The sequence below is a fragment of the Salvelinus fontinalis genome, chromosome 37, assembly GCF_029448725.1.
Source record: "Salvelinus fontinalis isolate EN_2023a chromosome 37, ASM2944872v1, whole genome shotgun sequence".
NCBI lineage: Eukaryota > Metazoa > Chordata > Actinopteri > Salmoniformes > Salmonidae > Salvelinus > Salvelinus fontinalis.
The window spans coordinates 15,722,737-15,832,596 of record NC_074701.1 but is presented as its reverse complement, the minus strand read 5'-3'; the positions used below and the strand labels follow the sequence as shown (position 1 = coordinate 15,832,596).

General features: G+C 42.3%; 2 protein-coding genes and 1 long non-coding RNA gene across 8 annotated transcripts; 2 read left to right on the top strand and 1 right to left on the bottom strand.

The window, feature by feature from the left end:
- Positions 1-4,709: 4,709 nt before the first annotated feature.
- On the top strand, positions 4,710-81,980 carry LOC129836227 (cullin-9-like). 4 transcript variants are annotated; one of them, XM_055902100.1, is made up of 41 exons: positions 4,710-5,022; positions 5,990-6,646; positions 22,562-22,716; positions 23,083-23,670; positions 23,832-24,012; positions 24,175-24,365; positions 24,517-24,907; positions 25,211-25,403; positions 25,501-25,702; positions 25,869-26,062; positions 26,180-26,376; positions 28,692-28,929; positions 31,963-32,068; positions 32,322-32,549; positions 35,119-35,209; positions 40,145-40,316; positions 40,629-40,734; positions 40,846-40,941; positions 41,084-41,259; positions 41,345-41,478; positions 42,435-42,620; positions 42,964-42,993; positions 44,367-44,500; positions 44,710-44,892; positions 45,068-45,225; positions 50,173-50,374; positions 61,395-61,566; positions 62,462-62,607; positions 62,711-62,840; positions 63,068-63,270; positions 63,617-63,870; positions 64,736-65,111; positions 68,619-68,759; positions 70,082-70,246; positions 70,483-70,646; positions 70,797-70,890; positions 73,407-73,592; positions 76,405-76,522; positions 79,658-79,791; positions 79,884-80,018; positions 80,132-80,222. In XM_055902100.1, exons 2-40 carry the CDS (start codon positions 5,995-5,997, stop codon positions 79,995-79,997), a joined length of 7,581 nt encoding a protein of 2,526 aa, XP_055758075.1. In that variant the 5' UTR covers positions 4,710-5,022; positions 5,990-5,994; the 3' UTR covers positions 79,998-80,018; positions 80,132-80,222. The 4 variants fall into 4 exon arrangements, with proteins under 4 accessions (XP_055758075.1, XP_055758074.1, XP_055758073.1 ...); XM_055902099.1 differs by having other exon boundaries at positions 4,713-5,022; positions 23,832-23,973; positions 79,927-80,018; positions 80,132-81,980; XM_055902098.1 differs by having other exon boundaries at positions 4,713-5,022; positions 79,927-80,018; positions 80,132-81,980.
- Positions 81,981-88,741: 6,761 nt separating this feature from the next.
- On the bottom strand, positions 88,742-92,371 carry LOC129836226 (uncharacterized). The gene is made up of 2 exons (XR_008756633.1): positions 90,313-92,371; positions 88,742-89,459 (listed from the first exon to the last, which is right to left on the bottom strand). It is a non-coding gene; the product is annotated as an uncharacterized LOC129836226 (long non-coding RNA).
- Positions 92,372-92,524: 153 nt separating this feature from the next.
- si:dkeyp-121d4.3 (uncharacterized) lies at positions 92,525-107,537 on the top strand. 3 transcript variants are annotated; one of them, XM_055902094.1, is made up of 18 exons: positions 92,525-93,354; positions 93,537-93,569; positions 93,684-93,856; positions 94,020-94,065; positions 94,159-94,284; positions 94,416-94,520; positions 94,718-94,936; positions 95,647-95,784; positions 95,970-96,077; positions 96,197-96,310; positions 96,427-96,633; positions 96,822-96,962; positions 99,643-99,759; positions 99,881-99,969; positions 101,051-101,732; positions 101,973-103,820; positions 104,192-104,273; positions 107,065-107,537. In XM_055902094.1, the coding sequence occupies exons 1-18, from the start codon at positions 92,860-92,862 to the stop codon at positions 107,100-107,102; spliced, it is 4,761 nt and encodes a 1,586-aa protein (XP_055758069.1). In that variant the 5' UTR covers positions 92,525-92,859; the 3' UTR covers positions 107,103-107,537. The 3 variants fall into 3 exon arrangements, with proteins under 3 accessions (XP_055758069.1, XP_055758067.1, XP_055758068.1); XM_055902092.1 differs by lacking the exon at positions 107,065-107,537 and adding an exon at positions 105,676-106,600; XM_055902093.1 differs by lacking the exons at positions 99,643-99,759; positions 107,065-107,537 and adding an exon at positions 105,676-106,600.
- The last annotated feature ends 2,323 nt before the right edge of the window (positions 107,538-109,860 follow it).

The window sequence follows — 109,860 nt, the reverse complement described above, 5'->3', positions numbered from 1 at the left end:
CTTCCTTGCAGCTGTTTTAGTAATTCAGTTCAACCATTTATCTGGAATGTGATCATCTCGACACACTCCACAACTCCCATGATGCTCTGTGGCACAACCCCAATACACAACAACTCCTCCCATCCTAAATTAACTGTTGGGAGAGTCTGTTTGACAAGTCCAAGCATCTAGGTGCCCAACTATCTCTCGTATGGTAACAGTAGTCAACCTAACTATCAACAACATCTTTAGACTGTGGTGTAGTCATGTGAGCAGCTTGTGTCACTGCCGGGTCAGAGTGTCACCTGGACACAGGACCAGTCTGAGCAATGACTGTAGCAGGAACCCACTGTGGTCCGTTGAGGTAGTTCCTAGCTTGCCTAACAACTGAAACTGAATTCTTCCACTGCGTTCGCTACATACTTCAGTCTGAGACTGCCATCATTGAAGTCGTTTGTGGTGAGGTCAAAATGAGGAGTGTTGTACAAAACAAAGTCGTCAGCAATTGGATAATCTCTAACCAATCAGAGTTTCAAATCCAATGACAAATTTTCAAACACCGCTATACCCACGTGTGTTCTGGCTCTGGCCCAACCCATAGGTTTTTGGGACCAATCAGACGATCTAGAATGTGTTTGTGTTTTAGAAATCCTAGGGAAAGTACTCAGATCCAGACTCATTGCGGAGGAGAAACTAATGTCTGTAGCCTTTGGCCGGAGCAAGGAGTTTAGGTAGCCAGGCAAGTTCCTAGCTAAAACAGTTTCTCCAGGATTGAAAGCTCTGTCCTTTGCTGTCAGTTCGCAACTTTTGACTTGGCTCTCCTGTCTTCTTTGCGTTCTGAGGTTTGATTAGGTCGAAATTTGTATGTAGCTCTCTCTTCATGAGTAACAATGCAGGCAAAGCTTTGGTGGTTGCATGAGGTGTAATCCTTTAGGATAACAGGAAGCTGTTCAAATGTTGGTGCTGTGTTCCTTGACCCTGAAATGCTTTTAAGGCATGTTTCATGGTCTGTGCAAACCTCTATGCCAGCCTGTTGGTTGATGGATGATTGAGTGCGTACCTGATTGGTTGTACGCCATTCACCTGTTCTACCGTAGCCATTTCTTGGGACACTAGCTGTGGTCCGGTGTCGCTAATGAGTTAGAGTGGCAATCCAAACTCACTAAACACTTCTCTATGCTTCTCAATAGTCTCTCTGCAGTAGTAGACATCATGATGGCAACCTCTGGTCATTTGCTATAAGCATCCATGACCACTAGAAACATTCTGTCTTCAAATGGACCTGCAAAGTCGATATGTATGCGTTGCCATGCCTCATCCTGCCAGTCCCACAGAAGAAGAGGTGCAAGTTTAGGTACGTTGAGCACCTTCTGACATGAGGAACATTTCACTTTCTCCTCAATACTTCCATCCAATACAGGATGTCCTTAATGCAAACCATTCCACAATAAACTGAGTGTTGCTGTTGCAACACTAGTTTCTTCAGTGAAGGCGGAAAGATAACTCTCCTCCCCCACAGCAGACAACTGGACTGTACTGGCAGCTCAGTTCTCCTTGAAAGGTAAGGTTTCAGTTTTGGAGCAACTTTACCTTTGATAATAATGTCTATCACTTCAGATAACACTGGGTCGTTTCTTGTGTTTCTCTGCACTTGTGTTGAAGTGACATGCATTTTCCACTTGTATGAAGTAGAAGATGTCCACTTGGCGTGACTCTGGTTTGTCTACAGGTAGTGGTAACCTGGAAAGTCCATCTACGTTGCATTGCAGTTCTGACTTGCGGTAGTTGTTGTCATAGGTGTGTGCAAATAACAACAAAGCCCATGTTTGTATTCTGGTTGCAACAAGTGACGGAATTCCAGTATGCGTTCCAAAGATGCTCGTCAGCAGACAATGATCTATCTGTAAGAAGGGTGTACTCCCACACCATATGGACTAGCATCACAAGCTAGTTGGATGGGCAATGACTGGTCGAAGTGCATCAGTGCCTCAGATTTCACGAATGCTTCCTCGCATTGTTCTGTCTATTTCCATGTTTTGTCCTGACAAAGCAACTGATGCAGCTGTTTCAACTTTGTTGCTAAGCTCTGGATAAAGTGTCCGTAGTAATTCAGTAATCCCAGGAAAAAACTTAGTTGGCTCACTTTGAGGAGCTGGTGCGTCCAAGATAGCCTTGACCTTATGAAGGCCCTTGGCGTTGATTACGTGTCCTAATTATTCAACCGATTATTGAAAGAATGCATATTTTAACTCACAGTCTGTAGTCCAATCTCTGTAAGGTCGCATCGAAGTTTTGTAGATGGTTTGTCTTCGTCTTTCCCAGTAACGAGGATGCCATCCAGGTAGCATTGTACTCCTGCCACTGGCATTAAACAAAGCATGTGTGTCCATGTATGCTGATGATTTAACCATATAGGCATCAGCAACCACAGCTAATGAAGTCACTGAAACTCTTAACAAAGAGTGGCCAGTAATAAACTGGTCCTGAACATCTCTAAAACTAAGAGCATTGTATTTGGTGCAAATCATTCCCTACTTTCTAGACCTCAGCCGAATCTGGTAATGAATGGTGTGGCTGTTGAACAACACCTGGTTAACTGTGACTTTAGGAGACTAAATTACTTGGCGTTACCTTAGATTGTAAAATGTCATGGTCAAAACATATAGATTCAATGGTTGTAAAGATGGGGAGAGGTCTGTCTGATATAAAGAGATGGTCTGCTCTTTTGACACCACACTCCAAAAAGCAAGTTCTGCAGGCTCTAGTTTGGTCTAATCTTGATTATTGTCCAGTCGTGGGGTCGAGTGCTGCAAGGAAAGACCTAGTTAAGCTGCAGCTGGCCCAGAACAGAGCGGCACATCTTGCTGTTCATTGTAATCAGAGGGATGATATAAATACTATGCATGCCAGTCTCTCTTGGCTAAGAGTTGAGGAAAGACTGACTGCATTACTTATTTTTATAAGAAACATTAATGTGTTGAAAATCCAACATTTTTGCACAGTCAACTCACACACAGCTCTGACACAAACACTTACCCCACCAAACATGCCACCAGGGGTCTTTTCACAGTCTCCAAATTCAAGAAAGCGTACAGTTTTATATAGAGCCATTATTTCATGGAACGCCGTTCCATCTCATATTGCTCAAATAAACAGTAAACCTGGTTTAAAAAAACAGATAAAGCAACACCTCACGGCACCACGCCTCTCCCCTATTTGACCTAGATAGTTTGTGTGTATCTATTGATATGTATGCTACGTGTGCCTTTGCAACAGCTAATGGGGATCCTAATAAAATACCAAAAACCAAACTGACAGTGCTCTGATAGTAAACCCCCTTTTCCCCCCAATTTTGATCTCGTCTCATCGCTGCAACTCCCCAATGGGCTCGGGAGGCGAAGGTCGAGTCATGCACCCTCCAAAACATGACCCGCCAAACCGCGCTTTTTAACACCTGCCCGCTTAACCCGGAAACCAGCCGGCGCCAATGTGTCAGAGGAAACACCGCTCACCTGACTGCCGAGGTCAGCCTCCAGGCACCCGGCCCGCCACAAGGAGTCACTAGAGCGCGATGAGCCAAGTAAAGCCCCCCCGCCCAAACCCTCCCCTAACCCGGACAACACTGGGCCAATTGTGCACCGTCCTATGGGAGTCCCGATCACAGCCGGTTGTGATACAGCCTGGGATCGAGCCCGGGTCTGTAGTGACGCCTCTAGCACTGCAATGCAGTACCTTAGTCCGCTGCGCCACTCGGGAGGCCCAACAACACAATTTCTTAAAACTTTGGCAAAGGGTAAAGTCTACAAAACTTAGTTCACTTTGTTTGGAATAGAACTGTATTGAGATCAAATGTCTCATTGATGAGTAAATTAACAGAATGTCAGACAAAATCCATCTCGTTTCATCTTCTCCCACTGCCGGCCACTGGGGTTTCTCTCACTACGATATTTAGTAGTGAGTGGGAACGCCAACCGGATACTTCACATTTATACATCCGGTGAAATATCTGTCTCATTGTTCTATCTGTGATTCTAGCCAATGAGAGGGCACATACGCGTGTGAACAATAGTCCATAGAGATGGATAGAGGGCTCATCTTTGTATCTGTGCCATTTTAGCGTCTGTAACTGCATGGACAACGTCATTGAGGCTATCTCAATTTTAAACTAGTCAATTATCTTCTTATTAATTTGCTGATTGCTCCCAACTCATAGGAATCCCAACCCAGTTGCCTACCTAAAAATGGTGGAAGCCCTCAATGGCAATGGCCATGCTAACACGAGTCATATCCATGATGAGTCCTCTATGTCTACGAAAACAGTCAAAACTCTGATATAAAGTCGTTTTTTTTCAATGTTACCAAAATGACACGAGCGGCCACTATATCAGTGTATTGGTAACAACCTAGCCATTATGACATTTCTATTCAATTAAATAATAGCAAATTCCCAACTACATTTTTGTTGAACAAATTCGAAACTCTCTCATTGGTCTCTATACAAAAATGACTCACTTCGTGGGCTTATTTTGGTGGACATATTTTGGTTGGAGTAAAACCTTTCGCTTCTCCGCTTCCTCTTTGACATTAGGGGACGTGATATGAAAGTTAAGCGGAAGTGAAGCGGTTTCATTCGGTCATCACTAGTTATTACAGCCACAAAGTTATAAACCCCGCCCATTTCTAAAATGTGTCTTAATAAAATCTGATTTTAAACCTAACCGTACTACTAACCTTATGCCTAACCATAACCTTAAATTAAGACCAAAAGGCTATTTTTAGTTTTCACAATTTGTTACGATATAGTCAATTTTGACTTTGTGGCTGTGGTAACTAGTAACAACCGTTCGTTTCACAGGGAAATTCCTACCCGTCACCTCAGTTTCTAAACCATACGTTTGCTGTCACCGTGCAGTGCGCCCTGTAGTATCAAACGCTGCCTTTGAACTTTTTCCAGGCTGGGAAACGATACATTAAAACGGAGAAGAAAGCTCCATCGACAGAAGAGCGGGGAAGAAGTGAAGGGGAAACTCTGTAACACTGGAGGTAAACGAGTTATCTATCCCATGCTATGTTGGTGTTATTAGGCCGCTCTAGTTCAGTTACCCGCAAAGCCCGCTAATCACATATATAGTACAAAAAAGTGTAACTAATGTTAGTTACTGGTAGCTTTTAAAATCTTCTCGATAACGTTAGAAACAGAGGCAGGCGTTAGCAAGCTAGCTAGGTAATGTAGCTTCTTTAATAATTTGAGGCAGGGTTGCCTTGTCAAAAAGGGCCCCTGCTGATGAGGCAGTCTGTAGTGTAAACTTGTTGGAGTTATTCAGCGACATTGGCAGCCACACCTTTTTCATAGTAAATAGAACGATAACGTTCGCTAGTGTTTAAAAAGTGTAGCTGACTAACGTTAACTTCCCAGCTGATAGAATCAGATGTTTGAAGAGGGCTTTGATAGTCAAAGTGGAATAAATGTAATAAAGTTAGCTACCAAACTAGATAACGTTACTAGCTAACAAACGCTATAGCAGCAGCCAGCGTTTACTGACCGTCGTTAGAATTTGCAACTGCTGTATAATAGCTTAGCTAACTGCTCTTCAATCTCTTATGCAAATTACTACTGTTATTTAGTTAAGTATAGTAGCTAGCTACATATGTGTTGATAGGTACCTTTTTTCTCTAAATTAATATTCAAATCGGTCATAATGAAAAGGAAACTAAAGTTTCTGGAAATGTATAGCAAACTAGCGAACGTTAGCTATATTTGCCATTCACCAATAGCTTTATTATGTCAACAGCCAAGCCAAGTCTTCATTCATTGGCTGATTTGCCCATCCAGTAGTTTTTGTTATCCCTCACTGATCCAGTATCTCACTTTGATTTCCATAGAGGTGCACAACTAACAAGATACAGCCTGGCTACAAGTTGTCCAACAGTGTTATTTTAATTTGATCTTATATGGTCAAAGTATCACCACCTCAAGTATTGATATTAGTCATTCATTCTTAATTTACAGCGGTAATGTTAGGCGAACGCCGCAATGGAAACCTGCTTGTCCAGCTGGGCCCGAAGCTGCAGGCCTACCCAGAGGAGTTGATCCGGCAGCGGCGGACTCATGATGGCCAGACAGAGTACCTGATCCGCTGGTGCCTGCTGACCATAGACGACGGTAGTGGCTCAGGTGGAGGGAGCAATGAGACAGGAGGAGAAGGGGGAAGCAGTTCAGGGGTGGGCGGTTCAACCTCAGGCGAGAGCAAGACGGAGAACATCCTGATGTGGATGTCAATGGAGGACGTCTACGCCAACTGCCCCACGCTGCTGGGCAAGCGCAAGGCAGATGCCCAGCGGCCCCTCCAGGAGGCAGAGGAGAGGCCCGGCGGAGATTTCCCTGCTGATGTCACCTTTGATGAGGTGGAGCTCTCTGACATGAAGGACGATGTCAAGAACTTGGTCAGGAGGGCACGCAAGCAGATGACCAAGAAGAGCGACTTTGCCATCAGCACCACACACACCATCCATGTGCTGAGTGCCTACGCCAGCATCGGCTCACTGGTGGGTGTCTTCAAGGAGACGGGTGCCCTGGACCTGCTCATGGAGCTGCTCTGCAACAAGGAGCAACAAACCCGCAGAAGTGCTGGGAAGATGCTCCGGGCTCTGGCCTCTCATGACGCAGGTATGGTGGGGCTTTGATAATTTCATTCTTACACTGTCCCAGTATCAGCCATATTGGAAATGAGAGTAGAGAGACTGAGGCAGTAGTAAGTGGTGGTAATACATTCTATACTAGAGGTTGACCGATTATGATTTTTCAACGCCGATACCGATTCTTGGAGGACCCAAAAAGCCGATAACGATTAATCGGCTGATACATTATTATTATTTTTTTGTAATAATGACAATTACAACAATACTGAATGAACACTTATTTTAACTTAATATAATGCATCAATAAAATCAATTTAGCCTCAAATAAATAATGAAACATGTTCAATTTGGTTTAAATAATGAAAACCAAATTGTTGGAGAAGAACGTAAAAGTGCAATATGTGCCATGTAAGAAAGCTAACGTTTAAGTTCCTTGCTCAGAACATGAGAACATATGAAAGCTGGTTGTTCCTTTTATTTACACGAGTCTTCAATATTCCCAGGTAAGAAGTTTTAGGTTGTAGTTATTATAGGAATTATAGGACTATTTCTCTCTACCATTTGTATTTCATTAACCTTTGACTATTGGATGTTCTTATAGGCACTTTAGTATTGCCAGTGTAACAGTATAGCTTCCATCCCTCTCCTCGCTCCTACCTGGGCTCGAACCAGGAACACAACGACAACAGCCACCCTCGAAGCAGCGTTACCCATGCAGAGCAAGGGGAATAACAACTCCAAGTCTCAGAGCGAGTGACGTTTGAAACGCTATTAGCGCGCACCCCGCTAACTAGCTAGCCATTTCACATCGGTTACACCAGCCTAATCTCGGGAGTTGATAGGCTTGAAGCACAGCAAAGAGCTTCTGGCAAAACACAGGAAAGTGCTGTTTGAATGAATGCTTACGAGCCTGCTGCTGCCTACCACCGCTCAGTCAGACTGCTCTATTAAATCATAGACTTAATTATACATAATAACACACAGAAATACGAGCCTTAGGCCATTAATATGGTCGAATCCGGAAACTATCATCACGAAAACAAGACGTTTATTCTTTCAATGAAATACGGAACCGTTTGACATAAGTCTGTGTCCTCCTCCCAGAGCGCTAAGAACCTTGGCGTGATCCTGGACAACACCCTGTCGTTCTCAACTAACATCAAGGCGGTGGCCCGTTCCTGTAGGTTCATGCTCTACAACATCCGCAGAGTACGACCCTGCCTCACACAGGAAGCGGCGCAGGTCCTAATCCAGGCACTTGTCATCTCCCGTCTGGATTACTGCAACTCGCTGTTGGCTGGGCTCCCTGCCTGTGCCATTAAACCCCTACAACTCATCCAGAACGCCGCAGCCCGTCTGGTGTTCAACCTTCCCAAGTTCTCTCACGTCACCCCGCTCCTCCGCTCTCTCCACTGGCTTCCAGTTGAAGCTCGCATCCGCTACAAGACCATGGTGCTTGCCTACGGAGCTGTGAGGGGAACGGCACCTCAGTACCTTCAGGCTCTGATCAGGCCCTACACCCAAACAAGGGCACTGCGTTCATCCACCTCTGGCCTGCTCGCCTCCCTACCACTGAGGAAGTACAGTTCCCGCTCAGCCCAATCAAAACTGTTCGCTGCTCTGGCACCCCAATGGTGGAACAAACTCCCTCACGACGCCAGGACAGCGGAGTCAATCACCACCTTCCGGAGACACCTGAAACCCCACCTCTTCAAGGAATACCTAGGATAGGATAAAGCAATCCTTCTGCCCCCCCCCCCTTAAAAGATTTAGATGCACTATTGTAAAGTGGCTGTTCCACTGGATGTCATAAGGTGAATGCACCAATTTGTAAGTCGCTCTGGATAAGAGCGTCTGCTAAATGACTTAAATGTAATGTAAATGGTAGGCTAGGCAGGGTTTCTGCCCTCTTGCTGTCACCTAGACTGTCCTTTACCACTATTAATATTTCTTTATCAGTGATGAGCTGTGAAAAGTGAGGGAAAATGTTTTGTGTAGACTACTTAATATGTGAGGACCTGGCCCCTGTCTGTTTTACATCTGCACACAGTTCCTGTAGTCTGTTTATGAATTAGGCTATGGTCCCTGATGTTTTTGGTGTGTTGGTGTGAAACATGACCCATCTGCCTGGAGTTCCACTCCCGTTACTATCCAAAACATGTTTATAGTGCAGGACACCATTTGTTTTCGGTTACGCAGTTTGTTGAGTGTGGTTTTTTATTGGATTACAGAGCATGTGCTGCAATGTAAAACACAGACCCCTATTAGGTACATCAGTCACTAGGTATGTGTAATATTCTTCTGTAAGCATCATTGTCCTGAATAATGGTATTTCTGCATGAGTCGTAGCTTTATTTGCCAAAAAAGGGCTTAAATTCTTGATTTAGCCACTGGTTAGTCTTTCCTTTGGCTGATAGTTTAAGTTTTCCTAGCATTTTCTATTGTCATTGACTGACAATACTTCCCATTTTTAATTTTGAAAGTGAGAGTCTGTGGGCAATGGTAAGCCTAACTAGCAGGTTGGCATTTATTGTCATGAATCTTGCACTGGATGCAGCTCTGCAGGATAGTCACTAGCTGGCACAGCCACTAGGTCATAAAATCAGATTTTAAAGCTAAACTTAACCCTAATCACACGGCTAACCCTAATGCCTAACCTTAAATGCAGACCAAAAATCTAGTTTTTGTTTTCCTGAATTTTTACAATAAAGCCAAATTTGACTTTGCAGCTTGCCCATCTAGCGGAAATTGCTCAGTTCTGCCTCCAAGGGCAAGATTTGTGACAACAAACATCAACCTGCACCTAACTATGGGAACCTGTGTAGTGAGTGCCTAAATTACATGACAAAATATTTGTGCTGTAGTCCTAATACTTGAGGGATGCTGCTTGTTTACTTGACCTTTAGTCATGACATGTAATTCTGTGCAACTAGTGCGGAAGACACATTTCAGTTGAAGGCATTCAGTTGTACAATTGACTAGGTATCCCCCTTTCTTAATTTGAATAAACTTTCGGAATGTTTGACATAAGTCTGTAGCAATTGACAGGCATGATGACAGTTGGCCAGTGGCGTTTCACTGATGCAATGACAATCTGTACAATCCAAAACACTTACCACGTTTCCATCCAGACTTATTATCATCCATTATCTCATCATGTAGACTAGCCTACCTGTACTGAATCTGCGAGCTGTTGTTGGCTAGAGTGCACTTGCCAAGACCAGAGACACATTTAACAATTTTTGACAAAACTATCGGTTGAGTTGAAAATGCGATGGAAACACATTGAACCTTTTTTTTCTATTTTCGGAACATGTTAACTTAATCGAGAAATAACATTTTGTGTGCACTACGTCATCACACAGTCTTAATTTAGTTTTTTTCATAGATTTTATCCTCAACGAGTACGTTAGGAAAAACACCATTGGTGGGAAAAATCTGCGGATTTTTTAATATTTGCATGAAAATCTGTTGACAATTGGATGGAAATCTTAGCTAGTGAAAAATATTTGTGGTATTGGTAATGCATTGTACCAGGTCCCACAAAGCACTTCTTTCCCATGTATTTTCTTGCCTTCCCACTGGCCCTTTTTTAGCACAGGCCCGCCCACTTGGGAACCAGACCTGCCCACAGGGGAGCCACGCCCAGCCCATCAGAAAATCAAATTTATTTATAAATCCCTTCTTACATCACCTGATATCTCAATGTGTTGCACAGAAACCCAGCCTAAAACCCCAAACAGCAAGCAATGCAGGTGTAGAAGCACGGTGGCTAGAAAAAACTTCCTAGAAAGGCCAGAACCTAGGAAGAAACCTAGAGAGGAACCAGGCTATGAGGGGTGGCCAGTCCTCTTCTGGCTGTGCCGGGTGGAGATTATAACAGAACATGGCCAAGATGTTCAAATGTTCATAGATGACCAGCAGGGTCAAATAATAATCACAGTGGATGTCGAGAGTGCAACAGGTCAGCACCTCAGGAGTAAATGTCAGTTGGCTTTTCATAGCCGGTCATTCAGAGTATCTCTACCGCTCCTGCTGTCTCTAGAGAGTTGAGGTTTGGGAGAGGTAGCACGTCCGGTGAACAGGTCAGGGTTCCATAGCAGCAGGCAGAACAGTTGAAACTGGAACAGCAGCACGGCCTGGTGGACTGGGGACAGCAAGGAGTCTTCAGGCCAGGTAGTCCTGAGGCATAGAGAGAAAGAAAGAGAGAGAGAATTAGAGAGAGCATACTTAAATTCACACAGGACATCGGATAAGACAGGAGAAATACTCCAGATATAACAGACTGACCCTAGACCCCCGACACAAACTACTGCAGCATAAATACTGGAGGCTGAGACAGGAGGGGTCGGGAGACATTGTGGCCCCATCCGACGATACCCCTGGACAGGGCCAAACAGACAGGATATAACCCCACCCACTTTGCCAAAGCACAGCCCCCACACCACTAGAGGGATATCTTCAACCACCAACTTACCATCCTGAGACAAGGTCGAGTATAGATCTCTGCCACGGTACAACCCAAAGGGGGGCGCCAACCCAGACAGGAAGATCACGTCAGTGACGCACCCCTCCTAGGGACGGCATGGAAGAGCACCAGTAAGCCAGTGACTCAGCCCCTGTAATAGGGTTAGAGGCAGAGAATCCCAGTGGAGAGAGGGAAACCGGCAAGGCAAAGACAGCAAGGGTGGTTGGTTGCTCCAGTGCCTTTCCGTTCACCTTCACACTCCTGGGCCAGACTACACTCAATCATAGGACCTACTGAAGAGATGCGTCTTCAATAAAGACTTAAAGGTTGAGACAGAGTCTGCGTCTCTCACATGGGTAGGCAGACCATTCCATAAAAAGGGAGCTCTATAGGAGAAAGCCCTGCCTCCAGCTGTTTGCTTAGAAATTCTAGGGACAGTTAGGAGGCCTGCGTCTTGTGACCGTAGCGTACCTGTAGGTGTGTATGGCAGGACCAAATCGGAAAGATAGGTAGGAGCAAGTCCATGTAATGCTTTGTAGGTTAGCAGTAAAACCTTAATCAGTCCTTACCTTAACAGGAAGCCAGTGTAGAGAGGCTATTACCGGAGTAATATGATACATTTTTGGGATTCTAGTCAAGATTCTAGCAGCCGTGTTTAGCACTAACTGAAGTTTATTTAGTGCTTTATCTGGGTAGCCGGAAAGTAGAGCATTGCAGTAGTCTAACTTAGAAGTGACAAAAGCGGGGCCTCCCGGATGGCGCAGTGGTCTAGGGCACTGCATCGCAGCGCTATCTGCGCCACCAGAGTCTCTGGGTTCGCGCCCAGGCTCTGTCGTAGCCGGCCGCGACCGGAAGGTCCGTGGGGCGACGCACAATTGGCCTAGCGTCGTCCGGGTTAAGGAGGGTTTGGCCAGTAGGGATATCCTTGTCTCATCGGGCTCCAGCGACTCCTGTGGCGGGCCGGGCGCAGATTTAAGGAGGAGTCCGTAATTTGCTTTTTAATGATCATGATCTTTTCCTCAAAGAAGTTCATGAATTTATCACTGCTGAAGTGAAAGCCATCTTCTCTTGGGGAATGCTGCTTTTTAGTTAGCTTTGCGACACTATCAAAAATAAATTTTGTCTTGTTCTTATTTTCCTCAATTAAGTTGGAAAAATAGGATGATCGAGCAGCAGTGAGGGCTATTCGATACTGCACGGTACGGTCTTTCCGAGCTAGTCGGAAGACTTCCAGTTTGTTGTAGCGCCATTTCCGTTCCAATTTTCTAGAAGCTTGCTTCAGGGCTCGGGAGTTTTCTGTATACTAAGGAGCTACTTTCTTATGACAAATGTTTTTGGTTTTTATGTGTGCGACTGTATCTAGGGTATTGCGCAAGGTTAAGTTGAGTTCCTCAGTTAGGTGGTTAACCTGTCTAGGATCAGCGTGGCGCTAGCGGCACACCCCCCCCCCCCCCCCCCCCCCCACTGAAAAACCAGTGCCGCGAAATTCAAAAAAAATATTTTTTTTAAATATTTAACTTTCACACATTAAAGTCCAATACAGCTAATGAAAGACACAGATCTTGTGAATCCAGTCAACATTTCCGATTTTTAAAATGTTTTACAGGGAAGACACAATATGTAAAGATGTACATCTATTACCTAAAAACACATTAGCATAATCCACCATCTTTTATTTGTCCACCAACACCAGTAGCCATCACCAATTCGGCTAAACTAAGATATTTATAGCCCCTAACCAACAAAAAAACTCATTAGATGACAGTCTGATAACATATTTATGGTATGGGATAGGTTTTGTTAGAAAAAAGTGCATATTTCAGGTAGATGGCATAGTTTACAATTGCACCCACCATCACAAATGGAGTAGAATAATTACAATGAGCAACGTGTTTACCTAACTACTAATCATCAAACATTTCGTAAAAATACACAGCATACACGAATCGAAAGACACAGAAAATCTGAAATATTGTCTGTATTCACAGGATCTAAGTGTCTTACAGCGAAAACACAATAAATCGTTATATTAGCTTAGCACATAGCAATTAGCAGCCCAGCATTGATTCTAGCCAAAGTGAGCGATAAAAGTCAACATCGCCAAAAGATATTAATTTTTTCACTAACCTTCTCAGAATTCTTCCGATGACACTCCTGTAACATCACATTACAACATGCATATACAGTTTGATCGAAAATGTTTATATTTAGCCACCAAAATCATGGTTAGACAATGTGAAATGTAGACAAGCTGGTAAAGAAAATGTCCTTGCGCCACTTAGACAGTGATCTACTCTTATACATAAATACTCATAAACGTGACTAAAAAATATAGGGTGGACAGGGATTGATAGACAATTTAATTCTTAATACAATTGCGTTATTACATTTTTTAATTTATCCTTACTTTTCAATACAGTTTGCGCCAAGCGAAGCTACGTCAAAAAACATGGCGTCCTAAGCCACTAAAATGTTTCGACAGAAACACGATTTATCATAATAAAAATGTCCTACCTTGAGCTGTTCTTCCATCAGTATCTTGGGCAAAGGATCCTTTCTTGGGAGAAATCGTCTTTTGGTGGAAAGCTGTCCTCTTGCCATGTGGAAATGTCAACTGCGTTCGGGATGAACTGAAAAGCGTGCCCAACTTTTCACATCGTTGCAAAAATAAATGTCCCAAAATCGCACTAAACGGATATAAATTGCTATAAAACGCTTTAAATTAACTACCTTATGATGTTTTTAACTCCTATAACGAGTGAAAAGATGACCGGAGAAATATAACAGGCTAAACTAACGCTTGGAACAGGTGCGCGCCGGTGTCCTCTAGGCTCATGACGCAGCTCCCAAAGAATGACTAGCTTCAGGGTTTTTTCATTTGTAGGGCCTGTGAACGCGCAATCGACCCCGTTGGAATCGTCATCACGTAAAGGCATCCAGGGGAAGACGTAAGAAGTGTCCGTATAGTCATAGCAACGACAGTGCCCTTTTAACTGACTTCAGAAGAGTGGCCAACATTTCTCAAATCTGACTCCATGTCAGGGAAATTGCTGTAGAATGGGCTCTGTTCCACTTAGAGACACAATTTCAACTCCTATAGAAACTATAGACTGTTTTCTATCCAATAATAGTAATAATATGCATATTGTACGATCAAGGATTTTGTGGGAAGCCGTTTAAAAAATTAGCCAAATTAGCATAAATAGTCTAAACAGCGCCCCCATCCCCAACAGGTTAACTGATTTTTGTGCTCTGACGTCCTTGGGTAGGCGGAGGGAGTCTGGAAGGGCATCTAGGAATCTTTGGGTTGTCTGAGAATTTATAGCACGACATTTGATGATCCTTGGTTGGGGTCTGAGCAGATTATTTGTTGTGAGTACAAACGTAATAAAATGGTGGTCCGATAGTCCAGGATTATGAGGAAAAACATTAAGATCCACAACATTTATTCCACGGGACAAACTAGGGTCCGGAGACATTTAGGACAAAACCCACTGAGTCGATGATGGCTCCGAAAGCCTTTTGGAGTCGGTCTGTGGACTTTTCCATGTGAATATTAAAGTTACCAAAAATGTGAACATTATCTGCCATGACTACAAGGTCCGATAGGAATTCAGGGAACTCAGTGAGGAACGCTGTATATGGCCCAGGAGGTCTGTAAACAGTAGCGAAAAAAAGTGATTGAGTAGGCTGCATCGATTTCATGACTAGAAGCTCTAAAGACAAAAACGTCTTTTTTTTTGTTGGTAAATTGAAATTTGCTATCATAAATGTTAGCAACACCTCCGCCTTTGCGGGATGTGCGGGGGATATGGTAACTAGTGTAACCAGGAGGTGAGGCCTCATTTAACACAGTAAATTCATTAGGCTTAAGCCATGTTTCAGTCAGGCCAATCACATCAAGATTATGATCAGTGATTAGTTCATTGACTATAACTGCCTTGGAAGTGAGGGATCTAACATTAAGTAGCCCTATTTTGAGGTGTGAGGTATCACAATCTCTTTCAATAATGGCAGGAATGGAGGAGGTCTTTATTCCAGTGAGATTGCTAAGGCGAACACCGCCATGTTTAGTTTTGCCCAACCTAGGTCGAGGCACAGACACGGTCTCAATGGGGATAGCTGAGCTGACTACACTGACTGTGCTAGTGGCTAGCAGCTGCCTGTCCTGCACCCTATTTCATTGTGGATCTAGGGGAGTTAGAGCCCTGTCTATGTTCATAGATAAGATGAGAGCACCCCTCCAGCTAGAATGGAGTCCGGCACTCCTCAACATCCAGGCTTGGTCCTGTTTGTGGGTGAGTCCCAGAAAGAGGGCCAATTATCTACAAATTCTATCTTTTGGGAGGGGCAGAAAACAGTTATCAACCAGCGATTGAGTTGAGACTGCTGTAGAGCTCATCACTCCTCCTAACTGGGAGGGGGCCAGAGACAATTACTCGATGCCGACACATCTTTCTAGCTGATTTACATGCTTAAGCTATGTTGCGCTTGGTGACCTCTGACTGTTTCATCCTAACATCGTCGGTGCCGACGTGGATAACAATATCCCTATACTCTCTACACTCACCAGTTTTAGCTTTAGCCAGCACCATCTTCAGATTAGCCTTAACGTCGGTAGCCCTGCCCCCTGGTAAACAGTGTAAGATCACTGGATGATTCGTTTTAAGTCTAATACTGCGGGTAATGGAGTCGCCAATGACTAAGCTAATGGTGGGAGGCTTCGGCATCTCAGACCCCGTAACGGGAGGAGTAGAGACCAGAGAAGGCTTGGTCTCTGACTCCGACTCGCTGCTTAATGGGGAGAACCGGTTGAAAGTTTGTCGGCTGAATGAGCGACACTGGATGAGCATTCCTACAGCATTTCCCTCCAGAAGCCATGAGCAAGTTGTTCGGCTGCGGGGACTGTGCGAGGGGATTTGTACTACTATCTGTACTTACTGGTGGCACAGACGCTGTTTCATCCTTTCCTACACTGAAATTACCCTTGCCTAACGATTGCGTCTGAAGCTGGGCTTGCAGCACCGATTTGGCCGCTTTTTTAATTTTAATTTTAATTTTTTACATCTTTATTTAACTAGGCAAGTCAGTTAAGAACACATTCTTATTTTCAATGATGGCCTAGGAACGGTGGTTTAACTGCCTCGTTCAGGGGCAGAACGACAGATTTTGACCTTGTCAGCTCGGGGGATTCAATCTTGCAACCTTACAGTTAACTAGTCCAACGCTCTAACTACCTGATTACATTGCACTCCACGAGGAGCCTGCCTGTTACGCTAATGCAGTAGAAGCCAAGGTAAGTTGCTAGCTAGCATTAAACTTATCTTATAAAAAACACTCAATCAATCATAATCACTAGTTAACTACACATGGTTGATGATATTACTAGTTTATCTAGCGTGTCCTGCGTTGCATATAATCGATGCGGTGCGTATCGTTGCTCCAATTTGTACCTAACCATAAACATCAATGCCTTTCTTAAAATCAATACACAGAAGTATATTTTTTTTAAATAATCTTTTAGCTAAAATATATTTAGCCAAAAGAAATCCAGGTTAGCAGGCAATATTAACCAGGTGAAATTGTGTCACTTCTCTTGCGTTCATTGCACGCAGAGTCAGTGTATATGCAACAGTTTGGGCCGTCTAATTTGCCAGAATTTTATGTAATTATGACATAACATTGAAGGTTGTGCAATGTAACAGGAATATTTAGACTTATGGATGCCACCCGTTAGATCAAATACGGAACGGTTCCGTATTTCATTGAAAGAATAAAGTCTTTTTTTCGAGATGATAGTTTCCGGATTAGACCATATTAATGACCTAAGGCTCGTATTTCTGTGTGTTATTATGTTATAACTAAGTCTATGATTTGATAGAGCAGTCTGACTGAGCGGTGGTAGGCAGCAGCAGGCTCGTAAGCATTCATTCAAACAGCACTTTCCTGCGTTTTGCCAGAAGCTCTTCGCTGTGCTTCAAGCCTATCAACTCCCGAGATTAGGCTGGTGTAACCGATGTGAAATGGCTAGCTAGTTAGCGGGGTGCGCGCTAATAGCGTTTCAAACGTCACTCGCTCTGAGACTTGGAGTTGTTATTCCCCTTGCTCTGCATAGGTAACGCTGCTTCGAGGGTGGCTGTTGTCGTTGTGTTCCTGGTTCGAGCCCAGGTAGGAGCGAGGAGAGGGATGGAAGCTATACTGTTACACTGGCAATACTAAAGTGCCTATAAGAACATCCAATAGTCGAAGGTTAATGAAATACAAATGGTATAGAGAGAAATGGTCCTATAATTCCTATAATAACTACAACCTAAAACTTCTTACCTGGGAATATTGAAGACTCGTGTTAATAAAAGGAACCACCAGCTTTCATATGTTCTCATGTTCTGAGCAAGGAACTTAAACGTTAGCTTTCTTACATGGTACATTGCACTTTTACATTCTTCTCCAGCACTTTGTTTTTCATTATTTAAACCAAATTGAACATGTTTCATTATTTATTTGAGGCTAAATTGATTGTATTGATGTATTATATTAATTTAAAAATAAGTGTTCATTTAGTATTTTTATAATTGTCATTATTACAACAAAAAAAGAAAATCGACCGATTAATCGTTATCGGGTTTTTGGGCCCTCCAATAATCGGTATCGGCGTTGAAAAATCATAATCGGTCGACCCTTAGCTTCGGCTGGTGGAGGTCCTGACAAACCACGTCCAGATAAAGCGTCCGGAGTGAAAAAGTTGAATGAAAAAAAAGTATTCTGAGGGAAAAACTAAAAATATAAACGGTAATTAAAAGTAAAAACCGTCAGGTAGCAAAGTAAGGTTAGCAACAAAACGCACAGCAGCACGTAAACAGGTCTGCAAGTTGTGACTGGAATGAGTTTTTCCCCACAAGGGCTTTATTACATACAGAAATACTCCTCAGTTTCATCAGTTGTCTGGGTGGTTGGTCTCAGACGATCCCGCAGGTGAAGAAGCCGGATGTGGAGGTCGTGTGCTGGCGTGGTTACACGTTGGAGGCGGCTTATGGTAATTTTAACGTTCATTTATCTGGCAACAGCTGGGGTGAACATTCCTGACATCAGCATGCCATTTGCACACTACCTCAACTTGAGACATCTGTGGCATTGTGTTGTGACAAAACTGCACATTTTAGTGGCCTTTTATTGTCCCTAGCACAAGGTGCACCTGTGTAATGATCATGCTGTTTAATCAGCTTCTTGATATGCTACACCTGTCAGGTGGATGGATTATATTGGCAAAGAGAAATAATCTTTTTAACTGCACTGCCACCGTTTAACCTGTTATTGATCACTTCCCTCGCCAATCCCGTTAGCGGGATCGATTTGACAACATCCAGTGAAATTGCAGAGCGCCAAATTCGAACTACAGAAAAATCAATATTCAAGATTCATGAAAATATAAGTATAATACTTCAAAATAAACCTTAACTTCTTGTTATTCCAGCTGCAGTGTCAGATTTCAAAAAGGCTTTACGGCGAAAGCAGACCGTGCGATTATCTGAGGACAGCACCCTGCATACAGACACATGAAAATCATTTTCAACTAGGCAGGTGGCGACACAAAAGTCAGAAATATCAAAAAATATAAATATAATATAAATGGCTTACCTTTGAAGATCTTCTTCTGTTGGCACTCCAAAATGTCCCAGAAACATCACAAATTGTCCTTTTGTTCGATAATGTCCTTCTTTATATCCCCAAAATGTCAATTTATTTGGCGCGTTTGATTCAAAATTCACCAGTTCCAACTCGCCCAACATGACTACAAAGTATCTAATAAGTTACTTGTAAACTTGGTCCAAACATTTCAAACAACGTTCCTAATCCAACCTCCGGTATCCTAAAACGTAAATAATCTATACAATTTAAGACTGGATAAACTGTTTCCAATAGCGGATAAAAACGTGAAGTGCGTTCCAGTTCACGCGCACCAAACAGTAGAATCCATCTGGAGTGACACTTACAAAGAACAGCCGTACTTCCTCATTTCTCAAAAGAAAAACATCAACCAATTTCTAAAGACTGTTGACATCTAGTGGAAGCCGTAGGAACTGCAACCAGGTTCCTTTTAAATAGGGCTTTCAGTATTTTCCATTGGTTTTCTATTATGACCTCATTTTTTTTCTTCCCTGGATGGTTTGTCCTCGGGGTTTCGCCTGCCAAATCAGTTCTGTTATACTCACAGACACTATTTTAACAGTTTTAGAAACGTTTGAGGGTTTTCTATCCAAATCTACCAGTTATATGCATATTCTAGCTTCTGAGTAATAGGCAGTTTACTTTGGCCACGCTTTTCATCCGGACGTGAAAATACTGCCCCCTATCCCTAAGAGCATTCTTAGCAACTTTCTGCTGGAGATGAAATTTAGAAATATATTACCTTTTAAAAATAAAATCCCCAATTTCGTGGTATCCAATTGGTAGTTAGTCTTGTCTCATCGCGGCAACTACCGTACGGACTCGGGAGAGGTGAAGGTCAAGAGCCGTGCATCCTCCGAAACCCAACCAAGCCACCCTGCTTCTTGACACAATTAACCCGGAAGCCAGGCACACCAATGTGTCAGAGGAAACACCGTACACCTGCGACCGTGTCAGTGTATACTGCGCCCGGCGTGCCACAGGCGTCGCTAGTGCGCGATGGGACAAGGACATCCCTGCCGACCAAACCCTCCCCTAACCTGGATGACCCCGGAGACAATTGTGCGCCGTCCCTTGGGTCTCTCGGTCGCGGCCGGCTGCGACAGAGCCTGGACTCAAACCCAGAATCTCTAGTGGCACAGCTAGCACTCTGATGCAGTGCTTTAGACCACTGTGCACTCAGGAGGCCTGAAATGTATATTTTCTAACATGCTTTATGAAAACAGTAGAACATTCATTGAATTTGGCTGTGTTTAATTTTATTGTAGGCTACTTTTTCTTTATTAAGCCACTCAGTGTTTTTATTCAAACCAAAACATTTTGAACCCCTTTTTTCTCTGCAATTTTCTATCTTGACTCATCGCTTCAACTCCCAACGAGCTCGGGAGAGGCGAAGGTGGAGCCATGCGTCCTCCAGAACATGACCCGCTCCTTAACACCCGCCAGCTTAACCCGGAAGCCAGCCGCATCAATGTGTCGGAGGAGTCGCTAGAGTGCAATGAGCCAAATAAAGCCCCATCTGCCAAACCTTCCCGGACGATGCCGGGCCAATTGTGCGCAATCCTTTGGGGCCATGGCCGGTTGTGGCACAACCTGGGAATTAAATAAATGTCTGTAGTAACGACTCTAGCACTGCGATGCAGTGCCTTTAGACCGCTGCGCCACTAGGGAGACCAAAATATATTTGTTTTTAATGAAGATCCGAATGTGTGTGCTCTGCTGTCTTGTATAGAATTGCCTCTTGGTTTCTGTAAATTTTTTATTCCCTCTCCTTAGGCTATGAGGCCCACAATCCTTGTGGAATTTTATTCGATGTAACTCCTATCAGGAAGGGCTGAGACCTTTGACATGACGCTAAGCGCAGCTCTGCATTTCCGTCAGTGTCTGAAACTGACTGATGTTTGTTTTCATAGCTGAGCCCTGTTGAGGAAACGCTTGAGTACACAGGAGATCTCTTGAACCCTGTCTGTGTTTACACTTTTGCCGTATTCCGAGGTGAATGGGAGCTGATATGGTTGTAAAGGCCTTTGCTTTGTCACAAAGGTTGCGTTTTCACTAATTTATATTTTGACCAATAAGGTCAGCTCTGAAAAATATCTAATGTGAAAAGATCTGATGTGATTGGTTAAAAGACCAATTAGTGGAAAACATAATTGGGCTGCCTGTAAACCTAGTCACACACTTCTGCCCTAAAATATATTTGTTCACAAGGATTTCTTGGTGCAAGTGCAAAAACAAAGCACATCATTGTAAGTACTATTACCATGCCAGGATTTTAGGTTGTCTTGTAAGTGCAAATTGAGTGAAACGGAAATGTATTGTTAACAGGTGATTAAGATGATTAAGCTCTGGTATATCTCAACACTCCTGGGACAGTGGTAACCACCTCATTAGATACTAGATGACAATTTTGCTTCACGTTTAAACACCCATTCCCCCCCCCCCCGTTTGTCTTTAAATATTATTTAAAAATCATAAAATTCCACGTCAATTCATAATGCAGAGCCGGGCAAATAAGTTTTATCTACCGCAGTCATATACCCTTGAAAGTGCCTCGGGTACGGCATGTGTTTTATGTCTAAGGGTAACTACAGATTTTTAAATGCCGACACGAAACCTTCTCTGGAGATGGTTTCGAAGCGCCATTGAATGGGCATTTTACTTGTTTGTAAAAGAAGGCCGCTTCTGAAGCGGGACCGATGTCCATCACTAGGCGACCAGAACTGTCAATCAAATAATCTTGATCTACCTACGCGCAGCCTGCCTGCCTGCCCGCAGACCACGCCTAAAAAAGTACTTTGAAGGTCGTGAGATAATATTTAGTTGAAAGAAAACACATCTTCTGTTAGGAATTGACTCCTATGATTCAGTATTTTTGGAATGGAGGAGACTGATTTAGTTCTGTACTTCTGAGAAGACAAACACTCGCATCTTTCCTAGCAAGTTTGCAAAGGACTGAGGGAGAGGGGAGAGGCACAGTATAAGCAGGTCGGCCACTAGGCAGACAGTTTGAACCGTGCATTAGGGCTGTCTATCGGCAATCAAAATCTGTATCTCGCAATGGAATGCTGTATTTTGCAATTTATTGGCTTGCAATGTCTCGCAACTGTCACAAACCGGCTCGAAGTCCGTAACAAAAAGGGAGACAACGTGGAGATTAGGAATAACAAAAATATATTTATTAACTGAGGTAACGTAAATACAATTAACAATGGTATGTGTAATCAGTAGTGCACGTGAGTGGTTGCGTGCATAAATGTGTTGAAAAGTGCCAAAGCAAACAAACAAACGGCCACACAAATGCCACAACCAAAATCGAACAGTGTGTCTGCATGGAGAGAGTCTCCTCAATGAATGGAGAAGAGGTGTATTTATCCTGGGACACACCCGGGCCCAGGTGTGTCCCATGTCGCTGACGACCCTCCCAGCTCCTCCCGCCGAACATCCTAATAAGTAAAACAAGAGCAAAGAGAAAGAATACGGCAGACCGAGTGGGAGGGTCGTCACACAACTTCAGTAAAACAGGGCCTATCATCAATGAATAGGCTAGGATATTCTACATGCAACAGACCAGACTGAACACACTCTCGCATCATTTGCGACGAAAAAGTGCAGGCGAGCCAGCTTCACTGTGATTTAAATTGTGGGGGGATGATGTTTTCTTAACGTTAAGGATCCCATTTTTGTTTAAACATTCACACCCCTAATACTAGGTGTCATGACAGACCAACCAGTGAAATCTCAGAGGGGGAGAGAATACGAGAGAGAGTGTCCACCTAAAATAACAATGGTGCTTCTGTCTTCCCCCAGGGAGCCGTGCCTATGTGCTCCTGTCACTCAGCCAGCAGGACGGTATTGAGCAGCACATGGACTTTGACAATCGCTACACCCTCCTGGAGCTGTTTGCAGAGACCACTTCCTCTGAGGAGCATGGCATCTCTTTTGAGGGAATCCACCTCCCTCAGGTAACTACCAAATCACATTCTATGTCTATGTACAGTATTTTTTCTTACCGATGTGTTCCTACATGTACCTCTAGATCAGGGCTCGCCAACCCTGTTCCTGGAGAGTTACCGCCCTATAGGTTTTCACTCCAACCCTATTCCTGGAAAGCTACCGCCCTGTAGGTTTTCACTCCAACCGAATCTAGCGCACTTGATTTTAATAATTAGCTGATTGATAAGCTGAATCCGGTTAATTACAACTGGAGTTGGAGCGAAAACCTACAGGAGGGTAGCTCTCCAGGAACTGGGTTGGAGAACCCTGTCCTAGATCAAACCAGTAAATTACCTATCGCTAAGATGTAAGGTGACGTTTCCCGTGTGCTCCAGATCCCAGGGAAGCTACTGTTCTCCCTGGTGAAGCGGTACCTGTGTGTGACGTCCCTGATGGACAAGCTCAACACGGCAGGGGTGGAGTCAAGCTCTGAGCGGCAAGACGCAGCAGGCTCCTCCTCAGGGGCAGGCCACCAGCCAGAGAACCTACGTGTCCAGCGAGAGTTTGAGTTCACCATGGCCATGGCTAACCTCATCTCTGAGCTGGTTCACGTCATGGGCTGGGACCACAACCGGCAACCGCCACAGTCCAGCAGCCTAGCCCATGGCAGGGCCTGCGGGGAGGACCAGGAGGACGTGACGCCCCGCCGCATGCTGCGCTCCATCTTCCAGCCCCGCTTCTCTGCCTCTGCATTTCCTGTCTTTACCACCTCAAGCATTCCAGCCACCACACCACCCAAGAAGAAGACCGGCAGCGACTTCAGGACACGCACAGACTTTGCCAGCCGCTCTGCTTACGTGGAGTACGTGCAGGACAACCTGAAGAGCGGCATGTTGGTCCGTATGCTGGAGGACTATGAGGAAGTCAGCGCTGGTGATGAGGGGGACTTCCGCTACAGTAATGACGGCTCGCCACCAGTGCAGGTACAAAACATCACACCTTGTATCAGCACACAGCTGGCTCCTGAGATCTGATTAAGGGTTTAGAGTGATGACGGAGTTACAAAAACTTTATTAACAATATCAGATCAGATTTGCTTCAATGTGATTGGCTTATTGCTATCTGCTTCTTTTTGTGGGCACAGGTGTACTGGAACTCCCTATCTCGGACCTATTGGGTGCACTGGCACATGGTTGAGATCATGGCCGCTGGCACCAGTGGACAGGGTGAGAAAGACGCCCAGGAGAAAGCCTCCTCCCTGACTGAGACCATCAAGCTCACGGCTGGTAAGAGGGGGTCACCTGCACCCACAGAATCGCACTTAAGTAAGTGACTTTCAACAGTAACGTGGCTCCGAAAGCATCAAGGCACATGAACTTTGAGCCCTAATGCACTTGCAGGTTATTCTGTAAACTCAACAAAATGCCCAAATACTGTTTTATTAGAGACGGTCTAATATTGTTGGTGTTGTGCTCCCTTGTATGTAGTGAGTCAGACGTTCTTCTCCAAGCCTCCTGGCGGTCTGTACTCGTTGCCTTACCTGGCTGAGGGGCTGCATGCTGATGGCGCCACCCTGAGCCGAGCTGAGTGGTGGGAAGTGCTCTTCTTCATCAAGAAGCTGGAACCAAAGCAACAGCAGGAGATCAACAACATCCTGCGTCAGAGCCTGGATGAACAGGCAAGTGCCCATCACTCCATCCTCCCCTCTGGCTTCAAATCCCTCACTCTCTAATCTAATCATTCGTCCTGCTCTTTTCATGACTCTCAGCCCCCATGGAAGTTGACCGTAGATTTCATGTTTTTTGACTTGCCTCTCTCTGCTTTGTCAGATGTCAGACGCAGACGAGGCCACTCTTATCCGGCTGTCGGTGCCAGGCGAGGTGGCCCGTAAGCTGCTCCACTACCTGAAGCAGACCCTGCAGAACTCGTGTCTGTGGGACCTGCTGTGCTCCCACTCCTTCTCTAAACACTACATGCGGCGCGGTGGGGGAGGCCTGGAGGATGACGAGCTGCTGCCCGACGGCTGCCCGGGCTCCTCTGGCCTGGGAGAAGGACAGGGCACCTCTTCATCTGCTGGCACTGCTTCCTCCTCCTCTGTCATGGGCTCATTTTCTAAGAAGCCTAAGAAGGAGAGTCCTACAGACTATATCTCTGACACCGAGTCTGAATTGCCCATGGAAGAGTCTAATTACTCAGAAGACCTGGAGGAGAAGATGAAAGGTGTGGCAGTCAGTGTGTTTGAGCTTTGTTTGTTTTTTCAGTTGGAAAACTACCTCTAGCTGTAGCCAACACCATTTTTTCTAGAGAAAGACAAGTGAAACCATTTTTGTTGTTGTAGCAAAACATTTTGCATTGTGAAAATGAAAACAAGTGTTTATTTGACAAATTCAGGTAGATCCCTCCCAATTTCAGTCCATTTGCTTCCGTTTGGTTCCTAGTGAAAACACCCCAGGATACAGGATGATTTGGATCATGACAGCCATTCTTACTCTAACATGCTTTGCCTTGTGTTTTCACCACCAGTGTTCAACAACTCCAAGGTGCAGGGCAAGAAGACGGCCCTGGAGAAGCTTGGGGAGGTGGTGGACATCATGAAGAAGAGTGGCTCAGATCCAGTCCAGCAGCTGGCTGGGATCAAGTTTATCACCAAGGTCCTAGAGGACGAGGGGCCTCAGGAAAGGAGCACCCTCAGGACAGACGCTGTCCAGACCATTCGGTAAGGCTGCTGCCTGCACACTTCCTCTATAGGGTCACATTTGACATTTGTGTCCTCCCAACATGATCTTTGACTTTTCTCTGCCCCCCACCCCCAGGGATAAAGTCCTGAAGCTTGTGGTCGACATGCTGAGTGGGCAGCCCAAGGAGAATGTGGTCAGCACCCTGCGTCTCACCCGCACCCTCATGGTCAAGTATGAGTGGAGGGTCTCCTTTGCCACGGAGGGGGGCGTTAAAGCCATCCTCACTTGTATGCAGGAATACCCCACTGTCCCACAGATCCAGCAAGTTGCTCTGGCGGTGAGTTCTCAATCACTTTGTTGTGAGTTGTTTTTACTCCCGGCAGTTATGTAATCTAGCTAGATTTCTTACGCAGTTTTAGGGGATGACAAGTAATGAGAACTCTGTAAAGGAGAAGCTTTCTATCATGTTTCTGTCCACGATTGGTTTCTTTCCTCCGCTCTAGACTCTGATGGTCATCACAGGCGCAAGTAAGTATAACCTTAGCAGCATGAGCAGCTGTTGTCTTCCTCTTTCTGAGTCTGGCACACCTATGATGCTCGGAGTCTTTGCCAGTATTGGCTCTGCCACCCCCGAGGGCTCCAAGGGACTGCTGGCTGCCATCCCTGCTGCCATTGAACTGATGCTCAACACATCTGGGTATGTCATTTGCACCTCGACCGGCTCTCAAAGGGAATGTTAACATGCCCAACTCCTATGATGAGACTGCTTTTGTAACAGTAGAGGTTAAGGGATATCTGCTCTCTCTTCTACCAGGTGTATGTTGTCGGTAAGGAACGGTCTGTTGGTGATCATCATGCTGATCTCTAGTAGTAAGAACCTGGCGGAGCAGCTGGTGGCCTGTGATGTCAGCACCGTGCTCAAGAAGTGCCTCGCGGCCTCGCGGCCAGAGAAATGGCTGGCCATCATCGCCCTCAACCACATCTCCATGGACCACAAGCTGGAGAAAAAAGGTGCGATTTCACTGCTCATCTGAACACACTCATCAATAAGTGCGGAGTTCCGGTTATATATAGGCGTTCCTAGCTGGCTAGTTGCACATGAGCTTTTTCTGCCACGCCTCTTGTATTACTATGACGGTTCCTTCTAACAAAAAATAACAAAGAAAATATGACATCCCGTTCTTGTGGGCTTATGTCCCAATGTGGACAACAGGGTTTTTTCGGGATCAAAATTGGGTTTAGGTGTTGGTTGTGGTGGGGGCATGGCCATTTTAGAGGCTCTCCTGTTGGCCACAGTAAAACAATTTTGCTGTTTTAAAGCCAATTTCATGCAATTATACACATTTTGCCATGAGACAGAAATTTGATGTAAAATACAATTTCCTGCAATTCTACACCTTGCCATGGGGCTGAGAGGAAAATGTGCAGTTTTAAAGCAAATTTCCTGCAATTCTACACTTTTTGCCATGGCTATCAGAGTGACTCAAACATTAAAGCAAAATCAATGGGGGCCCCATGCCATGACAAAAATACTAGAATTTGGGATTCTCCCTGACTGTCTAGCTTTTATTTTGGTGATTGTTAGTTCTTAAAGATCTTATGAAAAAAAATATATATAGGTCCATTTATCTTTGTACAGTCGTGGCCAAAAGTTTTGAGAATGACACAAATATTAATTTCCACAAAGTTTACTGCTTCAGTGTCTTTAGATCTTCTTATCAGATGTTACTATAGAATACTGAAGTATAATTACAAGCATTTCATACGTGTCAAAGGCTTTTATTGACAATTACATGAAGTTGATGCAAAGAGTCAATATTTGCAATGTTGACCCTTCTTTTTCAAGACCTCTGCAATCCGCCCTGGCATGCTGTCAATTAACTTCTGGGCCACATCTGGACTGATGGCAGCCCATTCTTGCATAATCAATGCTTGGAGTTTGTCAGAATTTGTGGGTTTTTGTTTGTCCACCCGCCTCTTGAGGATTGACCACAAGTTCTCAATGGGATTAAGGTCTGGGGAGTTTCCTGGCCATGGACCCAAAATATCGATGTTTTGTTCCCCGAGCCACTTAGTTATCACTTTTGCCTTATGGCAAGGTGCTCCATCATGCTGGAAAAGGCATTGTTCGTCACCAAACTGTTCCTGGATGGTTGGGAGAAGTTGCTCTCGGAGGATGTGTTGGTACCATTCTTTATTCATGGCTGTGTTCTTAGGCAAAATTGTGAGTGGGCCCACTCCCTTGGCTGTGAAGCGACCCCACACATGAATGGTCTCAGGATGCTTTACTGTTGGCATGACAAAGGACTGATGGTAGCGCTCACCTTGTCTTCTCCGGACAAGCTTTTTTCCGGATGCCCCAAACAATCGGAAAGGGGATTCATCAGAGAAAATGACATTACCCCAGTCCTCAGCAGTCCAATCCCTGTACTTTTTGCAGAATATCAGTCTGTCCCTGATGTTTTTCCTGGAGAGAAGTGGCTTCTTGGCTGCCCTTCTTGACACCAGGCCATCTTCCAAAAGTCTTCGCCTCACTGTGCGTGCAGATGCACTCACACCTGCCTGCTGCCATTCCTGAGCAAGCTCTGTACTGGTGGTGCCCCGATCCCGCAGATGAATCAACTTTAGGAGACGGTCCTGGCGCTTGCTGGACTTTCTTGTGCGCCCTGAAGCCTTCTTTACAACAATTGAACCGCTCTCCCTGAAGTTCTTGATGATCCGATAAATGGTTGATTTAGGTGCAATCTTACTGGCAGCAATATCCTTGCCTGTGAAGCCCTTTTTGTGCAAAGCAATGATGACGGCACGTGTTTCCTTGCAGGTAACCATGGTTGACAGAGGAAGAACAATGATTCCAAGCACCACTCTCCTTTTGAAACTTCCAGTCTGTTTTTCGAACTCCATCAGCATGACAGAGTGATCTCCAGCCTTGTCCTCGTCAATACTCACACCTCTGTTAACGAGAGAATCGTTGACAGCTGGTCTGTTTGTGGCAGGGCTGAAATGTTTTTTTTTGTGGATTCAGTTCATTTGCATGGCAAAGAGGGAATTTGCAATTTATTTCAATTCATCTTATCACTCTTCATAATTGATATCATACAAACTGAGGCAGCAGACTTTGTGAAAATTAATATTTGTGTTATTCTCAACTTTTGGCCATGGCTGTACATACTTTAAGTTTACACTGAATGTTTTTCCATTATTTTCTATTTTCATAAGTTATTTGTGGCCCATAAAAACACTTAGGCGGGCCGCCCAATACTTTTCTATGCACAACCCTGGACAAAGAGGATTCTGTAAGTTCTGTTCTGAATATGTCCCCTCAGAGTTGATGGAGGAGTTGGACTTCAAGGATGCAGAGCTAAAGATGCTGGTGGTGAGCCTGAAGGAGATGACAGCCAACAAGGAGGTGATCCTGACTCTGGAGCAGCTGCTGTGTGACAACTCCTCCCAGTTAGAGGAGGAGCGCAACCAGGTGACCCGTAGCCGAGAGACCTACCAGGACCTGGTGCGCCTCATGGACCAGCACCGGGCCGACCGGGCCACACAACTCTCCATCCTCAGGTGAGACGGAGCTTTTTCGAAACTGTAACATGAAAAGTGCACCCTGGGAAGTGAAATGCAATCTGGGAATTGTAGTATGCTGTGTGAAATCTATTGTATTTCTATGGTGTGTAGACTATTGCAATATACAAGCTTTAGAAATGAGCTTGTGTTTTTGTCATTTTGGAACTATTTAATTCATTAAATTATTTAGCAATAATTAATCATAGGTCTATGTTATTTGACCCAATATTATGGCCATAGATTAGCAAATTAACCCTGACATGTATCAAATTACATTTTTCAAAGTTTAGATGTAATTGTAAAATTGTGTTTTGTCTGCTCTGAGTCTCTATGGTTTTGCGTAAGGAAATTAAAGGTATTCTTCTGTTCTTTAATATGGTGTTTTATTTTTGAAAGAAATTGAGTATATACTGGACAAAAGTATAATCGCAACATGTAAAGTGTTGGTCCCATGTTTCATGAGGTGAAAAAAAGTCCTATACATTGTTATTATGCACAGAAAGCTTATTTCTTTCAAATTTTCAGCACAAATGTGTTTAGTTCCCTGTTAGGGAGCATTTCTCCTTTGCCAAGATAATCCATCCACTTTACAGGTGTGGCATGTCAAGAAGCTGATTAAACAAGCATGATCATTACACAGGTGCACCTTGTCCTGGGGACAATAAAAGGCCACTTTAAAATGTGCAGTTTTGTCACAGAACATAATACCACAGATGTCTCAAGTTTTGAGGAAGCGTGCAATTGGCATGCGGACTGCAGGAATGTCCACCAGAGATGTTGACAGAGAATTGAACATTGATTTCTCTACCGTAACGTCGCTTTAGAGAATTTGACAGTACGTCCAACCTGCCTCTCAACCACAGACCACGTGTACCCATGCCAGCCCAGGACCTTGACATCCGGCTTTTACACCTGTGGGATTGTCTGAGGGGGGAGTTCTGAGGAGTATTTCTGTCTGCAATAAAGCCCTTTTGTGGCAAACTCATTCTTATTGGCTGGGCCTGGATCTCTACCCTTGGCTGTGCCCCTGCCTAGTCATGTAAAATCCATAGATTAGTGCCTAATGAATTTATTTAAATTGACTGATTTACTTAGTGAAATCTTTGAAATTGTTGTTTTATTTTGTTTCAGTATAGAATATAAATTATTTGATTTGCTCTACCAGTTATCAACATATTGTTCAATGTTTTAAAAAACTAAAGCCTAGTGGTTATTCTTTGACTAACTACAACGCTTTCTTTTTTCATTTTTTTTCATAGTATTGTTTCGGTATCAAGTATCATGATGCTTAACCTGGTATCGTTATCGATGTAAAATATCTGGTATCGTGACAAAACACTAACTACAGGGTTTACTTGTTGGAATGCCATGTCAGTGCCTAGATCCTGTCATCAATACTGTGTAATGAACCTCAAAGGGCAGTAGGTTATGTACAGTGCCTACCGAAAGTATTCAGACCCCTTTTCCACACTTTGTTACCTTAAAGCCTTATTCAAAAATGGATTTAAAAAAATGAAACCTCACCAATCTACACACAATGACAAAGCAAAAACAGGTTTTCAGAAATGTTTGCAAATGTATAAAAAAAAAAAAAAACATTTACATAAGTATTCAGACCCTTTACTCAGTACTTTGTTGAAGCAGTGATTACAGCCTCAAGTCTTCTTACGTATGACGCTACAAGCTTGGCACACCTTTATTTGGGGAGTTTCTCCCATTCTTCTCTGCAGATCCTCAAGCTCTATCAGGTTGGATTGGGAGCGTTACTACACAGCTATTTCTCGATCTTTCCATAGATGTTAGATCGGGTTCAAGTCCGGGCTCTGGCTGGGCCACTCAAGGACATTCGGACACTTGTCCCGAAACCCTTCCTGCGTTGTTGGCTGTGTGCTTAGGGTTGTCTTCCTGTTGAAAAGTGAACCTTCGCCCCAGTCTGAGGTCCTGAGCTCTCTGGAGCAGGTTTTCATAAAGGATCTCTCTGTACTTTGCTCTGCTCATCTTTACCTCAATCCTGACTAGTCTCCTAGTCCCTGCATCTGAAAACATCCCCACAGCATGATGCTGCCACCGCCATGCTTCACCGTAAGGATGATGCCAGGTTTCCTCCAGACGTGACTTTGGCATTCAGGCCAAAGAGTTCAATCTTGGTTTCGTCAGACCAGAGAATCTTATTTCTCATGGTCTGAGAGTCTTTAGGTGCCTTCTGGCAAACTCGAAGCGGGTTGTCATGTGCCTTTTACTGAGTGACTTCTGGCTGGCCACTCTATCATAAAGTCCTGATTGGTGGTGTGCTGCAGAGATGGTTGTCCTTCTGGAAGGTTCTTCCCTCTCCACAGAGGAATTCTAGAGCTCTGTCAGTGACCATCAGGTCTTTTTTCGTCACCTCCCTGACCAAAAGCCCTTCTCCCCTGATTGCTCAGTTTGGCTGGGCATCTAGCTCTAGGAATTGGCTTGGTGGTTCCAAACTTCTTCCATTTAAGAATGATGGAGGCCACTGTTTTTTTGGGGACCTTCCCCAGATCTGTGCCCCGACACAATCCTGTCTTGGAGTTCTATGGACAATTCCTTCGACCTCATTGCTTGGTTTTTGCTCTAATATGCACTGTCAACTGTGGGACCTTTTTATAGACCGGTGTGTGTGTGTGTGTGCCATTCCAAATCATGTCCAGTCAATTGAATTTACCATAAGTGGACTCCAATCTAGTTGTAGAAACATCTGAAGGATGATAAATGGAAACAGGATACACCTGAGCTCAATTTTGAGTCTCATAGCAAAGGGGCTGAATACTTATGTAAATAAGCAAAAAATAAAAAAATAATCATTGGCAAAAATGTCAATCTGTTTTCGCTTTGTCATTGTGTGTAGATTGCTTAAGAAATTATTTTATTTAATCAAATTTAGAATAATGCTGTAACGTAACAAAATGTGGAAAAACTCAAGGGGTCTGAATGCTTTCCGAATGGCACTGTATATATGCAATGCATGTATTGTGTCAGGTGGTTACAGTGACTTTATATTCTCTCCTGTAGAATATTGAACAAGGTCTTGGACAATTACCAGGAGGATCTGCTTCCATGGCATGAGAGCATAGAACCATGCTTGTCTTCTATGACCACATTCATTAATGACCGTGAGGTAGGAAAGATCTTCCCACATGTGGCTGATGGCACCTTAATTGAGGAGGACTGGCTCATAGTAATGGCTCAAATGGAATGGTATCAAACATATGGTTTCAATGTGTTTGATTTCAATCCATTCCAGCCATTATTTTGACCTGCCCTCACCAGCCTCCTGTGGATCCTCCATGATTATAAACGCATAGCTATAATCCTGTGTTTTCTATTTTAGCTAATGGTCATGACACAAGTTATTTTATTTTTTTCCCTAGGTTGTCCAGCAGCTCATCCGCTTCCTGTATCGCCTGGCCTCTCTGAACAAAGACTATGCCGTGGTGATGTGTCGTCTGGGCACAAAAGAAGCCCTGGTCAAGGCGCTGGACAAGCACAGTGTCAACCTGCTTATGGTCGCAGAGCTGCGGGACTTAATCACAGACTGTGATAAGTACGCCAGTCTCTACAAGAAAATGACCACCAGTGTTCTGGCTGGTTGCATACAGGTTTAGTACAAGTGCTACTATATAACTATTCAGCAGTTATATTTTCTCTCCACATAGTTTTTTTTTCACAGCTAAACCTATTCTTCAATATAAAATAATAATTACCTTGACATGGTCAAATAACTCAAGCATAGATTGGTAACTTTTGAGCAACTTGGTTAAAAAGAATGGCATCGATTCGCTATAGGTGGCGCTGTCATGATCACTCAAATCATCATATCCGCCACCCCGTTTGACCTAGTGACTTGAAACGTTGTGTTTAGTTGTCTTTCCTCATGCTGAACAAATTTGCTTCAAGGACCCATAAGGTCCATTAGTATAGATTTCCCTCCATCTTTGACATTTGCAAGATGTGATAACATGCTAAAATGTGCAGAAAAATACTTTAAAAATCTTCTTATGAACCATATAACCTAAAAACACAATTTGGGATGTAGGCCAGTTGATGTCGGAAGTTTACATACACTTAGGTTGGAGTCATTAAACTCGTTTTTCAACCACTCCACAAATTTCTTGTTAACAAACTATAGTTTTGGCAAGTCGTTAGGACATCTACTTTGTGCATGACACAAGTAATTTTTCCAACAATTGTTTACAGCCAGATTATTTAACTTATTTATTTAACACTGTATCACAATTCCCGTGGGTCAGAAGTTTACATACACTTAATTGACTGTGCCTTTTTAAACAGCTTGGAAAATTTCAGAAAAGGGTGTCATGGCTTTAGAAGCTTCTGTTAGGCTAATTGACATAATTTGAGTCAATTGGAGGTGTACCTGTGGATGTATTTCAAGGCCTACCTTCAAACTCACAGCCTCTTTGCTTGACATCATAGGAAAATCAAAAGAAATCAGCCAAGACCTCAGAAAAACAATTGTAGACCTCCACAAGTCTGGTTCATCTTTGGGAGCAGTTTCCAAACGTCTGAAGGTACCACGTTCATCTGTACAAACAATGGGACCACGCAGCTGTCATAACGCTCAGGAAGGAGACGCGTTCTGTCTCCTAGAGATGAACGTACTTTGGTGCAAAAAGTGCAAATCATTCCCAGAACAACAGCAAAGGACCTTGTGAAGATGTTGGAGGAAACGGGTACAAAAGTATCTGTATCCACAGTAAAACGAGTCCTATATCGACAAAACCTGAAAGGCCGCTCAGCAAGGAAGAAGCCACTGCTCCAAAACCGCCATAAAAAATCCAGACTACGGTTTGCAACTGCACATGGGGACAAAGATTGTACTTTTTGGAGAAATGTCCTCTGGTCTGAAGAAACAAAAATAGAACTGTTTGGCCATAATGACATTGTTATGTTTGGAGGAGAAAGGGGGAGGTTTGCAAGCTGAAGAACCACATCCCAACTTTGAAGCAAGGGGGTGGCAGCATCATGTTGTGGGGTGCTTTGCTGCAAGAGGGACTGGTGCACTTCACAAAATAGATGGCATCATGAGGCAGGAAAATGATGTGGATATATTGAAGCAGCATCTCAAGACAACAGAAGGAAGTTAAAGCTCGCAAATGGGTGTTCCAAATGGACAATGACCCCAAGCATACTTCAAAAGTTGTGGCAAAATGGCTTAAGGACAACAAAGTCAAGGTATTGGAGTGGCCATCACAAAGCCCTGACCTCAATTCTATAGAAAATGTGTGGGCAGAACTGAAAAAGCGTGTGCGAGCAAGGTGGCCTACAAACCTGACTCAGTTACACACGCTCTGTCAGGAAGAAGGGGCCAAAATTCACCCAACTTATTGTGGGAAGCTTGTGGAAGGCTACCCAAAACGTTTGACCCAAGTTAAACAATTTTAAAGGCAATGCTACCAAATACTAATTGAGTATGTAAACTTCTGACCCACTGGGAATGTGATGAAATAAATAAAAGCTGAAATAAATCATTTTCTCTACTATTTTTCTGACATTTCACATTCTTAAAATAAAGTGGTGATCCTAACTGACCTAAAACAGGGAATTTTTACTAGGATTAAATGTCAGGAGTTGTGAAACTGAGCTTAAATGTATTTGTTTAAGGTGTATGTAAACTTCTGACTTCAACTGTATATGTTTTAACTTAGCTAATGGATTGGTCAAAAGATGGCTGGCAGATTATAGACTAATCAAAAATCTGGTTTTACTTGTCCATTTAAATCACTGGAAATCCACTTCACGGTGGCCTATCAACTTCAATCGCTATCATGGATGTCTCTAAGATGAACCACACTGAATCTGGAAGAAAACTATGAACTCATTCTTTGCATATGTAACGCTAATGCTCAATCATCTGCAAACGTCTTCATGAACCATATCAGATTCACTCCAGATGTTGTATTTAGACTCATGAATGAACATAAAGGATGATAGTTCGTACATGATCGTGCTGGCTTTGTTATCCAAATGATCTTGTGTCCTTTGTCATCCTGTGAACTCTGTTCATTGCTGCTCGCTGCTATATTTTTACTTGTGGTTTTTAGAAGTGTGACTTCAATAGGGATGTCACATTTTGGCTTGCAAGTGTCATGCCACTCTGTTGCTAATAGCTCATTTGTAATCCGTGCTGTCCTTTCTAACCAAATACAGATGGTTTTGGGCCAAATAGAGGAGCATCGGCGAAGCCACCAGCCAATCAACATCCCCTTCTTTGACGTCTTTCTGCACAATCTGTGCCAAGGTATATTTACTTTTAGCTGATTCAAAGCACAGCTCTAATACCAGACACGCAAAGAAATTGTGCCAAAATCAGGGCTCCAAACTAACATTTCCCCTAACTTTTTCAGTAGGTGGCACCATCCCATGATTTTGATTGCACCCCAAAAAAAGTACTTATCTTTTAAAGTAATTCTAAAGTAATCCACAATGCTTTATTAAGTGTAATACACCTGCATTGCTTGCTGTTTGGGGTTTTAGGCTGGGTTTCTGTACATCACTTTGAATTATCAGCTGATGTAAGAAGGGCTATATAAATACATTTGATTTGATTAATAGACCACTGAGAAGGTATTCAATAAATAAATTAATCCAGTGATTATCAAATCAAAATCGAATCATTTTATTGGTCGCTTACACACATTTTGCAGATTTTATTGCAGGTGCAGCGATATGCTTATGTTTCTATTTATGTTAAGGGCGGCAGGTAGCCTAGTGGTTAGAGCGTTGGGCCAGTTACTGAATGCTTCCTAGATTGAATCCCAGAGCTGACAAGGTAAAAAATCTGTCGTTCTGCCCCTGAACAAGGTAGTTAACCCACTGTTCCTAGGCCGTCATTGAAAATAAGAATTTGTTCTTAACTGACTTGCCTGGTAAAATAAAAAAAGAACATCGATAACATTCAAATGTTAGCCATTTCTGAGACTCATTTAGATAATTCATTTGATGATACAGCAGTAGCAATACAAGGATATAACATCTATAGAAGAGACAAACGCTTATGCGGGAGGTGTTGCTGTATATATTCAGAGCCATATGCTTGTCATGCTTAGAGAAGATCTTATCTGAAGTGTTATTGAAGTGTTGTGGTTGCTGGTTCACTTGGCACATCTGAAGCCTTTTTCTTTTGGGGTGTTGCTATAAGCCACCAAGTGCTAACAGTCAGTATCTCAATAATATGTGTGAAATGTTTGATAGTGTTTGATGTAAATAGATGTCTACTTTCTTGGGGACCTGAATATTGACTGGTTTTCATCAAGCTGTGCACTCAATAGGAAGCTTCTCACTGTAACCAGTGCCTGTAATCTGGTTCAGGTTATTAATCAACCTACTGTACCAGGGTGTTTACAAACACTACAGGGTCAAGATTATCCACATGTATCGATCACATTTTTACTAATACTGTAGAACTTTGATCTAAAGCTGTATCCGTACCCATTGGATGCAGTGATCACAATATTGTGGCTATATCCAGGAAAGCCAAAGTTCCAAAAGCTGGGCCTAAAATAGTATATAAGAGATCATACAAAAGATTTTGCTCTGACTCTTATGTGGATGATGTAAAAAATATTTGTTGGTCTAGTTTGATTAATTCTTATGGCTGCAATCCCGGTAACGGGATGATATGACAACAGCCAGTGATAGTGCAGAGCGCCAAATTCAAAACAACAGAGATCTCATAATTAAAATTCCTCAGACATACATGTGTCTTATACCATTTTAAAGGTAATATTGTTGTTAATCCCACCAAAGTGTCCGATTTTCAAATATGCTTTTCAGGGAAAGCACCACAAACGATTATGTTAGGTCACCATCAAGCCACAGCCATTTTTCCAGCCAAAGATAGCAGTCACAAAAAGCAGAAATAGAGAAAATGAATCACTAACCTTTGATGATCTTCATCAAATGACACTCATAGGACTTCATGTTACACAATACATGTATGTTTTGTTTGATAAAGTTCATATTTATATAAAAAAATCTGAGTTTACATTGGCGTGTTACGTTCACTAGTTCCAAAAACATCCAGTGATAGTGCATAGCCACATCTATTCAACAGAAATACTCATCATAAATGTAGATGATAATACAAGTTATACACATGGAATTATAGATATACCTCTTAATCTTTACGGAAAAAGCAAACCATGCAATAATCTGAGACGGCGCTCAGAACTATAGTCAAATTAGCCGCCATGTTGGAGTCAACAGAAACCAGAAATTACATGATAAATATTCCCTTTGATGATCTTCATCAGAATGCACTCCCAGGAATCCCAGGTCCACAATAAATGCTTGATTTGTTCGATAATGTCCGTTATTTATGTCCAATTAGCTACTTTGGTTAGCGCGTTTGGTAAACAATTCCAAAGTCACAAAGCGCGTTCACTAAAACGTGACGAAATGTCCAAAAGTTCCGTAACAGTCAGTAGAAGCATGTCAAACGATGTATTGAATCAATCTTTTAGAATGTTAACATACATCTTGAATAACGTTCCAACCGGAGAATTACATTGACTTCAGATGAGCGGTGGAACGGAGGTCCTCATGTGAACGCGCATGGTGAAAGCATGGTCACCTCATGGCAGTGGTGACTAATTATCCTCTCATCCGGCCCCCCTTCACAGTAGAGTCATCAGACAAAGTTCTACAGACTGTTGACATCTAGTGGAAGCCGTAGGAAGTAAAAACTCATCCATATCTCGCTGGGATTTCAATGGGAGCTTGGTTGAAAATCCACCAGCCTCAGAATTTCCACTTCCTGTTTGGATTTTTCCTCAGGGTTTTGCCTGCTATATGAGTTCTGTTATACTCACAGACATAATTCAAACAGTTTTAGAAACTTCAGAGTGTTTTCTATCCAATACTAATAATGATATGCATATATTAGCAACTATGACTGAGGAGCAGGCCGTTTACTCAGGGCACCTCTGTGCACCTTTCATCCAAGCTACTCAATACTGCCCCTGCAGCCATAAAAAGTTAATAAGGAGCATCCAGATGCTGCATTTGATGAATTTATGAAATTGCATCTTCCAATTATTGATAAACATGCACCTGTTAGAAAACTGACTGTTAGAACTGTTAAGGCTCCATGGATTGAGGAATTGAAAAACTGTATGGTTGAAAGAGATCGTGGAACAGAAGGTGTGGCTATAAAGTCTGGCTTACTGAAAGTTGAGAAATTATGTGACTAAACTCAAATCTTAAAATAAAATAAAAAATGAAGCCAAGATCAATGATATAAAGAATGATTGAGATAAAAGTACTTTAAATTAAGTTATGGGCAGAAAGACAAATTCAACTCCATCTTTTATCGAATCAGATCACAAAACCATTTGATCTTGCCAATTATTTTAATGATTACTTAATTGGCAAAGTGGGCAAACTTAGGCAGGAAATGCCAACAATGAACAGTGAGCCATCGTATTCATGCATAAAAAAAACTATAATGAAAGAAAAGCATTGCAAGTTTGAATTTTGTGAAGTTATTTTGGGAGAGGTGGAAAAATGTATCGATCAATAATGACAAACCTGGCATTGACAACTTAGATGGAAAGCTACTGAGGATGGTAGCTGACTCTATAGCCACTCCTATCTGTCATATCTTTAATCTGAGCCTAGAGGAAAATATTTGTCCTCAGGCCTGGAGGGAAGCCAAAGTAATTCCGCTACCCAAGAGTGCTAAAGCAGCATTTTACTGGTTCTAACAGCAGACCTATCAGCTTGCTGCCAGCTCTTAGCAAACTGTTGGAAAAAATGTGTTTGACCAAATACAATGCTATTTCTCTGTAAACATATCAACAACAGACACTCAGCATGCTTATAGAGAAGGGCACTCAACATGTACTGCACAGACACAAATGACTGATTTTTGAAAGAAATTGATAAGAAGATTGTGGGAGCTGTACTGTTAGATTTCAGTGCAGACCTTTGATATCATTGACCATAACCTGTTGAAAAAAACTTGGCTTTTCAAGCTTCTCTAATGTCAAACATGAAACGTGTAGTGTAAGCTGCATCTGGTCCAGAACAGAGTTACACGTCTTGCTCTTCATTGTAATCAGAGGGCTGATATAAATAATATGCATGCCAGTCTCTCTTGGCTAAGAGTTGAAACATTTAATGTGTTGAAAATCCAAAGTTGTTTGTATAGTCAACTTCCACACAGCTCTGACACACACACTTACCCCACCAGACATGCCACCAGGGGTCTTTTCACAGTCCCCAAATCCAGAACAAATTCAAGAAAGCATACAGTATTATTTAGAGCCATTATTGCGTGGAACTAAGTTCCATCTCATATTGCTCAATTAAACAGCAAACCTGGTTTCAAAAAACAGATAAAGGAACACCTCACGGCACTACGCCTCTCCCCTATTTGACCTAGATTGTGTATGCATTGATATGTAGGCTACGTGTGCATTTAAAAAAAGAAAAACATTTGATGTTCTATCCTTGAACTGTTCTTGTCTATTCATGTTCTGTATTATGTCATGTTTTGTATGGACCCAGGAAGAGTAGCTGCTGCTTTTGCAACAGCTAATGGGGATCCTAATAAAATACCAAATAGAAAAGATGTGTACAGCAGTAGTGATATAGGATGATCCTAGACTATATAATACAGTATGTGACGATTTATTAAAGTGACCAGTGTTCAATTTATTATGTACGTAGGGCAGCAGTGTCTAAGGTGCAGGGTACATTACTGGGTGGTAGCCGGCTAGTAACAGTGACTAAGTTCAGGGCAGGGTACTGGGCGGGTCGGCTAGTGGTGACTGTATAACAGTCTAATGGCCTGGAGATAGAAGTCATATGTTGACAATATGGCTATTTATGTTATTTTACTTTCAAATAGAGCTCCCGAATCTTGATTTTGTTTTTGTTCAAATGATATGAATTTGCCTTCATCTTTATGTGCACTATTACATTAAGAGAAACATTTTAGAATAGTCCATCTGATTCAGAACATACAGTTGTTTGCAGTCTGGAGCCCTGCAAAATGTATCACAATGCAATTCCTTTTTTATTCTGTTTTCATAAAATCAAGAAATACATTACTAGTACTGGTAGATTATTTACTTGACCTAATCATCCCTTAAGTTTTTATTTAGCTTCTGAAAGTTAAAGTACAATTTGTCTTAAACTGTCCTGTTCATCTTGTGACCGTTAACAACAGGATCTAGTTTGGAACTCAAGGAGGACAAGTGCTGGGAGAAAGTGGAGGTTTCCTCTAATCACCATCGAGCGAACAAGCTCACTGACAAGAACCCTAAAACATACTGGGAGTCCAATGGCTGCACAGGTTCCCATTTTATCAACATCTACATGCACAAGGGGGTGGCGATTAGGTATGTCCACACATCACTTTGGCCATACTGAGTGTTTATAATGTTGTTATGTTTACTCTTGATATCTACGCACAATATGTAAAGACAATTGAAAATGAAGCACACCTGTGTTGCTCACTGTTCCCTTGCCTGTATACCAAAACGTTTGTTATTGCCTTGTTCTTGCATCTGTGGATTATTATGCTAGACTGCATGCTGTATCTTAAACAACTGCTGCGTTTACTTCAATGGCATCCGTATTTGTACTATTTCTTACTGTAACAATTGGGCACTTACTGTAAGCACATTTTCTCCTGTTCTTGTTAAACCAAGGCAATTGGCAGTTCTTGTGGCCAGTGAAGACTCCAGCTATATGCCTGCACGCATTGTAGTACTTGGAGGAGACGACCCCACAAATATCAACACAGAGCTGAACACAGTAAGCAGCTGTATAGGCAGGCAGGAGTAGGAAAATATTTGGAAGTAGGTTATATGTATGATCTTGTCTTTTTAAGGTTTAAGCCCCTCCCCCAACTGTTTGTGTTTACAGGCCAATGTGCCTCCGTCAGCCAATCGCATTGTGTTGCTGGAGAACATGACCCGCTTGTGGTCCATTGTGCAGATCAGGATCAAGAGGTGTCAGCAGGTGGGCTGTGGCATCATGAAAATTGGAATTTCAATTGCATTTTACTTCCTGAATTGAAATGGTATTGATCCCAACCCTGGTCAGCAGGGAGTGTACTTTAAAATGTTGAACCTGCATTAACATAATTTTCTCTTCGCACCAGGGTGGCATCGACACGAGGGTCCACGGTTTTGAGGTGTTGGGGCCCAAGCCTACCTTCTGGCCCGTTTTCAAGGAGCAGCTCTGCTGTCGCACCTACCTCTTCTACACCACCAAGGCCCACACCTGGTGCCAGGAGATACTTGAGGACAAGGCCCAGCTGCTACAGCTCTTCAACAAGTAAACCTGTCTCTACTATACACACTACTGCTAACTGCACTCACCCCCAGACTGCCCTAACCTGGCCTGGTGTGTGTGTCTGCAGACTGAACAGCGCTCTACGACATGAGCAGATGTTTGCTGACCGCTTCCTGCCCGATGCCGAGGCAGCGGAGGCTCTGGGACGCACTTGCTGGGAGGCCCTCATCACCCCCATCGTACAGAGCATCACCATCTCTGGTAACTTCCGGAGTCTCTGGATGTTTTTCAATATGCATACTACCGTGCGCCACACTCATGCGCCAAGTTTATTCTACGAGGACGTTCTCCTGAGTATGTTTTTGTGAGGACGAGAGTGTGGAGAACGCATAAAATATTACATTTGAGAAGCACTCCCACTACTGTATTACCTCACACTGCAACTCCTCATTCACTGAACCTTCTTCCAGCCAGGACAATGGCAACAATGGAGACGAAACCAGATATACACAAAGCAAACGTTTTACTTCATAATTATCAGCTAGCTGTATGGAAATCGTAATAATCTAGCTAGCTAGCCAAACAGGCAAAAATGACCTAAAACTAATGTTATGCAAGGTAGATGTACAATTTTCGTGGGTAGCGAGCAACCAATTCTTCATGGCGATCTGGCTAGCTAACTAACCGTAGTAGATTGCCAGTTAGCCCTATTGACTGTATGGGCTTAAGATCTACGCACACTACAATGGGTTTTGTGGGCAGGTAAACATGCCAAAATTAACACAGCATGTATTTATTAACGTATTAAGATATAATATTGTAGTCAGGCAACATGAGATATGGCTATGCAACGTTTCATTTTCTCTCGCTACAGTTCAAATTTTGTGTAATTTTTACGTGGTTGCGTAATATTTCTGTGCATACTTTGTTGCATGCTTAAAAATATGTTCAAATGGAGTAAGCATTCGACAAGTGCCCTCTGTACTCCGTTTCGCATTACTTTGATTTGAATCATACTCTGACCGTCCCATGTACCAATTTGCGTGCTCATAGCACGGTAGTATGCATTTTGAGAAACATCCTCTCTCTCTCCGTCTGCCTCTCTCACTTCCTGCAATTCAGCTACGTTCTGTCAGCTATACATTTTCATCAACTAAGATGATTTTCTGTCAGCGTTGTAGTATACCAACCTTGCCTTTGTCCTCCACTCCTAACAGAGACCCAAGTCCTCAGTCCCCTCTCCTGGCTACTCACTGAGTACCTGGACAACGCAGAGTCAGCCAGGCGCTGCAAGAGTCGGGCCGCCATCTTCAACTCCCGTGTCCGTCGCCTCACCCACCTACTGGTCCATGTGGATACCAGCCGAGTGAACACAGAGGAGCTCAAGCCACCCATCAAATGCAGTGAGTAATCCTGTAACCCTTATACCCTACCACCTCTTTACTTCTGGTATAACCACAAGTCTTCTCTCTGTCCAGCTGTGACTGATATTTTATTAGGCACAGTGGGGCAAAATGTAGGCGCCTCAACCTTTTTGAATAGTATTTTGGCAATTATTGCCCCTAAAATTGGGTGCGGAAATCCTACAGGAATTGCTAATCAAAATGAGTTGCAAATAAATCTCAGTAGACTAAAGACTAGATTTTACATGGTAGTATAATATTTGGAAATGCGAAGGTATTGATACTTTATTCATAATATTTGGTCGACAACCCATCACGTCTTCCGTATTTCTTTTGTTTTCAGAAGGTATCAACCGAAGCAAAGTTTTAAAGAGTAAGTAAGAGCTTAGAGTCTAATGTACTGCATTTAGTTATTCTTCCAGCATCTCCATTTTTATATTACTAATGACTGAGACGTTCTGCTTTCCACCCACACGCAACCCTCCAGTTTGAATTGAAAATGATCAGGACGGTGTGTTACTCCTTTGTTTCTTTCAGTTGTTTTTGGCTGCAGTTTCATACACTACATGACCAAAAGTATGTGGACACCTCCTTGTCAAACATCTAATTCCAAAATCGTGGGAATTAATATGGAGTTGGTCCCCCCTTTGCTGCTATAACAGCCTCCACTCTTCTGGGAAGGCCTTCCACTAGATGTAGGAACTTTGCTGCGGGGACTTGCTTCCATTCAGCCACAAAAGCATTAGTGAGGTCGGGCACTGATGTTAGGTGTGGAAGACTTTTGTTGCCCATCTCGACAAACAATTTTTTTATGGACCTCGCTTTGTGCACGCGGCATTGTCATGGTGCAACCGGAAAGGGCCTCCCCAAACTGTTTCCACAAAGTTGGAAATACAGAATTGTCTAGAATGTCATTGTATGCTGTAGGGTTAAGATTTCCCTTCACTGGAACTAAGAGGCCTAGCCCGAACCATGAAAAACAGCCCCAAACCATTATTCCTCCTCCACCAAACTTTACAGTTGCAACTATTCATTGGGGCAGGTAGCGTTCTCCTGGCATCCGCTAAACCCAGATTTGTCCGTCGGCCTGCCAGATGGTGAAGCGTGATTCATCACTCCAGAGAATGCGTTTCCACTGCTCCCGAGTCCAATGGTGGTGAGCTTTACAACACTCAAGCTGACGTTTGGCATTGCGTATGGTGATCTTAGGCTTTTGTGCAGCTGCTCGGCCATGGAAACCCATTTCATTGAAGCTCCCGCTTCCAGTGGCAGTTTGGAACTTGGTAGTGAGTGTTGCAACCGAGGACAGACCATTTTTACACCCTTCGTGCTTCAGCACTCGGCGTTCCCGTTTTGTGAGCTTGTGTGGCCTACTACTTTGCGGCTGAGCCGTTGTTGCTCCTAGATGTTTCCACTTCATAATAACAGCACTTACAGTTGACCGGGGCAGCTCTAAAAGGGCAGACATTTTACAATCTGACTTGTTGGAAAGGTGGCATCCTATGATGGTGCCACGTTGAAAGTCACTGAGCTCCTAAGTAAGGCCATTCTACTGCCTGTGTTTGTCTGTGGAGGTTGCATGGCTGTGTGCTCAATTTAATATACCTGACAGCAAACGGGTGTGGCTGAAATAGCCGAATCCAGTCATTTGTCCACATACTTTAAGATATGCATTTTATTTATTTTTACCTTGAATTTCTCAAACCTTTTGCCTAGAAGATAACTGATTGTGTCATTTTCTTTCAGATGGCAAAGAGGGAAAGAACAAAGATGCAGCTGCTGTGTCCTCTTCGTCCTCCAACTTTGTCAAGCCGAAGGGGAAGAACATCAGCAGTATTGCAGGGATAGCACTATGTTGGCAGGGCGTGGTACAGAGACAGGTTAGACACTTTTACTTCTCTAAAAACACTGAGGCCCATTATAAACCTACTCTGATCTAATGTTCTTGAAGTAAGTAGGCGTAGTAATTCGGATCTAAAGTTTAAGTCAAGATGGCATCAGTAAATGAATCTCAGGCCGGATTTAAGTTAATTTTTTTAAATGTATATATTTTTTTAAATTGAGTGATTACTCAACCCATGTTTAACAGGTGAAGAAGTTCTTGGACTCAACGTGCAGTCAGACAGACTTTGTGGAGCGTTACAGGAACATGTACCTCCGTCTGAAGAATGCCATGGAGGAGCTTTTTGGCCAACAGACAGCATTTGTGCTGGCTCTCCGCCACGGCTTCTCTGCTGCTCTCCTACAGCTCTCCATCCTCACCGCCATGCATGTGAGTTATACTGGATGACCTGTACTCAATACTACCTGGGTCATGTTCATAAGGGCAAGCAACAGAAAACGGCAATAGTCCAAATGAACGTGACCTTGCAGTGTACCTGTAACACATCTATGCTCCAAATCACTGCAGTCTGTGTGGGTTACATTCGCTATCTCTGTGTTTGCAGATGAGTGAGCGGTTTGCCCAGTACATCGACATGATGATCCAGAAGAGTGGAGTGGACTCTGGCAACGTGGAGACTCTTAACCAGTTGCAGCAGTTTCTAGAACCTATGCTCTTCCTCTCCGGCCTGGAGCTTGCCAACACCTTTGAGCACTGTTACAGGTAAGGCCACATTTCTTTATCTCTGCAGATTCCTGCACGGGTCAGTTTTTTGGAACCGCACCTGCCACACGCCTCCTGTTAAGTTCATGTTTTAAGTATCCCTATATTTCTGTTATTACGGGGCTATCACTCAGTCAAGAGTGCGCATGCGCAGGAGGTCTTGGTCGTTGTTGGACCTAGCCTCGAGTGTGATGGCTACTTGTAGTGTGTTCATATAGTATAGTAAACTTTGTTAAACTGGAACTTTGTCGTTGTGTCATTTCGAGTTAACATTGGCAGCAGAGGATGGCTTCTAACTACAACGTGCCACCTCGCTTCGACGAGAAGAGGTCGTACGAAAGTTGGAAAAATTAACTGGGAATCTGGACACGCATTACTAATCTGGAGGCGAAAAAGCAAGCACTTGCGGTGGTATTATCGCTGGAGGGAAGAGCGAGAGATACAGCACTGGAAATATCCCTGGAGGATTTGAACAAGGATGACGGTATGGGAACTTTGATCACAGCACTGGATTCTGTATTTCCCAAAGAAGAGAAAGACCGTGCCTACGAGGCATATTCAAAATTTGACAGTGTTACGAGAGATATTTCGGTTGCAATGGCAGACTACATCATTGATTTCGAACAGAGGTACAATAGAATGCGCAAGTACGACATGGTTCTCCCAGATGCAGTGTTAGGGTTCAAGTTGCTAGACACTGCTTGTCTAGATGGTAGGGAGAAACAGTTGGCTTTGACTGCTTGTACTGTGCTGACTTTTGCATCTGTGAAGTCGGCACTAAAAGGAATATTTGGTGAGAAGACGTCTGTCGCGCCAATAACAGATGGAATGCAAGTGAGTGACGCAGCATATTACACCAAGCAGCACAGAAAAGGTGCCAACAAGTCACGTTCTCAAGACAACCAGAAGAGGGCGCCATTTCCCGGCACAAATCCACTGGACAAAAATGGAAGGAGATCAAAATGTGCAATTTGTCAAAGCACTTACCATTGGGTTAAAGACTGTCCTCATAAAAATGAACAAGTTAAACTAACAGAGGAAAATGTAAACACAGAGATAGAGCAGTGTAACATTACACTGTTTTCAAATGAATCTGCTTTTGATACTGAGATTTTTATAGTTGAATCCTTAGGATCTGCTGTGATTGATACTGCATGTACACGGACAGTGTGTGGTGCAAAATGGCTTGATAGCTATGTCAGTGAACTAAATATGAAAGAAGTACAAAATATGATTGACACAAAGCAACAGAGCTTTCAAATTTGGAGATGGGAGAATTGTCCATTCTACCAAGAGAGTTAAGATACCAGCAAAAATTGGTCAGACTAAGTGTCACATTGAAACAGAGGTGGTCCCTACAGATATCCCCTTACTATTAAGCAAAGCTTCCCTCAAGAAGGCAGGGGCTGTAGTAGACATAAAAAATGCCCAGGCAGTGATGTTTAAACAACCAGTGACTCTTGAACTTACTACCTCAGGCCACTATTGTGTAAACATTTTAGACAAAGACATCACACAGACTCCATGCAAAAATGAGATTCTGACTGACACAGAGCACATGGCGATTCTGACTGACACAGAGAACATGAGCACTAAAGAAAAACACAAAGTATTGTTAAAGCTTTACAAACAGTTTGGACATGATACAGTTGACAGACTTCAGAAGTTACTCAGCAGTTCAGGGAATAATGATGATGAGAAGTACGAAACTGGAAACAAAGTGTATTACAAACGAGTTGACTGTCAAGTGGAAAGGACCGGGAGTAGTCATTGGTAAAGATGGTGTGGTGATATTTGTGAGGCACGGAGGCATGATTGTCAGGGTGCATCACTCAAGATTGCGGAAAGTAAATGATCAACAAGATAGAGGGGCTGTTGCTGAGAATCAGTCTCCTAATGAAAATGACAAAAAGGACACAGTAACAGACACAAACATACCAGATGTCGCATCCAATGATATGGACAACGAAACTGACACAGGAAATGGAGTAGAGACCTTCAACCATGCCACAGGTAATACTGTTGAGCGTTCAAATGAGGAAAACATTCAACAGCCACATGTGTTAAGAGAACATGGTTGTTCCAATCTGAAAATTGGACAAACTGTTAAATACACGGACAGAGAAAGTGGTATTCCACATACAGCAACCGTAATTGGACGAGCAGGAAAAGCAAAACACAAGAGCTGGTACAACTTGCAGTACTCTGAACCAGCTACACTTTCTGGTACAACAGGGTCAGCTGACCTGCCACTTGTAGATAATATCAGAATTGAACCAATGGAAAATCGAGAAGAACAGCATGACATTCAAAATGATGATGTACTTGAAACAAAGGACGTGTCATTTGACTCAGCTAAGCTAGATGAGCTCAGTAATTGGAGGAAAAATTGAGTGTTTGAGGAAGTCAAAGGCATTGGCCAAAAGTGCGTCTCAACAAGGTGGGTGTGTACCCTTAAAGAATCATTAACTGGAATAGTGCCCAAAGCACGTCTAGTGGCTAGAGGTTTTGAGGAGCTGGCTGCTAAAGAACTCCCAAAAGACTCACCGACATGCACCTCAGAGTCACTCAGATTGCTGATGTCAGTGATCTGCCAGAAAAAATGGAAACTTAATTCCATAGACATCAAATCTGGATTTTTGCAGGGAACAGAGCTGTCAAGGGACATTCACATCCGACCTCCGCCTGAAGCTAAAAGCGAAGGAACACTGTGGAAACTAAAGAAGTGTGTGTATGGACTGGCAGATGGATCACTCTACTGGTACAACAAAGTCAAGGCAAAAATGCTGAATACAGGTGGAAAAATGTCACAAGTGGATCCTGCAGTCTTCTATTGGCTTGATCAAGACTGCAATGTGACTGGAGTACTTGCCTGTCATGTTGATGACTTTATCTGGGGTGGCTCACAGACCTTTGCTTCAACTGTGATTCCACACCTCAAAGCTGTTTTCTAGGTTGGCCGTGAGGAGCATGATCATTTTTGTTATGTTGGCATAGAGTTTATTACAGTTGATGGAAAAATACTGATGCAACAGGAGAGCTATATCAAGAATCTTCAACCTATCCACATGGATTCTTCAAGAGCCGTACAAAGGAATTCCCCTCTGTGGAATTGAAGCTGGTCAATTGAGGTCAAAGATAGGACAAATTTTATGGGCTGCGAGACCGAGTAGACCTGGTTTGATGGTTGCAACTTGGCATCTAACACAAAACACGGCACTGTACAAACCATTCATGAGGCAAACAAAGTTGTTCGTAAACTGAAATCACAAAAAGTGACTTTAAAATTTCAGCATGTTGGAAAAGATGACTCTTTGAAACTAGTTGTCTTCAGTGATGCTTCGCTAGGTTAACACTGGTGGGACAAAACGGCACTTTCTACCTGTAGTTTGTGTCACTGTCAACTACTCATTAGTTGATGCTGTGAAGTCAACCAAGTCTGTCAGAGAAAAGACTTTGAGATAAGCAGCATCAAGGAACTTATTCAAGCACAGAGAATCCAGAGGATTCTGTGGTCAACCACAAAGGAAAAGCTTGCTGACTGTCTGACTTAAAAAGGAGCATCCGGTCTTGTGCTCCTACAGGCTCTCAGTAATGGAAAGTGGCAGCTTGAGTAATACAAATAAAAACTGTCACACAACCCATTTGTAATGGGGGATCTTGAATAATACTTGGACATTTAATTATGTTGTTGATGTTTTATTTGTCTTTAAAGAAAAGGGGGAGATTGTTAAGTTCATGTTTTAAGTATCCCTATATTTCTGTTATTACGGGGCTATCACTCAGTCAAGAGTGCGCATGCGCAGGAGGTCTTGGTTGTTGTTGGACCTAGCCTCGAGTGTGATGGCTACTTGTAGTGTGTTCATATAGTATAGTAAACTTTGTTAAACTGGAACTTTGTCGTTGTGTCATGTCGAGTTAACACCTCCCACATAAATTCCAAGCACCACCCGATATCTACCTAGAATTGTTCCTGGAGCCGATCTGTGACCCTCCAAATAACATATACATTTATTTCATTATTTTTAAGACTCCAGAGTAGTACACTATTATAATGAATTAGTCTGCATGTCTATTCAACATTTGGATAAAAGGAAACATGTCATGAATTAAGAAGGATAGGCCCATCTTGTTATTTTCACAATGTAATGCTGCACAACTCAAATTGCTTTTAAAAAAGAGCCTTCTTATTAGCCGACTCCTTCCCTACTGATGCTTATAGCCGACATAACAATACCCTTACATTCAGTATTGTTTAAATAATCTGTTTAATTTAAATAAACAATTCCCAGAATCGAATATGCTGTAGATTATTGGCTACTCAAACTTTTACCAGCCTCGTAGGTTTAAACTTTATATGGGCTGTGTATTGGTCTAAATGAACAAATTAACCTGAATTCATGTAATAATTAACCAAATTATCGTAAACTAATACCTACTTGCACTTTTGCCAGTTGGGTATCCATCTACCGGGTTGTTGTTCTCGTCCACAATGACTGGAAAAATGATTTGTGCAGCACCTGTTTCCACGATGGTGTATCCCCCATCATAACCTTTTTATTTCTCCTGTTAGCCATTTTCACTTGAGCTAGGAGTCAGGGAAAATAAACTTGGAAATGTATTGTCAAGAGGTGGAAGGGAACATAAGCTCTGCACATGGACAATTTAGGAATGTTTCAACACCACACACATAATGGACAGTTCCCGGCTCCACTCTCTCTCTGTGTGGTTAGTAGCCTAGGCTATGTCTGTCTCTCACTGCTCACATAATAGAATTTGCAACACAATTCAACATAAGCTCATTTTTTCAATTATATTATCTTGATTTAAAACGTTTCCAACCTGCAATATAATTGTTCTGAACCGTGAGCTAAGACCATTTATCATTCATAAAAGGACCATATTGTAGCATTGTCTAGAGTCTCACCCTATCCCCCTCCTCCACAGGTACTACCTTGGTGACAGGCTGCTGGGACAAAGCAAGGTGTGGCTGGAGACTGCTGTCATAATGCAGATAGGCACCTGCTTCCCAAACCGCTTCCCCCAGCAGATGCTGAAGAATCTCAGTGAGTCTGAAGATCTGCAGCAGGAGTTCCACCTCTACCGCCTCCAGCAGCTGGACAAGACCCTGCAGGATGTCAACGAGGAGGTGAGCAGAGAATGAAAACCACCATTGCAATGTTTTATATATATACAGTGCCTTCGGAAAGTATTCAGACCCCTTGACTTTTCCACATTTTGTTACATTACAGCCTTATGCTAAATATATTTTTTAACTCGTCAATCTACACACAATACCCTGTAATGACAAAGCAAAAACTGGTTTTTAGACTTTTTAGCAGAATATACCAAAAATAATATCTGAAATATCACATTTATGTAAGAATTCCTACCATTTACTCAGTACTTTGTTGAAGAAACTTTGGCAGCGATTACAGCCTCGAGTCTTCTTGGGTATGACGCTACAAGCTTGGCACACCTGTATTTGGGGAGTTTCTCCCATTCTTCTCTGCAGATCCTCTCCAGCTCTGTCAGGTTGGATGGGGAGCGTCGCTGCACAGCTATTTTCAGGTTTCTCCAGAGATGTTAGATCGGGTTCAAGTCCGGGCTCTGGCTGGGCCACTCAAGAACATTGAGACTTGTCCCGAAGCCACTCCTGGGTTGTCTTGTGTGCTTAGGGTCGTTGTCCTGTTGAAAGGTGAACCTTCACCCCAGTCTGAGGTCCTGAGCACTCTGGAGCAGGTTTTCATCAAGAATCTCTGTACTTTGCTCTGTTTTTTTCCCTCGATCCTGACTAGTCTCCCGGTCCTTGCCGTTTTGAAAAACATCCCCATAACAGGATGCTGCCACCACAATGCTTCACCATAGTGTCATGACTCTCCTGACAGTGGATCAAAAGACCCATCAGCTAGGCAAATGTTTGAAGATAGCCAGACCTCCTCTCGCCCACAGAAGAGGGGAAGGGGGGCTGTGCCGGTCTTGACACCTTAACACTGGGTCTTAAATTTTTTGAGAACAATCTCTTTCTTGCCCTCCATTATTGGGGAAGAAATCCGTTTTTCCGCCAAAAACTAAACGGACAAAGAATGAATGTTGGCACAATATTCATAAGATTGGTCCTTGGGGATCTGAAGAATAATCCTGTCATACGGTTTTATTATTTTGTGATGTCATTAAGGATGGTATAACCTAGTAACTGTAATTCTTAGTGTACGCATTCTATGTATCAAGTTTACGTCTAAATGTTGTATAAAATATATTAATAAATAGGAAAATGCTTTTTTGAAGATAGCAATGTGATTTTAGCCTTCTAAATTAGGTAATTGTGTTTCATATAAACTTGTGCCCAGTCAGTAAACGCGCCCAAGTGAGCACAGACATGTTGGCGTGATGGACCACCTCTTTTGGCCTGAGTTTTGACATAACAATTTGAGTGCTTAAAAGCTTCTTAAGGATCAGTGTCCCGCTAACGGGATAACTTCCGATGAAACAGGAGGGTGCGCAATTCAAATAAATAATCATACATATTATGGATTTTAAACATTTAGGTACATATAAGTGTCTTATATCGGCTGAAAGCTTAAATTCTTGTTAATCTAACTGCACTGTCTGATTTACAGTAGCTATTACAGCGAAAACATGCCATGCGATTGTTTGAGGACGGCGCCCCACGTCAAAATATTTTTCCACCGGCACAGGTTTCATACATTCACATATAACGATTAAATATTAACTCACTTTTTGAAAATCTTCCTCTGATTTGTCATCCAAAGGGTCCCAGCTATAACATGTAGTTTTGTTTTGTTAAAGTTCTTCTTTATATCCCAAAAAGTCAGTTTTGTTGGCGCCAATCGATTTGAGTAATCCACTCGTTCAACTTGCAGAGAAAGGAATCAGAATATCTACCCCCTGAACTTTGTTTAAATAAGTCAAAATATGTTTCTATTTACTCCTCAGATACCCTAAAATGTAATCAAACTATAATATTTATTTCAGAAGAAAGTATGTTCAATAGGAAACCAATTTTAGCAGGTGCGTAATGTCTTCATGGCGCGCGCAAACACAAATTTCCAAGACTGTGTCCTTCTGCCAAAACTGATATTTCTTATTTGTTTTTGAAGTTATAAGCCTGAAACCTTGAACATAGACTGCTGACACCATGTGGAAGCCATATGAATTGCATCCAGGGAGTTCATTTTCAATATGCTCTTTCTCTTGCATTTCTAAGAGGATGGTCTCTCAAAAAAACAAAAAAAACATTGGATTTTTTAATACCATATCTATTGTGTTATATTCTCCTACATTATTTAACCTTACATTTAATTTAACATTTCTACAAACTTCAAAGTGTTTTCTTTCCAATGGTACCAATTATATGCATATCCTGGCTTCAGGGCCTGAGCTACAGGCAGTTCACTTTGGGCACGTCATTCAGGCAGGAAGTGGAGAAAAAAGGGGCCTAGCCCTAAGAATTATTTAAGGAACCGCTAATGAAATTTACATTAGACCAGCCTGACAGACAGCGTGAGCTGAATGTTACGAAATGGTTTAAAACTATGAGACCAAAACATGCCGGGTTGCTGCTGGCGTGTAAAGTGGTCGGGAGCCTGAACCTGAAGAATCAACCTTGAGACCACTACCAGACCAGCCGATATACAGCGCGAGCTGAACGTTACAAATGGTTTAAACTCTGAGATCACTGCGAGACCAAAAGATGTGAGACCGTGGTCTACACGTTGAAATGGTTAGAAACTTGGAAGCTCTCAACCTCAACATGAGTGTGGAGATCACCTGCATGTAAAAGTGGTCCTAGAACTTTGACTAAAGCCAAGGTGGGAAGGAGAATCCCAACAGACAACCATTGGTACATCTGAAGTATTTGTTCTAACAAACACTCCACTACCAGAGAAGCTCTACAAAGGACATTGTGACCTCTGGTGGACAACCAGAGCCTTACATCGAGCGACTACCCAGAGACGGATCAATTGGTTTCAACAGATGGATGACAATCAGGTACAACTACACGTAAATGTGACTCACCACCTGGATTCGGTCTTATGTAGCAAAATGTTTATTTTTAATTTTTTTTACTTTGGATAAAAGTAGAGACTCGGAGCTACAAAATGGTATATCATACACTGCATTTGAGGAACAATGGGAAAGTAATTCTGCTTTGGAAGTTGATCAACTTGTATAGTCTTGTGAAAATCACCTTTGAATGTTTTGGTATCTAGTGATGAGCTCTTCTTTGTCTACACCCATTCAGCACCATTCACACCTTAAGCTTTAGCCCCACCCATCTCGTTTCACTCTCGAAGCGCACACTTGACGCTCTGGCCGGTGAGTTGTTTACCTCTGGATAACATGAAGACGGCCTAACCAGCCCTGCTGGCAACAATTTCATTACGCTTTTTTGCAGATGTTTACTGACACTGGCCATATTCATCGGGTGTTGTTCACACGTCACGTAATGTTTGCTAAAGAGCCAGCCAGCTAACGTTAGGTAGTTAACTTCTCACGAGTCACCATCCCGGATCCGGGAGCACCCTCATCAGTAAAAAAGCTGACTAGCATAGCGCCACAAGTAAATACTGGCATCTAAATATCATGAAATCACAAGTCCAAGAAACCAGATGAAAGATACACATCTTGTGAATCCAGCCATCATTTCCGATTTTTAAAATGTTTTACAGCAAAAACACAATGTATTTCTATTAGCTAACCACGATAGCAAAAGACTCAACCGCATATTTTCACCATTTTTTTACCGCATAGGTAGCCATCACAAATTCGACCAAATAAAGATATAAATAGTCACTAACCAAGAAACAACTTCATCAGATGACAGTCTTATAACACATTTATTGTATAGCATATGTTTTGTTGGAAAAATGTGCATATTTCATGTATAAATCATAGTTTTACATTGCAGCCACCATCACATCTAACCAAAGCAGCTAGAATAACTACAGAGACCAACGTGAAATACCTAAATACTCATCATAAAACATTTATGAAAAATACATGGTGTACAGCAAATGAAAGACAAACATCTTGCGAATCCAGCCAATATTTCAGATTTTAAGTGTTTTACAGCGAAAACACAATATAGCATTATATTAGCTTACTACAATAGCCTACCACACAACCGCATTCATTCAACGCAACGTCAGCGATAGCGAATAAACCAGCAAAAGATATACATTTTTTCACTAACCTTCACAATCTTCATCAGATGACAGTCCTATAACATCATATTACACAATACATATATGGTTTGTTCGAAAATGTGCATATTTAGCGGCACAAATCGTGGTTTTACAATGTGAATACATAGTCAAAATACAGAAATTGTCCGGAGAAATCTTGGAGAGGCACCTAATCTAATCAAATAACTAATCATAAACTTTATTAAAAAATACATGTTGGACAGCAAATGAAAGATACACTAGTTCTTAATGCAACCGCTGTGTTAGATTTTTTTAAATAACTTTAGTACGACATACAGCTTACGTTATAGCGAGACAGCGCCCAAAATCAATGCGGAAAATACGTCTAAACATTTTCGACAGAAATACGAAATAACATCATAAATGGTTCCTACTATTTGATGAGCTTCCATCAGAATCTTGTACAAGGTGTCCTTTGTCCAGACTAATCCTTGTTCGGTTGTAGAATGTCCTCTTCATCTGTCGAAATAGCAACCAAAGCTAGCCATGTGGCGCAGGAGTGTCCAACTCACTATAACGCAAAACAAAGAAAATTCCGAAAATCGCAATAAACTGATATAACCCGGTTTAAAATAACTACTTTGTGATGTTTTTAACACATATATCAAATAAAATCAGAGCCGGATATATCTAACGTCTATAACGAAAGCTTTTCAGAACGCAATCCAGAGATCCTTCTCGCGCCATGCTGAACAATGAAAAGACTGGTCTCGTCATTCCAAGAGGTCTTATTCGCGCTCAGATAAAGCTATACACCCCATTCCACCTCTCACTGCCTATTGACATCTAGTGGAAGGCGTATGCAGTGTATGTAGACCCATAGATTTCATGCAAATGAATAGGATGGCCCTGGAACAGAGCCCCCGATTTCAGATTTTTCAGTTCCTGACAGGAAGTTTGCTGCAAAATGAGTTCTGTTTTACTCACAGATATAATTCAAACGGTTTTAGAAACTAGAGAGTTTTCTATCCAATAGTAATAATAATATGCATATTGTACGAGCAAGAATTGAGTACGAGGCAGTTTAATTTGGGAACGATTTTTTACAAAGTGAAAACAGCGCCCCCATATTGACAAGGTTAAACAACAATGAACAAAGTGCCATCAATGCCTAACATTAGGCTCTAACTAGAAAAGCTAACAGCTCTGGGAAACAAATAATGTCCGCAAGGGAGCTAGCCAGCTAACTTTAGCTAGCTAACAGTACACTTTAGCTTAAGACATATAGCTAGCTAGCTAGCTAGCTAGCTAGCTAGCTAGCTAGGTAAACAACGAACCTAGCTAGGTAAACAACGTTTAAGATCACACACGTAACGATAGCTAACGAGTCAGCCAGCTAACGTTAGCTAGTTAAACAACAATGAACAACATGCCAACAGTGCCACAGTGCTGGAAGCTAACCAACCAGGTCCACTGTTAGGTAGCTAACATTAGGCTCTAACTAGAAAAGCAAATGGCTCTGGGAAACAAATAACATCAGCCACCTAACGTTCGCTAGCTAGCTTGCTAGCAGTACAGTTTAGCTTGAAATGAAACCACTTTGTCAAAATTACAAACGTGTAATATCTGAATGTAGCTAGCTATCTTACCTGTATACATCATGCATGATGGACGTGTCTGCCTGTCAGGAATGCCATACCACGGTTGCCCTTAGTTTGAAGATGTAATCCAGAGAGAGGTGTTTTCTCCATCTCTAGCTATCATACTCTAATTCCACTGATTTCAAAACGTGATCCTCCAGAATGTGGAGAGCAACACTTATGCAGCTCCACTACACAATACATTTTTCAAAAAGCCGCCTTCGCACAGGATTACCAACAGACTGACGAGCTCAAATAGACAGAAGCCTTGACTATGGCAGACAAATCCGAACTTCTCTCTGCATGTCCAGCCCACACATTATCTCAGCCGATCATGGCTAGTGGGAAGGTTGCCATTAAACAATTTTAAGTTTAAGGCATTTCTGCCAAAAAAAACGCATTTTGATAAAAATATTTTTTTTGTTCAAACGGCTCTCCTGTGAAGTCGTGACTTGCAACATTTCTTGCGGCATTTCTAATCCGTTTGAGAGGTTAGGGTGCTAAGCATTAATATTTCCGTGAGCGTAGCTTCCAAATGTTTCCAAGTGTTCTCTCCCTCTTTTATTTTATTTAACCTTTATTTAACTAGACAAGTCAGTTAAGAACAAATTCTTATTTACAATGATGGCCTACACTGGCCAAACCCGGACAACGCTGGGCCGATTGTGCGCCACCCTATGGGACTCCCAATCACTGCCGGTTGTGATAGCCTGGTTTGAATCCAGGTTGTGTCTGGAGTGACTTCTCAAGCACTGAGATGCTTTGCCTTAGACCGCTGCACCACTCTTCACTCTCCATATGTGTAACATCTTGCCAGTCCACTAGGAACTTTTATCTCATGTATGTGTATTCTGTGTTATTATTAAGTTAGTAAATAAATTAAATAAATTTGTGTAGTACTGAATATTCAGAAGGGCTAGGGTTCTTGTGGATCCAAGGATTATGCGACGTTCAGAATGAGACTGAGGTAATAATGATTAATACCCCCCCCCCCCCCCCCCCCCCCCCCCCCCCAAAAAAACATGGGGGAAAAAATGAAAAAAAATAATGATTAATAATTGACTGTTATTGATGCAAGAGATATCTATATCTTTAGAGTTTAGGTCGGGAGAAAGTAACTCGTTAAACTACTTTTCCCGTGATGCCCCAAATTCCTAATGAGTTAATTGTTACATGATTAATTTAATTGAGTAATAATTTAGTTAGTTGGTAAAATACTGAGTTAAAATAGCAGTCATCAGAGTAATGATAGTCAAGTCACGACAGTAGGGATGATGCCAGGTTTCCTCCAGACATGACGCTTGGCATTCAGGCCAAAGAGTTCAATCTTGGTTTCATCGGACAGAGAATCTTTAATTAGCCTTTTACTGAGGAGTGGCTTCCGTCTGGCCACCATACCATAAATGCCTGATTGGTGTAGTGCTGCAGAGATGGTTGTCCTCTCCACAGAGGAACTCTGGAGCGCTGTCAGAGTGACCATCGGGCTCTTAGTCACCTCCCTGACAAAGTGAGAAAGTTACAGACGACATTAATATCAAACCCCTCAGAAAATCCCCTTCAATTGTATTGTCATGGTGAGAGGTTAGCATGTCTTGGGGGTATGATATGTGTGCGTCTAACTTTCTCACTCATTATTATTCACGATTCATTCAGGATTATCTGTAATCATGGTAGTTTTCAAATGAATGTTGAAGTGTTTAGAAACATTTTCTAGTCTTATAATATATGCAACTCCAAACGATACTACATTATTTACCATTCATTTCTATTGGGCACAAAATAATCTGAAACAAACAGCAAATGACTCCAAGTTTGTAGAGTCACAAGCTTGATATAGGCATTGATTGCTAGGAATATGGGACCTAATACTAACAACCTTTGACTACTTTAACAGACATACAGTTGAAGTTGGAAGTGTACATACACCTTAGCCAAATATATTTCAACTCAGTTTTTCACAATTCCTGACATTTAATCCTAGTAAAAATTCCCTGTTTTAGGTCAGTTAGGATCACCACTTTATTTTAAGAATGTGAAATGTCAGAATAATAGTAGAGAGAATGATTTATTTCAGCTTTTATTTCTTTCATCACATTCCCAGTGGGTCAGAAGTTTACATACATTCAATTAGTATTAGGTAGCATTGCCTTTAATTTCTTTAGCGTGGGTAGACAAACGTTTTGGGTAGACTTCCACAAGCTTCCCACAATAAGTTGGGTGAATTTTGGCCCATTCCTCCTGACAGAGCTGGTGTAACTGAGTCAGGTTTGTAGGCCTCCTTGCTCGCACATACTTTTTCAGTTCTGCCCACACATTTTCTATAGGATTGAGGTCAGGGCTTTGTGATGGCCACTCCAATACCTTGATTTTGTTGTCCTTAAGCCATTTTGCCACAACTTTGGAAGTATGCTTGGGGTCATTGTCCATTTGGAACACCCATTTGCGACCAAGCTTTAACTTCCTGACCGATGTCTTGAGATGTTGCTTCAATATATCCACATAATTTTCCTGCCTCATGATGCCATCTATTTTGTGAAGTGAACCAGTCCCTCCTGCAGCAAAGCACCCCCACAACATGATGCTGCCACCCCCGTGCTTCACGGTTGGGATGGTGTTCTTCGGCTTGCAAGCATCCCCCTTTTTCCTCCAAACATAACGATGGTCATTATGGCCAAACAGTTCTATTTTTGTTTCATCAGACCAGGGGACATTTCTCCAAAAAGTACGATCTTTGTCTCCATGTGCAGTTGCAAATCGTAGTCTGGCTTTTTACGGCGGTTTTGGAGCAGTGGCTTCTTCCTTGCTGAGCAGCCTTTCAGGTTATGTTGATATAGGACTCGTTTTACTGTGGAGAGAGATACTTTTGTACCTGTTTCCTCCAGCATCTTCACAAGGTCCTTTGCTGTTGTTCTGGGATTGATTTGCACTCTTCGAACCAAGGTACGTTCATCTCTATGGGACAGAACGCGTCTCCTTCCTGAGTAGTGTGACGGCTGTGTGGTCCAATGGTGTTTATACTTGCGTACTATTGTTTGTACAGATGAACGTGGTACCTTCAGACGTTTTAAAATTGTTCCCAAGGATGAACCAGACTTATGGAGGTCGCCAATTTTTTTTCTGAAGTCTTGGCTGGTTTCTTTTGATTTCCCATGATGTCAAGGTAGACCTTGAAATACATCCATAGGTACACCTCCAATTAGCTCAAATGATGTCAATTAGCCTATCAGAAGCTTCTAAAGCCATGACATAATTTTCTGGAATTTTCCAAGCTGTTTAAAGGCACAGTCAACTTAGTGTATGTAAACTTCTGACCCACTGGAATTGTGATACAGTGATTATAAGTGAAATAATCTGTCTGTAAATAATTGTTGGAAAAATGACTTGTGTCATGCACAAAGTAGATGTCCTAACTGACTCGCCAAAACTATAGTTTGTTAACAAGAAATTTGTGGAGTGGTTGAAAAACAAGTTTTAATGACTCCAACATAAGTGTATGTAAACTTCCGACTTTAACTGTAAGTGATTTTGTCCCTATACTTTTGATCCGTTTAAAATGGGTGAACTATGTACTAAAAGTGTTGTAATTATGGATGAAAATACCCTCAACTTAAAGCTGATAGTCTGAACTTTAACCCCACAGTCATTGTATCATTTCAAATCCAAAGTGGTTGAGTACAGAATGTACTCTGTGACACTGTCCCAATACTTTTGGAGCTCACTGTATATAACAGATGACCGTTTTCAAAGCAGCATACACATTGTCGTGACGTGACTATCATTGTGATGACTGCTATTTATCGAATAATTATTACTCAATTTAAATTAATCATGTAACAACTAACTCATTAGGAATTTGGGGCACCACAGGAAAAGTATGTTTAATTAGTTAACGTGTCCCGAATTAACTCGAGTATATAGACATCGTACCAGTCACCAATTAATAATTTCCTCATATCAGTTTCATTCTGAACTTCGTTGACTTCGTAAATCTGCACAAACCCGAGTCTTACTAATCATTCTGTATAATACATTTGATTTGATTATTTACTAACAAGCTAAATGATAACATATGATAGACACGGTGTAGGTTATTGATTAGAAACGTAACACAATGACAACAAGTCCTTAGCGGACTAATACAATATGACACTAACTATACATGATGGAGATTTAAAGAGAGAGAAAGCGACAAAGAAAGCAACTCTTGGATACATTTGGAAACTATACTTATAATAGCCTTAATACTTTGCCACAAACTGTCGCTCTTAAGGGGAAAAAGTAATGCATGTTATTTACGTGTTGAAGGTCTTCATCGGGTGTCTCTGTTGGGCCCAGGCCTCTGTGGGCAGAGTTCCGATTGGTGAGAAGGGGTCTGTTCCTCGGTGTAAGTCTCTGATTGTCCACAAGATGTCACAATGTCCTTTCTCTTAGTTGTCTGTTTACTTGTACTCGTTCTGGAAGAGTGGTCTTCTGAGCTGTGTAGATGATCCCAGAGTGGGGATAAGAGCAGTGTAGACAAACAATGATTTCAAGAGAATAACCGGATGGTCCTGCTTAAATTCACCTTCTTAGATACAGTACTCAACCGTAGCAATGATTAAGAGGTTCCTTTGTCTTCAACCTAGTGTTGCGTTTCGGGGTCGTGACTAATCGTAGACCTCAGCTGCAGCTTGTGGCCCTTGTAGTCTGATATGTTCATTCTTAACTCAAATGCTTTATACCCTCGGGTAAAATTGAGGCGTTTACATCAGGCTGGCATGCTCTCTGGGTTCCCTGGGGCGTGGCTAGTTACGAGGCAAGGTATCACAATATGATCTCGTTAGAGAATTAAAATCACAATCTTATCGTCATAAAAAATTCTTTATCCTGGATATTTTCCACACAATGTAAAGTATGTAAACATGACATACACGTATGAAAACTCTTCAAGTTACAATGTTTTTGTTATAACGTCTTCATGCAGCTTTTAATGAAATCACAAAATAGACAATCATTTTCCATATTCCATCTCTCATCATTCCCAATATTCGGATATTGAAATATATTGTCCATGGTGTGATGTTGAAATTCTTGGGCGGCAAACTCTTCTGTCACACAAAGATGCATTCCATATTGCCCAAATTAGGCCCCAAAAGGAATCGTCTGCTGCCTATTAACGATCTACGTGAGGTGTCATAAAACCCCCACATCATTCCTCTCCCCCTCTGCGGGAGAGAGGGAGCTCTGTAGAGCTGATCCACTGTAACCTGATCCTTTGGATCCTCACAGGAGAGTCATGACAACATATTACAATGTTATAGGGCCTATTGGGAATCCAACCCATAACCTCCCAAAAATGTTGTCCTTTTCTGTGCTGCAGATGATGGATGATCAGCCGTCCGAGCCTGATGAGGAGAGTGAGGTGAAGGTGCTGGTCCTGTCTCCTCGCTGCTGGGCAGTCTCCTCACCCTGCTACCTGGACAACTCCAGCAGATACTTCCCCAAGCAGCTCTCCACCTACCTGGCGGAGTTCACAGACTTCTACTCTAACAGTCAGTCCCATTCTGCCTTTTTACAAAGTTTTGGCTGTATGTTTCTCTCCTCATATTGATATACACTGAACAAAAATATAAACGCAACATGTCAAGTGTTCGTTCCATGTTTCATTAGCAGAAATAAAAGTTCCCAGAAATGTTCCATATGCACAAAAAACCCAGAATGTTTACATCCCTGTTGGTGAGCATTTCGTCTTTGTCAAGATCATCCATCTGACAGGTGTGGCATTTCAATAAGCTGATTAAACAGCATGATCATTATACAGGTCCACCTTGTGCTGGGGACAACAAAAGGCCACTCTAAAATGTGCAGTTTTGTCACACAACACAATGCCATAGATGTCTCAAGTTTTGAAGGAGCGTGCAATTGGCATGCTGACTGCAGGAATATCCACCAGAGCTGTTGCCAGAGAATTGAATGTTCATTTCTCATACCATAAGCCGCCTCGAACATCGTTTTAGGGAATTTGGCAATACGTGCAACCGGCCTCACAACTGCAGACCACGTGTAACCACACCAGCCCAAGACCTCCTCATCTGGCTTCTTCACCTGCGGGATTGTCTGAGACCAGACAGCTGATGAAACTGAGGATTATTTCTGTATGTAAGCCCTTTGTGGGGAAATCTCTTTGATTGGCTGAGCCTGGCTCCCCAGTGGGTGGAAGTTCATAGATTAAGGCCTAATTCATTTATTTGTATTGACTGATTTACTTATATGAACTGTAAAATCGTTGAAATTCTTGCATGTTGCGTATATTTTTGTTTAGTAAATTTTAGATCTTTCTCATAAGCCAAAATCTCCCAAGTTCCATCAGAGCCAGTTCGTTACAATGTCATCTTTGAGAACGAAGTGCTAGAGGCTGATTGGTGTGTGATGTGTGTTTGTCTGCAGGCCAGTGCATGTACAATTTGACCCACAGTAAGCCCCGGCGTCTACAGTGGACCTGGCTGGGCCATGCAGAGCTGCACTATGGCTCCTGCACTCTCTACGTCTCCACCCTGCAGATGTACATCCTCCTACAGTTCAACCACCAACAGGTAACTAGATGGGGGAAACACAGTGCAATGCACAATGGGAAATTTAGTTTAATTATTTCATTTTCTTAATCGACACTAAACTACCTCCTGTTATTATTTTCAGGATGTATCTGTGGAGGCTCTTCAGCAGGCTACAGGCCTTTCTCCGACAGTGCTGGCCCATGCACTGTCTCCCCTCACTGCAGAGAAGGGCATTCTCACCACAGACAGCCCCGACAACAATCTTGTGAATGGTGAGCTACCGCTCTGTCTTTCCCTGGCTAGCTCTTTCTCTGAGCTTTTCACAAATACATTCTATGGAGCTACTGTGGATCCCTGCAATCCAGCAATTTTTTACAAAAAAAGATTCCATCCCCTGAATTGTTCCTCAGTTAGATGTTATTTTCATGACAGTTTGAATTTACTGTTGGCGTTTGTGGAGTTGGACTGAATGTAAGGTTTTGTCCTTCTCCACACATAGGAGTCCTGAGGTTGAACAAAAAAGCTCTGTCTCAGAGTTTGGAAAACCGAAGCTACTGCTACCTGCTACCCAAGCAGACCTACCTGAATGTGGACGAGGACGCAGCCTGCTCGCTGGAGAGGAAGAGGAACTTCATCTACTGCCTCATCATCCAGATCATGAAGGCTGAGAAAGAGATGAACATAGACAACCTGGTGTTCAGAGTAAGGCCTTGTTCCCTCATGTGTGACCATTGGAGATGATCAACTGATCCTATGTTTTATTTTTATTTTACCTTTATTTAAATAGGTAAGTCAGTTAAGAACAAATTCTTGTTCAGGGGAGAACGACAGATTTTTACCTTGTCAGCTCAGGGATTTGATCTTGCAACCTTTCGTTTACTAGTCTAACGCTCTAACCACTAGGCTACCCTGTGTAGTGGTAGTGTAAACATACATCTCTCCATGTTTTAGGATCAGCTTTTATTTCGGTTCATCTTTATTTGATGTTCCAGATGCTAGCAGCGGGTGTCTTTTTATGTCCCTTATTTTATCCCTTGTCCTCTCTCAGGTGTTGGACACGTGTCAGAAGCGGGAGGTGACTCGTTCCCCAGGCTCAGTGCGTTTCAGCTGTAGCACTACAGACGTGCTGTCCTGTGTCATGCATGTCATCAGCAAGGGCTACATCAGGCGCAACGAGGACAGCCCCCACATCGTGGAGTTCCTGCCTGAAGACCCCTCCACTCCCCAGAAGGGCCAGGCGCATATCTCCTTCAGCAAGGCAGAGCTGAAGAATAAACCCAGCAGCAGCAACGCTGACATCAGGTGTGCGGACGACCCTTGACCTAGTGGGGGAAGGGTTTTTAATGTAGATTGCTGGTGTGGTCTCGGTTGATTTTGTATCTCAGGGCAAGTTCTTTGTTTTTGAATTGTAGGGAAGGAGAGTAGAATAATTACTAACAGGCCTTCTTTTCCATGTATATGTCTGTCTGCTATAGCCATTGCATAAATGCTTTAATAGCTAACCAATTGGGTTGATGTCTTCAGCCCTGACGTTACAGCACTTATTTGTGCCATATGTACTCGTTCTGTCCTAGTTGAGCTTTTAAATACACATTGACCTAAACTGTGGCTGCATGGCAATGCCTGACAATGTCAGTCATTTCACCTACAGGATGACCATTGGCCACCGATGCTGTTTATGTAAGCCATTACCTTCAAAGAAACCCATGGCTCTAATAGTCTAATACATGCAACACAACAAAATATCTAGGCTGTTATGCCATATGTTGAGAAACAGTCAAAAGATGCAAGTGAATGTTCTATTAATAGAAATAATAAAGAACATTTAAACTTTGAACCACGTTTGTTGCTTTCTTATTTTGTGTGGGTATAATACAGTAGTCTAGAAATGCTGTGTGGGGTGCTCTTTTTTAATGAAGATACCACAATTTGTCTCTACAGCTCTTTGCCATTAAAATCACATGAACTACTAACCTGATAATTACAAGCTCTGCTTTCCATAAGGATGTTATTCTGCCGCACTGTTTTTAATAACACATGCTTGTTCTCTGAAATGAGAGTATTTCCAATGTAATCATGCTAAACTGTGACCCTCCTCACGTTTAAGAAGTTAAGATTTCCATAGCTGTAAGTTACCTCTTGTGACCCGCTGTGTCTTCTCCTCCAGCCTGGAAGGCATCATTGCAGCCCCTCAGAGTGTGGAAGACGGGGTCCTGGAGGCTGTCCTGTTGTCCATGGGCCGGACTATGAACCAGGAGGAGGTCCGGCAGCTGATGCAGCGCACAGTGCAGCAGGTCTCTGGCACCCTGAGTCTGGACCTGGACCGGGCTGAGCACCTGCTGGTCCACTGCAAGTGGAACGTGGACGTGCTGATCCAGCGCTACACAGACGACCCGGACTCCCTGGTCATGGCTGCTGGGCTGAGGGGCTGGAACCCCCAGCCACCCCCCAGCCCTGTGTCCAGCTGCCCTGTGTGCCTCATCTCTCAAACAGGGGAGACAGAGCCCGTTCCCACCCTCTGCTGCATGCACTACTGCTGCCGGGTCTGTCACCTTTTACCGATTTTCCTAATCCTTTTCCAACCTTAAACTAGTTTAATCATGTATAGATGCTTTAAAGGGACATTTTGCAGTTGCTATATAATTTTTGGGACTTTTGGGAAATGAATGATATGTATCCATTTGATTCTTGCCTTCAGAAAGTATTCATACATTTTGTTACAGCCTGAATTCAAAATGGATTTAATAGATATTTTCCCCACCCATCTATACACAATACCCCATAATGACAAAGTGAAAACATGTTTTAGATTTTTTTCCCCCACATTATTTGAAATGAGATAGAGAAATACACTACAAAGTATGTGGACACCTGCTTATCAAATATCTCATTCTAATTATTAATATGGAGTTGGTCCCCCCTTTGCTGCTAAAACAGCCTCCACTCTTCTGGGAAGGATTTCCACTAGATGTTGGAACATTGCTGCGGGGACTTGCTTCCATTTAGCTACAAGCATTAGTGAGGTTGGGCACTGATGTTGGGCGATTAGGCTTAGCTCGCAGTCTGCGTTCCAATTCATCCCAAAGGTGTTCGATGGGGTTGAGGTCAGGGCTCTTTGCATGCCAGTCAAATTCTTCCACACCGATCTCGAAAAACCATTTCTGTATCGAAATTGCTTTGTGCACGGGGGAATTGTCATGCTGAAACAGGAAAGGGCCTTCCCCAAACTGTTGCCACAAAGTTGGAATCACAGAATTGTCTAGAATGTCATTGTATGTTGTCAGATTAAGATTTCCATTCACTGGAACTAAGGTGCCTAGTCCGAATCATGCAAAACAACCCCAGACCATTATTACTTTTGCACCAAACTTTACAATTGGCACTATGCATTGGGGTAGGTAGCGTTCTCCTGGCGTCAGTCGGACTACAGATGGTGAAGCTTGATTCATAACTCCAGAGAATGCGTTTCCACTGCTCCAGAGTCCAATGGTGGCGAGCTTAACACCACGCCAACCGACGCTTGGAATTGCGCATGGTGATCTTAGGCGTGTGTGCCTGCTCGGCCATGGAAACCCATTTCATGAAACTCCCGACAAACAGTTCTTGTACTGACGTTGCTTCCAGAGGCAGTTTGGAACTTGGTAGGGAGTGTTGCAACCGAGAACAGACGATGTTTATGTGCTTCAGCACTCGGAGTTCCCGTTCTGTGAGCTTGTGTAGTCTACCACTTCGCGGCTGAGCCATTGTTGCTCCTAGACGTTTCCACTTCACAATAACGGCACTTACAGTTGACTGGGGCAGCTCTAGCAAGGCAGAAATGTAACGAACTGACTTGTTGGAAAGGTGGCATCCTATGACGGTGCCATGTTGAAAGTCACTGAGCTATTCAGTACGGCCCATTCTACTGCCAATGTTTGTCTATGGAAATGGCATGGCTGTGTGCTCGATTAGATACACCTGTCAGCAACGGGTGTGGCTGAAATAGCCGAATCCACTCATTTGAAGGGGTGTCCACATACACTATATATACAATAGTATGTGGACACCCCTTCAAATTAGTGTATTCGGCTATTGTACAATATTTGCACATTATTCTTACAAAAATTATTCAAGCTCTGTCAAGTTGGTTGTTGATCATTGCTAGATAACCTAAATCGGCATGAAAATGATTAACTGTAACTCGGCTCCTCAGGAACATTCGCTGTCTTCTTGGTAAGCAACTCCAGTGTATATTTGGCCTTGTGTTTAAGGTTATTGTCCTGCTGAAAGGTCAATTTGTCTCCCAGTCTGTTGGAAAACAGACTAAACCAGGTTTTCCTCTAGGATTTTGCCTGTGCTTAGCGCTCTTCCATTTAGTTGTATCCTATAAAAAAAACGATGACAAGCATATCCACATGATGCAGCCACCACCATGCTTGAAAATATGAAGATTGGTACTCGGTGATGTGTTGCTTTGGATTTGCTCCAAACATAACACTTTGTATTCAGGAAATGAAGTACATTTTTTTGCTACATTGTTTGCCGTTTTACTTTAGTTCCTTATTGCAAACGTTGCATGTTTTGGAATCTTTTTTTTCTGAACAGGTTTCCTTCTTTTCACTCATTTAGGTTAGTTTAAAATTCACTGCTCAACTGAGGGATCTTACAATTATCTGTATGTGTGGGGTACAGAGATGAGGTAGTCATTCAAAAATCATGCTGTCCATGCAACTTAAACATGCTGACCGGACACGTCGCGTGTGCGAGCGTCGCAAAATTCATTTTTATATACATGTTATTCAATTATTGCACCCACACTGCTCGCGCGCGCCAACGAGCGTCTGCGTTGCCAAAGCCTAAAATAGAAGTCATTCCTATTTCTGACGCAGATCGCGCTGCAAGTCCTGCCTCTCCAATCTCCTCATTGGTTTATAGAAGCAGGTACCATCTCCTCATTGGTTATACCCACGTGGGTGATTGAAAGACTAAATGTTTTGCCGGTTGTCGTGGTAAAAGTGTAGATGCCGATCACCATATAATTTCAAAGATGAAAAAGCCTGGAAGGAGGAGAGAACTAGAAATGATTCGGTTGGCCGTTTTATGTGTGGATTAATTGTCGGGGTAGAAGACCTTGTGCATTTCAGGTAAAATAACAACTCAATGTTTATATCCCAGGACAAATTAGCTAGCAACAGCAAGCTAGCTAAATTGGACAAATTAGCTAGCAAGTGCAAGCTAAATTGGCATACATTTTTAATGCTTTTCGACCTGTCCCCAAATTAATGTCATTGGTTCAGAGTTTGTTTTGATATTTTAACCTGCGTGTCATGATTGCGTTTGGTGTAGGGGGACAAAATAAATTTATGCACGATGGCGCACACGCACAGCCGGTTTGGGTTCTGTGTTATGTGACTTTAAGCACATTTTTACTCCTGAACGTTTTTAGGCTTGCCATAACAAAGGGGTTAAATACTTATTGATACAAGACATTTCAGCTTTTCATATTTTATTACATTGTAAACATTTCTTAAAAACAATTCCATTTTGACATTATGGTGTATTTATTGGGTGTAGGCCAATGACACAAAAATCTAAATGTAATCAATTTTAAATTCAGGCTGTAACACAACACAATGTGGAAAAAGTAAACGGATGTGAATAATTTCTGAAGGCACTGTAACTTATAAATGCCCCATGAGCTCAACTGTCTTTACCCCATCAGAACCCCAAATATAAGATTGTTTTACAATGTTTGTAAACAAAGTAAATGTAAACAAACACTACAGCCTTAAAACATGGTTTAAACTAAAAATGTGATATCATGGATGGTCAGTCCCTTCATGGATAGCTTGGTCTATGAATTTGAGCGGTTAGATTTCTCCAACCCCATCCCTCAGCTTTTTACCGAAACCGGGGTGAGGGTGCTTTGTTATTGTTTCAACTGCTGAGTGCTGCTTTAAGGATGAATTAGACTGTTCATGTTGAGTCGTAACATCTGCTCCTATTTGATGTGTGAACAGTTTGTCACAGGACTCCCATTTCATGATAATTAATTTATTTTTCCTTCCTAGTCTTGCTGGCAGGAGTACCTCGCGGCCAGAATTGAGCAGAACCTGGTGATGAACTGCAACTGTCCAATAACAGACTGCCGAGCACAACCTACCTCTCAGTTCTTCTTCAACATCCTGACCAACAAGGACACCATCGCCAAGGTCTGCCACCCCACACACACACACACGAGAGCAACACACTTAAAGTGAATTTGGAAAGTATTCAGTATTTGGGGAGTTTCTCTCATTATCTGCAATGCAAATCCTCTTAAGATCTGTCAGGTTGTATGGGGAGCATCTTGCACAGCTATTTTCAGGTCTCTCCAGAGATGTTTGATCGGGTTCAAGTCCGGGCCCTGGCTGGGCCACTCAAGGACATTCAGAGACTTGTCCCGAAGCCACTCCTGCGTTGTCTTGGCTGTTTGCTTAGGGTCGTTGTCCTGTTGGAAGGTGAACCTTTACCACAGTCTGATTTCCTGAGCGCTCTGGAGCATGTTTTCATCAAGGATCTCTCTATACTTTACTCCGTTCATCTTTCCCTTGATCCTGACTAGTCTTCCAGTCCCTGCCGCTGAAAACATCCCTACAGCATGATGCTGCTACCATGCTTCACCGTAAGGATGATGCCAGGTTTCTTTCAAATGTGACACTTGGCATTCAGGCCAAAGAGTTGAATTCTGGTTTCATCAGACCAGAGAATTTTGCTTCTCATGGCCTGAGAGTCTTTAGGTGCCTTTTGGAAAACTCCAAGTCGGCAGTCATGTGCCTTTACTGAGTGGCTTTCGTCTGGCCACTCTACCATAAAGGCCTGATTGGTGGAGTGCTGCAGAGATGTTTGTCCTTCTGGAAGGTTCTCCCATCTCCACAGAGGAACTCTAGAGCTCTGTCAGAGTGACCATTGGGTTCTTGGTCACCTCCCTGACCAAGGCCCTTATCCCCGATTGCTCAGTTTAGCCGGACGACCAGCTCTAGGAAGAGTCTTGGTGGTTGCAAACTTCCATTTAAGAATGACGGAGGACCTTGCTGCAGAATTCTTTTGGTACCCTTCCCCAGATCTGTGCCTCGACACAATCCTGGCTTGGACCTCTGCGGACAGTTCCTTCGGCCTCATGGCTTGGTTTTTGCTCTGACATGCACTGGATGATCCATGGAAACAGGATGCACCTGAGCTCAATTTCGAGTATCATACCAGAAGGTCTGAATACTTATGTAAATAAGGTATTTCTGTTTTTGATTTTAATAAATTTGCAAAGATTTATAAACCTGTTTTTGCTTTGTCATTATGGGGTATTGTGTGTAGATTGAGCATTTTTATTTATTTAATCCATTTTAGAATAAGGCTGTAAAGTAACAAAAAATACTTCATGTACTGTATATAAACCCATAAAGTTAAGCCTGTCCAGTTGTACGTGTTTGCTGATCGTGAGTTTAAAACAGTAGCGCCTATCCATCCTCTGAGGCTCCTGTCCTCTGTTTCTCCCCAGTATGAGAACGCTCTCCTCCGGGGCTACGTGGAATGCTGCTCCAACCTGACCTGGTGCACCAACCCCTTGGGCTGTGACCAGATCCTGTGCAGGGAGAACATCGGCAGCATGGGCACCTGCTCAAAGTGCTGCTGGTCCTCCTGCTTCAGCTGCAACTTCCCCGAGGTTAGCACTGAGCTGTCATACACGTCTCCTGTCCTCATTCATGTGGTTTATTTGTCTTTTTTTTTTTTTTTTACTTCAATGGCATTGAATCAGAAATCCATATTTGTATGGATACCCATCAGACCTGGTGTAGTGTAAATCTATCTAGTACATACAGTATTTTTGTTCATAGAGACAGACAAGAAAGCACAGAGTATAGATTTATGCTGATTTCTTAACCCCCACTATCTCCCCAGGCTCACTACCCAGCCAGCTGCAGTCACATGTCCCAGTGGATAGACGATGGTGGCTACTACGAGGGTATGACCATGGAAGCTCAGAGTAAGCACCTTGCCAAACTCATCTCCAAACGCTGCCCCAGCTGCCAGTCCCAGATAGAGAAGAACGAAGGGTGCCTACAGTAAGTTTAAAGCCACTGGACCCGTTTCAATCCTCAGCCCTGTTCTCTGACGATTTCCATCAAACCATTTCAAGGTTAACTAGAAGTACGTTGTAGGGATTTCTAGGCATCACTGTTAATGCCACTCAGTGTCTTTTTTTTTCTTCTCAGTATGACTTGTGCCAAATGTAACCATGGATTTTGCTGGAGGTGTCTCAAGCCATGGAAACCAACCCACAAAGATTACTTCAACTGCTCAGCTATGGTAATTCCAATTGACTTGATTAAGTTAAGTTTGTGCTTCATACGATTTTGTACAAATGCAAAGGGTTTCCCCTCCATATGTATTTGGACAGTGAATTTTTTTATTTGGCTCTGTACTCCACCATTTTGGATTTGATCAAATGTTTTATGAGGCCACTTTACAGAATATCACCTTTTAGTTGAGGGTGTTTTCATACATATCTATTTTACCGTTTAGAAATAAAAGCACTTTATGTACAGTGCCTTTGGAAAGTATTCAGACCCCTTGACTTTTTCCTAATTTTGTTACGTTACTGTCTTATTCTAAAATGTATTAAATAAATAAAACATCCTCCGCAGTCTATACACAATACCCCATAATGACAAAGGGAAAACATGTTTTTAGAAATGTTAAACAAAATAAACAGAAGTTTTACATAAGTTTTCAGACCCTTTGCTGTGAGACTCAAAATGGAGCTCGGGTGCATCCTGTTTCCATTGATCATCCTTGAGATGTTTCTTCAACTTGATTGGAGTCCACCTGGTGGTAAATTCAATTGATTAGACATGATTTGGAAAGTCACACACCTGTCTATATAAGGTCCCACAGTTGACAGTGCATGTCAAAGCAAAAACAAAGCCACGAGGTCGACGGATTTGTCCGTAGAGCGCCGAGACAGGATTGTGTTGAGGCACAGATCAGGGGAAGGGTACAAAAAAAAATCTGCAGCATTGAAGGTCCCCAAGAACACAGTGGCCTCCATCCTCCTGAAATGAAAGATGTTTGGAACAACCAAGACTCTTCCTAGAGCTGGCCACACGGCCAAATTGAGAAGGGCCTTGGTCAGGGAGGTGACCAAGAACCCAATGGTCACTGACAGAGCACCAGAGTTCCTCTGTGGAGATGAGAGAAACTTTCAGAAGGACAACCATCTCTGCAGCACTCCACCTAACAGGCCTTTATAGTAGAGTGGCTAGACGGAAGCCACTCCTCAGTAAAAGGCACAACAGCCCTAAAGATTCTCTGGTCTGTTGAAACCAAAATTGAAATCTTTGGCCTGAATGCCAAGCGTCAGGTCTGGAGGAACTCTGGCACCATCCCTACGGTGAAGCATGATGGTGGAAGCATCATGCTGTGGGGATGTTTTTTAGCGGCAGGGACTGGGAGACTAGTCAGGATCGAGGCAAAGATGAACAGATCAAAGTACAGAGATCCTTGATGAAAACCTGCTCCAGAGTGCTCAGGACCTCAGACTGGGGCGAAGGTTCACCTTCCAACAGGACAACGACCCTAAGCACACAGCCAAGACAACGCAGGAGTGGCTTCGGAACAAGTCTCAATGTCCTTGAGTGGCCCAGCCAGAGCCAGAACTTTAACCGATCTAACATCTCTGGAGAAACCTGAAAATAGCTGTGCAGCGATGCTCCCCATCCAACCTGACAGAGCTTGAGAGGATCTGCAGAGAAGAATGGGAGAAACTCCCCAAATACAGGTGTGTCAAGCTTGTAGCGTCATATCCAAGAAGACTCGATGCTGTAATCGCTGCCAATGTGCTTCAACAAAGTACTGAGTAATACTTATGTAAATGTGGTATTTCATTTTTATTTAATTTAAATTTTAAATGAGCAAACATTTCTAACCTGTTTTTGCTTTGTCATAATGGGGTATTGTGTGTAGATTGAGGAAAAGGGGTCTGTCACGATATCAACACCCACCCGTAGCACGCGCTCCAGCAGGTATATCTCACTGATCATCCCAAAAGCCAACACCTCATTTGGCCGCCTTTCCTTCCAGTTCTCTGCTGCCTGTGACTGGAACAAATTGCAAAAATCGCTGAAGTTGGAGACTTTTATTTCCCTCACTAACTTTAAACATCTGCTATCTGAGCAGCTAACTGATCGCTGCAGCTGTACATAGTCCATCTGTAAACAGCCCACCCAATTTACCTACCTCATCCCCTTACTGTTTTTATTTATTTACTTTTCTGCTCTTTTGCACACCAGTATCTCTACTTGCTCATGATCATCTGATGATTTATCACTCCAGTGTTAATCTGCTACCTCATGCCTTTTGCACACAATGTATACAGACTCATTTTGTTTTTTTTCCTACTGTGTTATTGACTTGTTTATTGTTTACTCCATGTGTAACTCTGTGTTGTTGTCTGTTCACACTGCTATGCTTTATCTTGGCCAGGTCGCAGTTGTAAATGAGAACTTGTTCTCAACTAGACTACCTGGTTAAATGAAGGTGAAATTAAATTTAAAAAATCTAGTCCCCCCCCATTTGAGGAAGTGAAGTATGTGGACAAATTTGCTTACTGTATTAAAGGAGTCAAAGATTTTGAATTTTGTCTTTGCACTCAATGACTACATCAAGCTTGTACAAACTTGTTGGATGCATTTGCAGTTTTTGGTTGCGTTTTAGATTATATTTTGCCCAATGGGAACTGAATGGTGAATAATATATTTTCTCATTTTGGAGTCATTTTGGGGGGGTGATCCAATGCAGTGATCCACTTTTTTTTCTGGCTGCAGGTGAGTAAAGCAGCAAGGCAGGAAAAGAAGTTCCAAGACTACAACGAGAGATGCACTTTCCACAACCAAGCCAAGGACTTTGCCATCAATCTAGAGAGCAAAGTCTCCTCCATCAATGAAGCCCTGCAAATGAAGTCCTTGACGTTTGTTATTGATGCCTGCAAAGTCCTCGCTCAAGCGCGCAAGGTAAGAGGAAGTAAACTAATTAGAAAATAACTGTCCAATCTGTAGAGACATTTAAGCATTCATCATGGGAATATAGATATGCATTTGTTGGTCACAGATAGTTAAAAAATGTAGGGGCATGCATCAGAGAACCAGTCAGTATCTGGAATGACCACCATTTGCCTCATTCAGTGCTACACATCTCCTTCGCATAGAGTTGATCAGGCTGTTGATTGTGGCCTGTGGAATGTTGTCCCACTCCCCTTCAATGGCTGTGTGAAGTTGCTGGATATTGGTGGGAACTGGCACACGCTGTCGTAAACGTTGATCCAGAGCATCCCAAACATGTTCAGTGAATGACATGTGGTGAGTATGCAGGCCATGGAAGAACTGGGACATTTTCAGCTTCCAGCAATTGTGTACAGATCCTTGCGACATGGGACCATGCATTATCATGCTGGAACATGAGGTGATGGCGGCGGATGAATGGCACCATCTTGTCACAGTATCTCTGTGAATTCAAATTGCCATCGATAAAATGCAATTGTGTCTGTTGTCCGTAGCTTATGCCTGCCCATACCATAAACCCGCTGGCCACCATGGGGCACTCGTTGATATCAGCAAAGCGTGCTGTCTACCATCTGCTTGGTACAGTTTAAACCGGGATTAATCTGTGAAGAGCACAATTCTCCAGCGTGCTAGTGGCCATCGAAGGTGAGCATTTGCCCACTGAAGTCTGTTATGACGCCAAACTGCAGTCAGGTCAAGACCCTGGTAAGATCGATGAGCACGCAGATGAGCTTCCATGAGACGATTTCTGACAGTTGTGTGGAAATTCTTTGGTTGTGCAAACCCACAGTTTCATCAGCTGTCCGGGTGGCTGGTCTCAGACAGTCCCGCAAGTGATGAAGCCGGATGTGGAGGTCCAGGGCTGCTGTAGTTACACGTGGTCTGCGGTTGTGATGCCAGTTAGACATACTGCCAAATTTTCTAAAATAACATTGGAGGCGGATTATGGAAGAGAAATCAACGTTCAATTGTCTGGCAACAGCTCTGGTGGACATTCCTGTAGTCAGCATGCCAATTGCACTCTCCCTCAACATGAGACATCTGTGGCATTGTTGTGTGACAGAACTGTACATTTTAGAGTGGCCTTTTATTGTCCCAACCACAAGGTGCACACTATAATGATCATGCTTGTTTAATCAGCTTCTTGATATAGCACGCCTGTAAGGTGGATGGATTATCTTGGCAAAGGAGAAATGCTCACTAACAGGGATGTAAACAAATTTGTGCACAACATTTTAGAGAATCTTTTTGTGCGTATGGAACATTTCTGGGATTGTTTATTTCAGCTCATGAAACATGGGACCAACACTTTACAAGTTGCGTGTATATTTTTGTTGAGAATAAATTATACAAATCTTAGAATGTCTTATATATTTTGATTTGTATGGGCTGCATGGTGACACTATAGGCTATTGATGTTTTGGGAAAGTCACAAAAAAAGCTTGCGCTCTGTTCCTTGCCTCAGGCTGCACATGTTGTTCTCAATTTAATCCCATCTTTACTAATATGCAAAATTTGTTTAGATTTAGAATGGCCCATTATAAAATGGGCAGGGGAAGAAAGATGTAGTCTGTATGCACTCGAATAGCGAATGGAGGCCGCTTTCCCACCGGTTCGTTTTTCAATCATGCCGGGTTATTTCACTCCATGCATCAACTACTGTTTTTGTGGAGCATGCAGCCTCTTGCTGCACGACAGGTGATATTCGCCCAAACTCTGTATACCATGGGCTCTAAAACCCTGTTCCTGCAGCTTCCCAGTGCTTAATTTGGGAAACCAAATCTTTTCATTAACATCGATAGTAAAAAAGAAAAAAAAAATCACAACGAAACACAGGCTATTTCATTGAACTGTTGCCAGCACCTCTCTCTGCATGTTCGAGAAAGGAATGAAGGACAAGGACGGCGGTGAAATTCTCTAGCTAAAGCCTATTACTAGGCTATTCAAATACAAATTCACTATAATTGTAGGCTAACTCTAAGTCGCCCTGCACAATCAATGAATCAATAGCATCTCCTAGGCCTATACGTTCTCTCCCAGACTCATGGATAGAAAGTTTGGAGTGTAGCATAAGATAACCAGTACATCCAGTATGCAAAATAATACAGTCCACACTCAAAGAAAATTGCTAGAATTTTAATTTTGGCGTCTAGGCTAGACCAATTTTGAACCAAAAACATCTTAAATCAGTTTTTTAAATATTTTTCTGCCATGTGTAATATGCGGTACGCTATGTATTGTATAACGGAACAATCATTATTTTAATTCAATGTTTTTTTCAGGCTTGGGCTCATATATAGGCCTGTGTATGGATAAGCTCGAATATGCATATGTTTTTTTTTTTAATGAATCATCACATTAGAAAGCGCTGTCTATTTGGTTGTTAGTCTTTGAAACAACATCCACAACGACCATGTTTTCCACTGCTTCAGCCAATCACAGTGAGGTAAGTTAAAAAGAGCACAATACTGTTTTGATTAGTGTTTGATGGCATTTTCATTGATGTTAGAGGGACAATTGAGCACTGAGTACCAGGCCATTAGTGACCTTATGATCGTTAGTTTGTTGGGTACTACTTGATGCATGTCCAGAGTGCATAAGAGGAGATTACCTTGACTCGGAACATTCACATGGCTTTTTACTGCGGTCATGACTGCCAGTGTGGCGGTAATACGGTCACCTCAAAAGCCCTATTCATGATGAATCTTTTCAGCATTTAAAATATATGACTAATATGGATCCCTTGCCTGACTGTGCCATGTAGGTGCTGGCCTACTCGTGTGTGTACAGCTACTACAACCAGGACACAGAGAAGATGGATGTGATGGAGCAGCAAATGGAAGCCCTGGAGCTTCACACCAACACTCTACAGATCCTGCTGGGTAAGACCTGCAGGAATTACAGTGCCTAGAGAAAGTATTCACACCCATTCTTAACCTTATCCACATTTTGTTGTTACAGCCTGAATTTAAAATTGATTAAATTTAGATTTTGTGTCACTGGCCTAAACACAATAACCCATAATGTCAAAGTGGAGTGATGTTTTTAGACGTTTTTACAAATGAATACGAAATGAAAATCTGAAATGTCATGAGTCAATAAGTATTTAACCCCTTTGTTATGACAAGCCTAAATAGAGTGCATTCGGAAAGTATTCAGACCCCTTCCATTTTATTTTTTGTTACTTCACAGCCTTATTCTAAAATTGATTAAATAAATAAAAATATTCAATCTACACATAATAACAAAACAAAAACCGTTTTTATCATTTTTGCAAATGTATCAAAAATCTAAAACGGATACCTTAACTATTCAGACCTTTTGCTATTAGACTTGAAATTGAGCTCAGGTGCATCCTGTTTCCACTGATCATCCTTGAGATGTTTCTACAACTTGATTGGAGTCCACCTATGGTAAGTTCAATTGATTGGACATCTCTGCAGCACTCTACCAATCAGGCCTTTAATGTAGTGGCCAGATGGAAGCCACTACTCAGGGCACATGACAGCCCGCTTGGAATTTGCCAAAAGGCACCTATAGACTCTCAGACAATGAGAAACAAGATTTTCTGTTCGGATGAAACCAAGATTGAAGTTTTTGGCCTGAATCCCAAGCGTCACGTCTGGAGGAAACCTGGCACCATCCCAACTGTGAAGCATGGTGGTGGCAGCATCATGCTGTGGGGTGTGTTTTTCAGCGGCAAGGTCTGGAAGACTAGTCTAAATAGAGGGAAAAATGAATGGCGCCAAGAACAGAGATCCTTGATGAAAACAACATTGTACTTACTCCCCAATACTAACCTAATTGACAGTGAAAAGTAGGAAACCTGTACAAAACATGCATCCTGTTTGCAATAAGGCACTAAAGTAAAACTGCAAAAAATGTGGCAAAGAAATGTACTTTATGACCTAAATACAAAGCGTTATGTTTGGGGCAAACACATCACATCACTGAGTACCACGCTTCATATTTTCAAGCATGGTGGTGGCTACATCATGTTATGGGAATGCTTGTCATCGGCAAGGACTAGGAAGTTTAGAATAAAAATAATCCTAGAGGAAAACCTGGTTGTCTGCTTTCCAACAGACACTGGAGGACAAATTCACCTTTCAGTAGGACAATAACTTAAAACACAAGGCCAAATATGCTTTCCAAATCAATTTGTATTGGTCACATGCAGATGTTATTGCGAGTGTAGCGAAATGCTTGTGCTTCTAGTTCCCGACAGTGCAGCGATTTCTAACAATTTCACAACAAATACCTAATACACAACCATCTAAGTAAAGGAATGTAATAAGAATATGGATGCGCAATGACAGAGCAGCACAGGCTAAGATGCAATATAGAATACAGTATATACATATGAGATGAGTAATGCAAAATATGTAAACATTATTGAAGTGACTAGTGTTCCATTTATTAAAGCGGCCAATGATTTCACGTCCTTATGTAGGCAGCAACCTCTCTGTGCTAGTGATGTTTGTTTAACAGTCGTCTGGTCTTGAGATAGAAGCTGTTTTTCAGACTCTGTCCCAGCTTTGATGCACCTGTGGACTGACCTCGCCTTCTGGATGGTAGTGGGTTGAAAAGGCAGTGGCTCGGGTGGTTGTTGTCCTTGATCATTTTGACCTTCCAGTGACATCGGGTGCTGTAGGTGTCCCGGAGGGCAGGTAGTTTGCCCCGGTGATGTGTTGTGCAGACCACACCACCCTCTGGAGAGCCCTGCGGTTGTAGGCGGTGCAGTTGCCGTACCATGCGGTGATACAGCTCGACAGAATGCTCTCAATTGTGCATCTGTACAAATTTGTGAGGGTTTTAGGTTGTCACCTCATCTGTGTGGATGGACCATTTCAGTTTGTCAGTGATGTGTACGCCGAGGTACTTAACTTTCCACCCTCTACACTGCTGTTCTGTCGGTGGATGGGGGGGTGCTCCCTCTGCTGTTTCCTGAGGTCCACTATCATCTCGTTTTTGTTGACATTGAGTAAGAGGCTCTTTTCCTGACACGTATACTCCGAGAGCTCTCACCTCCTCCCTGTAGGCTACCACGATGTCATTGAATGTTCCTGAGTGGCCTAGTTAGTTTTGACTTAAATAGTCTTGAAATTGGCTGTCTAGCAATGATCAACAAACAACTTGACAAAGCTTGAAGAATTTAGAAAAGAATAATGTGCAAATAGTACAATCCAGGTGTGCAAAACTCTTAGACCCACCCAGAAAGACTATGCTGTAATGGCTGCCAAAGGTGATTCTAACATGTATTGACTCAAGGGTCTGAATATTTATGTAAATTTCATTTTCAATAAATAAAAAATACATGTGAAACATGTTTTCACTTTGTCATTATGGGGGATTGTGTGTAGATGGATGAGGATTTTTTATTTTATTGAATACATTTTGAATTCAGGCTGTAACACAACAAAATGTGGAATGAGTGAAGGGGTATGAATAAAAGGATCATTGTAAGATTGTCAAGGCAAATTTCTATTACGTACAGATTGGCATTTGAAAGGATTTCACTATTAGAGAGATTCTTTTACTTCAATGGAGACTTGCTCGCATGACTCGAGAGATAGCCGGTGCTTTGCACTCTGCTTGTTTAAGTAGAAAGATGGAAGAGTTCTTATAGGTCTAAAGTCATACCATATTAGAAAAAAAATCATGACAGAAATGATTGAAACAGGAAGTTTCTGTAAAAAATAACTGTTGCGCCACTTTAATTGACCGACAATAAGCTACACGTGTGTAATGCGTTTTGGCTACTGGTGTGTCTTTTTTTATGGGGCACACTCATAACTCAAACTCTTGTTTTATTAAAACTGAATGCAATGGTCTATTCTTGTAGGCTATGTAGCAATGTCACATAGGATCATCTTAGACACAGCCTTAAAAAAAAAAGAAGATCTCCCAATTAATCGAATACGAATGTCTGTTTTGGATATTCGAACATCCCTACTTTTTGAGGATGTTTCATACACCATGAATGAGTTCTCATTGTCTGTGTCTTTCCCCTCCAGAGGAGACCTTGTTGCAGTGTACGGATCTAGCGTCCTGCATCCGTCTACTGAAGCCTGAGCACCTCAACACTGGCCTGGAACTCATCCGCCGCATTCAGGAGCGTCTGGTGGCCATTATACAACACTCGACCCAGGTAGGGACTAGGGAGGGATTTACACACTCTGAAGAGCACAGCACAAAGTGTGGCGGTAATACTTATTGGGTGCTTTGTGGTCCAATCAACAGCAAGTCATGAGGGTTTCCTCCTGTCTGGTCTCTCCAAACACAGGACTTTCGAGTGGGATACAACTCCAAAACAGGACAGGAACTGGAATCTGCTCAAGCTTCAAATCTTTCTAAGACCACAGACGCCAACAAAGTGTGAGTACAGGAGATTTGGGAAGTGGATCTCTACATTGGTTACTGGATCTAGTGGAGAAAATGTTCTTCCTGATTTGCTGTGCTCACGGTGAGACCGGGTCTTCTCTCTGCAGGGCTGGGGGCTCTGAGTCTGACAACCATAACAACGAGGGTGGAGATGAGGAGGATGAATGGTATGACGATGAGTACGTTCCCGAATGGCATGAAGATGACGAGGATGACTTCTTTTCTGATGGTGACGAGTCCGAAAACCTAGAGGGATTTCAGTCCTTTTGACTAAACATATGAAAATAGGAACAAAAAATGTTTGGTCTCAATCTGTGCAGGCACTGCAAGCACCATATAAATATATTTGAAAACAAACAGTACTTAATAAACAAACAAAAATCCATCCGAGAGAGCGATGGTGACAGAGAAAAGCCATGGTCTGGTTTGAAGTGAGGCTGGGTGTGATCCTTCATTTTTCCAGTCAGCCTCTTTGCGCTGAGCCTTCACAATTTCAGTCCCATGCCACAACTGCAATTGTTGGATGGACACACTTACATGTTCCACTTATTGTTTATCACATAGGTTTGAATTCCTAGAGCCTCATTCTTTTTCACATGAAGCTGTTTTGAAGCCGATGAGGGTTCCATGACTGTCAGACATAATGAAGGATCCCTGTAAGAAAATATTTTGGAAGTGTGACGATATACTTGAGAAAAAGCCCATACTTTGTGTAATACAAATGCAGCTGTTTCATTTACCAGCTGAAAAGGGATTTTATAATCCAGCGCTAGGAAGGCTGTTAAATTGGCAGAATGTTGTTCATTGCCAAATGGTTTGCTTTGATATATTTTTGTAATACATGGATATATGCCTTCATTGATAACGATAAAGTACTCATTCAGAAAATGTATATTTCCATAGTGAAACTTAAAATACTGTTGAATTATTGTATGTTAATTTAGAAGGCTATTAAAGCTCAAGACTGCGGTTAATACATCATGTTTGAGACATTTTCATGGGTTAAAGGGCTGCAAGGGGGAGAAGATTGGGAGGAAAAGGATGTAAGGTATTGGGTGTGCCTGGCAACAGTAGCCTGACGACTCGCAACATTCTTGCGCTGCATTGTAGTTCGCTACATACTTCTTCGGCGATTGGATCGTCTCTTACCAATCAGTGTCAAAGCCAATGACACATTTTCAAACCGCTGCTTTACCCATCGGTTTATGGACCAATCAGATGGCCTTGAATGTGTTTGCAAGTCGGTGAAGGGTCAGGGAGGTACTCCAATCAATCACATGTATTTTATAAATCCCTTTTTACAGTTGTCACAAAATGCTCACACAGATACCCATCCTAAAACTCCAATGCGCAAGCAGTGCAAATGTAGAAGCACAGAGCGACTCATTGCGGAGATTAAACTAACGTCCGTGGGCGTAGCATTTGGCCGGAGCAAGGAGTCTGGGTAGTCAGGCAATGAGGGAGTTCTATTAACCTGAGCTGTGGTGCACCGTTCTGTTGTCCACGACGGGTAAAAGCGGTGAGGGAGGAGCGCCCTCACAAATCGAACAGTAATCTGCACCGCTTTCATGTCAACAAGGCAGCATGGTGCATAGTCTAAAACCTACATCTCTTTTCCATTATAAGTTTGAATTTTCAAACTAGCTTTCATTCGGAAGGCACAGAAAGCGTTTTTATCAAAAGCAATCACTTTTGCATATAAAAACATAATCCTACTCATTACTCCACATGCTTAATCTAGCCTAGATCATGCTTTTTTTGGGGGGGGGGGGGGGGGCATTTGAAATTTTGTCAATGATTATCTGTATATGGATTGAGGTATTTGATATCTCAACATGCCACTTTGCTGTTGAGATCCTTATATTCAACCTGCATCTTCAAAAAATTTATATTTCTGATCTCAATGTTGAACTTGTGCAATGTCAGCTGACTAAATAAATGCGCTTTCTGCTATCATGCTGGAGTGATTTCATAACTGTATATGTATTATTTCATAACTACATTACCTGATTTAAATGAGACCTTATTAGTCATAAATATCATCATAGGCTGCTAGAGAATACTTCTGTGCAGTGAGGGGGGGAAATAGTTTGTCATTCCCTGGCTTTTCCCAAAGAATATCTATTATTTTGACAACGGAAATACATGTCCTCAAAGATGGAAGGCAGGTGGGAGGAGATCAGGTCGGACCATTTTAGCCAATAAGAGGGCAGATACCAGTGGCGTAGTACATTTCCTGAGTGTTGTCGTGTTTTGCTGCCTTGCTATGTTGTCGTCTTGGGTCTCTCTTTATGTAGTGTTGTGTTATCTCTTGTGATGTGTGTTTTGGACAATATTTATTTTAAAAATTATCCCAGGCCCTGTCCCCCGCAGGAGGCCTTTTGCCTTTTGGTAGGCCGTCATTGTAAATAAGAATTTGTTCTTAACTGACTTTCCTAGTTTAAATAAAGGTTAAATACAATTGTGTGTACTGACAGATGTAGCCGATTGAATAGCCTATCATTATAGAATATGCATTTTATCCTCCAATTGCAACATCTGCCTATGCCCACACACATCTATTTAACCTCAAACACCAAGTTAGGCATAGGCAACCCAATTTCAAAATAGGCCATAATCACTATCAATCGTGAATGATAAATCTTTGTTTTACTGGTGAAATGTCCAAACTACATCTCCATGCCAGTTTCATGGGAATATGCATTTAAATATTCCTGAATGACTATTTCATGAGCAAATTAAATCAGATGGTGTTAAGCTATTAGCCTTGTATTTTGTTTCAGTCAAAGCATATGTCCTGCCTAGTGGCACGCTCTGACTTTTGGTGCATGGGCTTCTTTTTTTTAACTATTCAGCTTCAGCTAACCATCCTAAAATCTCATTAGAAATGAGGTATTTCTGGTGTGATGTTTTTGGCCTACTTTGCTATGGTATTATATTCGGTTCTGTTATGTAAAAGGCAAATTAATCATTGTGATCTTGCGAGACATTCATTTAGCTTTGATCTAACTTTACTAAACGAACACCATTGTGTTAATCTTCTATTTGTAATAATAATAGAGTATGACTATTGGGCCTCCGCAGCGCACACACGTAGTTCATAATTCTCACCACCGCCAGAGAGAAGACGGAGAAGAAACCACCATTTACCGGCCTCTAGGTTGCGATACGTGTTTATTTGGTTTGTTATTCTATTGTTTTTCATTTAATTCATGTAATTAAATAATTTATTTACAATTTATCAGTATGAATTTTCCAGAAATAGTTTTACCAGCTCAGTGTATTCTCAAATTGAAAAAAGTAAGGGTGCGCCACTCCTCTGCTCCGGCAGCAATACGCCCCTGCAGATACACGTGAACAACAGGCACAACTCTAATATTAAAGGTTGACTCTGCGATATTACGTAGATGTAAAGCGCATAGTAGGCCAATTAGAGCGTTGAAGCCCGAGACTTAACTTCTCCAGTTTTGGTGCACTGGCTACCACGCTTTGAACAGCGTGAAGCGATACTGTGGATGACTGAGAGCAACATTTGTCATCTTGCTCATCTCAATATCTGCGGTGCTGCTCGTGGCAATGTATTTTAGCTGAGTCTACCTTTAAGTCGTTATTTTTTTCAAAGTTGTTGAAATGCCACTTGCGTCTACTTATATCAGTGCATTCTTAACAACCTAAATTCCTCACTTCTACGACAGCCATGCTAACTTCCCATTTAATGTTGAGGAACTAACATGGCTGCCGTAGAAAGTGTGGAATTTTTATATGGGGGGTCAATGTGTGTGTCGAATTTGGTCGACAAAAAAGTTATTGCTGATTTGGTACGTGAGGCTTATTTGAACGAATATAAATTGGGAATATTTAAACAATTCTATGTCATTTAATGTCTAGAATTAAATTCTAAAAAGTTGGCCCAACTCTCTAAAATACAAGATATGGTCTGAAAACAACCAGTTTACAGGTTGGAAATTTCAGAGTTTTAACTAGCATGTGAAGGTGGAATTATTTTTGTGGACAGATTATAATTTGATGAGAAAAGTGGAAAAGGTAATTTAACATTCCAAACCTCTAGTGTCGCTGAAGCTTGTGGTGAAGCAACAGGTAGGCCCGTCCATGGGCAGAGTCTCTGCCTCTGAGATTGTATCCTCCCTTACACTTTCCTTTGACATAAAAATACAAGAAAACTGAAATGCTTAATTACTTTTGTACACAGAGGGAAACCCTGTTTCTTTTTAAATCCATTCATTACCTCTGGCATTTATGACATAAAGCTCAATCTACCTCCCTCTCCCTAACACACAAGCTATCAAATACCTTAAATCTTAAGTACAGACAGGGCAGACCTCCTTAGCCCAGCTGATTTGATTGCAGCTGGACACATGCCATCCAGCTGCAGGGGAACCAACCTCCTCCTGTCTGTTTTAAATGACTACATTTGGATTCATCTGGGGGAATGTTTCCCCCAGAACCTTCAAGAAGATGCTCTTCTCCTGATCATAAGGCACTTTGATTATCCTAATATACACCGGGAAACAGTCCATTATCTTTCGTCAGTAAAATAACCTTCAATAAGTCTGTTTAATCACAAGATGGATTCACATCAATCCTACTTACAAAGCAAGCACTGTGTATGTGTGTCCTGTATGGATATTATAGGGTAAATGTACCTATCCTGTTCAGCAGCTGGATGGTAGGGTCAGTGATCAGGTAAACACTCATATTTACCCGCAGACTTCTCCCCGTTTGCCGCCTTTGGACTATTATTCAGTCTCCCGAATGATTGAAATCTGACAGGTCCAAAGGTTACAATAATGACACTCCGCATAATCTAATCCGCCCATTCTCGCGCACCCCACCGTGGCTGCTGCTATCGTTAGCTAGCTAGTTCAGTCAAATCCAATGCAGGGCTGCCAACTTTTGAAGAAAGCTTGGAGTGAGATTTGCTATGTGAATTCATTGCCCCCTTACACAACCCCTAGACTCCCAGGAAAATGTTACTGTTTTAAAGCTAATTTCCTGCAATTCTACATATTTATGATGCTTAGAATATTAAATGAACACTCAAAATTTGACGACTTTGTGACTTTTGGGGGAAGAAATGTTACGAATGCTAAAACAAATGTTGGTTTGACAATTTATTCAGACCGTAATGAAATGAAATAGGGACACGGGCAAAATTGGACTGGAAGAGACTTCTGCTTGCTCTCCAGAAGGGTTGGCCACCCCTGATGTATGTTTCCCAATTGCTGGGTGTTTGAAAATATCCTTGTTATAACAATCATTTCTCAAAATAACCCAAGCTTCATGAAAAATCAAATAAATATCAATATTCAGGTAGTTTAGGTCTACTAAGGAGAGATGGATTGGGGGTGAGGCCCTGCGATAAACTAGCGTCCTGTCCAGGGGGTTTACTTTACATCAAGCTGCCTCACGCTACAGAAACAGGAGGTAGGCTCCTGTCCTATGAGCCAGGCTCCTGTCCTATGAGCCGTTCCAGCTCACATAAGCCAAGGCTACTTACTACTTATGCCTACATAGACAAAATATGTGTTTATGAGTTGTGAGTCCCCTTACCATCTCTGCCTAGCTTGTGCACAATACTAAAATGTTAAATTATATTTGATTCCTGGAGCATTTAATATTCTATGCTTATTTGTATGACTTCTTCAAAATTGTCCAGTAATGGCTGCAATAATACGTAGCCTCATATCATTCATTTTCAAAGACACAAGTAGGCTAATATGAGATTTAAATGTGTGTGATTACACTGGCAAAATTTGGAATAAGTGGAATAGTAAAATACGTGTGGGGAATAACAGTAGTGTTCTCGCTGACAAGCACAGCAATTACCCTATATTGTAGCCCATTGTTAAGAATGAGAATTGTTCCACTGATCAGACTAAATAAAGTAAATAGATCAAATCTACTCTAGACAAGATTACATGAAACAGCCCCTACACCATAACCAATTAATTGTTATATTCATTGTCTCCCCTCTAGAGTCCAATGTACACTTTTAGGTTCACAATCTGTTTGACAAAATTATTTTCATAGTTACAAATAAATTCACCCTACCAAACTTCTCTGCTAAAACATACTGTAGGTCTTTCTGATGCTTTTTTGTTGTCACTGCCTAAATGCCAATCACCAAACGATGGTACTAATGCAACTGTGGATTAATTCGACTTTAGCGCTACCATGCTGCTCTTTTAACAGTTTTATAAACTCAGCAGAGAACAATCTCGCTCTGCATTCAGCTCCACTCTAATCTTGAGGGGCGTTTCTTTTAAACATGCATCCAATCCCCCTGATCCCTTACATAACTACACCAATCATATGGTTCAATGTGCCGCAGTTCACAATGTTGTGGCAAGACTGGACAATGATAGAGGTTCTGCTCGTGATGTTAAATTACAGATGCTCCGATTACAAACCGATTTGGAGCACAGTTGAAAAGTTAACGCACTGACTACAATGGACTAATTAGAAAAATAAAAGCAGTACTTTTCAATGTGTGAGATATAAGAGTTGTGCCCGGTGATGACCCGTCATTCAGGGCAGGTGGAGCAGAGCTTTCATTGTCTGCTTATATGCCCCCTTTATTTATCATACCGTTCTGACTTGGTGTACAGGGAGAATACTGTAAGAACGTTAATGTAAGTTATTAGTTCATGTATTTAGTGTATTGTTTAGTGTTGTGGGTTTGCTGGGATGAATCTAAAAAAAAATTGTTTGCCCCACCAAGATATACATGATAAAATCGCCTCTGCTAACATCTGAATCTGTCGGTGTCCATTTTGAATGTGCTGAACGAATAGGCATACCTCGTTGCATAAATTGTTTGCTTATTTTTTTATAAATAGGCAAGTCAGTTATTAAGAACAAATTCATATTTACAATGACGGCCTAACAAAAGGCCTCCTGTGGGGACGGGGGCTGGGATTTAAAAAATAAATAAAAATATAGCACAAAACACATCACGACAAGAGTGACCTAAGACAACATAGCATGGCAGAACACAATATGGTATCAGAACAAAACATGGTACAAACTTTATTTTGCACAGACAACAGCACAATGAGCAAGGTAGAGACAACAATACATCACACGAAGCAGCCACAACTGTCAGTAAGTGTCGGTGATTGAGATGAACTGTCCAGTTTGAGTGTTTGTTGCAGCTCGTTCGCTAGCAGCAGCGAACTGAAAAGACGAGCGACCCAGGGATGTGTGTGCTTTGGGGACCTTTAACAGAATGTGACTGGCAGAACGGGTGGAGGATGAGCGCTGCAGTAGATATATCAGATGGGGGAGTGAGGCCTAAGAGAGTTTTATAAATAAGCATCAACCAGTTGGTCTTGCAACAGGTATACTGCGGTGACCAGTTTACAGAAGAGTATAGAGTGCAGTGATGTGTCCTATAAGGAGCATTGGTGGCAAATCTGATGGCCGAATGGTAAAGAACATCTAGCCGCTCAAGAGCACCCTTACCTGCCGATCTATAAATTACGTCTCCGTAATCTAGCATGGGTAGGATGGTCATCTGAATCAAGGTTATTTTGGCAGCTTGGGTGAAAGAGGAGCGATTACGATAGAGGAAACCAAGTCTAGATGTAACCTTAGCCTGCAGTTTAGATATGTGCTAAGAAAGTGTACCGTCTAGCCATACTCCCAAATACTATGAGGTGACTACCTCAAGCTCTTATAGAGCTAAGTGTTAATGACATAATAAACAGCTGATGAAACTGATGAGTAATTCTGTCTGTAATAAAGCCCTTTTGTGTGGAAAACTGATTCTGATTGGCTGGACCTGGCTCCTACAAGAATTAATCCTACTTTTGAACCACCCGATTGTCCTGAGGTGGTTGTACCTGGCTGGCAAAATTTAAAACGCTGTCTCATGTTTTCAAACTTCGACATTACTTATTCGTTTCTTGGTGATGATGGATGTGTTCGTAAATTCAATCTGGAGTGCCAGAGTGCGCTCCGGGTGTTTGTAAATTCAGAGCGTTTCGGCTCTCGGAGCGTTTAGAGAGCACACTGGACGCACTGGCCCAGGAGTATATGCAAGCCCAAGAGTTTCAAATCGTCTTACCTTGAACACGTAATTATAATTTTTCACTTGCTTTTTTCAAGTGTCAAATGTCTTTTTTGTACACGTGATTTTTTTTCCACCTGTCCAGTGTCTGTTTACAGGCGATTTGAACACTTGTAATATGAATTTTTACACCTGTTCAGTGTGCATTTACAGGTGATTAGAACGCTTATGGGCAATTTTACAAGCGTGTATTATACCTGTTCAGGTAAGGAATGGCGTATTTGTAGTTTTTGGATAATTGCCGAAAACAACTTATTTGGTAGCTAACGTCACATTGATTTATGTATTGAAAAAAAAAGAAGCACAAAGGCTTCATAATTCATTAAGGTATTTCCCCCCCATTTTAATTAGCTATCCATAATCTTTCCTTCTTTGAAGTTTCAAGTGTGTGTATATAAATATATATACATTATGAATCTTTCCATCCACCAGATGGGATAGTTTTGCGAAAAGTACCTATTTTTCCAGAACCCCATTTGTTTGATGAATGAAAGCAATAATAGTCACTATACTTTCCAAACCACAAAGGCTGAATTAAAATGAATTTATAAACTGTTACAGGGGCAGCAGAGGAAGGACCAGGGTGCACAACATTTGAGATAAATATGCTTCTTGTGCTTATGGAAAATGTTTGGGATCTTTTATTTCAGCTCATGAACCCAACACTTTACATGTTGCATTTATATTTTTGTTCAGTGTATATATTCGTCCATGTGAAAATGCGGTGCAAACTGAGACGTCACTGCTCAAGTCGGTAATCCAATGTTTTGAAAAAGTCTGTTCAGTACATAACATGCACATGTCTGTTATCTTAAGGCTACCTCTGCACCGTTTGTCATTGATAGGCTGTACATTTACCTACTTATTCCCTGACATTGTCCAAGTTCTGATTTCTCATTAATTCTCCCATCCTCCTCCAATGTATTCCATATTGCCCACTTCCTCACCAGACAGTAGCAACAAACTATTAGTAACGGTGATAATTTCATTCATCAACATTTAAAAAAGGGTAGTAGACATTTCCCCAATCATAATCTAGCTCAAAACTAATGAGACTGTTTCAGCATGTAAAAAGTAACAGTAGAAAACATACCTTATTTTCACGAACATAAAATTATTGAGTTGACTGAATATATATATTTAATAAAATGTTTCAAAACAATACATTATACTATAACCTAAATTACATCCAGCATAAAAAACAAACAGAATAAACTAAAATAATTCTGTATTTATTTCAGATGTAACAAACATTGTATGACTTGAAGGTGTTGTAGTAAGGAGCGGTCTGTTTTCCTCCCCCTCCATCTGTGTTACTCGTTCAACATAGAATTTGTAGATTCCTGTGAACATCGACAGTCATAAACATGTCATTCTGAACGGAAACGCCTCCCTAACAATAATTTAGAACAGTTGTCAATTCAAAAGAACTCAGTCTTGTTCACGTTGATGATCGGTACAACATGAGACAGATAACAAGCTATGGTATATCAGACCATATACCACGGATATGAGTCAATATTACTTGTTTACTGTCGTAATTACATTGGAACCAGTTTTTAAAAAGCAATAAGACACTTCAGGGGTTTGTGGTGTATGGCCAATATACCACGGCTAAGGGCTGTATCCAGGCAATCCGCGTTGTGCATAAGAACAGCCCTTACCACAAACCCCCGAGGTGCCTTATTCCTTAAATATATCAGATACATGCGCATGTGAGGTTTCAAATAATGTTACTACTACTAGCTTGCTCTCTCCCTGCTTTTCCTGAACATGTCTATCTGATATAGCTAGCTGTTCTTCCTTGCTCATCCAAAGCAGGGTTTTCTCCTCCTCACAAGTCTTCAGATGCTTGACTACATGATCATCATGTTGTGGCTGTAACACGGACAGTGCATTAGAACAACTCGATACACTCTTAGAAAAATGGGTTAACCATGTAGAACCCTTTTTGGGTTCCATGTAGAACCCTCTGTGGAAAGGGTTCTACCTGGAACCCACAAGGGTTCTTCAAAAAGTTATCCTATGGGGACAGCTGAATAACTTGACATTCTAGATTGCACCTTTTTTTCTAAGGGTGTAGCTTTGGAGTCATTTTCAGAAAAAGCATAAGCAGCTCACTTATTAGCAAGCCAATAAAATATATATTGCATTGGTTCAACCTTGAAATATAGCTAGTCACGATAGAGACCTTACCTTTATCTCTGTGGCAGTTGGCTCTCGCCTAGTCTGGGCACTGCAACAGCCAGATCTTATTCCCCATTCTCTTGTCTAGATTATGCAGGGAGCTAACCTGTTCTCCTAAAACATTAGCTAATAGCTAAATTAGCCAATTTGAGCAAATACATCTCAGCTTGCTAACTAGCAAAGCCAACAACAAATATACACAAAGTAAACAATTATGTTCTAAACTAATGTTTGTCTCAACCAAATGACAAGTACAAAGAACTATTGCTCTGTTCCACAACGTAACAACCATTAGTTACAGGTTTGACATAATACTATTGCTAGCTAGCTAACTCGCCATGCTATTTCAATGAAAATAAACTAGCTAGCCAGCGTCAGCTTTGTAGTTATGAGGAAAAAGTCGTTTTAATTTCTTCCTCACCAACGCCTTGCTGTAGCGTTTACATTCTGTAAATGTAATAACAATTTGAGCCCTATTTAGAATAATCTCCCTGAGTAAGCGATTTATCGCAACAGGCCGGAAGTCAAACTCACAAAAATGGAAGTGAGAGGGGCTACAATGTGGTACTTTCGGGCACTATAATCACCTGTAAATGCACACTGAACGGGTGTAAAAATGCCCCTAACAAGCGTCCAAATCAAGACGATTTGAAACTCTTGGCCTTCCATAGTAGGGTTAAACCGAGCTTTCTGACCTCACAACCGCAGTCAAGTACCCAATTTAATTGGTTAACGTAGGCCAGCTTCTTCCAGACACAAATGAGAGAACACCTCACGCTGACCATTTTACTCGTCCTAACTGCTAGTTAGGCTGTTTATGTTATCCAGAGCGTTGGTGACGAACTGTATTGCTGGCAACAATGTACGATTTTTTTTTTGCTGACACCGGCCATATTCAACGGGTGTTGAGCGTTTGAAAATTAATCAGTTATTCTGCGCTCTGGCACGCTCAGGCTAAAGTGCTCTGAAATCGGAGTAGATAGCCAGAGCGAATTTACGAACGCACCCATAGCTGGCTTCACGCGCGACTTAATTGTGATTGCAAATATTGGCCATAATGTTATTTGACCTGTAGCTTTTGACACGCAAGGTGAGTCACCCACCCAAATGGCGTTCCATAAATAGAACGTCGCGGCCAAGGCCGCAATCTGTGGTTTTCTAGGTTACATTTACATTTAAGTCATTTAGCAGACACTCTTATCCAGAGCGACTTACAAATTGGAAAGTTCATACATATTCATCCTGGTCCCCCCGTGGGAATTGAACCCACAACCCTGGCGTTGCAAGCGCCATGCTCTACCAACTGAGCCACACGGGACCGTTACCCCATTGGTTCACAGCAAATACCTTATTTTTGTCTGCTTGTTTTAGTAAATTACATTTTAACCGAAGTAAACAATGTATAAAGATTACTTGTCAACATTGCCTGCTCCCTAGTGTCCTTACTACCTAGAAAAACAATAGGGCTGCCCTCATGCCCTTTTTCATGGCGCTAGCAACCACGTGAGTGAATGCTAACTAGCTACCATCCCAACCGGAACGTAAACTAACCAAGATCAACAACACAAAATAGACGATTGGGCTACAAGTAGTGAATGGTGTTACAAACGAACTATACCAAACAACGTAAATGTCTTAGTTGTGATTAAATGTTTTCCACAAAAATAGCTACGTGTAGCGTACTTGGACACCGGTTCCCCACATCTCCCACGCCGAATAGACTGAAGCAACGGGGCTCTTCTCGCAGGCTCCATTTCCCTACTTGGGAGCATTGCGAACCGTAGGTCGGGACTCGTTCATTGTACATGTTCATTCATTGTACATGTTCATTGTACATCACAGCAATTTTTCGGCATGTTTTGTTATTTCCGTACACCAAAAAATCTGATGTTTGGCTTTCCTTATGCTGAATTCCTTATTACGTGAATATTGTTCCGTACTATGGTTGCCATTTTCACGCTATTCTGGAACTTTTAGGTTTTATATGACATAGCACCCTCTATTAATTAAATACGATCTCAATGGTATAAATCATCTCGCTTCGCGTTGGTCGTCACTAGTTCACAAAGCCATATACCCCGCCCATTTCTACAATTTACCTAATTAAAATCTGATTTTAAATCAAACCTTAACCATACGCCTAGCCTTATGCCTAACCCAACATTTAGACCAAAAAGCACATTTTTGTTTTCATAAATGTTTACCATATAACCATTTTGACTGCGTTATCTAGTGAAAAACTTTCGCCTCTCTGATTTGGCTCTATCTACACCGGATATATGTCATGTCTCCACAGTCATAATATCCGCAACAAGTTCGCTGATGTCTAGTGTGAGATTATGAAGCAAGCTACCTCGCTAACGTAGGATGTTAAAGTTGCGATATAACCAGACGTACTTATTAAACAACAAACTGTGAATACGCAATAGTGAATACATGTACCTTCATATATATATAGTATGGTAATCTAGCCAGCATTTGAACGTTCGCTTCCCCATTTGAAGAGTTGTTACTGCTAACGTAAGCTAGCGAGCAGCTTTCGTTCAATTTTTCGAAATGGGACGAGGTGGTGGTCGGAAGCGTGGAAAAGGCAATGGACCTCCTCCATTTGATATGGGCTCAAGGGTGCCTGATCCATTTGACATGGGTCCAGGTTGGTGTGGGCCACCTGGATCTTTTGATCCTTTTCACGGTGGCCCAGGTCCACATCCTAACTTTATGGGAGATCCAATGATGCACGGCCCCATGCCACCTGATTATCACGGATATGGGACAGGCTATGGACCAATGGGTCCAGGTGGCCCCATGGATGGATATGGACCAATGGGTCCAGGTGGCCCCATGGATGGATGTTTAGATGGGCCACCGATGGATGGACCAGGATTCGGGTATGGTCCAGGTATGTCCGGACCATATGATCCGATGATGTGCAATGGACCCGGACCAATGCCCCCGGGTATCCTGCCCCCTGGTATTCCTCCCCTAGATATGCCGCCCATGGTTCCCCCTCTGGTGGACAACCCTGTTTTTCCTTTACTCTGGCAAAGCGAGGTAATCTTATAAAGACAACTTGTTGTGCCTTGTGCATATTGTAAATTCTTAATTTAAACGTGTACATTTTTTTGTGTGTGTGTTATAGTAACATGACATGGTTTAAATGGCCAATCAAGAACAATTAGTTTGTTCTTCATGAATGAAAAAGTAATCCCTAACATCAAGTCTGCCTACTTTAGGCCAACCCTTATGCTGTTCATCCACCATTGTGGGTAAGTGCCACTGTGTCTGTTCTGTCCTGTCATCTCTATGATATAATTTTAATTAAATGTATGTGCTGCTGAGCCTCAACTTCTCACAGGCTCCGTTTCTCTTCCCTACAACAGCCCGCCCCGACAACAGCCTCCCCTCCGACTGAGACGACTGTAGTTCCTGATGTGATGGGACTCTGCTGGGGCTCTGAGGTTCTTCAGCTTGATCCACCCCAGACTGATGAACAGAAGACCAAAGACTCAAAGAAGGGGAAAAAAGCAGGACAGAAAAAGAGCTACAATGACAAGTAATGATCATTATGTCAACAATTTGGATGTCATCATCACTTTGCGATTTATTGTTTGATTGCATACAGTAGTTTGATCTTCCATACATGAGATTAGCTGTTCAGAAAGTTCTGCTTATACATGACGCATTTATTTTTTCCTTTCAACACTTATAAATCATAGGCCTCCTCCACCTGGAAGATTCAAGGGGGTCATCTCATTCATAGGGGTAAGTCCAAAAGCTGAGAATCCAGCTTGAAGGGAAGGTTCTTCATCTCCACTAGTAAACATTGCATTCTCAAGTTTTGCTCTCCCCCCACAGCCAACTTATGGCTTCATCGAAAGAGACGATCTCAATAAATATTCCTTCACTTTTGATGCTTTTCTCGGAGTCCCCAAGAACATGATACCTGGGGTCAGGGTGCATTTTACAGCCTACAAGGAGAAGGTGGGTCACTTTTGACATTTTTCGCTATATATAGTTTAACAGACATTTTCAGAAGTTTATGAAACATTCGTTTTCATTGTATTTTAAATAATGGGTCTTGTTTTTTTCCCCTCTTTGTATTGTAAACCCAGGCCGGGGAGTGTGCCACTGATGTGTCTGTACCTCCAGGGGGGACTGAGGAGATTGACTCCACCATTATTGAAGGTTTTGTCTGCAATGTTATCCTGGAGCAGCAGGTGATAGAACTCTGCAGTACACAGGGGGGGGAAAGTATTCAGTCATAACTTTATTAAAGTTCTAATCACTGCCATAACTAGATGTTTATTGTAAGGTAACCTGATTATATGCTTGGCTTGTTATGACTGACTAGTATTTGGCTTCTCATTTAAATATGTCCTTGTTGGTATTAACATATTTATTTGCACCCACACAGCCTGGTGCAAAGCCGAAACCTGGCCAAATTGAGGCCAACATCAACGGCATGTCAAGAGCACTGCTTTACTCGGAGAAGGACTACACCATCACTCTGTTGCAAGGGGACCATGTGACGTTCAACTTGTTGACCGACATAGTTACCCAAAAAATTAGAGCCACTAATATTCGGCCACAGACACCACAGACTTTTAAGATCACTGGAGAGAAGAGGGAGGTGGTGAGTCTAAAGTCTGAGTGGCATACCTATATTTTTACACCTTCATTTTGGTTACAAATTCTGACAAACTTTGGTCCTGTTGAGCTCTATGCCATTTTATTCAGCTCAGTATGACCACACCGGAGTCAAATAATAATATATTCAAGATCTTCAATTGACACCACAATTTTTTTAAAGACATGCTCCAGTACTTTGGTGACTAAGTATTTTTTAAACCTCCCACATTGGGTTGGCTGTGTCAATGTGTAGTTCTTACATGCATAATCTATGAGCGGAATTACTGTCTCACCTCAATTAGCCACAAAATCCCTAGTTTGAAAGCAACTGTTTTTTTGGGAGCTGTTATGTGCCATTTTCCCCCACGTGGGCCAGCCCCCTAGAAATTCGAGTTCAACTAATGAGCTTCAGCCTCTCACCATATGAGTGACAGCTAGCAAGATGCACATGATGCACCCACAGCAGCGCGAGTGCAATGACATGGTGCACATATGTGACGTAGTAGGCAATTTTCAGGGACCACTTTTGGTTCAAGCAATACTTTCAGAACTACTGTCTGAAAAGTATACAAAAGTAACAGAGAATCCCTTTAAATCAAGTGTGTTGGAGCTGGGCTGGAACAAAATACTGCACACATAGCGGCTCTATGGGACCAGAGTTGGCCATCCCTACTGTAGCTAGCTGTTGATATATTTTTTTGTACTCTCCACCAGGGTGTTATAAAGAGCGTAAAGGGTGGTTCTGGTACCATCATGGCAGCGAACCACAACAACCTGCCCTTTGAAACCACCGAGAACATGAGTCTAACTGAGTTCACCATTATGGATGAGGTGGACTTTACAGTTGTCACAGTGAGTATAGTGTCTTTTTGGCAAATTGAGTTTGTTGACACTGAATGATGATCAGTTTTTACCTGGGAGTGATGTTAGGACCCTCTATGTGCAGGTTCTGATCCTAAGTATAGCAATGTTGTTGAAATTATTTGTTGATTGATTTATACTTTTGACGTTAACGTAATGTCATTTGTTTTCATTAGATCAAAAATAAGGAGAAGGCCATCAGAGTAAGGAAGCTGAAAGAGTGCTCAGTGACACTGGAAGAAACCATGGAGAAGATAGTTGAAGACCCTGCAGGAAAAGACAAGGTGGGGCACAGTTCAGTGCAAATTATGATAGGTGCCAACTGGTGGAAAATCTCCTGTCATTGAGTGGAGTACTCTCATCTGTGACATACCCAGTAATGTCCTTTTTACTGTGTCTCTAGTGGAAGCCAGTGGCCCCAGTGGAGGAGGTGCTGCTCCAGAGGACTGTGGTGTTTGAGGACATTAGCACTGTGCAGCATGCAGGAACGGTCATTAAGGTCTCCAAAAAGCAGCAGGTACGTGTGGTACTGAAAGAATGTACAAATCAAACATTATTGTTGTGTTCTTGTTGGGAGAAGTTTGGGTGGTCAAATCATGTATTTTAGAATGTGTTATCTAATTTTCCTTCCAGGAGCAGGGCCTTTTGGAGGCATTGGTGGGTGGCACACAGAAGCAGCTATTGTTTGGAGCAGCTGACGTTCTGACTGAAGCCACCATGTTTGACGGAGACAAGGTTCACTTTCACATCTCCACCAACCGTGAGACTAAGGAGGAGCGTGCCATCAATGTGGAGATTCTCTCAGAGACGTTTGAGGAGTCAACAGAGCAACGCAGAACCGTAAGATCACTTTTAGAATGTGGTACAGGATGCCATTAAGTCGGAGTCTGGCTTTAGGTTTTTCCACTTGATGTATGACAACTTTACACACTGAAGAAAGATTGGATGTTTTATGTAATGGAATTTTTATAAAAAATGCCTTAATATTCTTTGCACAGCATGTCTAAGTGAAGTGTTTTCCCCTCTAGGGTGAGGTGGTGCAAGCTGGGGATCTGTCTGGGACCATTAAGTGCCATCACAGCCACCAGCTGCTGTTCTTCCATCTGTCCGAGGTCATGGAGGAGAAGAAATTGGACATCTCGGAGAAGGTGAAGTTCAGTGTCATTTCGGTGAGTCTCCATGGTGCTGTGATTGATTAATATCAATTGGTATTCAGTGCCTTCAGTAAGTGTTCACACCCCTTGACTTGTTCCAAATTTTGTTGTGTTACAGCCTGAATTTAAAATGGATTCAATTGAGATGTTTTGTCACTGGCCTACACACAATACACCATAATGTCAAAGTGGAATTATGTTTTTTGAAAATGTTACGAATGAATTATAAATGAAAAGCTGAAATGTCTTGAGTCAATAAGTATTCAACCCCTTTGTTATGGTAAGCCTAAATCATTTCAGGAGTAAACATTTGCTTAGAAAGGCTCATAATAAGTTGCATGGACTCATTCTGTATGCAGTAATAGTGTTTAACATAATTTTTGAATGACTACCTCATCTCTGTCCCCCACACATTTAATTTGTGTGCCATTTGCCAGCAGCATACCACCCTGCATCCCATTGCTGGCTTGCTTCTGAAGCTAAGCAGGGTTGGTCCTGGTCAGCCGCTGGATGGGAGACCAGATGCTGCTCAAAGTGATGTTGGAGGGCCAGTAGGAGGCACCCTTTCCTCTGGTCTAAAAAAAAAATATATATATATCCCAATGCCCCAGGGCAGTTATTGGGGACATTGCCTTGTGTAGGGTGCTGTCTTTCGGATGGGAAGTTAAACGGGTGTCCTGACTCTCTGTGGTCACTAAAGATCCCATGGCACTTATCGTAAGAATAGGGGTGTTAACCCCGGTGTCCTGGCTAAATTCCCAATCTGGTCTTCATACTGTACCATCATGGCCACCTAATCATCCCCAGCTTACAATTGGCTGATTCATCACCCTCCTCTCCCCTGTAACTACTCCCCAGGTAATTTCTGTAAATGAGAACGTGTTCTCAGTCAACTTACCTGGTAAAATAAGGGTCAAATAAACACATACAATTATCTGTAAGTTCCTTCAGTTAAGCAGTGAATTTCAACCACAGATTCAACCACGAGGACCAGGGAGGTTTTCCAATGCCTTGCAGAGAAGGGCACCTATTGGTAGATTGTTAAAAAATAAAGCAGACATTGAATATCCCTTTGATCATGGTGAAGTTATTAATTACACTTTGGATGGTGTATCAATACACCCAGTTACTAGAAAAGATACAGGCGTCCTTCCTAACTCAGTTGACGGAGAGGAAGGAAACCGCTCAGGGATTTCACAATGAAGCCAATGGTGACTTTAAAACAGTTAGAGTTTAATGGCTGCTCCAGAGTCCAATGGTGGCAAACTTTACACCACTCCAGCCGACGCTTGACATTTCACATGGTGATCTTAGGCTTGTGTGCGGCTCCTCGGCCATGGAAACCCATTTCATGAAACTCTGACGAACAGTTCTTGCGCTGACGTTGTTTCTAGAGGCAGTTTGGAACTCGGTAGAGAGTGTTGCAATTCACAATAACAAAACTTAGTTGACCAGGGCAGCTCCAGCAGGGAATACATTTAACGAACTGACTTGTTGGAAAGGTGGTGTCTTATGACAGTGCCACATTGAAAGTCACTGAGCTCTTCAGTAAGGCCATTCTTCTGCCAGTGTTTGTCTATGGAAATTGCATGGCTGTATGCTCAATTTTATACACCCGTCAGCAATGGGCGTGGCTGAAATAGCCGAATCCACTAATTTGAAGGGGTGTCCACATACTTTGATATATTGTATATTAGTGTTTTAATTTTCATTGGTCTTATACAAATGTTCAAGTTTTTTCTTCCATTCTGACATTAGAGTATTTTATGTAGATCGTTGTATAAAAAAATACAAATAAAAAAATACATTTAAATCTCATTTTGTAAAACAACAAAATGTGAAATATGTCAAGGGGTGTGAATACTTTCTGAAGGCATGGTACATCCAACTAGCTATTTCAAATCAAATTTTATTTGTCACTTGTGCCGAATACAACAGGTGTAGACCTTACCGTGAAATGCTTTCTTACAAGTCATTAACCAACAATGCAGTTCAAGAAATAGAGTTAAGAAAATATTTACTAAATAAAATAAAAGTAACACAAAATAACAATAACGAGGCTATATACAGGGGGTACCGGTACCGAGTCAATGTGCGGAGGTACAAGTTAGTCGATGTAATTTATACATGTAGGTACGGGTAAAATTACTACGCATAGATAATAAACAGCGAGTAGCAGCAGTGTAAAAACAAAGGGGGTGGGGAGTTAATGTAAATAGTCAGGGTGGCCATTTGATTAATTGTTCAGCAGTCTTATGGTTTGGGTGTAGAAGTTGTTAAGGAGCCTTTTGGACCTAGACTTGGCACTCCACTACCGCTTGCTGTGTAGCGCCTTACAGTCGAATGCCGAGCAGTTGCCATACCAGGCAGTGATGCAATTGGTCAGGATGCTCTCGATGGTGCAGCTGTAGAACTTTTTGAGGATCTGGGGACCCATGCCAAATCTTTTTAGTCCCCTGGCCTCTTCACGACTGTCTTGGTGTGTTTGGACCATGATAGTTTGTTGGTGATTTTGACACCAAGGAACTTGAAACTCTCGACTCGCTCCACTATTGCCCCATCGATGTTAATGGGGGCCTGTTCGGCCCGCCTTTTCCTGTAGTCAACGATCAGCTCCTTTGTCTTGCTCACATTTTTGTTTTATTCATATTTTTGTTATTTTTATGTTTTTCTTTAACTTTCAATTTTCTCCTAGCTTGAAACCGCTGAAGGAGGCAACCAAGCGATTAGGATCAAACGCCTTATCGACAGTGTTCTTACCCCTGTTCTTACCGCTGTGCCCAAGCTAAGGGGCGTGGCGGCAAAAGAAAAGGTTGGTTTATGATGGAACAAAGGCCAGTGACTTTGGGGGATGTCATATCCACTTAAGGGATAGACATGTGGCTGTCTTATGTTGTTTTAAATTGTCTATTTCCAAATATTGTTTATTACAGAAGAAGATGACCATCAAACTGATGAGAGACCCAAATGACCTCATCAAGGGCACAGGTGTCAAAGTAGAGAACAAAGATGATGATCCCACGTGAGTTTGATTGTAATTAGCAGTAGTATTGGTTCCAACATGAAGTCAAGGTAAAGTATCATTGTGTGATGATTTTGGATGTCATTTGTTGGCACAGCCACAAGTACCCTGGAATCTAAAAATGTATCCCCTAGAGTCGATGTCCTAGCCCCTGTGGAAATAGAAATATCATAATAATAAAAAAATCCCTATCAAAATCCGTCAGTTTAGGTTTCCTCCACACAGTTGAAGTTTTTTGCATGGGATGCGTCTCAATCCACTGCATCCGCCGATGTCGCCCTTCCGCATCTGCAGTGAAAGATGGCAGAGCTAGAGCGATGTTTGTCAGACCATGAGGCATCCCGAAAATCGGTCTTCTCATACAAACGTCTGTAGCGTCCGAACGGTTTGGCCCGCAAACTATTGACTCCTCTATGGAACGATGACTCTCACAAACATGATGGTGTTCTCCGTTTTGCTCTACGACCCCCAAAAGCGTCACGGGACTATGTCTGAACCGTTTGGGCTACACACTAATATGGCACCTCTGTGGAAAGGTGAGTCTCTCACGAACACTTATGTCAGTTGTTTTGCTCTAGGATGCTCACAAGACTAGTCTGAAGGTAGCCAGGTACCAGTTTAAAAAAAGAATGGAAGTATATATGTAGTTAGTTTAGCCTAAAATAAGGGGTCAAATCAGTGTTTCCCAAACTCGATCCTCAGGACCCCAAGTTTTTTTTTTTTTTAAAGCTTTAATTATTTGAATCAGCAATATCAGATATAGGATAGACACTTCAGAACAAACTTCCTTTTTAGATTTTTTGGGGGGACTATCAGTTTATCCATGTATGAAGCTTATAATGTGTTTCCATGGGCTAATAGCAGTAAGGCCAAATTCAATTTATCAATTTCTTTAAAATATATTTTTTTGATACCTAAAGGGGTCCTAAAACTCAACATCAAATAGATAAATTATCCTTGGTATGACCATCTTTAATAAACAATTCCATATGTTAGCATAGTAGGACCCCCCCACCCGCTTAGACTCCAGAGGGTTAAGAGATGTGCTCGAAGTCATTTCCCTCATTCTTTTGTGCACCAGCAACGACAAACCTGCCTCGGAGAAGTCAATCAAGATGAAATCGGTCATAAAAATTCTGCAGTCAAAACCTGCTGGCTCTGGATCTGGTGGCAAGGACTCCGACAGCAGCCAGCGGAGATACGGACGCAGGAGCCCCAGCCTAGACCAGTTTGGCCGGGTGAAGAAAAGGCGGAGCACGAGCAGGGAGCGCAAAGAGCGGGGTGGTAGATGCAAGTACAGGCGCAGTCGCAGCAGGAGCCGGGGCAGGGAGATGAACAGGAGACGAAGCCACAGTCTGGAGAGAAAAGATTACAACCACAGGAGCGGCAGCAAAAAGAGGACTTCCTCAACAAGGAGCCGCAGCAAGGAGCGAGATGGAACCAGTCAGAGGAGTTCCAAGAATGGTTCAAGCTCAGTAAGTAGATCTCCAGATAGAATGAACAATGAGCTAGAAAGAAAGAAGAAGGAACTAGAGGAGCTCAATGAGTTGATATACCGCAAGAGAGCCATAGTTGCCATGGAGAAACATGGTGGAGTTCCCAATTTCTTCTCAGAAGTGAAGCCTATGGAGAAGACCTGCTTTGACTACAATCATGGAATGGCAGAGCTTCCTACACAACCTAAACCACCCACTGACATCAAACCCAAGTCCATTCTGAAGAAACGATCAGACCATGTCGCAGGTCCACTTTTCTCAATGCAGGTCAGTTGTCATTTTTAAATGTTTCAATCATGTAGATAATCGTTTGTTCACTCAAGAATTTATAAGAGCTGGTTATATTCCATCGGAATATTCCACCGTGCCGGTGCTTTTTATAGTTATCATATATTGGTAAAAGAAACATATATTAAATCATCAGCATGATGAGCAATTTGTCAAATCAAATCATTTGTATGAAATGGGGGAAAGTCCAATTATAAATGTTTTGTTTATTCTCTCCAGACTGAACTCCCTAAAGCTCAACCTCTTGATCAAAGGCTTGTGGAACAATACGGTTATGACGTTGAGACGCCCTATAAACCACACTCTGCCCAACCACCCTACACCCAAACATCCAGTCAGAAGTCCTATTATGAACGTTCACTTGCTGGGCATCCTGTTCCTGACTTATCTGCCAAGTATGATCCATATGAGCAGACTTCTAGAGAGCACCCGTCGCAACCTTCTCCAGTTCGCCAAACACCTCTTGACCCTCATTCTTCAAATCAACCTCCCATTCGAGAGTCTCAGGAAAAGAACCCTAACCTGAACACCCAGCTCGCCCGTTTCCTCAACACCCTCAACAAAGGTGTGGATGCCGGTCTGCTGTCAGCTATGGTCAAGGAGTCTCAAGAGGAGATTGCTGGTATTCAGGAAGATAGTTACATACTTCAAAAGCCTTATTGCGAGTTGCTTGACCGTAGGGATGAAGATCAGTACAGAGATGAGCCCTGTACAGAGGAAGAGCCAGAGTGCCCACGCAGGGGCTTCATCAGGGAGCGAGTGAAGAACTCCGACGACTATGATAACTCCAGGAACGAAGACTGGCTGCTGCCTCACGAGAGAGCAATCCAGGAAGGTGGTGGCTTTCCCGGAATTCTTGGAATGATGTCCCACAGGCAGCTATTGAGAGAACCTGAACGTGTGGAAGAAGAGGACTTCCTCTATGGGGGTAAAGCCCCTGCAGCGGCTGAGAAGGAGCACTGTGAGAAACCTGGGCGGTCAGACAGGTACAGGGATAACAAGAGGTCCTGCTCAGCCAGAGTCCCGGTGGAGGAGACCAGACAGCAGGAGAGTCAGGAAAAGACGCAGGACTTCGACAAGATCAAGAGCCTGCTCCAGGTCATCGGCTTGAATCTGGACACCTCAGAGGTCACCAAGCTTGCAGACAGGACCCAGGAGCGCCTCTACGGGACAAAGTCATCCAAACACTCATCCGAATCCTCAGAGAGAGAGACGAAGCACTCATCTAGGCGGGGAGATCGGCACCGCACCACCGACGACTCTGATTCCAAAAGCTTCCGGTCAGCCTCGCCATTCAGGTCTTCCCAGTGGGAGGTGTACCTCAGCCCCCAAGACACCTCGGAACATGGAGGGTTCCTTGACCCGGAAGAGGAGGCGGCCTTAGAGAGGGCCAGGCAGATGCAGAGCCTCACCAGGACTGTGAGTGTCTTGCCCCCCACCCCCTCCTCACAGCCTGGCACCTCCTATTCCACCACACAGTGGAACTGTCCTGAGAAGACCCAGCCCATCGCGCCTAAGAGTTGGCCTAGCAAGGGTTGTAGTACCAACTTTCTCTCATCACTGCCACCCGGTTCCTCAGGTCCCCCCGAACAGATTTCCCCGGTTTCATCCATGACAAACACGCCTGATGTTCCAGCTGGTCAACAAGCAGCCAGGGTGTGTACTTTTACTTCACCTATGGGACAATCCCCTGACCTACTCACTGCCTTGCCCTCCTCCACTTATTATGGGCAGCCTAGTTCCCCCATGATACCGTTTACAAAGACTCAGTTCACACAACAATTGAATATATTGAATCAAGTGACTATATCAAATCCTACAAGGGATGTCTTGAGTCAAATTCTCCAAGTCACCAACCAGTCTAGATGCCTCAAGGTGATTGAAACAGTCAAAAGTGTGTCTGGTGCACAGCAGGATTCAGCAAGACAAAATATCACCATACCTCTCCAGATCAAAACACAAAGCCCTGATTCTGCAAGTGGGCGTCCCTCTCCTCCCCCTCAATCACCAGAGACTCGGGGTCCACCAGTGACAGAAGACGATATCAAGGCCAAACAGAAGAAAAGGGTATGTTGTGTTTTTTTTCATTCCGTGTGTAGAAGTTAGGAAACATTTTACCTGTCTGATTGTGTTACATTTGTGTATGATATACAAGCCGCACCTTCAGTCCTTGGTGCTGTTTACATTTGAATTACAGTATAGGCCAACAGTATAGGACAGTTATCAGGAATTTACAATTACACACAACATAAGTCCTCTTGGGAAAAGTGCAGTGTGTACAGAATTTTTGTAGTCCCAATTCTATTCAATTGCTTCTGATAATTTCATGTTCTGGTTTTAGTGCACGTTGGCAAGTCAGTCCCAATCTGCTTAATTTAGGAATTTACTTTTACATTGGATAGACTTTGTGTGTGTCTCAATTTGTCACTGTTTTGTAGCTGGAGCAGTTTAACCTGCGGATGAGACGGAAGAATCAGGAGAGGAAGAACGATACTCGTGACACTAGGATAAACACAACAGGTACCAGATAACCCTTAGAGTAAGGTTGAAACGTGGCAAGATGGCCAGCCACAAATTGTAGCTTAGGTTAAGATTAGGTGATGCCAGAACAAGTCAAGAGCTGTACATACCTGGCACTAAACACAAATTAAAGTATAGGATGAGATGAGATGATACCATAGGTGTCAAGAGACGGCTATGGCGGAAACATAGGTAGGTTCGAGTCTTCACTTCAGTTTTACTTGCTCTTATTACAGCCATAGTTAATCACGTTTAAGTGATATCTTGGATTGCTTTAGCTATGATATTTTCTGTAATGTAAATATTAAATTTTTATTATTGTGTTAGGGCTTGGTCTCGCTCAAAGTTTTTGGTAACATTTTATTTAATGTCTACCACATTGCTTCACAAAGCATAGCCTTGTGTCTTGGAAGACCACATCAATGCCTGTTTATTTGCTTTGAAAGCCCTATCCTTGTAACAATTGACCAGATTAGTGCTTGTCTTAAAATTGTGTAATGCAAGTATGTCCTAGTACGGAAGTGCCCATGCTTGGCTTATGCTCACATAGAAGCATTTAAAAAAATATATATATTTATCTTCCACTGTGCGTGCAATACAATATTTTGATGATAACATGTATTGCCCTCTGTACGTGCAATACAATTTATGAACATGGTGGTCTAAAGGTGCTTTTGCACAGACAAACTAATAATAACAGAAACAATAGACCGACATAGACTCCCGTGTTCCTTTAATCTGGACAGGAGTTGCTCTAAATACAGATATTAATGTTAGCTAGCTTTAACATGTCATGTTTTCTCCAACAGCTAAAGGTAAGTATTTTAGCAGACTTTGCATCAATAGGTATTCAGCTGTTGAATTGCATTTTTGTTTGTGTAGTACAGAAACGGGGATTAGAGGAGCTTTAGGAAGGCTTCAATACTTTTAGGACTTTTTTAGAATTACTGTAAGTTTCTTGATTAGGGGATCTCTACTGCTAGGGAGAATTTTACCTGAGTAGGGGACTTGTTAGTGTTGTTTTCACACCAAAACAGGGGTAAACGTTGTCAATCTGACTACTAGCTAGGGCCTGCATGAGGGTGTGGTCTGGTAGTACTACACAAACAAGATCAAGCTAGGTCAGTTAGTGTGTAAGGTGTCTTTAGTGTCAAATATTTCTCATACCTCAGTTCATTAGGAGAGTTCTGTTATAGCACGAGAATAAGTTAACTAACTGCTGGAGGATGTAGTCTTGAGTGTCAGCTCCATCAGTTCTGGGCCAAAGGTGGAAGAAAAACAGCCAGCCTGCAGAGACCCAAGAGCTGGAGCACAGGTCAATCCTCGCAGTAACGTCAACCTAGCAGAGCCCCTGTGAAGCTAACCCATACATTTACCCTGTCTCATTATTGCGTTTTTACAGGAAAAGTTCCCAAAGTTACCTTTGCCAACACTGAGCCTAAGAATGTGTGGATCTGTGGACACTCGCTTATATATTGGGCAGAGATGAGGGCCAAGTCGCCTGAGATTGGCATGCAGTTGGGCATGGACCCCAGCAGTGTGCGGGTGTGGTGGAAGGGCACACAGGGCATGACGTGGGCCCAGCTGCTGCCCCAGTTAGACCAGCTGAAGATCAAGTGGCCCAAACCGGACGTGGTCATCCTGCACCTGGGTGGGAACGATCTGGGTACCCAAAGCCCTGAAGCCCTTATGTCGTCTGTGAAGAAGGACATGACCTCCATGATGAGCATTTTCCCACAATGCCGGTTGGTCTGGTCCGACATCTTGCCCCGGATGTCCTGGAGGCAAACGGAGGACAGCGAAGCAGTGGACAATGTTAGAGCCGCCATCAACAGAAAAGCTCACGCCATCATCGCTGAGCTAGGAGGCACCGCTCTGACCCATAAAAACATCACGTGTTGCTCAGACGCAGGCCTGTACAGGCCAGACGGGGTTCATCTGTCTGGTAAAGGTATTGATACTTTCAACTTGAACCTGCAGGACTTTTTGGAGAAGTGGGAGACCGAGGCAAACGATGTTCCTGAGATGACTTAAGAAATGACCAATGAATGTTGTTTTTTATGGGGGGGGGGGGGGGGGGATTTTCATTTCTCTATTGTATTCGTTTCCTCTCTGCTGGTTGATTTAGATGTAATGTAACTTCATTGCAAATAATACATTCTGTTATCGGTGTATCCACTTTGATTAAATGCTGTATGTAATCTTACTTTATAAAGTTTTAGCATACTGGTGATTAGCATGTTCTGTTTATCCACAAAGTGCCAGGCTTTTACTTATTGTATACATTTTGTTGGGCAAAAAATAAATAAAACTAGACAATTGGGAAATATTGTGTCATTTTCATTCTGCTCCAAATCATTTGAGATATGAAACTGCTTCTTGAATGCCTCTTACTAGGTAGTACCTGTAAATTATGGTTATGGTGAAAGTATGCCAAACGGATTCCAGAGAACTAAGGAAAAGTCTTCAGTTTAGTGGAAATTCTTACATATATAACATATACTCACTTGATTTTTAAGTTAATTTCTGAAGAAAGGTTTATTGTCCAAAGTACACATCCAACAGAAAATCTACACGTAAACAAGAGGTTTATTTGTACATTGCTGCTAAAGCTTTTCTAGTGTAGTAGTTGGGTAGCAGAAGATTGGCCACTCCAAGGTTCTCTTATGTATTATAATTCCTTTTATTTCTAACTTAATCCAGTCCATTTGATTTTTTCCCCCCACTGCTTCCAAGCTGTTAGGTTGTCCGTGGCTGACCAGCGGTTTGCTTTTTCCTCCAATCTATCCAGGAGTCTCTACTCTTTTCCTAGGATTACCACAGGACTAGGTTTTGAACATCCAACAAGAGCAAACATGAAGTACATTTTCAATTTTTGTCATCTTTGGAAATTATACAGCATTCTGCAACATCAATAAAAGATCTGTGAAATCAAGTGTTAATGTACAGTGTACCATATTGTAGTGCAATATTTTGTTAGTGTATTGTGTTTTTGTATTAAAATTATCAAAATATAAAAGTCTGTACCATAGGTGACATTGAGGTGTGCATGTTGTGACATCTGACATTGTGTGCTTGTTGAGAGGAAAGCGACGTCGCGGACAGAGTATCAAGAATAATGAAAAAGCATCCACTTTGTTTTTCAGAACTGTAAAAAAAAAAAAAAAAGTTGGATCAAGGTATGTTTTTTGTGGATAGTCTCTGTTTGAAATGTTTCTTAAAAATAAATGTACACCGTTGTCATAAGGCTTGTTACTAAACTTACTGGTATTCCTATCTTTTCACTCCTAAAATATCATTATGGTGTGACAAACACCAGCCTATTATGAAGATATGACTTGTGTCTATAATTTTACATTAGATTGATAGGCTACCAAAATCTATACCATATTGGTATGCACTACTTAGCCCCAAGCTTTTGATGCAACATACATTTTCAGTGTAGCCATGCTAATAAATTGTTGAACATACTCACATTAATTGCAATTTAAATGGACATGGCTAAAGCTGCTCGTCTGAATTCAACTAGTCAGACAAAAGTACGCTGGTGATTACACAAAAGGCAACTCAAACCCAGTGCTTTCAGAAATGTTAAGCCTTCAGACTCGAGGCGCGTTCCTCTACCCAGGTGTTGCTGCAGCATGCCAGATATCACAAAGCCTGGATGGGTATTTTCTGTATCAGCTAATCACAGAGATGCGTTCCTATGCTTAGATGTTGCTGACGCCTGACACATCGTACTACACCTGGATAGGTATTTAAAGTATAAACTAAGCCAGTGTTTCCTAATCCTGGTCCTCGAGTACCCCTAACAGTGCACATTTTCATTGTAACCCTGGACAAGCACACCTGATATAAAATGGTCAACTAATCATCAAGCCCTCAATGAGTTGAATGAGGTGTGTTTGTACAGGGCTACAATAACAATGTGTACTGTTGGGGGACCAGGGTTATATAGCAATTTGTCAGTCGATGACGTGGCACGCAACCATTGGTAGTTACGTCGCTTCGCCTCATATGTTATGCGGCGTTCACATCACAGGAGGTTGGTGACACCTTAATTGGGGAGGACGGGCTTGTGGTAATGGCTGTAGCGGAATCGGTGGAATGGTATCAAATACATCAAACACATGGTTTGATGCCAAATATATTTTATATTTGAGATTCTTCAAAGTAGCCACCCTTTGCCTTGACAGCTTTGCACACTTTTTGTATTCTCTCAACCAGCTGCATGAGGTAGTCACCTGGAATACATTTCAATTAACAGGTGTGCCTTGTTAAAAGTTAATTTGTGGAATTTCTTTCCTTCTTAATGCATTTGAGCCAATCAGTTGTGTTGTGACAAGGTAGGGGTGGTATACAGAAGATATCCCTATTTGGTAAAAAAAAAAAACTAGTCCATAATATGGCAAAACAACTCAAATAAGCAAAGAGAAATGACAGTCCATCATTACTTTAAGACATGAAGGTCAGTCAATCCGGAAAATTACAAGCTTTGAAAGTTTCTTCAACTGCAGGCGCAAAAAACATCAAGCTCTATGATGAAACTGGCTCTCATGAGAAACGCCACAGGAAAGGAATACCCAGAGTTACCTCTGCTGCAGAGGATAAGTTTATTAGAGTTACCAGCCTCAGAAATTGCAGCCCAAATAAATGCAGTAACAGACACATCTCAACTAGAGGTCGACCGATTATGATTTTTCAACGCCAATACCGATTATTGGAGGACCAAAAAAAGCCGATACCGATTAATCGGCCGATTTTTAAAAATGTATTTGTAATAATGACAATTACAACAATACTGAATGAACACTTATTTTAACTTAACATAATAAATAAATAAAATCAATTTAGCCTCAAATAAATAATGAAACATGTTCAATTTGGTTTAAATAATGCAAAAACAAAGTGTTGGAGAAGAAAGTAAAAGTGCAATATGTGCCATGTAAGAAAGCTAACGTTTAAGTTCCTTGCTCAGAACATGAGAACATATGAAAGCTGGTGGTTCCTTTTAACATGAGTCTTCAATATTCCCAGGTAAGAAGTTTTAGGTTGTAGTTATTATAGGAATTATAGGACTATTTCTCTATACGATTTGTATTTCATATACCTTTGACTATTGGATGTTCTTATAGGCACTTTAGTATTGCCAGTGTAACAGTATAGCTTCCATCCCTCTCCTCGCTCCTACCTGGGCTCGAACCAGGAACACAACGACAACAGCCACCCTCGAAGCAGCGTTACCCATGCAGAGCAAGGGGAATAACTACTCCAAGTCTCAGAGCGAGTGACGTTTGAAACGCTATTAGCGCGCACCCCGCTAACTATCTAGCCATTTCACATCGGTTACACCAGCCTAATCTCGGGAGTTGATAGGCTTGAAGTCATAAACAGCGCAATGCTTGAAGCATTGCGAAGAGCTGCTGGCAAAACGCACGAAAGTGCTGTTTGAATGAATGCTTACGAGCCAGCTGGTGCCTACCACCGCTCAGTCAAACTGCTCTATCAAATCATAGACTTAATTCTACATAATAACACACAGAAATACGAGCCTTAGGTCATTAATATGGTCGAATCCGGAAACTAT

Coding starts and splice junctions, on each gene's coding strand:
- si:dkeyp-121d4.3 (XM_055902092.1), top strand. CDS start 92,860: ATGGGACGAGGTGGTGGTCGGAAGCGTGGAAAAGGCAATGGACCTCCT. Junction 95,785..95,969: donor TGGACTTTACAGTTGTCACA/GTGAGTATAGTG, acceptor TGTTTTCATTAG/ATCAAAAATAAGGAGAAGGC. Junction 96,311..96,426: donor AGGTCTCCAAAAAGCAGCAG/GTACGTGTGGTA, acceptor TTTTCCTTCCAG/GAGCAGGGCCTTTTGGAGGC.
- LOC129836227 (XM_055902098.1), top strand. CDS start 5,995: ATGTTAGGCGAACGCCGCAATGGAAACCTGCTTGTCCAGCTGGGCCCG. Junction 24,013..24,174: donor ACCCACAGAATCGCACTTAA/GTAAGTGACTTT, acceptor CCTTGTATGTAG/TGAGTCAGACGTTCTTCTCC. Junction 65,112..68,618: donor GCATGCACTACTGCTGCCGG/GTCTGTCACCTT, acceptor TTTCCTTCCTAG/TCTTGCTGGCAGGAGTACCT.